Source organism: Vitis vinifera, chromosome 11 (assembly GCF_030704535.1).
Source record: "Vitis vinifera cultivar Pinot Noir 40024 chromosome 11, ASM3070453v1".
Taxonomy (NCBI): Eukaryota; Viridiplantae; Streptophyta; class Magnoliopsida; order Vitales; family Vitaceae; genus Vitis; species Vitis vinifera.
In genome coordinates this window covers 5,156,637-5,300,815 of record NC_081815.1, presented here as the reverse complement: position 1 = coordinate 5,300,815, position 144,179 = coordinate 5,156,637, and the positions used below count along the sequence as shown (strand labels likewise).

Sequence of the window (144,179 nt, the reverse complement as noted above, 5' to 3'; positions counted from 1 at the left end):
AATTAGATTCATTATAGAACAGGGGAAGGAATATCTCCATAAATCTCATAGATAATGAGGGGAAAAGGTTATGAAATGGAGATAGGCTTGTGAAGAGTATCCATGGTGGATAGAGATGTGAGGAAGAGTGAGAGACACCTGGTTTAGCAAGAGGTTTCAGTTTCAGAATTTCATCCATGACTTTTTTTTGGGTGTTATTTTACTATTGCAAACTTAGCTCTTTTGTTGTCATCCTAAAGCATCTTTTATGGTCAGTTTTGTGGCAGGAAAGAACCGGTGAGGTACCTATTGTGGATTAGGCTAAGTCGGGCACTAAGAGTTACAGAGTTTTTTGAGAAGTTGGAGAAAGATATCCGAATCAATTACTTGTTTACAAGAATTGTGAAACTTCTTGTTGTTGAACTATATTGCACACACGCTGCTGCCTGCATCTTTTACTATCTTGCCACCACCATGCCTGCCTCCCAGGAAGGTTATACGTGGATAGGAAGCCTAACGATGGGTGACTATAGTTATTCTCATTTCAGAGATATTGATCTTTGGAAGCGCTATTTTACATCGCTATATTTTGCCATTGTTACAATGGCAACTGTTGGTAAGATTTGTATACATGTAGACACACACATGAATTTACTATTTTTCTAAATATGACAATTTGTATTCAAAGTGCATGCCACCTCATAATGGTTTCTGTGGTGTCCATTTAAATCGAGGCCATGGAAAATTTCTAATGGCTTTTCTTCTGTTTCAGTGTGTAAATTACTGAAGCTGCAAAAGTTTGAGAATGATATTACCTACACTTTTGCTTTATTATGTTTTATATGCCCTTAAATTTGATATGCAATTCTTCATTTTGTTGGATTGTTCTATGAAGTTAAAATATTTAAGGCTCTTCGACATAAATGTCTTGCTGATCTATGATGTTGTTTATTATACTTTTCTTCATGTGCTACAAAAATTGATGAACTGGGAATGAAGTGCATCAGTGCGTGTTGACTCTAGAAGTAGTAGGTGAAGTTCAAGCAGATATTGATTAAATTAGCCAAATTACAAGAAGACATGGTGGTATGGCCTCTGCAAATCATTGTGGTAGAAATGGGAAAACATGTTGAGGTAATGGAAGAGGGTAGCCTACATGTGTTGAATGATCAAGCAGATTCACTGAGCCAACCAACCTCAATTAGCTTGACTCTGGTTTCATGATAACTAAACACTTATTTCAGAGTTTTAATGAATCTTCTCACTTACAAGATAATCTGAGTCAACTGATAATCTAAGATAATCAGTATTCTATTAATAATTTAAAATTAGGCAAAAGACTCAAAAACTACTTTGTACTATCTTGTATCCAATAATTACTTATTGTATTCTGTGAGTCAGTTATATTTTACTATGTGGATTACTTAAGTTGTTTGGGACTGGAGTTGCTCAATTATTTGTAGTTATTATCTGCTTTATGTTGCAGGTTCTGGAGACATACATGCAGTCAATGTCAGGGAAATGCTATTTGTCATGGCTTATGTCTCCTTTGACATGATTCTTGGAGCTTATCTGCTTGGTAACATGACAGCATTGATCGTCAAAGGATCAAAGACAGAAAAGTTTAGGGATAGAATGGCAGAACTTATTAGCTACATGAACAGAAACAAACTTGGGAGGCAGATAAGTAATGAAATCAAACACCATGTGCGATCGCAGCACGAGACCAGCTACACAGAAGCTGCTTTTCTTCAGGATATTCCAGTGTCTATTCGTGCTAAGGTATGAAACAGCTTAATTGTTTTCTTTCTCCTTTTCCTTTTTGTTGGAAAAAAAAAACCAATAAGCAAACAATTCATCAAGAAAAAAGACAAAGACAAAAGAAGGACAACAAGAATTGAGTTTGAAGAAACCTAAAGGTGCCTCATTTATGGGCAATTTCATGGCCAAATATCGATTTGCTTGAAATTAGCTCATCCACCTTTTATCCTTGTTTGCTATAATGAGTATCATTCTATTACATTCTTTTTGTTTTTATTCAGATGTTGTGCCATAACTATTTTGTTTTCAGATTAGTATGGTTGCACAATATGTTTATATAACATATATTTGTTTCCCATTTGTGGAAATTTATTAATAAAGAGAAGTACTAAGAAGATGAGATATCCTTTTCTTAAACCCACAACCCCCTGAAATGAAAAATGATGTGATAGACCAATAAATTAGTCTAACTGGAAATGCTGAAATAGAGAAAGAAATTGAAGGAATTCTGCAGCACTAAGCCAACACAAACATAAAGAACCAAACCTCCTGATCTCTGGGGGGTAAAAGCCCCTATAAAATCGTTAGGAATCTAGCACACCTCTAGGCCAAATTGGCTACCTGATTGGATATTCTAGGCCTCTGCATAAGGGAGGATAAAACGTTCCTCAGGAGAGGCTAAATCGTTTTCACCACAAAGTAAGCAAATAAGGACATTCACTCCTCAAAGAAACCTAGGACATAACCACTGAGGAATCTGGTCCAAAGGCGGTCCCTAATAACCAGTTCTGAAGCTAAAATCAGATCCTCTAAAAGTGCTAAAATCTCAATTTAAAAGCCATGAGTCAAGTTCTGCATAAGCCAGTTTGACCAGCAGGCCCGACCTGCTCGGAGTTAAGATCGAGCTGTTTGCATCATCCATCCAAAAGGCATGCTGGAGAGTGAATTAATAAGTCTTTCAGGCAACCCTGACCCCTGCACCTTAGCAGGCTCAATAAGCCATGTGGCACAGCATCATCTATGCAGCTTTCCAGTCCAAAAGATTGATGCTTTTGGAGGGGGAAACTGGAATTATGGAAACCCTAATGTAGGTTAAAAAAAAAAAAAAAAAAGGAAAGGCAGCCGACAACTCCCCCATAGGTCCCTTTGTATCATCAAAGCCCTCAATAATTCTTTTCAACCATCCCACCTAAAAGCAAGAAGAGTTCATTGTCAGGGCAATTTACCACCTCCTAAACTCCAACTCCTCCCCCTGCCAAAGCCCTCAAATGATGTAACAAATCATGTCATCCTCTGGGGTCCTCCTAAAGAAAACTTGCTACAGAGTAGAGGTGCAATTTCAACGTAAAAGAAACAAGGCAATGAGGAGACATGGTCTGTAAAATCAATACTTTCTGAATACTATGCTTCTGGATGACCTTTATAAGTGTTACACAAAGTGATGATGGATATGTAAGGCACAGGACATCTAGGTGCATGACATCTCTTATTTATTTATTTTTAAAAAGAAACACAAGAAAAAAGGATAAAGGGCACTTATTGGGAGGAGAAGTGCCTAACCACAAAAGAGAACTCAAAGAAAAAGTAGGTGGTTGCTTGCCATTGGGTGCACCATGCTGCATAACTGTGTTGGCATGCTCCCAACATACGCCTATATTGGGCAGAGACATTGCTTCCCAGTGTGAATCCATGTGGGGTTCATGTCCACACATGTACATATGTCAAAGTGAAGGTCAACCATGTGCCCGACATGAATGTCTGGTGCACCATGCTAGCTGCACCGTGCTGAGCACAATCTTCTGTTGCTACCCTTGACTTGGTTATTGGCAATCCTGGGTATTAAAAGATGGATCTTGCTATTCTAAATAATCCTGAATCAGGATCTGCCGCTATCCTCGGCCATCTCCTCGTGTAGTTGAGGAGGCTTCTTATTTTCAGGGACATTATTCTAAAGGGCATAGTTTCTTTCATTAGATGACTGTCATATCAAAGGCCTCAACCCTAGTAAGATGGACAATGTCATATCTTTCTTGGATTCCATGAACATATGTCTTACTCTCATCAAATGCAAAGGGAGGAATACATCCCTTGGTAGAAGCCATAAGTATACTAAGAGCAAAGGTAATCTGTATTAGAGGGGGACTTATTCTTCACTAAAATCCAGGCTCACAAAGGTAACCTGTTAGGTATGTTGTTTTGCAGGTTACTTTGGTTATTTATGAAGATACTTGGAACACTTGAGGGTTGGGATCTAGGAGGAAGAGAAGAGTTGTCAAGGATTTACTTCATAGAGATTATCCAAATGTGGTTTCATTTCAAGAAAGCAAGTTAGGTAGGTCTGACAGGAGTTATCTCAGTACTACATTCTTCCTTCCTTTATTATCAGTGACATTTATTAGCTTGATTCAGAGTTGGGATCAGTATTACTCTCGTCATCCCAATCCCTCAACCATCTTTATTAGCTTCTGTTGCTATTCCTGACTCAGCTGTTGGCAATCCTAGGCATGAAAGATGGATCTTTGTTTTAAATAAACCTGAATCTGGTTTTATCACTACACTTAGGCATCTCTTAGTGCTAGTAAGGAGGGTTGCTATTCTCAAGGACATTTAACTAAAGACCAGAATTCCTTTTCACTAGATGGCCTTCATATCAAAGGCCTAACACTTAGTAAGATTGACAGAGTTAAATCTTTCTTAGACTTTGTTAACATAAGTGTCACTAAATGCAAGTAGGGGAAGGCATTGCTCAAGAAAAAGCCATAAGCTTACTAAATTCACGTGTATATTATAGGAGAACTTTTTCCCAATCGAAATCTAGGCTCACAGGGGTGAACCTTTAGGTGCGTGTTGTTTGAGGGTTAGTTTAGTTGTTTATGAAGATAGTTGGAATATTTGAGGGTAGGATCAAGGTGGAAGAGACAGGTTATGAAGGATATCCTTGGTTAAGAGGGTCAGAATATGATTTTACTTTCAGAAACTAAGTTAGGGAGACAAAAGTTCTCAGTAGTGTGTAAACTTACAGAACTAAAGAGTGGGTGGAATTACTTGCATCTGTAACTTCAAGGGGAATCCTGATTTTATTGGATTCCAAGGCTTCCCAATTCCATGAGATTATGGTTGGATGTTTTCTGGTGACAGTTATATTCTCTTCAGAAGGAGAAGGGCAGTTCTGGTCTATTTAGTCTATGGACCAAATAGTCATAAGCTTAGAAGGGATTTTTGGATAGAGTTGAAGTCCTTTCCATGTCCAACTTATCAAACTGTGTGCGGGCATGATTTTTAATGCCGTTGGAAGTGGGTAGGAGAATTGGGGTTCTAGGGTGACCCAAATAGGATGAATTTTTAGTATTTGTGTGTCCATGTCTGTGTATGTGGTTGGGGTGGGTCTGTATGTATTTCCCAAAGTTATCCAAAAAATTTTCAAACATACATACGTACATACATACATGCATGCATATATATTTATTTATTTATCAAACTTTTTTTCTCTCCATATTTTGCTACTAATGTCATTTCTTTTTCTAATTTTTATTAATTGTCAATCCATATCTCCATCTACATTCCATACTCTCAGATCCTATGGACATACATACATTTATATATAAATGTATATATATTGGGAGTGACCTTCTTGTGGCAGGGTTTTAGACTTTCTGCAGGAATTTATTTCTGTTCTCAGAATAGATATGTTATTTACTAGTTTCTAGTGCTTGAATAGATATGTTATAACTGTCTCGTTTTTTCAGATCTCACAAAAGTTATATGGGCCCTACATTAAAGAGGTTTCTCTTTTCAAGGGATGCTCCTCGGGATTCCTTAAGCAGATTGTAAGCCATTTTAGTTCAAACATAAAAGTACTTTTAGAATTTAAAGGCTATGCAGTTTATGTAGGATCCCTTGACTCTATGAACTCTGAAAGTGAATGTTGGATTTAATAGTTTCTATATTACTAACTGCTAGAATCCCCTTCTGATGGCAAAATGTAGAATCCTATTGTAAATGTCTTCAACTCCCACATGCATTATTTATTGACAATGCACAAATATGTGTACATGTCTGTGGATATGTATGTATGATAGGAAATATGATTTCTGTTTGCATTTTCAGTGAAAGCAATTGCAGATTGGTTATATGCACTTTTAAGTCTGGAAGAGTGCAATCTAATACCTGTAAATTCTTCTTGTGATTGTAAACAGTATAGTTTTTGTTGAAGAAAGACATGCCATAGGAAAGTGGTGATTTTTCACCAGGTGATGTAAAATAGGCCTGCCTTGTTATTTGATTTCATAAACTAAGAAGCAACTTGATGCCATTTTTACCATTAAAATTGCCTTTTTAAAAAATATATTTTTGCTACCGCTAAATATTATTTATGATATTTTTTAGTATGATTAAAATAAGAATGTGATCTTCTATTATTAAATGCTTTGATAATTATTTGTAGACATTTCATCAGATCGTTAGTTAATAGGCTTTATGCCTTATAAAGAACATCAAATGACTCACTGTTGTTACATCCTCATTATTTTCTCCTTTTTTTTTCCACATTTCAGTTAAAGGGTATTGCAGTTTCTCTAGTGATTAAATTTTCTACTCATATGTGGCATTTCAATGTGATTGCTGAATTTATTTTCATCAGGTCCTGAGTTTCTTCTATATATTGGGCACATGTACAAGCTGCTCATGAAGTACTTGTACTACTGCATGGGCAACAGAATGGAGGATTTGTGTGACAATATGGGGAACAAATCTTGTATTAGAGGAATTTATTACTCATTAACGTGTTCCTTAAGGATGTGAGCTGAAAAGAGTGGTTAGAAAAGAGTAAGGTTGTGCTGTGAGAGGATTTATATTAATTCTTTCATCATCTCTATTTTTACCAAACAGTTTAACATGCATCATTATAATTTCAAATCCAATCATCTGGTCAAACATAAAAAAACTCAATCTTGAGTACATTCTAAACCTGTTTTGACTAACATGTTTATGGTGATCTGTTCAGTAATTAATGGTAAGTAACATTGATTCCAGTTCCTCGTTCATACATAATCTATAAGATCAATTGTGCTGAGTGATTCCTTATCTGCATACATTATGGCCGAGATGGGAGTATTCATGGACTGTTTGAAATATCTAATTTTGGTCAAAGCATTCTTTTTCTCAGTAAGAACCTTTTGGTTTTAGGTGGACATGAGCTTCATGTATTTTAATTGCTTGTTTGTGCTTCTTATTTAATTTAATGGCTCATTAATTTGAATCATATTCCTGAGGTGCCTCCTTTGAATATTCTATTTATTTTACTGCTTCCTCTCTTATGCTGTCAGTCTTTTATAGCATTGTTTTATTTAACTGCTACATCATAGGTGTGATAACATTAGGAGCCTAGCTATATTTGTAGTTGTGGGAGTTTATGCTTATTCATTATTCTGATTCATTAGGCAACCAGAGTCCACGAGGAAATTTTCCTCCCAGGAGAAGTGATACTTGAAGAGGAAAATATGGTGGATCAACTTTATATTGTCTGTAATGGTAAACTGGTATGAGTTTCTAATTCTTTCATTATGGATATGCATAACTGTTCCATTTGTTTTAACTATTACATTCTGGCACCTCTATTATATTGTGATTAAGAGACCACTTGTTTTCCGCAATATAGCATTTACTCAAAAATTACTTGGCATTAATTTTGAAATTGGTATTCCAAGGAAGTTTATTCTTATCATTTCATATGGAAACAGATATAGCATTTCCACCTTATGCTGCATTCATATACATAGATGAAAACAAACAGATAATGCACACACACAAGCACACACATTAATACACATTTATAGTTTTTTAATCAACTTGGATTTATGCTTGCTGTACCTGCTAATATATCTGTTCTTCTTTACTAGTTATAAGGGTGCAGATGTTTTTGAGTCTTTTACAAATGTTAAAGATGAGGTACCACTATCAATTAATAAATTCTAAAAAAATTCAGGAAGTCTTCAAATTTTATCATTCCCTCCTTAATATAAGACAAAATACAAAATTTAATAACTTTCCAAAAATGATTACAGAAATATGTAATTTAAAAGTATGAGAATCAATTTATTGGTTAGTGAAGTCAAAATATCGTGTTTAAATGAATGATTAAAATAATTTACCATAGTTAATTTTAACTTAATAACAAATAGTAAAATCACTAAAGAAGATGCCATTGAAAAAAAAAGGGAACTCTAACACCTTCTTTTCTGTATGCCTTAAAGCTTTACTTATAAGAAACAAATAGTTTAAGTGTTCCAAAAATCTTTAAATATACAATCTCCATTGCCTTTTTAGTAAATTTTCAAAAATAAAAAATAGAAGGAAGTTATGAAAAATGCTTTGTTGATGGCTTTACCAGCTTAATGGCAAAAACTTCACAAAAGTTGAAAAACATCATACTGATATTATATTTTGTATGTGTATGGTTTACTAAGATATGCTTTATTGGTAAACTTGATAAAATAATATATTGCTCTTGAATGTAGAGCTGTAGAATTATTTCACAGCTAAAAATACATTAAATAATTAAGACATCTCAGAAATATATGGAATAGGAATTAAATGTTTGATATTATAAAATATATGTAGATTCACCTTTGAGTCTATACATAAATAATATAATCAGTGTTTGATGGTTATGATACAATCTGCAGAAGCGAGTAGGAAGCAATGAAGACGAAATTGAAGGACCTCTGATGCATCTACAAACTAATGACTCATTTGGTGAAATTCCTCTTTTATGTAACACTCCTCTGGCTTATACAGTTCAAGTTGTTGAACTATGCAGGCTTGTGCGACTTGATAAACAATCTTTCATAAACATTCTTGAGATATACTTTTCTGATGGGCAGATCATATTAAACAACCTTCTTGAGGTAAATTAGCCTAGGAAATACTAGTCCTCTTCCTTTCCAACTTTCTTTATCATTTTCTTTGAACTTTTTAGTTCCATGGTAATTTTGAAGCAACTTCAATGTTGTATCAACAATTGGAAAAAGTCTAATCTGCATGCTGTTGGGAATATCATCTTTAAAATTTGCTAAATAAGATCTTAATTCTTCATAATATTTTCTCAAAATTGACAGGGAAAAGGATCAAATCTTCGAAACAAGATATTGGAATCTGATATCACACTTTATATTGGAAAGCATGAGGCAGAGGTGGCTATGAGGGTAAATTGTGCTGCTTATAATGGAGATTTGTACCAACTAAGGCGTTTGATTGAGGCAGGAGCAGATCCCAATAAGACAGACTATGATGGAAGATCGCCTTTGGTATGAATTTTGAAGTGAACAGTTTTGAAGTTTCTTTCAAAAACAAAACTTTAATTGAATAAAATTCTCTCCTTTTTATTGAGTAAAAATTCTTTATACAAATTTGTATTTTAAAGATTCTTATAATTGAGTAAATATTGTAAAATTTTAGATTACTAAAAATAGTTTCCTACTAGAGTTAGGATTGTCTATATATATATAAACACCTTAAACTTTTGATTAATAATATTCATAATTCTTTAAAATTTCTCTATTCTATTTCTATTTATCTTCTCTATATTCTTTTTCTCTCTATTGTCCTACATCATTGACTATTGGGGGGACTATGAACTTCCAAATAAAATTGGTCTGGGGAATTACAGCTATAGTATGACTCTTTTAAAGGGCAAACAAGAAAGATTTGAGAAGAAAATGTCTGAGGGAGTTAGGGTCCAACACTTCTCATTAGGAAAATGCAGAAACATAAGCATGACATAGAGACTGCCTGAAAGAAAAAAGGCTGCCGATTTCATAGTGAGTAGAGTTATGTTGAAGTTTATTGTGATTGTACTAAGACGAGAAATTGGAATATCTCTAGCCCTCAAGAGGAGAAATATAGTTGGGGATAAAGAATACGAAGAGGTTGATTCCACCCCCCCAAAGATCCTTTGTAATTGAATTTTCAATCTATTGCTAACAAAGAAGTAAAAATGAGTGAATCATGGAAGCTGTAGATAGTAGCTTTCCAAGGATAGCAGTATAACCACCCAACAACAAAGTTGGAATCCCAGCTATTGGGATGCAACCTATAAATCCTTTTAATAACACCCTTAGATCTAAATGCTTCAAACCTTGTTTTCCACTTTATTGCTCCGCATTGTTATTAACCAGGATTTGCAAACCAGCATGTATGATGTCTTGTCATGCATAAGAGGCTATCATGTACACCAAATATCTTACCAATGGAACATTTTGGAATTACACTTCTCTTCTTTGTCATTCACTGCCATTTGCTTCAAACTCTGCTTCAAGTGATCTGTAGATGGTGTTTCCAACTATTTTGGCATTCTCCATAATAAACCGCTTATCTCCATTCCAAAAATTTTTCTATCATTCATGTGAATGTGGTATTTTACCAAATGTTTGGCATTTCATTAATCTACAATCTAGAATAATAACTGCCAATGAAAGAAAAACATAAATGTAGTGATAAGCCTTTGTCTTTTTGTAATCATGAATCCTGGTAAAAGAATCAAAGTTCTTGCATTATTTTCCTCTGACATTTTTCTAATTTGTTTTCTGTTGAGCTTAAGTTAAACAAAGCTACAATCAAGTGCAGTATCTCTTATTTCTCAACAAGCTGGCCTAGTTTTTCATGTTTTTGTCAGCTTAACCCAGTTGGATTAATGGATTTCTCTGCTGTCTGATGACACTCTTCATCTTGTCATTTCTTTATGAGTTTTATTTCATTGATGAACAATACTCATACTCTCTTCAAATGAACAACTAATGCTTATTTGTTTATTGATATCAGTTTGAGATTGATTTCTAATATCGGACTTATACTCTTGTGCCTGTCATGTTAATGTGTTCTATCAATGAGACTCTATGTTTGAAGCTCTGGAAAGTCCATTTATATTCTTAGTATAGGCAGAATAGAAATGCAATTTATTATTCCAAAAGTTTTAAGTAGGAAGTCCATGAGGAACATCTATTTGTGTCCATTTTTCTGTTTTTTGTTCTTGGCCATTGTGTAAACTTGATGGCATTCTGCTGCTCCACAATGTAACCATTGGTAATATACACCCAAGAGACTAAGGACCTGTTTGCAAATGTTTTTAAAAACAATTTTCAAAAATTGAGAACTTGAAATGTTTTCGAAGTGTTTTTGTATTTCTAAATGTTTCTTAAAAGTAACTTTTATTTGCAACGTCTTATTTTTAATCATTTTCCATATCTGTACAATTATTTTTTAAAACAATCCCTAGAAAACAAGTACAAATAACTAAAAACAATTAAAATATGTTCTAAAAAACACTCCATTTTCATATGAAGTTTTCAAATAACTATTTTTTGTCAAAAATTTGTCTAACATGCTTTTGAATCTAGAAAATAGTTTTTTGTTTTTAAGAACAGAAATTTGGTTTTTTTTTTCTGAAGTTACCAAATAGGCTCCTGGAACATTCAATTTCAAGATCCATGTGCTGTTGTTTTAAGATATGCATATTATATTAAAACCTTTTGTTTATGGAATAGTGTATCATTCACTTGTAAAGAGATGTGTTTTTTCTGTTCCTTAAGTCAAATTATACATTCATTTTCTACAGCATTTTGCGGCATCCAAGGGATATGAAGATATTACTGATTTCCTTATTGAACTGAGAGTGAACATCCATCTTTCAGGTAGCTTCCTACATGGCACATTCCTATTGCGAGTGTTTTTTATATATTTATTTATTTATCAAAATTGCCCACTAATCCACTAAATGATACCGCTAGTAGCAATCTAATAATACGCTTTGATTGATTTATGTGTAATAGATAATCATGGAAACACTCCCTTGCTTGAAGCCATAAAGAATGGGCATGATGGAGTCACTTCTTTACTAGTTAAAGCAGGGGCATTATTGACAGTGGAAGACGCTGGTGGCTGTCTCTGCATGACTGTCGTAAGGAGGGATTTAAATTTTTTGAAAAGGCTTTTGGCCAATGGCATTAATCCAAATGCCAAAAATTATGATTCACGAACGCCACTTCATCTTGCTGCCTCAGAAGGGTTATATTCAATGACAAATTTACTGTTGGAAGCAGGGGCAAGTGTTCTCGCAAAGGATAGGTACAATCTTACTATTGACTCACTGTTTATCATAAGGATGAACATCGTTTATTGGTCTTCTAGAATTTCTTTTCCGTTTCTTCATGCAATTAATGTGTACTGTAGAATGAAAAGGTTGTTTAGAATCGAATACATGTAGAATTCTGTCCTTGGTATATCCAGTAAATATTTCCTTAAGAGTTTTTATTGTGTCATCTAGTGGGTGTTGGTTTAACATCTGAATTTCAACATCAATATTCAAGTATTTGGTACTTGTAAAGTTGATCCACATTTGTGTCTTTTGATGGGTCTGTAAGAAAATAATGTGTATATTTGATCTAAGACAACCTCAAGAGTATCTGGGCTGCCTATAATCAATTATCATTGGTCCAGGAGCCAAGGACTTTGTTTTTAGGGTTTATGGAGGAGGCTATGTTTTAGTTGGTTTTGGGGTAGAATTAAGGGAAGAACTTTGTTGGAATTTCTGGACAGCAAGGAAAAGGTAGGATTTTGCATTCAGCCCACATGTCAATCCCAAACCAAGTTGTTCATGCCACAAAATTGGTGGACTAGCAGCGAATGAAGCATAGAGGTCAACCTTTGTTGAAGCATAGGTAACAGAATCTGCAAAAAAATTTCATTCATTGATTTTCTATTCAATTTCCCCCTACAACTCTCACTTGTAGGGTTACTAAGTTCATTGACTTAAAAAAATTATGAACTTCCAAACCGAAAACCTTCTAGTGAAAAAAAGCTTCCTCTGCTCTTAAAGTAAGAGTCACATCCAGCAAGAGATAAACAAACTTCTACCAGCCTTTCTTCCATAGAAGCAAATGCATTGCGTGAGTCTGAGGTGCAAAATTGTACTCAAATAGAGAACCTCTACTTAAACAAGGAAAAGTCTTCTAATAACTTGATAACACCAAAGTAAACCCAAAACAGAATAAAACCTGATACAACCTATAATTGGACACCTGCTAAGTTCAAAACCAAATATTCATAATTTATATTTCCTGAGAAACCCCCGAATATGGGAATTTCATGTTTTCTGTAGTTAAGGAGTCCAGAACCAGGTGGGTTCAACTATATCCCACAAGAGCTGGACCATCACAGCATCCCCAGGTTGATACCCATCAGTCACTGGAGGAATCCCCAAAATATTTTGTTTATTTCATCATTCTGCAATAACTGAAGAAAAATTGATCTTGGGTTTCAAGTGTTTAGTATGAAAATTTCCAATTCTAGCATTTCATTCTTGGCTTAAAACAGAACTTTTGAGTGATATTATCCTGTCCTTGCAAGGGAGTGAGGATGATATTAAAAGATTGGTCATTCTATTAGTGCTATTAAGTCTTTTCTAGAATGACAAAATTAATTGGGACTGCCACTTTACGGACTTTAGGGACATTACTGAATTGATCTTGAAAGCAAATATTAGTAGCATGCCCTTCCTACTACATGTCAAAATGTCAGAAGACAGCAACCCCTCTACATGCATTCTGCACTTACTCCTTCCTCTAATCATAACCTTCTTCTGGATATTTGTTTCTGGCAGATGGGGAAATACTCCACTTGATGAAGCTCGCATTGGTGGAAATAAGAATTTAATCAAGCTTCTGGAAGAAGCGATGTCTGCTCAGTTGTCTGAATTCTCTTCTTGCTCTCAAGAAATTCGAGGTACTACTAAAACTACAACTTTTGCATCAGTGATACTACCTTAAATTGGATGTTAAGCAACATCTTTGATTGACTTGTATCACTACAAGAGAGACTAACTTTGGCCTTTAGAGTTGCTAGTTTAAAACCTTGTTTATTTAGTAAAAATAATAGAAATCGAAGTAACAAAGAGATTGTCATACCCTAAACTTTAGATCCCTGAGTTAACCCAAATGAAATAGATTCAACTCATGTTTTTGAAACCTAAGATAAACTATAGGTACATGTAGATAATTTTTCATAATTGTTTAAAGCTTTGAGATTTTGTGATAGTTTTTGATATGATGTGATCCAGAAAATACATAAGCAATGATTAATTAGATTGAAACATATAACATGTTATATCTTACATTATAATAACTCTACAAAATCTTCGTGTTACCTTAAAGTTCTCATTCATTGAGTACTTTGAGATTCCATTAGAGCCTAATGGACAGTATAAAACAGCTTTTGGATATCCCCTTAGATAAACCTCCAAGGACAAAAATATGAGATGTGATCATAAAGAGGGATTGACTTAACTTCCCTTGTGCTGTAAGTTGGCTTGTTCACATAATTGATTTTGTGAGCCCTCCTATGAAAAAATGGAACTCAACTTGTGGTTGGACCATTCCAAATGCAAACATGGACAGGTCTTATATATTGAATATGGATGGTACCATTAATGTGTGTGTGTATATATTTTCATCCTTTTACAGACACTAGATGGGTGTTGATATTTTTTGGTTCCTTTGAGACAATCACATTCTTCACTTAAAATCAAAATTTGAAGTTATGATATTTATTAGGACTTAGACAAAACTTAAGGATTCCACTGACCTTTACCACCGATGATTAATATTTACATGTGTAATATTATCCCTTGTAATTAAATGTGAAAGCAATGTAGTTTTAAGAGGTTTTTGAAAGACCATATCACTGTGGAATATCTCCGAAAGATGGAGCAAACAATAATGAAACCAAAAAAAAGGGAAATTGTGTTGAACTTGCAGTACAACATTTCCTCTGAAAAGGGAAGGTGAGGAAGTAGACAATTGTCAGTCGCTTTGGTTATTAATCTATTGATCATCAGAGAGGTATCATTACTTCTCCCAGCTTCCCATCCTAGAAGATACCTTAATACTAACAATCAACAGAATCATCCTATCTAACCGGTGCCAATTGTGTGTGTCTTCGGGATCCACTAATTTTTCTTTTATTTCTAGTGCTTGTATTATCATCTTCCATTAAGTAGTTTGTCAAAAATCTTTACTTAGCATACTGTTTTCTGTGACTTAATAATGCCACCTGTTGCCAATAGCTGATAAAATGCGACAAAGGAAGTGCACTGTGTTCCCCTTCCACCCTTGGGATTCCAAAGAGGAGAGAAAGCAGGGAGTTGTATTATGGATTCCGAAGACCATTGAAGAGCTCATCGAGACAGCCATGGATCAGTTAAAATGTTCTAGTGGCTCCTGCATTTTATCTGAAAATGGAGCTAAAATTACTAACATTGACATGATCAGCGATGAAGAGAAGCTATTTTTGGTTGCTGAGACAATATAGGTAAATAAGATGCCTTTGTGAAAGCAGGCCCCTGTTCACTTCAGGAATCAGTTAATACTTTGTTGGCATGTCAAAACTAATTGAAAATAATAAACAATAATAATTAAAAAAAAATGTAATTATGAGAAGTGAACTTGATAATAGTTTCTCTTCTGAGTTTCCCTCATAATTTTCGTTCTTATAAGACTATCAAAAATGAGTATGCTTGTCTCTTACTTTAATTGAATTATTTGCTTTAGATTTTGCTTCAATTTTCAATAGCATGCTTCATATTGTACTAGGCCTTAGAAAAGAAAATGGTAGGTGCGGCTAGTCCATGAACAACCACCCATCTCTCTATAAAACTTGGATAAAATTATTTGCTTCAATTTTTAGTAGCATGCTTCCTAGCTTACACAACCATCTTGTTATGTGACAAAATGGGGTATCTAAATCAATACAAGTTTAAATTTTTCTTAAAAATATTTAAGTGAGAAGCAAAATCAATAATATCGCTACGATGATAATTCCTCTTGGTCCCAAAAATATTATTTTATTAGGGGTTTTGTAACCCTAAAGATCTATATTTTATTCCCTTGCTAGCCTTCATTCCCACTTCAATTCTAATCTTTGTGACCAACATCTTTGCTTCCAAAAATTCATATTTCATCCATTTGAGTGTTTTTTCCTTTTATGTATTCATATTTAATCACTATTCCATGATATTATAATTTTTATAAATAGAAAAGTTCGCATGCATTAAACCTTTGATTGTCATTTCTTTATATCCTTCTTCCAAACCCATATTTTTGTAACTCCTTAGACCTAACAATACATATATGATTCACCTCTATATTTTCCTCTAACCTATAATAAAAGTCACAAATGATTTTAAAAAAATTGAGGTGATCCACAAATTTTCACAAGAAGAAAAATGTCTTCCAAAATAATCATTTATAAATGTAATTTTAATAGTATTATTGAGAAATAACACCTCATTTTCTCTTTTTATTCTTTCAAAATTAATTGAGTTTTTCTTGAACTGATCACATGTAAAAGAAATAAAACTATTAATCGAGTTAATTAATCTTGCTTCGTCGGTTAAAGTTATGCTTTATTAGAGTTATGTTGATGAAGTTATTTCATGTTGCGTGGTTGATGCCCATAAATGCATAAAATTTAGCTTATAGGATTGTGTGATATCTATTATAGGAGCTAAGATTGACTATAAAAAGAATTACATCTAAAACCACTAAAACATATAGGAGCTAAGATTTCACTTAATCGTGGGTTGACTTTTAGTCATAAATATGATATGTAAGGATTAAGATAGCTTCTAATAGGATGAGTATATGAAAGTCATAATAAAGGATAGGGTAGGTATGAATTTGTTTATTCGTTTACTTTTTAAATCAATGATAAATTTAAGTTTTACGTTAACCCTCTCCACTTTAATAAGTACATTAGAACTATAAACAATGAGTAATATGCTTGATTAAAACTATTAAAAGTAATAACCATTGCTTCATACCCTAAATTCCCCTTACACTTTCTTTTAGGTGATAAAATCATATTATTTGTTCAAATATTTAGTCATCTTGTTGATGAATTTTATCTAAATGGTTTAGATATGAAGTGTTACAATAGATTGGTAACATATCAAAGAGTTCATCAAGGATGTTAGGTTAATGGAGATTGGATAAGTCTTAATTCAATCATTCAATAGTTCATCCATCATAGTGTTTGACGTAAGTTGTAGGGTTGAAAAATGAAACAATAAGATTCAACAAGATAAGTAGGACATATCATACCTAGTTTTGATAGGGTATGAGAAAAAGTCTTGAAGTTGAGGTGTCATAAATACCTTTTTGCAGCACAAATGAGAGCATCCGTAATTTGAAAACAAAGCTTTTGATACCTCAAAAAATTAAAAAGAAAATAAAATAATTATAAAAATAAAAATTCTACGGGTAACAACATAGCAATTGGGATTTTTAGAGGATTTTAACGCATTGAATAGTGTATTTTTCATTCATTTGTAGATCAAGAGAGACATAAATTATATTGTGTGGAAATGGGAACAAGCCAAGTTAGCAATGAACTTCATTGTACTTATTGTTCCTTTTTTTTTTTTTTTTTTTTTTTTGAGTTTGACTCAAGCATGCCAACTTCCTTAAAGGTAAGAATAAAATATGATACCCTCTCCAAAACCTACATGTAGACATCACTAATGTTAGAATGAGTGAGCGTTTAGTATTTTTAATAATTTAAATTAAATCAGTATGAAGTTATTCACTTAACTTATTACTAGGTTTTTTTTTTGTTTTTTTTTTGGTAAAGTTAACTCAAAATTTATTTTAATTTATCAAATGTACATATTTACCTTATTAATTTTAACTAATATTTATATTTTTACTAATCTTAAGCAATAATTTTTTTTATATATAAAATATTCATATTTAAGGTATTATAAATATGTATGATATAAATATTTGTTATAAAATATGAGTTATGAATATAGAGTCATAATGGTAAAATATACCCTTACAAAACATGGATAAATGAGGTAAAAAAATTTAAAAATTTAAAATAAATTAGCTATTTTGATTAAAAATTTAAATTTATTTTTAACTTTAAGCTCTTATATTAAGTTATTTTATCAAATATACATAATATATTTAATAATTAAAATTAAATTATTAAGTCATTAAATCAATTTACCAAACTGCCTCAAAGAATTTAACTTTTAAGGTAAATCAATTTTAATCTTCTAAAGTGCTTAATATGACAATATATTGAAATTGGATCTCAATTTTTATTTTTATTTTTTTGTAATAATAATTAATACAAGAGAGGAGAGATTTATGTAAATTAGAGTTGGCTATTTTACAATTAACAAAAATATTCACATCTTTTATATATTTTTATATCACAACAACTACATGTTATTTTACCCATATGGACAACCAAGCTAAGTCCCATTATCTCTCTTTCGTCTTTCATAGTTTATAACCTATTTGAATATCATTTATAACCCTTAAATAAAACGGGCTATTAGTAATTGTTTTTTAAAACAATTCTAAAAAATAGTTTTTAAGAATAATTTTTGAAAACTATTATTTGATTTTTGTAGAATAAAAGTTTATTTAAAAACTTAAAATATTTTTAACCTACTTTTAATATTTTAAAAATAATTTTTATATATAATGTCTTATTTTTAATCATTCTACATATTTGTATAATTATTTCTTATAATAATCATAAGAAAATAAATTAAAACAATTAAAAGATATTTGAAAACACCATATTTTCTATTATTAAAAATAGAAAATAGAAAACTGTTCTAAAAGACAGTTCCCAAACAAACCCTATATGCATATGTAAATTTTGAACTATTTTGTTTTATTTATCAGGCATTTCACTTTAATTTTTAAAAAAGAAAAGAAAAAAGAAAAAAAGTTCAGTTAATAGTTAGAAAGTAGTAAAGGGTGATGCTATTTTCATTCACATGATGGCTAAGCCCATATGTGGATCTAAAACAATTTGATAATCCTACGACCCTCTAGATGAAATCATACTAATGCCTGCACATCTAGCATTTGTAGTAGTACATATGCTAGGGAGTAAGTTTTTCAGAACTTTCTGAATGATTTGAATATAAAAAATGAATATCATAAATATATAAATATAATTAATTACAGAAAATATGAATCAAACAACAACCTATTTAGTTTTATGGTGGGTCTGAGTTGAATTGGCCTGTCCACAGCTCTTATTCAGACCCAGCCCAACCTGACATCTAACTGAAATTCCCCCCAAGGGAACTCCAGACTATTATACCAAACTCAAAACTTGTTCAATGTAGGACCTCATTAACTAAAAGTATACATTACATTACGATACACAAGCATAAAATTAACAAATGTGGGAAAGATTATTGTGGACAAGTTTGGTGTAACATTCAATAAGTCTACTATTCTGCCAAACTGATCTTAAAGCTCAAAATGGTTAACTGGCTCTTCTCAGCTTCTCAAAGATGGATTCTGGATTCCGGATTTCTTGGCTCTCTTGTGACTCCTCATTCCCTTGAGAAAAATCGACGCTTGTGTAAGTTCGGATCCCAGGACCATGTCCATTGGTGTCTCTCTCCCTTCCTTGCTGTGCTCGTCTCACTTCCTTTTGATGCTCAGTCAGTTCTAACCTTTTTCTTTTCAAACTTGGAGATGGTTTATCCTTGTCCCCTGAATCATTAACTGTAGCTTCCACTAATTCTACTCTTTTTGAGCTCCTGTTCTTTGTTGCAGTCACCTTGTATCTTTGTGGAGTGGCAACTTCCACTCTGGAATTACATTTTTGTAGAAATGAAGGGGTTCTCTTGCAGAGGTTTATTCTTCCGCTTCTTGAGAGCTTGTCTAGGACATGGCATAAGCTCTGAGGGTAATCCAACTGAATCTGCTCGCTATATGTGGAATTCCAGAATGCGATGGTAGAATCTGAAATAGAGGGATTTGGGTGGTCAAGAGTTTTTTCAAGGAGGGGTGCTTGGAGTTCGAGGAAGGAGGAATCAAAGATTATTGGTGGCTGACTCCTCCGCAAGCAATTAAGGGTCTCAGTCCACAATAGTCCAAGCTTATGAATGGTGCTTTCATCCCATTTTTCTACATGTGACAACCATTGAAGCAGTGAACTGGACATTATCTGCACAAAAGGTATCAGCTGGTTTAAGAGGAGATTATACCAGTTAAACAGGACAAAATTTTTGAAGAATTGGAAAAACTCTTTTAAGGAAAACAGAGAGAAAAATCCAAAAATCTTATGGTAACTTAAAGGAAGACCAATAGTTACTCGTTGCTCCAATTGTTTCTGGTAGCCTAACATCATTTTCTTTGACAGAGGTAAGGGTGAAAAAAGGGAGGGGACAGACTTCTAAAGATGTTTTCTACAACTTTCCAAGTTGGTTCTGTTAACCTGAAACAAGAAAAATGTAGAACGGGTTTGCTTCTTTCATAAGATTGCTTCAAGCTATTAACATGATCATCAGATAATCTTTGATGAAGATTTTTTTTTCTTTTTGAACTTGCTTCTATAACACCCATTATGGTAAGTTGGTAATATAATACGCATAGTAAATTAAGTATAAGAAAGACAAACCTCAATATATGAAAGGATATTTTGTTTCAAGTGAAGATGGCCCACAAATCTCACCAACGCATTAAAAACCCTGCTACTTTAAACTTAAGTGAGACAAATATAAAATAAAATCATGTATAGAAGAATTTAAGCATACAGGGTAGAAAAGGGCTTCCAGTGACTTACCTTGAGGTCATAGCAAGACAAATTGGTGCATCTGTTCCCATAATTGTACATGGCATCCTCATAAATCTGTAAAATGGCACATGAAACATGAGCAAAAGAAACCCCTAGTGTAGCATCCCATGAAATGGCATGATACCGCTTTCTTTTTCACAATGTTTTCAATTTTCATACAAATGGTTTATTCATACTTTCATAGCCAAAATAAGGTTTCACAGTAAAATAAAACCTCTCTCTAGATTTTATCATTTTGGTGAAGACACCATTCATATGATTTACTTATGTGTTTGATGTTATAGAAGTAAAATTGTATGTTCATATTTGTCCAGACACCCATGAATGAATGAAGCAGAATAAGATCTATCTGCAGTCTCAAGTTCAGCAAAGCACACCAAAGATAAGTTTCATATTAAGTGATGGGCTCAGCAAAGCATACATAGTCAAAGCCAATTTATATCATTGTCTAAAGAGTTCCCTTGCCTTTGGAACCCCCAAGTTACCTGTTGGGTTGGCTAAATGCTCATTTCATAGCTGCAATGATGGGCTAGGCAAGATTTTACAGGAAGCAAGGAATTTTTGGTATTAGTTTCCTATAGGTTATAATTAGTTTTTTGATTTGTCAATCTTTGATCAAGAGAGGGCTATAGCTTGGCCAAATCAGCTACTCAAAATCAACATATTTATCAATGGTGTTTTTGGTTGTCCCATGGGAATTGAGTGGCTCTAAGGTATTTTAAATAACATCTGAAGCCACCAATCCATCATCTTAAATGCAACCATAAAGGAAAATTGGAGCCATTGCTAAATGATGCCACAGAAACAGTTTTAGGATTTCATGAAATGCCTTATTCCAAATTCCTAGCATCAGTCATATTCTTGGTTGTTGTTTCTGTAGTCACACCATCTAAGATTATGAATTTGTAGACATGGTTGTATAAAACACAGTGGGGCAACTCAAATTTTCATGCGGCATTCAAACATGACCTAGGTGTTCACTTAGATGATACACAAAGAAAAGGAGGTTTCGTTCTAAATATAGAGATTAAGGTCCTATTTGGTAACTGTTTTCAAAAACAGTTTTGAAAAATAGTTTTTAAGAATAGTTTTTTAAAATTATCTTCTAATATTTTGTAGAACAAAAATCTATTTGACAACTTGAAATGTTTTTATATCTAATATTTTATTTTTAATCATTCTACATATTTGTATAATTATTTTTTAAAATAGTTCTAAAAAAACAAATGAAAACAGTTTTGTGATTACCAAACATGTTTTTCTATTTTTGTTATGAAAAACAGAAAACCGTTCTTGAAAACAGTTTCCAAATACACCCTAAGTTTCATGACACCCACTCCTTAAAAGGAATCCTTAAGAGTTTGAACCTGGGACCCTTCCCATCAACCTTTACAATGAGGCCATAAATTATCAATCTAACATGAGGAAATATTAGGCAATTCTCAAGAAGCAAAGTTTCACTTACCTGGCAATAAGTCCCAAGCTACTGTTGATGCCACTGGAACTCATACTGCAATCATCATCTTTATTTTTGGTTCCTTCTGAATTTACTCTCAAAGTCAGGGTATGTTCCAAAATATATATCACAATATCACCACAAAGGGAGAGGAGATCAAGGTACTGTTTCTTATCACTTGGATCAAGTTCAGTATCATAGTCAAGCTTGCTGCTATTTTCATCAAGGCACCTACTTAGCATCGAACATAGATCCTCAGAAAAAATGTTTGTATTGGAGCACTCAAACCGAGAGGCAGAATTAACAAAACCATAAAGTGACTTCCAGACTTCAGTAACATGTTCAAGCTCAAGCTTTCTCTGTGAGGAGCCACTAATCTTAGTCAGGCTTGATTGTTTTGGGAGACAAGAGCGCAAAACAAATGGGTAGGACAAGAGATGACAAACTGCTAAACAACCATAGCTGTCCAACTCTGTTTTTAATGGAGAAAGGTCCTTTACATCTTTTATGTAGTCTTCCAGACCCTGTGCTATTGCTACCCATATATTCAAGCAGCTGACTCTCATGTGTTTGTACAACAAAACAATAGTGGCACAAAGATTTTCAAGAGGATCATACAAAGACATTAAAAACTTAAAATGTTTCTGCACTCCCAGTAGGATGAACTCCATTTTAGGTGCATCAAAAGTAGCATGAACTGCAATGTAGACATACAGCATGGTCAAATAAACAACTGGTGAAGCCATATCCATATATGCAATAGATCTGATACCTAGAACTTCTGCATGGTTAATGTCATAAACTGATAGCGGTCTGTCAATGTATTTGATGTCAAATGCCACTTTATAAAGAGGGGATCCTAATATAGAAGGTTCTAACTCTGTAGTGACAGCTTCTACAAACTGTAGAAAAGTATAATGCAATTCCACAATGCCAGTATCTGCCAATCCTACATCTTCAGATATTTTCTTTGTGAACCTTAATATTGTATTCAAGCACAACAAGATCTGATTATAATCAACGGATGGATTTTTCATCTCGATTTGAACTCCTTTTAAAACAGATCTAAAAATTCTTATGGCAGCCTCACATGCTAAAATCCTGTTTTCAGGGAGAACGGCTAACTTGGACCCTTGGTTGATGAGAGTACAGATCATCTTTATATGGAAGTCCAACTTGCTAAGATCCCATGATAACCATTTAATGGGGTAGTGTTTCCAGGAGCATTTTCCAGGTATTGGAAGCCCAAGAATAGAAGTTCTTGCTGATAAATCACTTACTTGGTGATTCAAGTCACAATCCACACCTCTACTCTTTGCTAATACAAAATCATCAAACAGATCAACACAGAGATTCCATAACCAGATGCTCCTACTATCAGGTCCAGTTTGAAACACTGCTTCAAGGATAGGGGCCAAAACTGTTTCAACCACCAAAGGATCATTGACAGAGATATCAAGTTTATGCAGCAGATAACACCATGTGTTCAAGCAGGAAGAACGAACAGATATATCACATTTACTCAACATGATTCCTATTAAGGGTGTCATTATAAGCTTTACACTTTTTGAGAATCCATATGTTTGGATTTCAGAATTATTCCTTGTAGATGTTCCTGATTTCTGAACACCATTCTCCTGGGCTGTTTTATTTGTCTCACAAGCTTGTAGTGGAGGGTGAATAAGAGCATCAATCAAACCTTCCCAGGCAACCTGCAAAATCAAGAGAAAATACCATTTAATTTGGAAACTTACTTGGGCCAAGGCATTGGAGTAGTTGCCGGAGAGATTTTAAATTTTTTTCACTCGGATAGTACCCAAGTCACATTGAACAGACTATTCGGAAGTCCTTTTGAAAAGTTTCTATTCCAAAAGACCAGGGCAAGACATTGAACAGGAAAATGGGGAATACTTTTAAAATCCTGTAACAAGGCATACCAAGTATTTCAGTTACTAGTGACACCACGCTGATTAGGCCTGATCTGATCAGACCTGACCTTGGAGCTATGTTTAAACAAATTGGGACTGGCTCTTTAAAGATAAATCATACAAAAATTACTGAAGATAAATGTACGTAAACAAAAAGTACATAAAATTTCATATAAATAAACAATCCTATATAATAAATATATCTTATAATCAATACCAATAGAGCATTGCTTGGATGGAATGGGCATGAATCTCTGATGCTCAGACCCAACCTGAAAATTGAACAGGCATAGAAATTCAGCAGTGAACCACCCCTATAGTTGTGTATCTTAGTACCAAACTAACCCAACAGTGGGGGATGGAACTATCAGAAGGAGAAAGATCCATCCATGAACACATCTTTATCGGTTTTATCTCGTCAGTCATCACAAGCCAAATAAATAAAAATAATATTTGGTCTGGATACAGATTCAATTACATCAGGAGTTATTGTAGTTGATATCCTTTCTTACACATGCTTTTAAATCACTATAAGACTCGGTTTATGATTGGTGAGAAACATTCAAGATCTATCAAATGAATTCATATTTTCAAGAATGCAATATTTAGGTGCCATGGTTGTGTAGGGGAACAGGTCAAATCCATCTCTTACCCAAGTATTCCTCTATTATTATTTGACAAGGATTTTAAAACACAACTAATCATTTTGTAGGAAAATATAGAGAGTTCTAATATCACATAAAAAATAAAGAGTTCTAATAAGACACTTTAGTAGGGTTGAAGGGGCCTACCTGTGAAGAAATCTGGACTTGTGGATCATGATCAGAAAATGTCAACTCAGGAATTTTCAGCATTTCATTAACCAAATGCCTCTTCTTCATAGCATGCGATCCTAATAAGCGGATAAACCATCCCCAAGCTTGCATAGTTTGAACTTTCATACCAAGGTTTAGCATTTCCTTCATCCCAGGAAGCAATTTTTGTGTCATATCTATAACAAGTGCCTGTTAAATAATCTTCAATTATCGACAAATGCTATGGAATAATATGAGGCTCACATCAAGGTAAGGCTTAAGCTTAGACACTGCTGGCAGATAGTGTGAAGTAGACATTTATCTAATGCACAAGCAAAATTCTAGCCACATACTTGAAATGTGATATGATTGCTAAACTACTCAATCTCAACTCTTTCCTGGCTCTCTTTCATGAGAGAAATTGGGAAGAATTCCTTATTTAAACCTTTTATAGATGCTGAAGGAATATTGGAGAATTGTCAGGACCATCAACTGGCCTCATCTCATGATTTCTAAACCTATGGTTGCAAGCCAATTGGCATATAGATTTTCTAAAAACATAAGTAGTCTATAAATATGATTTATTAAAATGGTTCATTAGACTAACATTTAGATTTTTTTCAAGTAATAATGGTTTTTTACTCTTTTCAATGTTAAATTCAGTACTTTTGTCCCACATACCATCTAGTTGAAATAGTGGCCCATCACATCATTATGGTCTCAAGAATGGTCTAGCCTTGAATATATTATCTAAGATGAAATTTAATGTTAAATTCCAAATATCATGCTTATCCCTTTTTCTAGTAGACCAAAATTCATTTATTAAAAAATAAATACATATATAACTACAAATACATACTAAAAATATATAAATCAATTACAATCATAATTCTTAAACTTGAGAATACAGGCATTGGATTATAACTTGTTATAGAGAAGTCTATTTCATGTTTGCTTCCACTACAAAACCAAACTTGGCATGAACTTCATATATGAAGCAAACAAGGGATTATGGAAAAGATGTAGACACAAATTAAAATGACTAAGAAAATTTCCTGCCTTGAATTGAAATTTCATTCCTGAGATTTGATGAGTATTCATGAAGTAGGAAAAAGAGCATTTGTTAAATGTCATTCTTGTCCAAATGTTCTGCTATTTTAGTAGAATTATTTGAGATGTATCTGTTGATTGTATACCATGGTACCCCCCTTTATTTGTCTAAAATATGCAAAATCATCATAGCTTCTTAGTTCTGATTTTCCTGTTCAATGAGAATATCAATGGAGAAAGTAAAATGAATAAACCTAGGTAAAACCTAGCAAAAACATTTAAGCATATGAGCCTTTCATGATATTGATGCACATCCCCATATCCATATTATACCTTAAAAGAATACACAAGCTTTGAATTCTGGATGTAATGTAACATGAAATAAATTTGACAGTACCTTGGAAAGAGTTAATGAAGGAGGCAATATTGCAGACTTAATCTTCAGCAGACACCTTTCTGACATATCCCTCTCCCTCTTATCAACACTGACAAGTCTTCTATATATTGATGGAGCCCATATATTTGACGTGTTTATCATCTTCTCACGTAATTCAGTCACCAACTTCATCACAGCCTACAAAATAGTATCACATGGGTTAGAAGAAACCACAAAGCTGTCCAATTTGCATTATCCTATAATTTATGAATGTCTAATATCAACAGGCACGCAGACACCACACCAAATTATAGCTAGGTATCATGGATTTTCACATCTGGTCACTTAGCTGGAAACTCAAACAGTTGACTACTATAACCTAGCCCCATTGCTAAAACTACATATGCATGTACATATCTTAATGGAAAACATATGTATCCCAAACTTAAAATAAAAAACAAAAGAATCGGTTTGATTTCTCTTGTAATGAACAAGTGTTTGTGTCTTCTCTACTCTGTTAACTTACTGTGAAGCTTATGTTGGGCTGCTGTGCTTGCATGAGCCATTTCAGATTATTTTCATGCCACAAATACCTAATGCACAGGTTGCATTTGGAAGAAAGGCCATGTTAGCCAAGACAATACTGATTAGACATCCTAACCATCAGAGATATCATCATTATAAATCTTTTCCAACTGATGGACTTAAACAGCTCAACTGCCAATTTGTCATTATAGCCTTTCACAAACAACTGCATGGCTTAATAACAAGATCAGAGCTTGTTATTAGAATGTGGTATGCTTTTGCCATCATTCTGTCTTAATAGGCACAATCTTTCATTCAAACTCTGTATCTGGATCTGGCATTTTACCAAACACTCAACAATCAAGGAGTTCCAAATCAATTTTTGTCTTTCCTTTTTGCAGCTTACAGAAAGTATAATTAAACATGATTCCCTAGAAAGCATGTGGACATAGGTATGGCAGAATCAGTTGATTTTATGCATAAAAGTCCTCCTTTTAACAGACCATGCATCTGTATTCAGCAACTTGTTTGGCAGCATAGAAGCTCTCCTACATATTATAAACACTAGTTGTTTTTCATTAACATCACATAAGAGTGCCTTGTTAAACAAAAGCCTCTTAGATAACCTTCATAGCTGCACAAGATTTGTCCATAAACCTGTGGAATGATCAAACAGTCTAAAAAGCATGGAAGAAACATGATGCTTAAAGAAAAATTAGTGAAATATAATAATGCTATTACCTGAATAGCTTCATATGTTGTTGACAGAGAACCAATAGGATTGTCAAGGGCATGAACAATTGCCCTTAACAAACAATGGAAGTGGGTGGCTAGAAATGATGCACTGAACTGTTGGATAGATATGCACCACACTCCTAAATTACAAACAGTCTGAAATCAAGTGGTTAAACAAGTTAAAAGAACTCATCTTTCCATAGTTACTAAAAACCATGATGGACATCATCAATATTTACCTTCATTTTGGTTGTAACAATGAGTTCAGCCAAAGACTGCACAATAAAATTAGCATCTTCCACTGCAATGCCCCGGAAAAAAAAAATTAATTTTAAAATCTTCCCTTTTCAGTTTTGCATATGTAACCAGATAAATGGAACAACCACATAAACATGCCAAGTTAATCCCATATCTCAAAAGACAAGAAACTACTGTCATTTTTTTACATAAGAAATGAAGTCCAACAAAGTATTAAAAAGGATACCACATCCCATTTTGGCAGTCACGTCAATAAACATCATCACGAGCATAGCTTCAAATTGCAAGAAGGTAGCCAACATAGCATTCAGCAAAACTTCCAAAACAAAATGAGCATTTACTAAGGGCACATTTGGGTATTCCATGATATTAGAATAGGTCTGTTTAGTGTTTAGTTTCACATAGCACTTTTAAGGAAAAAAAATCATGACTAGAAATGGATTTCTTAGAAAATGAGACCATCATCAAAGCTGATGGTATGCTATCCTGTAGTTTAAGGGTTTCTTCAAATGAGACTCGACCATCCTCTGTCTGGGAGGTGGCTAACATTTTGCGACCATTTCCATCATGAATTTCTATTGCCAAATCCTATGGAAATCAAATCGGAACCATTTAATTTTAGCAAATTTCTTCAACACAGAAACAAATTAATTCACAAGCTAATTTGAATAATAAGGTCTATCATGAGATAAATTAAAAGAAGCACTAAATCATCAAGTGAACCACCTACCCGGAATCGCAACTACAAGGGATGGATGGTAGATCATAAATCCCAAGCATTTCAAAGCCTGTGAAGCACTAAAAACAAAACAAAAAATTCAAAGATCGAACAACACCAACATTATTGCTCTGTTTGGCTACTGAGAAAAAGTAGGAAAACAAAGCACTCCAGAAAAGAGAAAATTGTCATCAAGACGAAAACAAACAAACCTATACGATTCATAGTAAGTAACTTTCTTTTCTTTTTCTCGGTTTTCTCAGTAACCAAACGGAGAGCACATGAAAAAATGAAGAAAAAGAAAACAAAAAATTTAATTTTAACCAACATTTCTTCGTCATCGTCAGCAATATCCACGATGATCTGAGAGAGAACTGACTGGGATTCTTGAACTAGGCTTTGAATTGAACAAGTATCACTGCTGCATTGCTCTTGGAGCTGCAGAAGAGTTGAGTAAGCGAATGACTTGTATGATTTAGCGTTCGAGGAAATTAGGGTTTTGATTTCCTGGAGCTGATCAGAAAAACTCGCCATTTTTACAAGGATTTAGTTGAGATTTGAGAGCAGAATAAACCCTAATTCGAAGTTGGTTGAGTTGGGTTCGATTTTCGCGCCAAATGGACACTGGCACGTGAAAAAGTGGCGGGTGCTGGTTAATGGTGTGTTTGGATACTAAAAGCTCCGTAGCCCAACCACGGACGCGCGAGTATCATACCAGAGGAGGATAGCGTTTAATGATCTAAATTTCACTATACACTTTCAATACCCAAAATTCCAAATTCGATAGCTGTTAAATCAATACCCTAAAGTTTTCCTCTAGTTTTATATTATTAAATTTTAGTTTGATAATAGCATCAATTGGACATCTAAAAGCAATGTCCAATACCATGTCAATATGTTGTCGTTTAACTTTATCTAAACATATAAAACATGTTATTAACATATGAAGAGTGTGACCATTGAATATTTTAATTTAAAATTTACAAAATATAATCAATTCGTAAAGAAAAGGCTATGAAAATATGAAGAAAAAAAAAACATTTCCTTCATTTAAAATACATTTTTCTTTTTTTTTTCTTTATTTGATTGATAGGAATATTGGAGAAGATAATAATAACTCTAATGACATAACTTTGATATAGATGTCACAAGGTATCATTTAGTCCCTCTCGGTTCGAGTTGGATGGATAGACTCTAGATATGAAGATAACAATGAGTCAATAGTAAAGTAATGGGAATATAGAGCATAACATGAAATATTATAATATCCGCAAGTAACAATAACATGTGCTCATGAAATATGGTTAATATCAAATGGTTGATATGTACGTGAACAGGTGTTTAAAAATTCACTTTATCACTCATATAAACATATTTAACATTGAACTCCTTGGAGTTGATAGATTCCATCTCATAGATTGATGGCATGTTATGTCCAGAATGAAGGTCTCCATAATAAGCTCACGTGGTAATTTCAATTGTCATTGATATTACTTGTTGATGACTTGCAAACCATTTTTAAAGTGAGTTTCTCAACTTCGCTACCAATTACAAAACTAGAAGATTTATTACATTTTTCAACACAATAATAAAGCTTTCAATAATCTCTATGGTCATGATATTATATTTTTTCTAGGTATAGTGTAAATGAGCTCATTCATAAACTCCTAAATCCATCAAATATCTTTCTATTCTTGGGTCAATTATCTCTAGTTGCCTAAATATAACATTAAACAATATGAAGAACATGAGAAACATCAATCAAGGAACAACTTATGAATTGTAGGATTCTTGAACTTTGTATTCAAGTTTTGTTTAATTTGATAAGCACATACACCATGCCTTGCATGGAGAAATATTTTGTGCACTGCTTTCTTAATGCTACATGATGATATGATATCATAAACAATCACTAACATGTCCAATCGCATCATGTAACTTTGTTAGAAAGCACTCACAAAAAGCATCCTTTTATGAATAACTCATTTTAAACGGTAAAGGACATATCTGATTGTTGTCATCTTTACATTTTGTGATAAATAAAGTCCTTATATACTTTGCTTTTAAAAAAATTTCCATCAAATGTAATAACCAATCTTATTGATGTGCAAAACCCAACAAGAGATGCAACAATAAACATAAAAAAAAACTTGAATTGACGATCACAATCAATCACTATATCAATGATCTCATTATAATTTTTTTTTTTTTGTTTTTTCTGCTCTAAAACATAGCAGTAGATTGACAAAGCAATGTAGGATTTCTCAACTGATCCCATAATAATACCTCAAAGTAGTTCTCTTACTCTTCATGCCTTACATTGCTAATTTGAACTTATACTCATTTTGAATGTCCACTATAATGTCTTTGGGTTGATATTGATAATTGACCTCTCGATATATTTCTCTCATGCTCTTATCAATCAACCATTTATTTCTATGTTGATTTGTCATGGGACATCATGTCTAATTTATAAGTATGTGTTGAATATTTTTTCATTATCTCAAACATATTAGAACTTCCTAACTTGGTTGCATGAACTTGCTACTAGCATTCTTTGTCAAAAAAATTCCACAAGCAACAACTTAGTTGTAGACATAGTTGTTTTAAACTCAAACTTCTTTTTGAGTGCCATCATCTACAACTTCCATTGTAATTCTTTCTTAATTGAGTGCATTTAGTGCTATTCTACATGGTCACCACTAAGGCCACTAACTAGAAGTGGTTGCTCATGTTTTGTCCTTCATTTGTTGTCCCTTACATTATGGTGAGATTACTATGCATGAAACCATCATTTGTATTAATGATGGTTAGAATTTGTGTACTCTTAGTTGAACCATTTTTGAAGGAGGCAATTGACTCATTATCCTATAATCCTTATCATTAACAACACCCTCATTAAAATTTTAGTCATGACCATTTGATCCTTCAAGTGGCTCATTATTATATCTTTTTTTTTCACCACCATCATGATTTAAAGTTTCTACTTACTTGTAATGAATATGTACACTTTTATGCATCAAATTGGGCCCCCATTAAATTCTTTCTCATTTTAGGATGATGTATGATAATCAAAATCAGAGTTACAAATTGAATTATAACTAGGGTTCGTGATTCTCCTTTCCATTGTGATACACAATGGTACTAGAAGCTTAACATTGATACTATTAATGAATAAAAGTTCCACATCCCTATCATTAGATAGTTATATATGAATTGTTAGAATAGTGGCATTGCATACATATTTCATTGAAAAACATTATTTTGAATTTAACATTAAGATGTATTAGACAACCCTTAATAATTTTTCATTTGCTATAGTTTTCGAGACTTCAATTTCTTTATCTTGCCTTCAAAATTGAAAATATTTCCATCTTGTATGTAATTCCCTTCATATAAAAGCTTTATCCCCACTCCATCAATCACAGGAACATCAAATAATCTCAACTATTGATACTAACCCACAACAATATAATATATCTAAGTTATAATATTGTATTACTACATATAAGTAGGTATTGATTTTAAAAAATGTATTCATTATTAAATTCCTACTACCTCAATAGACATACATATTTATTCATTTAGTAAATAACAAATAAAGAAGATTTTTAATTATCTTTACGATTGCAAATATTGCAAATAATGCAATAAAAATATAATGTTTCTAATTATTAAATTTTTTTTTCCAGATAGTGCAACTTTCAACCATTTTTAACAAAAAAATATATTTATTTTATAAAACAATGGTAAATCTAGGCTTTAATTTATATCACGAATGTCAAGACTAATTTGCAGTGATTCAACTCTAGTTAAGTTCAACTAATTTATATAGTATTACGTAAAACAACAAATAAGCTTAATTTATATTTACTCCAACTTAATATCGGTTAAAGTCTTGGTACACGACTAAAGAGTGCACCTTTATCCTTGTCTCAGAACCCCATTATGACATATTTATATCTATGTAAATGATGAACATACCAACAATATCGAAACCACCATAAAAATTTCATAGTTAGGATTATTTACCATTTTTTTGACCTTGTTATATGGATAATGTTCTTCCATGTTTTTTGGGATGACTATTTACTTCTTTTAACTCGATTTTCATAGTTGCAAATGGCATTAAAAAATTGGTAACAATTTTAAACTTTCTTACATATTCATTATTTATTAACGAAAGAATAAATATTCACTAATGTTAAAAATTTGAAGAGATGATAAATAAGAAATAAAACAAAAGAAAGAATGAAGATAAGAAAGGAAAATAGATGGGAAAAGTTTGAATTAGAAGGAAAAAAAAGTCAAAGTCCATTTCATATATATATATATATATATATATATATATATATAAAATAGGATTAATTGATTAAAAGGGATTAAAAGATCTTAAATTTGTAAAACAAACTTCTCCCATTTTTGAACAAGAAAAGTTTGAATTAGAAAGAAAAAAAGTCAAAGTCCATTTCATATATATATATATATATATATATATATATATATATATAAAATAGGATTAATTGATTAAAAGGGATTAAAAGATCTTAAATTTGTAAAACAAACTTCTCCCATTTTTGAACCAGAAAAGTTTGAATTAGAAGGAAAAAAAAGTCAAAGTCCATTTCATATATATATATATATATATATATATATATAATAGGATTAATTGATTAAAAGGGATTAAAAGATCTTAAATTTGTAAAATAAACTTCTCCCATTTTTGAACCAGAAAAATAACCCATTTTTTATATAAATACCGTTCGATATTGAATGGTTTATGTTAGCTGAAATTTGAAAGGGTCAAATAGGATTGCTGAAAAGGCAAATAATATGTCCATAAAATGAAATTGGACCGCCCCTAGCAAAATTCAACCATTTTAGGTGTAGTGCCACCATATTAACCCAAAATTTGGTAGACCATCTTATCTCCACCCAAACAATAGCAGTATAGAAAAAGGAAATGGAAGTCAGACCACTTTTCTCCACATGGACTAAGCTGCTCCAACCACTAAATAGCATCTTAGAAAGGTGAATATGAACTTTCTCTCCTAATTTTCAACAATATTCTTGAAAATTTTGTCTAAAAACATTATATTCTTAGGCTTCATTTAAATCATGAAAAATATTTTTTAAAATATAAATAAAAGAAAATTTCTCAAAAAATTCAAGTACAAATTGATCACAAGGGGGAAAATGATCCCATTTTGAAGAAGTAAATTTTGAAATATTTCAATCAATTAATTTCCTAATCTTGATTTTGAACCCGACAATTGACATAAGAAGACTTTTTGCTACAACCATCTTTTTCTGATATGACATATATCATGAAAAAAGTGAAGAATACATGAATAACTTTATAATAAAGTTGAAAATATGGTTGAAAATTAAATCAATAACTTTATTAAAATATTAGTAAAAAAAATATTACATTTAAAAAATATAAAAGAGTTTAAAAATGATTAGAAATCTTTAGAAATTTTTTAATATTTTTTCATAAAAAAATTTATAATTCTTTTAATAAAATTTGAGATTTTATTTTTCAAATAAGTATAAAATCAATTGAAAGTGACAAAATCTTTTAGATAAAAATTATTTATTATATAGTAATATTGTTAACATATTAAGCGTTTTGATAGTTATCAACTTAAATAAACTATAAATAATTATTAATAATTTGAAACTTATTATAGTCATTGAAAGTATATTATTAATATCATTTTCAATGATTAAAATTAAATTTAAATTCAATCAATGTTCATAAATGTAAAATAAAAGATAATAAAAAAACTTAATTTTATTCCAAAAAAATACAAGATGAAAAAAATTAAGATAATGTTAGTATATGAAAAAAAATGATAAAAATAGAATAAAAGGAAACAACAAATAAGAATATTAAGTAGATTGTAAAAAAATCACTTGTAGTATTTTCTAAAAAAATATTTTTTGTGATATCTTAGATAAAAAATTATTGATGCTATATAATTATGAACTCTTTTTAATATTATAAATATATTTTAAACTCATAAGGGTTTTTTTAGGTTTAGAACGGATGATATTTACGACTGGGTGAGGGTCATTAGTATCAAAATGGATTCCGTGTCGAATTTGTTTGACCTTGTTTTGTTTATTTGATTTTGATAATATAGAAATATGAGGTCTTCTTAACGATTAGCACTTGTTTACCTTCCCTAATTTTTCTATGCTGTCCTTATTGACTGCCAAATCCAATATTCTCCATAATCTAGCCTATCACAGCTCCATCTCTAGTCCCATCTAGACCCTTCATCCTGAAGGTTCCACTTAACTACCATACATCGCGAAACACCAAGTGTTTTCCAAGTCACTGATTCCACCCGCTTTCTTTTCGCGACAATCAATCCTATCACGGACACGCAGAAAGCTCTTTTGTCCTTTCTGAAGTAAGGAACTACGTACAACTCGCTTCCCTTGACAGGCACGTGTCAAAGTGACATGTGTCGAAGGTAGGATGGCGAGTGTGTGAGTCTTATCTTCGCCGACATTGCTTGTACGTCTGCCCATTCTTCAATCAGAAGCTAAAGCTGCCATTCGGACAATTTCTCGTGCGGCGGCCACACGTGATCGATCCAACCCGCACATCATGGAGATCCGTGAAAAAAAGATATTTTTGTCTGAACGATTTTAACCTCACACGTGGCATGACTTTTGAACTTTAACAGCCATCCAGATTCCACGATTTAGCACAATCACAGAAATATTTTTGTCTGAACAATTTTAACTGTACACTTGTCAGACTTTAGCTGAAGATCACGTGCTAATCACTTGCCCCCGATTTAGGATAATCGATCACACTTCCAGTATTGGAAGATGTGGTGGCAATTTGGTAATTATATGACCTTAGAATGATCAATGATTTATGATAAAAAACACAGCTAGGTACCGGTTTTCATTTTGTCGTCACCTAAACATCCGAAGAAGGGGGAGGACACTCGCGTTGCTTTACGCAATGAATCACGTGACAGCGGCGGGACATTACAGCACGGAGTGACGTCCATGACCAGTAATACACATTCACAATCAATGATATAGTGGCGCGAGATAATTATTTGTACAGGTCGTATCGAATAATTAAGACAGGGATTAAATGGTGGTATTTTATTAGTTAACGTGGACCATCTATTATTGAGATTTCGTAGTCTACCGTGTAAACAATTACAAGATTATTTGGAGTTTCAATTGATTGATGTGGCGTTACTCAATGATAGAGGCTTAGCTGCCACGAAAAATAATATAATTATTACTACGTAATTGACTTTGATTTATTAATTTAAAGGAATATCAATCATGCCTGATCTAGAATCTTCGAAAAAATATAGATTTATCTTATGTTTATTTTTTAAAATATAAGTTTCTAAAAATTCTTCTACTTTAATAATATCAAAATTATTTTATTTTTCAAAATTAAAAAATTTAAAATTTAAAATATATCAAAATGGATTTAAAAATAAAAAAATATATATAAATCCATATATCTTTAAAAGTCAATTTCAAAAATTTTAAAATTTGGGACAATAACTTCAAATTTTTTAAGAATTATTATTTTTTAATCGTAATTTTAAAAATAAAAAATAAAAAATAAATCCAAATCCATATTTACAAAATAATTATTTTTTAAATATAAGAGAAACTCATGATATTGTGATAAATTCAAAGCTAGTGGAGCATATCCAGCAAGGACATAATTGTTTTTACGAAATGCATCCCTCAAAAGGCATCGGGTTCAATGTTTTTAGTGTTTTTCCTCCGCTAAGAAATTAGCAGTCACGATTTTTTAATTCCAATTTTGAATTTTGAATATGAGGAGGACAGTTGAGTGCAGGCTTTTCGGACGTGGAAACAGCTACAGCACATTTATTATTTTATTATGACGATATTGCAGATAACGCACAATGTGACAATGCCACCAAAGACCTATCCACCTGATGCCAAATGACACGTACACAAGGATGATGTGGAATGTCCCCTTTGAGGGTACACGCGTTCGCACTCAACCGCAACCATACGAAAATTCGGTAGAACCTTGTGTCATTCAAATATTGTCAAATTCAAATACGTGTTTCAGGATTGGTGAGACGTGGATCCTACGTGGTGACCACATCCGCCGTCAGAGCCAACGGCGAAACCGAGGGGAAGAAATCGCAATGGCTCCCGATTGGTGTTACAGTTCTCTGTGCAAATCCAGTAGTATAAATACCAATCCAATTCTCCTGTTTTCGTCATTCTATCATAAGCCGTCGTTTTCGTGTTCTAGTCTTCCTGTTTCTAAGAGAACCCAAAGGTGCTCTGCTTCTGGTATTTCTCTTCTTTCTTTGTGGCTAGTTTGGTTTTTGGTTTTTGTTTTTCTTTTTTCCGAGAAAATTTTATTTTCTCAGCCAATTTGTAACGTCGTGAGGCTAACAAAGCCTGATTTTTGGGTTCATGTTTTGGATTATCTTGCAGGTATTCTGCGAATCGAGTGGTGTTGTTACGGGCTTTTAAGGTGAGAATGTTTGCTTCGAGTGATCTGCATTTCGATTTTTGTTGTCGAATTTTGTGAATCTGATGTGCATATAATCTTTGAGAACTTGCAGAAAAGAGAGGTAGGCTCGCCTCCTAGAGAAGTATACAAGGAAGAAGAAAGAGAAGAAGAGATGACGATCACTTCGGCGGTGAGGATCGCCGATCGGAAACTGGTCGTGAAGGAGAGGACGATTCTGGAAGGAGTGCCGGACAATGTGGTGGCGACGTCCGGTTCGACCTCCGGGCCAGTTGAAGGAGTGTTTCTGGGTGCGGTTTTCAACGAAAGTAGCAGTACACACGTGGTGTCTCTGGGAACTCTCCGAGACGTGCGGTTCATGGCGTGCTTCAGGTTCAAGTTATGGTGGATGGCTCAGAAAATGGGGGATCGAGGGAGAGATATTCCCCTGGAGACGCAGTTTCTGCTGGTGGAGACAAAAGATGGGTCCCAGATTGAGTCGGACGGTGCTGGTGAAGAGAATCAGATAGTCTACACTGTTTTCCTCCCTCTTATTGAAGGACCGTTTCGGGCTTGTCTACAGGGAAACTCCCGAGATGAACTGGAGCTCTGTCTGGAGAGTGGGGACGCCGACACCAAAACGTCGTCGTTTACCCACTCGGTCTTCATCAGTGCCGGGACCGATCCTTTTGCCACCATCACCAGCGCAATCAGAGCCGTTAAATTACATTTAAAGACGTTCCGTCTACGCCACGAGAAGAAACTCCCTGGAATCGTTGACTATTTCGGATGGTGCACCTGGGATGCGTTCTACCAGGAAGTAACCCCAGAAGGAGTAGAGGCCGGCCTCCAGAGCCTCGCCGCCGGCGGCACCCCACCGAAATTCGTGATCATCGACGATGGCTGGCAGTCCGTGGGAGGTGATCCACAGAAAGACGAAGACCAAACCGAAAACAAACAACAGCCATTGCTTAGACTGACCGGAATCAAAGAAAACTCAAAGTTCCAAAACAAGGAAGATCCCACGGGGGGAATCAAAAGCATCGTGAACATAGCGAAGCAGAAACATGGGCTAAAATACGTGTACGTGTGGCACGCCATCACTGGGTACTGGGGTGGGGTGAGACCAGGAGTGAAGGAGATGGAGCAGTACGATTCGTTGATGAAGTACCCAATGGTGTCAAAAGGAGTGGTGGAGAATGAGCCAGTATGGAAGACTGATGTAATGACGTTGCAGGGATTAGGATTGGTGAACCCCAAAAACGTTTACAGATTCTACAATGAACTGCATGAGTACTTGGCATCAGCTGGAATCGATGGGGTGAAGGTGGACGTGCAGTGCATATTGGAAACACTGGGTGCGGGGTTGGGTGGAAGAGTGGAGCTCACCACACAGTACCACAAAGCGCTTGATGCCTCTGTTGCAAGGCATTTTCCTGATAATGGGATCATCGCTTGCATGAGCCACAACACTGATGCACTCTACTGGTAATTTCTTTTAACTCCCATTTGTTTTCTTTTAAATTGGATCAGAAATTCCATCACCTTAATCTGATATGGTGTCGGGATGGTGAACAGCTCAAAACAGACGGCAGTGGTGAGAGCATCGGACGATTTCTACCCTCGGGATCCTGTATCACACACAATCCACATAGCAGCGGTTGCATACAACAGTGTGTTCCTGGGTGAGATTATGCAGCCGGATTGGGACATGTTCCATTCACTGCACTCAGCGGCTGAGTACCATGCATCTGCCAGAGCCATCAGCGGTGGCCCCATCTACGTCAGGTCCCTCCATCTTTCTCTATATTCTAAAATCCAATTCCCATTATTTTTACAATTTTAAGTTGCTGACTTTTAAGGGTATTTGGTTCTTAACAACAGTGATGCCCCTGGTAAGCACAACTACGAACTCCTCAAGAAACTTGTCTTGCCTGATGGCTCAGTTCTCCGAGCCCGTCTGCCCGGACGCCCCACCCGGGATTGTTTGTTCTCTGACCCCGCCCGCGATGGTATCAGGTATATTTAACATACAATTTTTGTAAAGAAATTAACTAATGAAATTGGAGAATCCAATATTTTCTTGTGCTTAATGTGTTGCCTGGCTTTGGTGTTTCAGTTTGTTGAAGATATGGAACATGAATAAGTACACTGGAGTGATTGGAGTGTACAACTGCCAAGGTGCAGCCTGGAACAGCGCTGAAAGAAAGAACACATTCCATGAAACACATTCCGGAGCCATCACAGGTACCATAAGGGGCCGAGACGTTCATCTCATTGCCGAAGCAGCCACCGACCCAGAGTGGAGTGGGGACTGTGCAGTCTACTGCCATAAGAGTGGTGAACTTATCACTCTTCCTCACAATGCTGCACTCCCCGTCTCACTAAAGGTCCTGGAGCACGAAATCCTCACCGTCACTCCTATCAAGGTACTGGCACCTGGGTTCAGCTTTGCTCCATTTGGGCTCATTAATATGTTCAATGCTGGTGGAGCCATCCAAGAGCTGAGATATGAGGTGAAGAGCGGAGCCCAATTATCAGAGCTTGGAGGTGGATACGAGGGTGAAGGAAATGGTGTGGCTGAAGAGAGGATGGAGAACAGGAGCACAGAATTGGTGGGTGTAGTTCACATGGAGGTTAAAGGGTGTGGCCGGTTTGGCGCATACTCATCAGCCAAGCCAAGAAGATGCACCCTTGGTTCGATCGAGGTTGATTTCATATACAATTCCTCATTTGGGTTGGTGACATTGAACCTGAGTCATATGCCTGAGGAGGGCCAAAATGTTCACGTTGTTAAGGTCGAGATATAAGATATGATTAGTCTTTAGGCTTAGATTGAGGGGTTGAGAGGGAAATGTTGGGGAATTGGGATTGTTGAAGGAGGGGAACTATCATGTTAATGATTTGTGGGGATGTGTCTGGAATTGAAATAATTTTCATAAACCCTGTATATTTATGCAGCTTATGAAGCTAGAAACCTAAAATTTTGTATCTAACTAGTATTTTTTTCACAATGATAACGTGCTCTGATTAAGTAATAATGGTTCTAAAAGTTCTATTCAAGTATTCAATCAACTTCATCTGATTTCTGAGGGCCCACGTCATGTGGGACAAACAAGAAAGACAAAAGGTTAGAGCATTATCATGTTACTCAAAACTGTATATTTTCTCTTTTAACCTTCAAAATGGCCATCAAGTACCTAAAAAACAAATGGTACCTGCTTGCCTTTGGCAGCCTTCCCATCTGGAACTTCACCCCTTACCTACAAAGTTTCGTTTTAACTGTACAGCATCAACCCCATGTGATGCCTAATCCATAGCACCCACTAGATTCCTCTGATAATTGAAGGAATTCAGGAGGCAATTTTGAATGACTGTGAGATAACAATCACTGTATGAATCTAACACCCATAAACCATCCGAGTACACCGGAAGAGAACTCTGCTCAGCTTGATTTTCACAGCAATTATGTTTGAGATAGTAGATGTTCAAGTTCCAGATCAAAGTCATCACCATCATCTTCATTATCTTGCCGGTGTTCTTCAGCAGGACGCTGGTTAAGTCCTGTTTTTTGATAGAAGACTTCTTTTTGGGCATTCCAGTTCTCAGCAGTTTTGTTCACTACATCTCCAATCAGTTTCTTATCTTCTGATATATGCTTTATGTTTTGGACATCCACTACCTTGCTCGCCTCTTCAACAAGTTGAAATACAAACTAGTTAATTAGATAAGTGAAACTCTACTATTTCAAGAATACTTGTATTGTCCAGGAAACTATGATATTGGGGTTTCAACAATATTTTCATTATTTGGAGTTAATGGTTCAGATTCAAGGAATTAATCGTGGAAATACTCTTTAGTTCTGAAGACAGGGTTGGTCAGAGAAAAAGGGCAAAATCAAGAAAATTTCAAATAAAAGAGCAACAATGTTCATTGATGATAGGCTGTATAGGTCATTTTTGTTCTGGTTTTTTGTGTTTTTCCCAGGCACTTGCTCCCTTTGTGTACTTCCAGTGTACTGGGTTGCACCCCATTTTTGTTGGGAGCTCTTACTCCAATTTCCTGTTTGCCTATCAAACAATAATAATAATGGAACTTATTTTGGGAAACTTATTCATGCTAGGTGAAAATGATGTTATTCTGCAAACTTGGCATGAATTAGAACATTTTTTTTTTTTGATAGGTAAATAGATTTCATTAAGAGCCAAAGGCTAGAGAAAGGCATACACGGAGTATACCAAAGACATAATAGCAAAAAAAACAAAGGGACAAAACAAACATGCCCCTTACTTGGTGGCTAGTCAGTCAACAAAATCTATCAAAGACAAAGTGTGTTCCTCTATATACACCCTAGCCCAATTCACAAAAGTGTACAAAAAAATGGATTTAATGTCTTGATCATTCCTCTCCATATCATCGAATGCTCTCCTATTTCTTTCTCTCCAAATGGTCCACATCAAGCAGAGGAGGGCAGCTCTCCAAGCTTTCTTCCTTTTCTTGCCCACAAAAGAACCATGCCAACCTAGGAGGTGTTTTTTCACAGTGGAGTGCATCACCCATTGCACCCCAAACAGGGAGAAAATTAGGAGCCATAACATTCTGGCTTTCTCACAAAACAGTAGAAGGTGATCTGTGGTTTCCTCCTTATGTTTACACAAAAAGCATCTGTTGGGGATGCTCCAACCAATTCTTTTCAGGCGGTCTGTGGTGAGCAACCTATTCCAAGCCGCCTCCCAACCAAAGAAACTAGCCCTAATTGGAACCCAAGGCGTCCAAATAGTTCTAGCCGGGAAGGGGGGTTTGGAATCCCTTGAGAATGAGCTATAAAAGGACTTGACAGAAAAGGTTCCATTCTTGTTCTCTTTCCACCGGAACAAGTCCTCCACACCTCTTCTAATGGTCAATGGATGAAGCTTACTTAATAAGCTTTCGACTTCTCCCACCTCCCAATCATTAAGGTGTCTGTTAAAACGAAGCCCCCAGCTACCTCCTCCTTCGTCTTCCTCCCAAGCCTCAGCAACCCATCCTTCTTTGTTGACAGAGAGGTTAAACAAGATGGGGAAAACTTCCTCCAGAGACTGATTTCCACACCACAAATCCTTCCAAAACTTCACTCTGGTGCCGTCCCCAATGATGAAGCGGGAATGAGAACGAAAATTCTCCCAACCTTTTCTGATGGCCTTCCAGACCCCCACCCCATACCGGTTTCTTGCATCTTTGGAGCACCATCCTCCCTCTTGAAGATCATACTTACTAAGGATAATATGCTTCCATAGGGGCTCATTCTCATTAGCGAATCTCCACAACCATTTCCCCAGAAGGGCCTTGTTAAAAGTAGATAGACTACGAATGCCCAAGCCACCTTTCTTTTTATCGGCACAAACAGCCTTCCAACTCACCAAGTGAGGTTTTTTCTCTAAGGCTCCACCGCCCCATAAGAAATCCCTTTGGATCTTTTCAAGCCTTGCGCACACTCTCTTGGGGATCACAAAAAGAGAGAGAAAGTAGGTTGGGAGGCTTGAGAGGGTGCTTTTCAGCAGGGTGAGACGGCCGCCTTTGGAGAGGTATTGCCTTTTCCAGAGAGATAACCTTTTCCTGAATCTTTCTTCCACTGCATCCCACACCCTAATGGATTTGTAAGGGGCTCCAAGGGGAAGACCCAAGTAGGAAGTAGGTAAGCTACCTATCTTACAACCCAAGACCGCCGCGAGAGTCTCCATAGGAATGCCTTCCCCCACTGGTATGGCCTCTGTTTTATTCAGATTGACTTCCTCAAACCACATGAAGGTCCAACTAAGGTATTGCAACTGATCTGCATCGGCGTCACAGAAAATTAAGGTGTCATCAGCAAACAAGAGATGGGACACGACCAGCCCCTCACTTCCTCTTCCTCCCACTTTGAAACCGGAAATAAAGTTTCCATTTCTTGCTCGGGACAACAATTGGCTAAGAGCTTCCATGGCCAAAAGGAAAAGATAGGGGGATAGAGGGTCGCCCTGTCTCAGTCCCCTAGAGCTACGAAAGAAGCCCGAGGGGCTTCCATTGATAAGGATCGAGAAGGAGGCCGTGGAGCAACACCATTTTATCCAATTAATCCATCTGTGCCCAAATCCCATCTTAGACATCACCTCCATAAGAAAGTTCCAATTGACATGGTCAAAGGCCTTCTCAATGTCCATCTTGAGAAGGAGACCCGGGATGTTGTCTTTCAATCTAGAATCAAGGGCTTCGTTAGCAATAAGAACAGCGTCCAAAATCTGCCTCCCATGGACGAAAGCATGCTGAGAATCAGAAATCACCTCCCCCATCACTGTTTTCAGTCTATTGGCTAGGACTTTGGCAAGCAATTTGTACACGCTCCCTACCAGGCTGATTGGTCTGAAATCTTTTAGATCTTCGGTCCCCTCCTTTTTAGGAATGAGCAAGAGGAACGTGGAGTTTAAGCTTCTTTGGAAGGTCCCATGGAGGTAGAACTCCCTAAAGAGGCCTAAAATTTCTGGTTTAACAACATCCCAACTGAATAACCAGAAGGCCATTGTGAAGCCGTCCGGACCTAGGGCTTTGTCTCCACAGAAACTGCTTAGGGCTGCGAAAATTTCTTCCTCAGAAAAACTAACTTCTAGGCTGCTGGCCAAGCCTTCTCCCAACTCCTTGAAGGTAAGGCCATTAATACTAGGCCTCCAATCCCTAGGATCAGAGAGAAGGGTTTGGTAGGCATTGCAAACACCTTCTTTTATCTCTGCCAAGGATGAGAGATTCACCCCATTTACTTTAATTTTGGATAGGAAATTCCTCCTTGCCCTAGCATTGGTCATTTTGTGGAAATACTTGATATTTTTATCACCCTCTCTTAACCAGATTTCTCTTGACTTCTGTCTCCAAGAAGTTTCTTCTAGAAGGGCCCATTTCTTATATTCCTCAAGGTCCAGATTTTTAGCCTCTATATCTTCAGGAGTAAGAGCGTTTTCGTTCTCCTTGGCCTCCCACTGCTGCAAGCGGGAGAGGGCCTCTGCTCTGTTGAAAGAGACGTTGCCTACCACCTCCTTGTTCCATTTTTTCAGGTCCTTCTTAAGAGCTTTGAGCTTTTCAACGATGCAGTGGCTGCTGTAGCCTTCAACCGAATATCCATTCCACCAGCTTTTTACTAGGTCTTTGAACCCATCAATTTTCAGCCACATATTTTCAAAGCGGAAGGGGCTTTTGCCTGAAGAGAAACCCCCAGCTTCTAGAATAATGGGGCTGTGGTCAGAGACCAGGCGAGGGAGAGCAGATTGTGAGATGGATGAGAAGTGGTCCTCCCATTGGTCAGAGATTAAAAAACGGTCCAATCTAGAGGCAGCTTGAGAGTTCAAGCTCCCTATCCAAGTGAAAGGACCTCCAGCCAGTGGTATATCCTTCAGCCCCAGCTCCCCGATCACCTCTGAAAATCTCCTCATATCGGCTGTGAGTCTCGGGGCATTTCTTCTTTCATCTGGATATCTAACAGCATTAAAATCCCCTCCTATGCACCAAGGGTCTTCCCAGAGGCCACGGATGGCTCCAAGCTCTTCCCAAAAGTCTTCCTTTTCGCTACCTTTCACTGGCCCGTACACTCCAGAGAAGATCCAAGAGAATCCGTCACTGCAGTTTCTAAAACGAGTAGAGATGGAGTACCCCCCACTTTCTACCTCCAAATTCTCCAAGACTCTGTTATCCCATATGAGAAGGAGTCCTCCTGCCGTGCCCCTTGCGTCCACTGAAGCCCAATTAAGAAATCTTCCTACTCCCACACTATTCACCAATTGCGTAGAAACATCTTTCACCTTTATCTCCAAGGGACAAACCAAATCAGCCTTCTGATTCCTCACCACTCCCTTGATCAGTTTTCTTTTGTCACAATCATTAAGCCCTCGAACGTTCCAGCAAAGAATTTTAATTCTCATTAATCCACTGGAATCAAGTCCCAGGAACTCTGACCAGATCTTTTGGATATCCCTGATGTCCCCTTATAATTAACAGAGCATTCCAATCTTTTTAACTCTCGTTCAAATCGGGTGGAACAAGATTTTTTCTTCTTCCTTCTCTTGCGGAGAGAGTTACTTCCAGTCCTCAGCTTCAATTTCGAAAGCAGCTCCAGAATTTCGACTTCATGCCCTTCAACAGGCATTCCCAAGACTTCACTAAAATGTAATAATTTGGAGAGCTCCTCTTCTGACCATCCTTCTTCACCCGGGGGGTAATCCGACGAGCCTCTCTGCTTAGCCATGTTGTTTCCCAGATCAGAGGTCGGGGTTGTAGACAAAATCACTGTCGACCCATCTCTAAGCATGATGGACAGGGGGTTCGGTGTCACTTCTACGTCCCTTGCCATTGGAAATAAAGGGCTAGAGCCAGATTCCTTTCCCCTCTCAAGCCCCGTGTCCCAGAAATGAGAAGAAGAAGAGGATGAGTCCCCTCTCAAGGAGATCGGGGGAAGAGAAGGCATACCTTTTTTATTACGAGCTTCGACGGGGGGGGGGGGGGGGGGGGAAGCTCCTTTATAGATGTCGGCACTTCCACAAGGTGCGACGCTTCCAACTGGGTCGAATTGCGAGCTTTGACGGGGAGGGAAAGCTCAATAGCATGCATCGGCGATTCCACAGGGGATGACGCTTCCATCTGGTGGGATTTGCTAGCTTCGACGGGAAGGGATGCCGTTGGCGCATCCAAAAGGGGCGACGCAACCTTCTGGGGAGTCCTTGAGAAGGAAGGTGTCGCAGAGGGGGCTCCACTCCGACGCAGTGAGCAGCTAGGGCTTTCTTGCCCTAAAGCTTTGGAAAGGGCTGGGCCAAGGGGTTTAAGAGAAGAACCCATAGAGACTTGGGCCTTCCCTAGCCCAGGCCCAAAGGGCCTTCCACAGGTCAGGCTCGAATGGGCCACGACATCCAGAAGCTGGCCAGATTCCTCAACGCGGGCTTGGGAAAGGGGATATTGGCCCTTCTCCATGGCGCGGGCAGGAGACGAGGGAGCAGCTTCACCCGTCATGTCTGTAGTAGGTGCACCAGTCCCCAGGGTCGGCGAAGGCAGCTTTTCAGGTTGCAGGATGACAGAGGAAGGGGGTTGGGGGTCCACGCTCCCCATAGCGCGTGAAGGGGCCACCACTTCATCCCTAATCTTCCAAGCACCGGACCTGCAGGTGGGGATCACAGAGGAAAGGCAGGGCTCTTCTTCCCACCATAGTTGCAGAGCATAACAGGAGGCGCCAGCAACTACCTGCAGCGAGCTTGGGTGTTGCCATCCACTGGTTTCGACTAGGACTCTGGCCCACTTGAGGTTCCGACGCTCAGTTGTGTTTTCATCCACAGCTACGTACCTCCCACAGGAGTCTCCGAATTGCTTGAAGAGGCTTCTTCCCCAGAGATGGAGAGGGAGTCCTAAAATTCTAACCCACACATGGCGCGCCTCCTCATTAACTCCCTCAAGACATCCCACAGATGGCTTCCATTTTTCTAGGCAGAAGCTTCTTCCTCTGAAACGTCTTGCCCCTGAGCTAAACACCCTTTCTGCTTCGTCCTCAAATTCAAACTCCAGGAGCATGAGATTTTCTCTCACGTTTGAAAGCCAGAGGTTTCCTTCCAAGAACCATGAGTTCTTCGCCCATGACCCGAAAGAAACGGGGTCAGGAAGACGATCAGCGTCCCCCTCCCAAGAGCCCACAAGACACCTGCCCAGCAACTCCTCATTCCTATCCAAAGTTTCTTTCTCAATTTCTAGCCAGACGGCATCTCGAGGCTCGGGGCAATCCCGAAGAGGGTATGAGCCTCTGCCTACGCTACTGCTGGGTGAGACTTGGGAAGGTGATTGTTTCTCCAGCAAAACACCTCTCCATTGGAGGGGGGCGACTCCCACACTTCTCAATTTACTAGCCAGCATTTTCCAGCCTCCAACAAGCCCCCTTCCTTCAGGGAAAGCCAAGGAAAATCTTTTGTTCTCCGCATCTCTTACCACGCAGAACAAAAATCTTCCTGCTCTATTGCCTCTGAGTTCCAAACTGTAAACTCTATCACCTTCTGACCAAAACTTTCTGAAAGGGGTTCTTTCCTTTAGCCCACAAACTGATTCAACCCCTTCTAGCAACAGAGATAAGCCTTTTCCTCCAAATCTGATCCATGAAGAGAACTTGGGGCCTCTTTCACAGATCTTTCCACGCACTTTCCCTTTGTGGTCTTCTATGCTAATCTCAAAGGTCTTCAGATCAATGCCAAACCAGCACTTACCACCAGGGGAAGATACCGGCATTTTTACCGGCGAAGATCCATGGCTGTACAGCTCTAACATCTCTACATTCTTAAATGACCATCGATTTCTTTCCTTCAACAAAGTCCAAAATAGACATAAAGAAGCAACTCTCCAAACATTCTTCTGCTTTTTACCAACAAAAGAACCATACTACCCAAGCAAAGTCTCCCTCACCATGGCCCCAAGAAATCCCAAACAAGGAAAACCACAACTGTCAAAGAACTGTTGCCTTACATGGAGCCCATGGATTCCAGATGAGCCCTGCTGGAAAAGAAGTTGAGCTTCCCAACTTAGCATGAATTAGAACATAGGAATTCCACAAATCATTTGGATAATTATTTGCATTATTCCTGATATTCATTCTTCAATCACACAAGATGGATGGTATTTGAAAAAAATATTTGGGTTTAGTTTAGGACTTCTTCAACAATGTAGCATTCCCATTGTCTAATAAACTAACCAAGATGGTCTGGACATGGACAGAACAAGTGCAGTTACTTGTTATGGTAATGTTAAAATAACTACTTAATAAAGCTTTCTAAAAACCTATCAATATGGACTCCTAATCAACTACTTAAATTAAGTCACCCTGATTTAGGCTAATGCAAAGAATCTTCTGTGAAAATTCAATTCCTCTTTCCTGTTGTCATGCTTTGCATTGGCGAAGGAAAAGTTTTTCAGGGAATTGACTAGAGGAGTTGACTAACAACAGCCAGGAACTATGATGGTTAGATAATGATATTTTAGATCTACTAATCCACTTCTCTAGAATTATGAAAATGAGCAGCACTTGGTAGTATGAAAGTTGTTTTTTTTTTCAATTGATCAGTGATCTTTGATAAAGTTTGGAATTATTAAAAAACATATGAAATAAATCTGTACTTTTATGACACTATTTTTGTAGTCTAAATGAGAGGAGGAAGCATATAGGAAGGTACCTTCAATTGCTAGTTTCCTGGCGTTTGCATATTCTGTTGAGATTTTATTGAGCCCTTTCAGGTCAAATTCCATACCCTGGTGTATTTGACAACATGTTCAGTTCTCTAAGATAGAAAATGTAAACAACATGTAGTTTAAAGCACAAACCACAAATGCATGTGCCGTGTAAATTGTAAGATCATTCTATCAGCAGGTCAAATACTGGAGCAGGCAAAAGTAGCCCAAACATTCCATGCAGCTTCGTGTATTGACTGGCAGTTTTCCCTAATGAGTTGTGTTGATAATGTAATTCTCAAAAGACAAGTTAGAGTTGACTCTACAAGTCAGATAACTTATTGATTTATTTCAAGCAACTTTTTTTAGCATTTGATAACAGATATCAGAGCTGTATCAAAGTAGCTAACCCTTTCAAAATGGGTTGGCTTGATTTGCTTGTGAAATTCATATCAAAAAGGGGTGTTAGACAATTGCCTAATTATCATCACGTATGCAACTTAATGAAAACAACCTGACCTGCTTGATTGCCAGCTATACAAAAAATGTAAACATTAATGTGACATGGAATCTGGTACCTGTGTTGGCTAAGATGGTATCAAATAAAATGTGCCAAAGTGATAAGGCATCAGGATAGGTGGGGTATCGATTCTACAATTTATTTTAAACAACTTTTTTAAGTATTTAATAACCTATATCAGAACTGTATCGAAGTAGCTAACCCATAATTGGCTTGATTTTATTGTCAAATTCATTTGAAAAACAGGTGTTAGACAATTACCTAATTATCATCAAATATGCAACTTAATTGAAAACAACCTGACCTGCTCTATTTCCAGCTATACAAGAAATACACATTAATGTGACATGGAATCTGGTACCTGTGTTGGGTAAGATGTGTATCCAATAAAATGTGCCAAGAGTGATAAAGGCATCTGCATAGGTGGGGTGTTTCTGGGCTCAATTTTTATTGTGAACACAGAAAATTTGGTTCATTTCATACCTTAATGATGCATTACATTCTATACAGCAGGGATGGTTAAAATTACAGTAATTTGTAAAAAGATTGTCAGAAAAGAAAAAAGACACGAGTACTCCATAAATTTAGACATAAGACTCGAGAGTCATTTCAGTAGTAGTAATTAAATAGTAAATATAAATAGTATGCACCTAACCATTATGAATTATTTTAAGAAAATATTCTTAAAATTTTCCTCAATTCTTTAATAAATTGTCCTGATTAATTAGAGATCCTGAATTCCAAATTACTGTGAAGAAATTTCTTGAACCCCAAATTACTCGCTAAAATTAGGATCCTGTCATGGGTTTCACTAATTAATATTAACTTCCATGCAGTTGGTATGCATTTAAAAATCTGTTCAGCAGGTGCCATTGCCATAGACTTCCAACATTTTCTGTTGTAAGGGTTTATAAAACTTACCATGTCCATATGGAGGAAGTGCTCAATCCGACTATTTGCCAATAACCTGTTCAGTAGAAAAAAAAGGAAAAAAAAAAAAAAAAAAAAAAACCAGGAGTAAGGTGACAGGAAACTGCAAACACTGCGTATTAAATCGAATAATGTATTAAGAAAGAATAAACAGATAAGATAATTTATAAGTTAGTAGCATACTTATTATAGGCAACTTGAATGCGGGCATTCTGTAAATCTGCAAGGTCATTTACCCTCTCTCTTACAGAGCTTTCATTTATGTCCACAAAACCAAAGAGGAATATTTTCCTGTCTAGCATCCTTTTGATCAAAGCAGGTGCCACTTCAACACCCTTCTCTTTTGCATTTGCTGCAAGGTCTTTCAGTTTCTTGAGATCTCCTGTTGAATGTCAGATGAATAAGAAAACCATAAAGCAATTGGCCATAGTTTTCATGATGTATTCTAGCAACTGTCGTTCTAGTAACCAAAGCTCATTTAAACTAAGCAATAGCTAAGAGCCAAATGAAAAGTAATTACTTGTGATTTAATATAAAAAATGAACAGAATGGAAGAACAGTATTGTTGTATCCAATCCAATTAGTTAATCTTAGTTGAAGTAACTTTGTTTTGAATAAATTATTGAAGTTTATGTACTTACTAGCAGAACATGTAACAACACAAAAGAAAGCTATATGAGTAGTGTCATCACATTTACAAATCATTTGAGTTTCAGTAAACCCAAAATAAAGGGTTTATAGAAACACTTCTGAAATGAGTTTAAAAATGGCAGTCTATATTGTCAATCTCACATGTACGTCTGAGGGGAAAAAACACATTAGTTTATGAATTGCAATAGATACAATGGTGTACATCCAATGGAATCATAAATCAGATTAAGGCCGCCTAAAATCAATTCCAAAAAAAAGGTTTGCAATCGTACCAAGAGATAAATAAATTTTGAAAGGTGGTTTACATGGTTGAGTCTCATAAAGGCAGTAAAGGCAATAGAGCCCACCCAATCTATGTGATAAAGAAGCAGTATCAGACATGTAACCTGCATATGAACATATAAAATTAGCCTTGCATTAATGAAACATCTAGAGATAAATGTAAATGAAAAACTTCAACTCCTTAAGAAATTATATGTAAGTGAATGTCACAGAGAAAAAAAAAGGTCAACATTCACTCTCTTCAGAATAAAACTCACTGACTTCCTCAATTTGATAATTATGGTTATATAATGCAACACATCTAAATCCTAAATGGTCTGTGGCTAATGCAGCAAGCAAAGCAACTCTTAAAACACAAACTCCTTTATAAGAAACTTAACAACAGCAGGCATCACAAGACCAAAACTTCAGATTCAAAGGACTATAACAACATGTATTGAAAACACTTGCTATACAAGATACAATATCCAAGTCAAGAGAGAGAAGAATACACTGTGCACTGTATTAGGCACAGAAATAAGCTAATGAAATAACATTAACATGAATAATTGCTCATAAGATTATCTAGGTTCCTCCAATTAGAAGCAGTTTTAATTATTGGGAACAGAGGCATGTCATGTCGTCAATCTTTTTTTCTCTCTTGAAGGATTTAAAAGAAAAGAATCATGTTTAAGATTTCTCTTAATTCTTGAGAAAATAAATAAGTAAAGAGATATTAGCTCTAAGGCCACTTTAAGGAAGTCCTCATCAAAAAGTGGAATGATGCTTCCTAGAAATGTGTCATTCTGAATTCTGGATAGCATCTTTCATCGAAATCTTTAGAATGGCAAGAACACAAGAGGGTGTTGTTAGAATTTGTGTTTTACATTCCAATCAGAGGTAATTTGGTCAAAAATACATGTCTGTTAGTAGAAGCTTTATTGGCCAATAAAAATGAGTTGATCATAGCAATGCATTGATGAGTCTCGTTGAATTCTAGCACACCCATGTTGTATAGCATTGATCAGTCTTGTTCAGTTCTAGCCTTCTTTAATCAAATTTCACCATCTATCACAAGTAACACCACCATAAGGCAATTTCAAACTAAATCATACTGCAGTACACAAGAACATGTAACAATCAATACAGATTAAAAATGCAAGACTTACTAATTGAATGTGAATACAATGATTGCATAAAGAAGGCCAAGTTGGAAGAAGGCCGAGCTTCATAGATGTATGAGAACTTTCTAGACAGCCATACCCTCTTCATATCATCCAAAGTCATCGATTTACTCTATGAGTTGCCAACCTCTACAAGCGTTAAAAAAACAATGTAGAAAGAAAAGGAAATTGACAAAAAACCCATCTTAAGTATTACCTCAGTGAACTCATTTATAAGCTCATCAATATCCAGCTTGAATGAAGACATATCCATTGCACAACTACCAGAGATTCTGCACAAAGCCAATATTTGATTACAGAAAAGCAAGATTTTGCAATCCCTCAAGTTGCAATTCCAATTTTGAACAGCCAAATGCAGCCAAAACCAAAAATAACAAACAAAAAAGAAAGACTAAATATAAAAGTAAATAACTACTCATAGTCGAGTTATTGGATGAGTTTTAACCATTTGATTCAGATGTTCTGTTAAGTCATCTTTAAAAAATAAAAAATGTAGTTTCCAAAATGTTACACCAAATAGTTCCTCTTGACAGAACCAGAGACATGCAATGTAAGGGCCTGTTTGTTTAGTGTTTTCAAGAACTGTTTTCTGTTCTTGAAAACAAAAAACACCAAAAACTCGTTTGGTTGAGAGAGTCGTTTTTGTTTTTGTTGTTCCCTGTGTTCTCAAAATGACATTGTTTAGAGAACAACAAAATGTTGTTTTCCTCGTTTTTTTACTGTTTACAGAACAAAATTAAACAACAAAAAAACCATCTGTTCTCCGTGTTTTTTTTTTTCTTCTCGTTCTCATCTCTTTCCCAGCACAGTCGCGTCGCCTCTTCTTGATTTTTCCCGTTTCTCAGTTTTGATTCAGGGTTCGTGAAATTTAAATCCAATGGCACAATAGCAAAGAGACCCCTAAAACAGATCCAGAAAACACAGGGAGCAAAAGAAAAGCAATTTTTTTGGTTTTCCTTGGGGGTTTTGCATGGATTTTCTCGGAAATCAAACGAGGATGAATTTTCCTGGAAATTGAATGGGGCATGGATTTCCTTGGGAATCAAACAGAGGTTGAAAAAAAATAACAATAACATGATTAGATTAGTACCTGCGAGGATTAAGAGTGGCAAAGTGAGAGAAGGGCTTTTTTAGGGATTCTCCCGGCTGGAGGGCAACTTCAGAAAAGGGCTTCTTGATGCCCGAGTGAGAGAAGTGGGTGGCATTTTGAATTTTAGATTTAGTAGAGATAAAAAAAAATTAACAAATCACGAGAACAATTTTATCTCAACTTAATAGAATATGTTATAATTTTTAATAAAGTTAAAGATTAAATAAAAAAAATATTAATAAAAATGATTTTATTATGTTTGATTTATTTTAAAAAAATATAAAAAATATTTTTATTTTAAAATTAATAAAATAAATAATTTTTTTAATTTAAATGAACTATATATCTAAAAATTATTTATAAATTTATAATATAAAATTACTTAAAGAAAATATTTTATTAATTAGAAAAGAAAAAAAAAACATCTTTCAAACGTGTTTTTTGTTTTAATTGTTCTAAATTTTTTTTTTATTAACTCAACCAAACATGTTTTTTTGTTTTTGAGAACAAAAACTGTTTTTCAAAATTCAGTTCCCAAACACAATTTTTTTTTTAAAAACACCAAAAACTGTTCTTAAAAATTGTTCTCAAAAACTGTTTTGCAGAACAATTTTCAAAAACAGCAACCAAACAGGCCCTAACTTTTTCCTTTTTGGGTTGTGCAAAGTGAGTAGTATACAGTTAAGTGCAAAGTAAATGGACAAAGCAAAGCTGGTTAAAGGACGTACTGTTACACTTGAAAAATGTTAGAAGAATGAAATTGGTGGGAATATTTGACTCATGTTCCATCCTTAAAGTAACCAAAATAATAAGATTTTTCATAAAATTGCTCAACATCTAAACTATCACAAAATGATTTTTACACTGTAGTTATCTTTTGAAAAGACCACATTTTAGTAAATTTAACTAATTGTTTCTGTCTCGGCTGAGCATTTCCCGGTTATACATCACGTATGTTTCTGTAATCCAAATCCTGCACGTCTATGTTTCAGCCTAATGTTTAAACTAATACTTGCATCCATTGAACTCACGACATTCAAGTGTTGGCTTTAGAAACTATCAGCCTCTTAAACCCAAAGCGCAGTCATTATTCATTTGTCTTAAGGGTAACCTCACTGCAACAATACCTTCCAATCACATACAGCAAAAATGGCTAACCAGCTAAAACAGAAGTTCCTCTCTTTGTAATAGAATTTACTCTCGCAGGAATGTTTTTATGTCATGCTACTGATTTAGCAACTAACTCCCGTTGAAGTTTCACCAAGAGATTGACTTGTTCCCAGGCTTCTGATAACAGCGGAAAACTCTTAGTTATTCTTAGTGCCTACTGAATTAGCATAGTCCAAATGCTTACTGAACTAGCATAGCCCTTACTCCATGGAGTTTCAGAATGATGAGTTATGATTTGTCCATAAATGATAATATTGCAAGATATTTAAAGAAAGTATAATCATTGACTTCAGATTTCAGACTAAAACTAGAACTATGCTTTTTTTCTGTTTCCTAAGGTAAGAAATCAACTACTAAAGGATCACTTAGAAGTGTGTCTATTAATGAAGCAAGTGCAAAGTACGATGCATGTATGGGAAACTGCCTACAAAAAAATATACTAGGTATGGAGTGTTGCAAGAACAAATTGACTAGTATTAATGCTCTTCAAACAAATTCTCATGTAATTTTAGGATTAACAAGCCATGAAACTATTGAAGTGTAAGAACAAAAGGAAGGAAAATAAATGGAAAGAAATCCATCATGCAGCAAAATAGAGGATCACTGATACAGGCCCATAGGGAAAGATAAACAGGAAACCTTGGGTTTTGCAATAATTTTTTGGGAAGTATAAGACTGATAGTCTCAAAAAAATAAGGAGGGCAAAAATGAGGATTATATGGAGGGAATCCAGATTTAGATATTACCAAGGTATTTTGCTGTCAACTGAATGTTGCCTTCAAGCAAGACAACATCAATTTGACCATAGCCAAATCATTATTTTTTAAATAATTAGAAAAAATTAAAGTCAATCAAGTCTCTCTAAAAGCTCATTGATGCAAGAAAAGAAATCTGGGAGAAAGGATCAAGACAGCTCATTTCCCTTGTTAGAATAACAAGTAACCATGTCCAAACAAAGCCTCAAAAGACTAGAATTCCACCAGCATAAGAAGCCAAAAACAACACTTCTTAAATATGTTCATAAATGGGAAAGTGGGTAGGAGGACAAGAAAATAAAACGTCACTACAATGGGCCACGATATTGATAAATTCTGTTTCAGGATGTTACCTTGCTCCTGCACAAAGAAAGGCTAAGCTCAGCTTTGTTCTGTACAGATATCTGCATGTTATGCACCCAATATGCCATGAATTATAGTTACTGATGCTCCAAAGAGATCCATCTCCTTAGAGAATCATTAGACCTGTCCTATCAACATAACAGTCCATGTAAATAGAAAACCCAAATCAGGAAGAGCCAACAAACTTATCAAAAAAGAAGGAAGAGCCAAAAAAAGAAATCAATAGACAACATGCTAAGAACTCAACAGCCACCAGAGGGAAAAAAAATCAAGGAAAATCCTTCTCTCTAACCATTGTTGTAATATGCCCATCTATCTATAGACACCAGGCCTGGATGTTCCATTTTCTTCAACCCACCAGACAAAAAATTGTAGCATTTCAACAATTCCAATTCCATTCTTTCAATATTCATGCATCACAAATTAACAGTACTGCATTGCTTAAGCATGTTTTAAATCCAACAAACTATATTGAATAAACCAAAGGTACTTCTAACAAAGCAAGGCTCAATTCAGAGGAAAATCAAACTAGATAACAAGTATATGAAAAACCAATTAATCAAACATAAAAACAAATTAAGCGCAAAACTTCAAAATCTGAATATCAAATCATTCCACAGGTAATCTTATTGTTCATTGTTCTGGAAATCCCTTTTGTTTTGTAATGTATCCATTTTAATGCACCAATCTGCACCAGAAATGGCTCAAGATTTTTGACACGAGGAATAAGCAGAGAATACAGGAGTTTGGGGGCCAGAAGAAGTGAATCGACAAACTTTCAGAAGGGATCCATTTTTATATTACTCAAAAAGTCAACTGATAGAGTAAATCAAAGCAAACAAATGCAAAAAAAAAAAAAGCACAAGTCCTATCTTCAGTAGGCGTTTTAACATTATAAATAAGAAACAAAACTAAATCTGAGCAGCAAGAAAATATAGGACTGCAAAAATGAGCAATGTCCAAACAGTATTCTAAACCATCCAACACCTTTGATGCCCTGAAATTAAAACAAACCATGACTCAGGGAAGACATTTCCATTCCAAGGACCATACAGACTCAAAATAGATGAAGCAAATGACAGTAAGGGTGGAACTTTCGGGCAAACACATTGGATTTGGAGGTTTCGTTTTCTATATTTTCTGTTTACAAATTAAAAATAAATAAATAAATAAACAAACATGAAACCATTCGTTAGCTTCATCAAACTATGTACCATATCACTTACAAATTATGATACAAAAATTCATTCAATAAATTCAAGTGGACTTTAAATGGTACATGAAAATCCTTGCCTCCACCAGTCATTAAGGGTTCGTGGGTACGAGAACTGGGAAAACGGGTTCACGGATTCCTGCCTCTAATAATTTGGACGAGCCAATGAATTTGAAAAACAGAAAACCAAATCGATTTGAAGTAGGAAATATGGAACGCGAAAAAGAGATTAAACTTCAAATTAGGGCAGATTTGAGGTGTAATCCAACTTTAATGTCATGAATTGAGCTTATTCAATCACCAGTCTCGCTATTGAGTATTGACTACAGGAGAGTGTCCTAAACACAATGGGCTCTAGTTAAATTCAAACATCAAATGAGAATGTTCAGATGATGCCAAGATCAAATCAAGGAAGAATTCAGGCATTAAAATATAATATTTTTAGCAAAAAATTAGGAAAGCAAAAATAGAGGAAATTCAGAGAAAGAGGGAACCCTAAGACAGAGAAAGAGAAGGAAAATGGGGAAGGAAGATCATTAGATCCAGCAAAACTCACTTCACCGGCGGCGGCGGTGGTGGTAGTTGATGACGCCGAAGATATGAATGATGTTGCGAGCGGCGGCAGATGAGATTGATTTCCAATTCGCGACTGCTGTTTCTGACATAGCCGGTGGAGAACTTGCTTGCCAACAGGCGCCATTTCTTTATTTTTATTTTTATTATTAACATTTTATTTTTTAAATACTTATCCAAAAAAATGGTAAAATTATAAAGGGAAATCCAAAAGATTAAAGACACAAGAGTATATTTTTCAAAATATAGTACTTCAAAAAATATAAAATTATAAAATGACCCTCATACATCCTTTTATGTAAATAAATAAAGTTTGTTAATTTCTATTTTTTTTTCAAATTATTATTAATTTTCACTTTTTTTTAATAATCTGGATTTAGTATAAAACCATAAAAGGATAAGAAACATATAATTTAGTTGTGAATACATGGAGTTTGTTTATTTCTAATTTTTCTTTATTCTTTAATTTTTTTATTTAATTATCCTAATTTGCATAAAATTGTATTTAGAAAAGAGTTTTATCCTTTGTCTTGAAACATGACTTAGGGGCAAATTTGTCATATGATTCTTAATACGTGTTGAAGGGACTAAAAATTTGAATCGCTTCGATCAAAAACTAGCTTTAAACTTAATTACCTTCGAGTAGTCCGATAATTTCAATCTCCACACATAAATATTGTGGATGCAAGTTATAATAACAAGAAGGGAGTGGTAAAACCAAAAATAGTTTGAATAAAGCCTGGGGTAGTGATGACTGAGCAGTTCATCCGCTCCCACCCCACGTGCTGAACCCTGCAGCCAAAGGCCAAAGGCCAAAGGGCATGTTGGCATGTTGCATCCAAAATCCAAACCAATGTCGAAAGGCCTTTCAAGATTAAACCACTAATACAGAAGCACAAGTCTTTGTCCAGGCATCATCCAATCAACAAATCCCTTACAATGGTACAGACAATGAAGGTTGATGCGTTTGTCCAGGAATGGAAACTTCTAATTCTAGAAAGAAAGAAAGGAAGGAGAAAATAACAAGAAAATTACCTACCCTACCTACCATAATAGACATCATGCAACATGAGAAAGAGGGAGAGAGGGAGGGAGGAAGGCTTCTAAAATTCCATTTTCACAAGAGCATTTGAAATTTCCGGTGGTGACGATCCGTACTGAAGCCAATCTTTTGCACAAATCAGGGCTTCCACTGTCTCTGGTCGCAACGAATTCCGATACTCATCCATCTCTTTCCCCACCGTATCATATATCGACTCCACAGCAACTGAAGATACAGGAATTGACAATATATCACGAGCCATCTTTGAAAGAGTCGGGTATTTAAGCTTGTTTAGTTTCCACCACCCTAATAAATCAAACTCGTGTACCCGAGGCAACACTGACTCTTCCAAGTACTGATCCAACTCTGACTTCATCTGTTGGCTACTTGTCTCCAAGATGTACACATCAAAATCTGAAAGTCCATTGCTTGAGAGAAGGCCTCCTTGTGAGTGATCCTCCCCCTTCATGCTTCCAGCGTTCCCTTCGTCCACATAAGTCGGTGTTAGGGGCAGAGGGAGAGCCACATATTCAAGAAATAGCTCATGAAGTCCCTCATCAACAACCCTGATGCATGTTGGGGCAGCCTCATCACCATAAATTTTGGGGAAACTGAACTCTACAAGCTTCATCTTAAACCTAGGATCCATAGCTACAGCAATTGCCAAAACCAAGCCACAGTCTTTCCAGTATTTATCAACTTTTTCTTGCATTGGTTTCGCAAGATTGCTGATGAAAGGATCCTCACATGTGGCTGCCCGTGCCAGCTCAGTCTGAATCTTCCACGTCTCGTGGTAGAATGTGTTTGTGGTTGGAATAGTTGTGGTGGAGGTTAGCAAGTTAGCTGCATCAAAGAAAAGTTTCAAGTATGTGCAGAGGGTCTCAACCTGCTTCCAATCATCCATCGATGGGGCTTCCTTGTAATCAGGATCAGAAGTATCCAAGCATGAAAACACTTCCTTTAACTCAGATGCCGCTACCAGCATTTCATATGTTGTGTTCCACTGATTTTGATCATCAAGAAAGAGGCTCTTTGTGCTTGGAACTTGAAGTTGTTGCTTGAGCTCAAGAAATTTTTCTTCGTGTGATTCTGATGTCTTCACATACTTTACACTATCACGTATTTTCTTGATAGTTTCTCGCCCTGCTCCTAATACATCTAGTGCCATGCTGCTTAAAGTACGAGCAATGCAGTTCCCAACCAAAAATTGACCGTTGAGCAGAAGTGGGTTCTTGATGGAGAGTTGAGCTCTGAGATACTCAATCCCAATTTCATTCAAGGGCTGATTTATAGTGATAGAAAATAACTTATTCTCCAAACTCCAATCAGAAAGGCAAACAGCTACAGCATGACTGAAGGCTGTTTCTGAATCAGTAAATGGCTCCATCACAACATTGAGAATCCGTCTATGCAGCTTCCAGTCCATATCAATAAAGTGTCCCGTCAAAAACACATAACCTACAGATTGCCTTGAAGTCCACAAGTCTAGCGTCAGGCAGATCCTTCCTGGGATTCCCTCAATAAACTTCAAAAGGCTTTGCTTTTCCCTTAGGTAAGTGGCCACACAATCCCCTTGGACAGTGTTGAAGCTAACCATATCGAACCGGGGCTGAAGATTCTGAACAAAAGCTACAAAGCCAGGATGTTCAACCATGTGAAGCGGATAGTCGTGCATTATTATCATCCTAGCTATCTCATGACGGCAACGATCCTGATCAAAGGGAACACTGGCCAGGCTGGAGGTTCTGTAGCGTCGCTTCGGTGGTTCAGAAGCACTCCCAGCCCCACCCATCTTTGAAGGTGCACTATATGGACTTAATTGATTTTTCTCCTGGTTTCGCAAGATTAAAGTGCAGGTTCCCTTGGCAATATGCCGTTTGAGGTGGCTGGTACCTGCTACTTTTGAACCTGTACTGTATGCAAATGACTGCTTACATTGCTTGCAGCATGCTCTTCTACATCCAGCACCCACAGTTTCAATTGTGAAATGTTCCCAGACTATAGACTTCTTTTTCCTCCGCTTGTTCGGCTGTGTTTCTGAATTGACCTCTGCAAGCGCCAGCTCATTGTTTTCACTAGGGGTTTCCATCTTGGGTAGAGAATTGAAGTCTGGCTATAGTAAAAAAGAACAAATACAAAATCAGAAAGGATTTAACATAGAATATGCAGTAAAGACAAAACTGGATTTTGGGTATATTAATAACCAGAATAATTTGAATGCTAAACAATACAGGGCCCTGAGAAGGTCCAAGATGAACCCAGTTTAACCCAGAACGACACTAGGAATATACAACACTATTCCTGATATCTGTCAATACAAGAAATAAAAACAGCAGACAGTTGCAGAAATGACACAGGGAATATGAAATTACGAATACAATCAAATAAAGCGAGACTAGGAACTTTAGAAACATATGGTAAACACAACCATCTGACAGATTGCTAAAGCAGACACGCATATGGCATACAAAGAGGTTTCCAATGAAGATAAATCGAGCTATGGCTCTACTTGTTTCAATCAGAAATAATTAGGAGAAAAGGGCGTTCCATTGCCATTTGATGTAGCCTGTATCACATCTATACCGTTATTCTGTGTTGAAAGCATGTCATGAGAAGATTGTAGAGTGTCTAGGCAACCTAGGAAAAAAAAAATACTTCATGCCTCCATGAGATCACATCAAGAGAGCTCAGATTTGAATTTGAAAGTTGATTCCTATGATAAAGATACATTTGGTTGACACCAGAGAGAGATAAAGACAAGAAATTTTTTGAGACTGTATATACAACAAAAATCATCTAAGTGGGTGTGTTGGTTGGCGAACAATCAAGTGTAGACAAAACCAACTGTGTCCGCTTCACCAACCCTCCTTCACAGTCCCACTCCTCTCGTTTTAAACTTCAACCCAAATCCCACTCATCTAACTTCCAATTTCTCGTATCACACAAAATCAAATCTAACCAATTTTGTTTATTGAAAAAAAAAAATGAGGAGGAGGAAAGAACAAATGAAAAAAAGGCATCGCTACATGTATACCCACGTGTAATTCTTATGTAAAAAAACTTTATATAAAAGTAAGACTACAAGCCCACTGGAGTCGGCCAACTGGATTCTAAGTAAAAGGCCCATCTCGGTTTTAGTGGGCCCGGCAGTAACAGAATTCGACCAGGCCCATAAAAAATCCACCTCGAAGAGAAAAGTGGGTTAGGGTTAAATTGGGTAATTTTCACCCTTCCGTGGGCTAACAACCGAAACAACAAAAACAAAAATCAGATCTAGGGTTAGAGATCAAGCTTGGGCTTTTCCAACTTGCATCGAAAGAACAGCCCAGGTCAATCGAAAACCCAACGATCACCAGCAAAAAAATACAAAAGGATCCCGCTTTCAAAATCAGCACTAAGACATAGTTCCCTTCCGATACTCCAAAACCTCCGACGAAACCCATCAAACGACGCTAAAACTGCCACATAAATTCCCAGAAACGCGAACGCAGAAACCAGACGAAGAACAAGCAACAACAACAACAAACAAGAGGGGTAAAAAAAAAAAAAAAAAACCAGCATCGAACCTGAAAAAAAGCAAAATTAGGGCTCTTACTCGTACCAGAAGCTCCGACGAGGCCCAGACGAGACGGATCTGGAGTGCGCGAAAGGAAAGAATCTGAAAATGGGTAAAGATCTAGGGCTGGAATTAGGGTTTGGGTTTAGAGAAACGAAGAAGAGAGAAAGGGGGTGAATATCGAATGGGCTTGAACCCGATAAAGTATTGGACCTGAGGCTCTTGGGAGGACTTCTTTTTTTTTTTGGTTTTGGGGATAAGGTTTGGGGGGAGCGAGAAAGAGAGAGAAAAATTAAAAGGTATAATTGGATATGGACTTGAGGTCCATTGAATTTTTTTTATTTTATCATTTTGTGTGGTGGTCGGACCACCACCACCACCAGCCCACCTTTAGACCGTACGCGCGGTATAGCCCACTGAATTATAATGGACTATTTATCTGAGGGGGCCCACATGTGGCCTTTCCTCTTTTCATTTTCCTATGTGGCCCAAATACAACAGGTCTGCCTTGGCTCCAGCCCCCCAGTCCCAGCCCCGTTGCTCTCTCAGGGTTGTCACCCGTGAGAAGGGTATTTTCGTCTTCTTAGGTCTTTTCCATGGCTAGTTTGGGAACATTTTGAAACTTAATTTCAAACTTTTTTTTTTTTGAAGTTTTAATAAATTAATTTCGTGGCCCATTATCCCAAGAAAAAAAAACAAACAAACAAACAAAGAAGGAAAATAAAATACAAGTCCTTTGTCTACAATCATTAAATACCCATGGTATTATGGCCCAATAATATCATCCTATTTCTCTCCTTTGGGTAATTGGGCTGTCAAATAGACTTTCCAGATCCAACTTCTGTAAGGGGGCTTTACACTTTACAGATAGTGATGGGAGCCCCATATATATCCATAATACCCAAAGGGAGTTGGGTTAAATTTGCCCAAGAGAAAATGAAGTTAAAGGTAACTGGCTCACCCAACCAACAACTAGAATGGGGAAAGCCCGGTTTACCAATTCTTGAAAGTTTCTCAGTTTTAGCCTCAGGTCACAATGTAAGTACTTCACAGGTTTACCTTCTTTCATGAATTTTCCCATCATTTCAGGTGGAATTTTGGGACATCTTTTTAACTGGGCCACTGCACAGTGTATTGTGTATGGTTTTCAACCATAATCAAATGAGAGGTACCAAGGTTTAATAAATTTTTGAAGTAGCATTTGTTTTTGGAAAAACCTAAAGTACAGGATCGAATTTTCATAATTGAAAGTCAAGTAATAGGATCTAAGCACGGCAGATAAGATCAAGTACAAAATTAAGACTTAGGTACGCATGAATGAGACTTAGGTAGTGTTTGTTTTTTTATTTAATTTTAAATAAAACTTTAATGCTTAATAGTGTTAAATATTAGGTTGTTTATTTTTATAATATTTTATTTTTATTAAGTATTAAAAAGTAAAGAAAAATCAATATGTTATTTTTTCTATTTAGAAAAAGCTAAATATTTTGGTTTTTTCTATTTAGTAAAAAATTTATAATAAGTTCTGAAAAAGTAGAAAAACAAATAACTTAATTTTTGAAAATAAATTGATTTAGGCAAAAAGCCCAAAAAACAAATATCCTATTAGATACATGTAATGAGATCAAAACTTGAAGTAATGTAACTTAAATACACATGTGAGACGGCTTGATCGATCACACTTTTTGATAGATATCTCTTCAATACTATAGTTTGATCTTTTGAATTTTTTGACAAATGAAATGCATGAAAGGAAAGCTATATACCAACACATACAATTTTGTAACCCTAGAAATTAATGATTAATCTTTTCTCCTAGTAACATAATGCTATATTTTATTTTTCTATGACAAGGAACATAAGTGTGTCTATGGTTTTTATTTTATTTTATTTTTATTAATAACATGATAATTTAAACTCATAAAAATATATACAAGTTGGTTTTGTTTCGAAATTATTTGAAGCAGTTTCTTCATGGCCATGATGATAAGAGATTGCAAAATAAATTTTAAAAAGTGATTATTATACACAAAAAGAGATACAAGAGAATTATGGAATGACTAAAATATTTTCATTATAATCTATACAATATTTATATAAATGGACTGCTTAGTTGTATATGACATTTATATAATAAAATGGTAGGAAATAAATGACCGAAATAATTACTACAAATATGGAAAGATATTTACATAAAAATGGACAAGAATTTCGTGGAAATTTTGTTGACATGATATTTAGAAATCTTGTTGAGGATATCCTTTCTAATATCTCCTCACAAGATGGTGCTCCCATTAGAGACACCAATCTTGGATCGAAGTTGGAGTAGTCATTGACGAAAGAGCGGTTTAATAAGAGCATTGGCCAATTAATCATTGATGAAGACATGAGATACACAAAGCATACCAATTGAGACTTCATCACAAAGAAAATGGAAGCCCATCTCAAATGCTTTAATTGAGAATAGAAAACAAAATTATCACATAATTATTTTCTAACTTTGTCACGATAGATGACAAGTTGTTGAGGGAGATGAACACTAAGGTGGTGTTTGTTTTTTTTACTTAATTCTAAATAGAACTTTAATGCTTAATAGTGTTAAGTATTAGACGATTTATTTTTATAATATTTTATTTCTATTAAGTATTAAAAGGTAAAGAAAAATCAACATGTGATTTTTTCTATTTAGAAAAAACTAAATATTTTGGTGGTGTTTGTTTTTTTGGCTTTTTGCTGAAAGGAATTTTCACAATTTAGGTTGTTTGTTTTTCTATTTTTTCCTGACTTATTATAAATTTTTTACTAAATAGAAAAATCCAAAATATATAGTTTTTTCTAAATAGAAAAAATAACATATTGATTTTTTTTTACTTTTTAATACTTAATAAAAATAAAATACTACAAAAACAATCAACCTAATATTTAATACTATTAAGTATTAAAGTTCTATTTAGAAGTAAAAAAACAAACACTACCTTTGATTTTTTCTATTTAGCAAAGAGTTTATAATAAGTCATAAAAAAATAGAAAAATAAATGATCTAAAGTTTAAAAGCAAATTACTTTTAGCAAAAAGCTAAAAAAACAAACACCCTCTAAGGTTTTTTAGTAAAGGCAAAATCGAACTAAGCCCAATTGTGGTGAAAGTAACGCCCCTATATTTGGTTTCGATGAATGAATGAACAAATGACTTTCTTTAAGGTCTATGAAATAGAATTATGACTAAAAAAATAGACAAGCACTTGTAGATGTATGAACATCCTTATTCCCAACTTAATCGATAGAAAAAAAAAAAAAAAAGCATGAAAATGAAGAGGAGAATTTTTTTGAAAAAAAAAAACCCCATGAAACAATGTAACATTAAGATAGCTTTAAAGTCTCTTGATTGCACTTCAATGAGTAGTGGTTCGTTGTGTTTAAATTAAGAGAGCTTACTCATTGTGATAGTTATATTTGGATGCATAATAATGAGCAAGGCTACCATTAACACAACGGTACTCAGTTAACATCAACTAAATTGGAGCCTTCAGGTGAGGTCAATAAGGAAAATGTGGATAGCAAGGTTTGGATATTCTTAGCACCAAGCATTGATTTATGCTTAAATAAATCATGAATATATTTGCCTTCAGATAGGAAAAAAAAAAATTGTTCTTGGTGGGGATAACTTCAATACCCAAAAAGTGAAGAAGAGACTCAAGGTGCTTGATGGAAAACATAGTAAAGGGTTAAGCCACAAAAAAGTCAAATAGGGTTGTATCATTATTAGTCAAAATTAAATCATCAACATAGATTAAAAGATACAAAGTTTAGTCATCACTAGGAATAAATAAAAAGAGAAGTGTTTGCATGAGAATTAAGAAATGCAACTTATAATAGATCATTTTTCAACTCACTCTACCATACTTGAGGTTGTTTATGGTTGCATAGATCCTTCTTTAAATGGCAAACATGACTAGAGAAATTGAGATGAACAAAGCCTAGTAGTTGTGACATTTGTACTTTCTTGTTGCATAGGAGCTTGTGGATTAATCAATTAGAACCTATGTGAGCTAGTTTGAGTAACCTAAGCCGAGGATGAACTTAAGTTATTTAAGTCTATCGAAAGCCTATAAATACCCCTTTAGAGGTTATGATTTAAGTTTGAACAATCTTGCATTCTAGAGAGAGAGATCTTTGGTCACTATCCTTAGACCCCTCTAGGGCTAAGATTTAAGGAAAGAGTAATCCCGAAGAAAGATCAATGGGTTCATGACATCTACGAGCTCTACATTGTTTGTTGCATACCACATCATTTGCTACATTCCATTAACTCTTCACCAAAATGATTAGATTTGGGAACATCTTAATCCAGACAAATACTTCTTCTTTACTAGATCCTGTGTTTTTCTTTTATATCTATTGTGCATTCGTTGTTAGGATGTAGTAGCCTTATAAAAAAAAGCCTATACATTAACTAGTTTTGGGAAAAAGAATGGAGTAATCCAAATATTCCTTATAACTATAACATCAAAGTGGTTTAAAGTTTACTAAGAAGACTAATCCATGTGACATTGAGGTGCTTAGGCATCATTTTGTGTTTACAAGTTTATCCCGACTGCCCATAACCAGCAATTAGTACTTATAAGCTTCAAATGGGTATATCATATTAAGTATTAAGAAAATGGTTCTATTGATTATTTTAAGGTTTGTTTGATTGCGAAAGGTTTCACACAAGTATCAAGACTAGACTATGATGAAACTTTTAGCTCTGTGGTTAAATCAACCATTATTCATCTTGTCTTAGATCTATCTATTTCTTTCGATTAGAGCATGTGTTAGTTAGACATGAAGAACACATTCTTGCATAAACATCTAAAAGAGATAGTCTACATGGAGCTAGCAACTTGTAGAATTTATTGATTCTTTTTTTCCTAATTCTATATATCTCCTTAAATATTTCTTTTAATATATGTATTTTCTTGATTATTTCCTTCAATATGAGACTTTGTTTAACCCCAAAATGGATTGTTGTTTGTCTGACCTCATAATCTCATGAGACACGAGAAAGACGTTATATTTGCATTGAGGAGGAAGAGAGTTGATTTTGATATTTTACATTGGTTAAAAAACGAAATTTCTAACACTATATATGGTAAACTTCTCTTAACCATATAGATATGTTTTAAAGCCATGAAGTCTCATTAGATCTAAAGTGAACAATACTACATGAGAGGAAATGGATTCTTATAGATAATATTAAAATTGATCTCAAACTCTGGTGTGAGACTCTATTTATTTAGCCCTTAAATCTCATATAATATGATAAAGATTTCAATATATATATATATATATAGATAGATAAATAATGAGTTTCTTTTAATTAGGTAGACATGTTAAAAGTAGTGAGGACCATTATAAAGTGAACAATACCTACATAGATAGGAATGGGTCAATGCATGAGGTAGTTTGTAATCAAAACCATATTAGGAAAACTCTCCTAGTTATCACATGAAAATTTTTCTTCATAAGCAAAGGCATGTTGATTTGTCCGTGTAGTGCATAGAATAGGAAAAACTAGGTGTTGACTCATACTAGGATTTGGAAGGAGAATATTTTGGAATGTTTAAGGATATTGGAGGAGATAAAATTAGAACTGAATTAGAAGGTTAGTGGCGTATGGATGGAAGAAGAAAAATTGGATTAAGAATTGAGAACTGATCATAGTGATGAGATTGGGGAAGGAGGTGAAGATTTTATTAATTATGATCTTTAGAAATCATGTAGAAATAATTATGAGAAAGCTAATCATAAGATGACACCTAGGACAAGTTAAACCCACATGCAGATCATTCATACCACTTAAAGACTAACTTTTTGTTTTTTTTTTGGTAAGAATAAGAAAAGGGGACAAATTAGAAGGGAGGCAGGTAGATGGTAATGTAGAAGGGTATCGTCCTATGGACTTGAGCACTACAAATATTCCATTGAAGTACATTTGGTTTGACATGCTCACTTGAGTACTTTAATTCCTGGGCACTCTCAAGAGTGAAATGAGTCCACTTTGCAGCTTACTTGAGTTGAATGATCAAGGCCCAATGCCCATTGACCACACCCTTAAAACGTCACATTTATGCCAAATGCATCTTAGATAATATAATGATGAGCAACTTACATATAATAAGAAACTATGAAAATTATATGTCAAAAAGTTTAACCATATATAGAAAAATTCAATCCTTGGACATATATCCCATTATCCATCGATATGTACCATTCAATCAATGGCCAAAAATTTTCGTTGACTTTTCTACTTAATCTTTGAGAGCTCTAAGCTATATCCTTCCTTCAAAGGACATAAATAATAATAATAAATAAGAAAATACTAAGGTATTGAAATGGTATTTAATGAATAAGAGATTTGTTAAATAATGATGTAAATAAATAAAATTAAAATAGGTACGAAGATATAAATAGAAGGGATTGAAAGTTAAATAATGAAATAAAATTTTTTATATATAGTACCACCTATTTGATGATACATTTTTTTATAGGTATTAAAAAAAATATCTTTTCGATATTAAAGCTAAACTCAAGTAAATAACAATAGGAACTTAGAAAGAAATGAAAAATGACATAAAATAAAGTAGTATTATAGGTGGTTAAGCTAAGCATAGGGGAGAAAAGTCTAAGACCATGAATGGCAACCAACCAGGGGTGAAGCCATTGATTCATGCACAATGGCATGCATAGCATTAAATTATTAGTTCAAACAACAACAACCACCAAAGAGGGCTGAAGTTTATAGGGAGGTCTCATCAATACATAATATAGACAACCAACCAACCAACCCAACCAACCCCTAGGCTGCAGCTACATCTAAAGACTAATCATCAATCCTTAATTTTGTGAGGTCACATTGAAGGAGGATAGCCTAGTTGATCCAAAAAGTTGATCTTACCATATATTGTAATCAATACATAGTACTTACCTACAAGGTTTTGTGTGAGAATTGATCACTCTTTAGTCATTAGTCTTTACCATAGGGTCAATTAATTAACAATTGATTTGAAGGGTACGTACCCTTTCATGAGGTCAATGTCGTGCGTTAGATTTTATAGTAAAAAAAAAAAAAAAAAAAGATATAGAATAAAGTGGTAATTAAATTAAAGAAAAAGAAGAGGAGGAGGAGGAGGAGGAGGGGGAGGCGGGTGAGGAAGACAAAGGATGTGGGTTAAATCAAAGGACAAAGGGCCTTGAATCGTGTCGGGCATGTGTGTTTGTGGATAGTGTCAGTGATATGCTGACAAAGGAGTAGATGAACACTTCTATGCAATTGTCCCCTACTTCTCACACCTCCTACTCCACACTTACCATGCATGTTTTCACTTTAGCCAACTCCTAAATCCTAATTACCCACTTTCTATATTATTATATATAGGCATAGGTTTTCTTGGGATACATTTATATTTTTTTATTAGTTTACAAATATAAGATATAAATATTTTTTAAAACACATTTTTAATTATTATAAGGTAGTTTTGATTTTGCTTTTTATTTAAAAAAAATTTATTTAGTAGTTATGGAACAAAAAGTTATTAAGCTTTTCGATGATTTTTCAATATGTTTAAATAACTAATTCTTGTTGTGTATAACTAATCATAAGTGTCAATTTTTTAGTTTTTTTTTCTATTTTTATGTTATTTTTTGTTCTAGAAAAATTATAAGAAAAGACGATTTTCAATTATATGACTGATGATATCTTGAATTTACTTAGTGTTAGTTGTTACGAAGATTTGAGTCCTATGGAGGATTCTAAGGGTTTGGTCATGAAAAGTTCATCCATTATTTATATATATATATATAAATTATTGTTATATTAGGTTTTATAATAAAAATGTAAAAAATTAAATTATTTAATTTTTTATAAAAGAATTAAAATAAGTTTAAAGTAATATAAAAATATAATTTAATAAATTTAATTTTTTTTTCTTTCTATTTCTCCTCAAATTTTCCAAAAAAAAAAAACTTAACCTTAATTATTTAAATTTCATCCTAAAACTATAAATAATAAAAATAATCTCTAAAATAGTAGAGCATAAATGACATCATATTTCTATAAAATTGTGGGGCTTGTCCACAAATACAAAATAATAATTTAGACAAAAATAAAAGAACATTATTACATGAAATAATATTAAAATATTCATAGGATTCCAAATTTAAAGAATTAGTGAAATTAAATTTCAAATGTAAATCGAAAATTCACCTCATAGGATTCTAAAATTGTCCTATGACTAATTCAATGCTAAACAAATTGTTAAGCTGGCTTGTCACTTTGAAGATTGTGTTGTGGGTTGAGAGACAACCATGGCCATGTTTTTAAAAATGAAATGATATAAAGGTGTCGTGATGAAGCAAAAGAATTCTTTTTTTATTTTTATATTCCATTCCCGATTCCTCCAACTACACATCAAATCACAATTTCTAATTTTGAAAAATGCCACGTCAAATTAGAAAATATTTTAAAAATCATCTCATTCCCCTCCTGCTAAAATCACCATAGTTGCATCAAACCATGCTTGGGTAAATAAGCGAAAGAAACCAATTTAACACATAGGATTGATGTGAAAGACCAAATTTCAAACCCCACAAAATAAAAATTAAATTATTACTTTTTTTGTTTTGTGCACGTGCTTTTATTTCACCATTGGAGCACTGAATTTTCGTGCACCGAGTTAGGTGGGTTAGCGAAGATATTTAAAAAAGAAAAAGAAATATTAATTAATAAAGGGGTTAGGATAATGAGAAGGTGAATGACAGCTAACATTCACCGTAACAAGGGAAGGCTCATTGTGCCTTAACGTGCGCACCCTCGCCCCCCTTCCCCTCCGTCATCGTACACCACACCCACTCCGACAAAGAGACCTCCTTCCCGGGAAAAACGGGGTGTATTGTATTTGTCACTTACACCTTCCACACCTGTGGGTCAGCCTCACATGCCTGCATGTGAACACTCCTCATTTCACTAACATTTCCCCTTAATTCACTTTAATTTCATTTTACTCTCTCCCTCCGTTACGTTCCCTCACCTCCTTTCACCGGCACGTGTCGCTCACCCGCCGTCCCGTTGTCAATAAAACACTACAATTTATATTTTATTTTCTTTTCATTTAACGTTAGTAGGTTAGTACGCCGCATTCTTTCATACAATGTAGTTATTAGCTTTAATGAGAATTTTTTTTTTTCCAAATATTTAAATAATAAAAATAAATAAATAAATAAATAAAGTTTTGCATGGAGGCATTGGGGCCAGGGAGGAGCTCTCCATCGACTGGTGATTTGAAAGTAAAGCACACATGCTCAAAAGCGCGTAGCACTAGATTTTTTATGAGGGGTTAAAGTGGACAGATCTGATGTGGGGCCCAGGTGTGTGCCCCCACTAGGGTTACCATCACCATTAGATCCGGCCGGTTGCATCCCAGCCGCACGTATATTCATAACAGACCTATACAATAATAATAAATAATAAATAATAATAATAATTTTTATTTATTTTCTTTTTAAAGAGGGGTTAATGAGATGGGGATCAAACATAGCAGCTTTAGAATAGGTTGAAAAGGGTGGGGTTCAGTTCTCTTAGGTGCCCTAATATTCTTCTTGGGATTGGTGGTAAAAGACCTCAATTCTCCTATAAATACGGCCCCTCTCCCTTCTGTGAGCCTCCACACTTCTCCTCATCTCTCCTCTTCTCCTTCCATTTCTCTCTCCTTGAGAAGCTTTCTGTATGAACCCATCTCCGTCATCATCGTCGTCGTCGTCGTCGTCGTCTTTTTTACAGATGACCCTCTTTGTATTCTTCCACAGCTTTCTTGAACTGCATTTTTCAGACTACTGGTGTGTTTTTGTATGCACTCAAAGTCATTGTAACAGTTGCGGTTCAATAAAGCTGTGGGAAGATACCAACAGGGTCAACAACATTTTCGTTTTGGAAGCCGCCGCCTCCTCAATCTGATTGGGTTTCGCTCTCTCTTTCATCGGCTCGCTTCTTTCAGCTTTGAATTCTGTTTTTTGTGGATGTTATTGAGTGAATTATGTGTCTGGATGTGAGAATTCTTCACGACCCTAATAGGAATACCAATAGGAATGCCAGATTCACGGGTATACATACGAGGCTTCCTCATATTCCTTTTAACTTTTCTCTTCCTTTTATTTTTTCTGTTGGTTGATGATTCCAATGGTTTAATTGTTGGTTTATGAAAGGTAGATCTTGCGGGTGAGATGTGGGTTGACCCAAATGGATTTCAGCTTTGATATGAATAGATGTGGCATTTGCGTATGTGAAGTTCTTGATATATGGATTCCTTTTTTTGCCTTCAGAATTGAAGAAAATGGACAGAAGGTTTCCTTCTTCTCCATTTTCTTTTGAATTTCATCTCATCATTTGTTGCAATAGAACCTGCTACTAGTAGAGAATTCAAAGATATATGGTTCTCTGTCTGCTGCACTCCTTGGTAAGGGGGAGTCAGATTCATTGAAGGAGAGAATATTATTATTTAGTAGAAGAGGTTCTCTGTCTTTCTATTGAATATTTTTCGATCAATGTTGTCTTTCTGGATGTTCTTGTTTATTTATTATTATTATTTTTCTCTTCTTCTTATTATTATTGTATCAGTTGTGTTTGTACACACCCTTCTGTAGGTACCATTGCAGGCAAAAGATAAACTACTTGTGGATCAAAACCCATCCCTTAATATTCAAAACCAACATGGTAGCTACAGACCCATATCGATCCATCTGTATCTATGGATGATCATGCTGAGTCAATCGATAAAGTAACATTATTTTTCAGTCATTTTTTTATATACTCGATCTATGTATATATGTTATATCAAATGCATTAGGGCAAGCTTAATAGAAAACAGCATCTTACATGATGAGTGAGTATGCTTTATCATGGACCCATCATTTTATCTCATTCTTTTATCAATAAATAAAGCATTCAATTGTATTCCTTCAGATCTGTACATACGACTTTATGCTAGAGTTAATAGGATGATTTGAGGAATATATGGTAAATTATTTTTAAGCGTATTAAGTATGTTAAATTATGAATCCTGTGAGCATATATATACAGAAGTAATTAATAAAAATGAAGAATTTGCTGTTGTTGATCAGTGCTAGCTAGCTAGCTAGAAGGACCACACAAGGTAACATTGCCTTTTTGTCATCTGAAACCTCCCCACCAACTTAGTTTATATAAGCTTTTAAGCCATTTATACAAAGACTAAGTGGTTAGGTGAAGCTTTTATGAAAAGAGATTGAACATAAAAACACCAAGAGAAGTAACCAAAGGAGTGCACAACTGTTGTTTTCCATCTTAAAAAGGGAAACCCAGATAAAAATGCTGCAGCAGAAGCTTGTACAAGAAAATTAGGGTTTTTGCCACAACTGAGGTAAAGACAAGTAAGTGGGCAAGAAAAAAGCGAGACCTTCAGATCAACTGCAAGAGACATGTTGTTTTGTCTTGTTAAGGCTCTTGGGATGCCTTAGAATCAGATCCCAGTGTTGCTGCTTAGCTTCTACTTGTATGGCAAAAATAGTAAAGCATATTTTTATCAGCACTAAGTGGAGCTCTTGCATGGCCCAACTCATAAACCACAGTAAGCCCCCCATGTGTCCTGGAAGTGAGGCCAATGTGCCAAACCTGATTTTCATATACAGTTATTTCTCTGACTGATTTACAACCAGTTATCAAATGGGACAAACCAATTCTGTCTACAGCTTAACAATAACTGGTTTCTTTATGGAAACCTAGCTGGATTTCACAGACGGCTGCTTTCTCAGGCCCTGCTGGAATCTGCCCAATTAACCATTCACCTATTTGGTTGTTATAAAGGTATTGCACTAATCCTTTGATCTGTCTACTATTAATTATATATATGATGAGGTGTGTCATAATGTTCCTTCCCCACAAACCTTTCACATTTTCTTATGGGTTCATCTTTGGTTTGAGATTCCTTAATTATTGTTATCTTCCTGTATGATATTGGAGGAACCACTGTTTGCCCTTTTTTTTTTTAATGTTCTTTTGGATCTATTAGTTTGGTGTGCCCTCTTTTCTGCTTTACTTTAAAGTGTCAAGTTCATGATTTTCACTAATGCTGTAGATTTAAAGTTAAACATATTGTATTAAAATATATATAAGTCCTAACTCATCAAACTGATAAGAAATTATTAATTATTCTCCACCTATCAAAGTCAAAAAGTCGTGGTCTATTTGTCTGGTTCAATTCATGGATCTTCATTTTGGACAAGAAGATAGGGTTGAAAAAAGATGAGGACTAGATGGGTTGGTAGTATAAAATCAAGAGAAGGTAATTAAAGTAGATAAATGAATCAAACAAAGTATTCTTGATTTGGTTGTCTTAATGTTGTCTTATTCATTCAACCGTTATATGTGATGTGGGGATGATTCCAATTGCCTTTAGCACCTCAAAATAACCTGAAAAGATCAGCATTCTTATCCCTTTATATTTCAGAGCAGAAAATCTTTAACACCAATTTGCTCACTGTTTTGAAGTGATTTTCATTTAGTAGTAGTACTTGTGATTCATCCATGTATATCTCTCCATACACGGGTGCACAGTCGCAGAAAGGTGCATGTATTTTTGTGCTTTTTGTTTGTATTGATGCAAGTCAGGTGGTCTGTATTTGGGCTGCTTCAGATTGTTTAATATGGAAAGATGGATGGTAAATCAATGTTAACATTTTTCTTTATATATGTAGAAGTTTTAAAATTTTGTTTCATTTGTTTCCTTCCTTTGTTCAAGAATATTTGTCAAGGAAACCACCATGAGACTGACAGAATTCCCAGTTTCTTAATCCAGTGAATGCTTTTACCTTTCTATATATTTTCATGAAAATCAGTTTCCACTTATATATGAATCATCTACTTTCACTATTGTCCATATATATCATAGCAACACCTTTTGAATTATGGTTAGCTATATTGGCTAGGTACATCATGGGAAGTTTGAATTGTCATGAGTACTGCTAAGCATTGTTGCATTGCCTTCATCTCTTCCATCCATTGATGAAGCTATATAGCTTTAATACAATTTTCATGGCTTTTCTTTAGTTCTTTTTTTTTTTTCTCTGGGTACATTTGTTCATGGTCGACAAAGTTGCCATTTCTTTTTGTTGTGCACTTTCACATCATATAAAGTGTATGGCTTCTGCAGCAGTTTCTTCTTATGATGCATCGCTTTTTGATGGTTGTGCAAGGTTAAATGCTAATAGCGACATGACTGTGCCATTCCCCCAACATATCGGGGCAGCATTATTGCTTCTCCATGCCTTTTCTCTTTCATTTGCTAATGATTCCCTGAGGCTAAACCTTCATCCAATGTTTCTCAACCCTTTCTTCCAAGCCTATCTGGCTGTAATGAATATTTTGATTCATAACTTCATTGGTAGCATTTAGTTTTGTGTATTATATCCTCTTCTTTTAACTAGCTACAACTCTCAAACATTGTGAATCAACTTGTCAAGGCACATGGCCCTCGTCCCACCACATCCCATGTGCACTTCGGAAGCAAATACGTACCTAGTCTTAATTATAGTTTCATCGGCCTCTTGAACATTTATTCTACTCATACGTTTTCTTGGAATTTGTCATCATATATTGATATTCATTAGTTTGCCTTCAAATTTTTTATCTTCTTTTTCCCCTAGCAGCTGTGTTGGCTACGTACATTTGAAAAGGACGATGTCTTCGCCTCTAGTTATGTTGAAAAGAAGAGAAATTCATACCAACAGGCAACAAAACACAGCAGTAGCATCTTGTTTTTTTGATGTTTTATCTTATTGTAGACATTAACTCTGTAATTTTATCTTGAATTATTTTGATGCCTTGGAACTGGTGACCCTCAGCCTTAAGTCATGCAAACATAACTTGATGCCACAATATGTTTCAAGATCTCTAGAAAGCATTTCCTCAATCCTCAAATCTCATCAATTTCTTCTCTAGGACAGGCAGCAATAGCCACATTTTCCTTTTCTTTTTCCTTTGCTTGAAAGTATACTACATACAATTGTTTCATTTCAAGGAACAAATGCAGAAAAACTTGCAACTCATGGGACCATTTTATAGATTTACATATATACTTAAACCCTTGATAAATATTTCTTTTATAAGAATAGATACCAGGTGGATTGTGTGTGGCTTCTTCAAGTCTACTAAACATCCCCAGACAAACTGATCTTGAGATGCATGCCATTCATTTCTATATCAGTATAATATGTACAAGTATTCCTGTCATAATTGTTGCTTGTGATTACATTGCATGCTCAAACAATATAAATGACTTCCCAAATTGTGACTGGAGATTGCAGAAGCACCAATGAATTCAAACACAAAGAAGATGGGTGTTTTGTTTTGGGAGCAGTACTACTTCTCTCACCACAATATCTCCTTTCCTTAACTCTAAAATTCCTCTCCCACTGGCTTCATTGACTTAGCAGGCTGCATCATGAAGTATGTAAATGAGTGAGATGACAATCAATAGATGTACGAGGTCATCAGATCAAACCTGTCAGACAATTTGTTAAGTCAGCATGCAGCCATGTGCCGTCTGAATCACCAAGCTCACACACTATTAGACAGCTGAATTTGATAGCATGAAGACTGATGATTGGGGCTGTATTGCAGAACAAAAGAGCATGCATGCTGTCTCAGCAAAAAAGTAGGACAAGTTGCCAAAGGGTGTGCAGCATTTTGGAAGTATTTCTCAAGTACATTTCCTTTTCTCATTGCTTCTCAATATTTTTGCCTACTTTCAAATTAAAAGCATTTCCCTAGTGCTTACTGCTAACAAAGTAGTGCCTAAACTAAACCATGCTGCAGCTTATACTTATAGGATGATGCTTTGGTTATAACTACTGATCTTAGTCTGATATTTAATTTTCTCTGGAAGCAAAATTAGAAAAATAAGGGCTGATTTTAAGCATTAATTGCTATTCAATGCAGCAAAATCTTCTTTCTTAAGTTGTGTACAGCACTACCTTACTACATTGTCTTTCTAATTTTTAACTAATTTTCAGGGACTGACAGGCTTGTTGCTTTGTCTTGGCAAGAACATTCAAAGCAATGTGGTTTACACTTTGTTGGCTTGCTTCCTGTAAAGATTCCCGATGAATTTAAAAATGGCGTGAAGATTATTATCTTGTAAAATCCTGGAGTTTTTTTTTTTTTTCTTTTCTAGTTTCTCTGCAAACAAACAAAGGAGCAGCAGGTTGAGTTAAGATGCAATGCCATTGATGAAATGCAGGTGATATAAAATTGTAGGATATATACAAAAATAATCATAAAATCATAATGAATTTCGAAAAGTGATTTCATCTGCCAGTGCTGCTCTCTCTCTCTTTTTCTCAGAGGTTAAAAAAAATGACTCTCACATGGGGTTCACATGGTGACAAAGTTTAACCCTTTTCACGGAAATGTAGGAGATTATGTGGAAGAAAAATCAAAAGGCCCAGCAAGAAGAACTATCATTATACTGAGGATAAAAAGGAAAGGCAGGGAATCTTCTCTCAAGGAGATCTCAGTTTTCATCATCACTTTGATTCAACCATATATGGATCGGTATTGATGGGAAATTTACAATCAATGTTTCTACTACCCTCTCCATGCATGGCTCAAACGTGTTGCAGTCGATTCAGAAAAATTCGAAAAGAAAAAGAAATGTTTCTGAATTGTTTTTACCTTTTTCTCTTCATGGGGTTCCATCTCTTGACATAATTCAGGCAATTCAACAGACAGATCTAAACTTTTTTTCTTTTTCTGGGAAAAAAATTTGTAAACAATCATGAAATTAAATGATGGGAATTACCATAATCCATGTATGGAAAGATCACTGGAGCAGCATCCTTCCACCAAACCTTGTCATTTTTTTCTACAGGAAAATGCAAGAAAAATGTGATCGAAGAATCACAAACAATAAACCCAAAGCACCAAAAAAAAAAGTGGGGGAAAGAAAAGAAAAACAACTTTCTTGAAATGGGTTAGCCTGATAAAAGCTGGGAGTATGAGAATTACCGTGAAGAATGCACCAAAAGGAAAATGGAATTAGACCATTAATTGATCATCGCAGCCCAAAACAGCAAGCAGAAGTCCTGAAAAGCCATGGTTTCCCACAGCTTTCTTGAACTTCAGTGGATGGGTAAACGTAGGAGACCACCAAACAGGGAGAAGAAGTTCAAGAAAGCTGTGGAAAAGCATGGCAGGACTTGCAGAGAGAAAAAGTTGCTAATCTCATAATATTCATCTCCATGAATCTCTCTCATTCTCACTCTCACTCTCACTCTCACATGTCTTTAATTTCCACCGTGACGTTAATATTAAGATGGAAAGAAAGAGGAGGAAGAGAAAGGAAGGAGATGATGAAATGAAGCATGCCCATACAATTTCTCTCATGGACCACACTATCACATAATCTCTCTACCAGCTTTATAGAGAGGGTGCAAGGGAGTTGAAGTGAGGGTGAGTCTCGTGGGTTCACTTCGCTCACAAGGCCCATTTTACCCACAACGTACCTACTTTTGTTGTGAGTGCTCAGTGGGGTATGAGGGCTACGTCAGAAAATAATGTCATAAAAAATAAATTAAATAAAAAAAAACATACCCAAAAGAGAAAAAAAAAATTTTGAAAGCCAAGCCATCTCACATCCCATCCCATCCCCATCACATGCCACCATGTGATTACGATCCGTGATTATTTTTAAGGTATGGGTGTGTTTATGGCCTCCCAACTGCTATGTTTTTTCTAGATCAAACTTGTATTATTATATGTGATCATTTTGTTGTGTTATAGCATCACTCCATCCTCTAGGCTTCTGGCCACATGTCATGCTTGTTGCTTTGGATTCAATTTATGTGCATGTATGCATGTCTAGTTTATGAATGCATGCTTATGCTTCACATCATAATATATATATATACACGTGGATTATGCATAATTTATGTTATCATTATTGGAAATTAATTTTAAAATAACTAAAAGAGGATTGTAACAAAACATTAAGAAATTTTTTTTCGTATTTCATTCTATTATAAATTTTTTTAAAAATAAATATAATTAAATTTAATTTAAAAATAATATATTTTTAAATTATTTAATCTTCATAAAAAAAAGTGAAACATGCTTAAATTATCATGTCAAAATAATTTATTAATTTTAAATTTATTTTTAATATTTTTTAAAACTTTTTCTTTTCTTTTATTTTTTTTTCAATTTTATTTTCATTAATTTTTTTTTTTGGAACTAAAAATTGCATATATGTTTTACTCTATTAATATAGTTTTATTCTGTATTTAAATTTTAAAAGAGTGTATGATATGATGGATAGATAATTATAAAATTAAATAATGTGATTGGTACGATATAAAGAAAATCATATTTTAAAATTATCATAAATTTGTGGGTGGGCTAATAGTCCAAGAAGACCCGGACAAAGTGGCTAGCCCTGGACAACCTTTTGGGTCTGAAAAAGTAAAATAAAAGGTAGAATGGTTCAAAATCTTGGAAAGCGCCTGCAGGAGTAAATTTAGTAATTCTATTGTGATTTAAATTTAATTAAAATACTTTGAATTGAGTTGTTTGATATGCATGTAGGAATGCTAAAAATTAATTTTTAAGTACCAAAAATATAATGACCCGTATTTAATTATGTAAATATTGTTCATTCTGAATCTAAATGAGTCATCACAATTTAAAAATATGTTTACATGGTTAAGAGTAACTCATATAGCAGAAATAATTTTCTCTCATATCTGATGGAAACATCACGAACACCCTTCATATAAATTCAATATTCTCATTGTGTCTTACGAGATTGCAGGGTCAAACTAATAGACAATCTTCATAAAACCAAATCGATCATCACGCTAGGGTTAGAGGTCGACTTTATACTATTTTTAACAACTTACACTCGACTATATAAGTATTGTTCACTTTGAGTACGAAGGTGCCCTTATGACTTTAAAATAAGTTTATAAGATTAAAAAATTTAAATTTTCTCTCATATCTAATATGAGATATCACTAAAAGAAGGAAAAATTAAGATAAAAATTTAATAGAAAATATATAAGTTTTTTTGTGTTGGGTTAAATTTTTTTTTACTTAATCAAAAAATTTAGAGTAGAGCTTGTCTTCTCAAAAGAATATTATTTGGAAATGCTTTTTCTTATATGAAACAACCATAAAAGACACTTAGAATGGCTCCTCTATGCCCTCTCTAAGTGGATGATACATAGGTCATGGGTCATGGGTCATGGGTCATGGATATGGTATCCATAATAAGGAGATGGGACAAAGAATAACAAGAAATAGAATATAAAAAGAGGGATAACATAAGAAATGGTCATGTGACATGACATGATAAGAAGCCAAATGAGATGGTGGGTGATGTAAATGTGGAGGGATGGGTGATCAGAAAATTTGTTGGCGTGGTGGAGGGTGGGCCTGGTGGTTGAAGGCTGTGGTGGTGGTGGGGGTCCACTCTCCTCAACTGGGCCTCTGTTTATCAAAAAATTCACAAGACCCGTTACTATCAGGTCCACCTCATCACCACCTGTTTTCATCAGTTTGATATTCAGTTTGGGTGGCCTTCCCACCTGTACGGCCCCCAGTGGTTTCCCTTCATCCACTTATTTAATTTTCCATTTTTTTCCTTTTTCCCAAATAATATTTTCTTAAATAATAAAACCGGAGACTTAAGCCGTTCAGCCATATTTTCTTAAACTTTTTAAATTCAGTTTCTAATATTTTATAAAAATAAATGTATTTGATAAATTATTTTTAAAAATATTTTTATTTATTTTAAAAAATCGATTGAAAATAATATTATAAATTTTTAAAAATAATCCTAAAAAATCATTTTTAAATTACACAACCAAATATACTCGTAATTTCATTTTCTCATCTTCTAATAAAAAATCATATACTTAGAATTGTCACTCTCATAATCCATAATCGATATGATCAATTAATTTATGAGTAAATGGTTAATGATTTATGTCAAAATGTTAATTTGAGCTCTTAATTTGTATCATTTTATTGGAGCATCTAATAAATATATAAAAAAAAAGGAAAAAAAAAAACCTTAGATAAATAATTAAATAATGAGCACTGAAATAGTGAAGAGAAAGAAGAGTAGGTGATCAGGGAGAGAGAAGGAGGAGGGCAATCCAACATACAGCGGCGGTTCACATCAAATCACAGAGTCACACGTGGGTAGGCGTTTACACGTTTGGGAGGTATCGATCATGTGACGTCAGGATCTCATCTGTCGCTTTTCCGGAACTCTCCCTATCCCGTTTCTGTCACTGCCTCCTATGTTTTCACGTGCCGCCGGCGCATTTTTAGCCTTTCTCTTCCCTCGCACCGTCTTTTCAACCCCTTTTTGATATACTCACCCCCCGAGGCATGCAACTTTCATGCAGAATCCTATATCATTTCATTGCAACCCTTCATTGATGATGAGAAGATAATTACCAAATGATTCATCACAGCAATCCCAACCCATCTAACCATCTCTCTCATGGGCCTCGGTGGGCAAGTCTGCAATTAGTGAGGTCAATAGACACAGTAGATTACATGTATTGGAAACATTCTTTAAAGATGCTTTGGAATTCAAATGTTGGTGCTAACCTTTTAGACAGCTTTTATCAAAAGTGGGGTTTGATGAAATTAATGGAGAATCTTCATCGGATCAATCTATTTTGATTGTTGTTGTCATGCACGAGCACAGGCCACTTTTTATTTTTATAGCCTAGCAATGATCTTAGAGGATCTGCGTAGGCTTCCTTCTAGGTTTTTTCATTATAAATAGATTAGATGGGAAGTCTTGAATCTAGTTTGATTTTCAAATGGCCAGGTAACAATTGCTATGGATTAAGGCTTAAACCCATGTATGAACAAGTAAGATTTTTATATTCCTTTTTTATCTTTCAAGCATAAAAAAAGAACTAGAAGCACTTTCTGGCATCACTACAAAACACACCCTTAGAGTGTGTTTACTAATGATTATAGAAAGTGTTTTTAGTATTTTTAATATTTAAAGGATGAAAATTTTCAAGTGTTATAGAAGTTAAAAACACATTCAATAATCACGGTCAAATGCACTCTAAGGTGGTGTTTGTTTTTTTACTTAATTCTAAATAGAACCTTAATGCTTAATAGTATTAAATATTAGGTTATTTGTTTTTGTAATATTTTATTTCTATTAAGTATTAAAAAGTAAAAAAAACTAATATGTTATTTTTTCTATTTAGAAAAAGCTACATATTTTGGCTTTTTCTATTTAGTAAAAAGTTTATAATAAATCATGAAAAAGTAGAAAAACAAACAATCTAAATTTTAAAACTAAATTGCTTTTAGCAAAAAGCCAAAAAAAAAAAAAAACACCACCTAAGAGTATTTTTGTTAGTGATTTTAAGAAATGTTTATAATTTTTTTTATACTTGAAAAATAAAATTTTCAAGTATTAAAAATGGTAGAAATACTTCGTAAAATTACTGTCAAGCGTATTTTAAAAAAATGTTAAAAGTGTTATTTAGAATTACTATCAAACGGATTTTAGAGTACATTTGACAGTGTTTTTAGTGAAAGTATATATTTTTTTAAAGTGTTTTTAAAAAAATCATATATAAAGTGAATTTGAAAATTATTTTAGAAAGTATTTTTAATCTTTTTAATACTTGAAAAATAAATTTTTTTAAGTATTACAAATGCGGTTCTTAAGTGTAGTAACATGTGAGTTTTTCTTTATTTTATAGTACTTAATAGAACTAAAATATTTAAACAAAAAAAAAAAAAAACAAACAAACTACTAAACTCTTAATATTATTAAACACTACTTAATTTTAAATTCTATTTAGAATTAAGTCAAAAAAATAAACACCATTTTTGTCTTACTTTTAAATAAATGTGAATCTAACTTTATTAAATATGAAGGGATTTGAATTCATAAGAGTTATATATTTGTTTTTATTGATTTTTGAATAATGGAAAGTGATAAATTTATTTATTTTTATATGTAAAAATGATTTAAAAATTAGTAAGTAGATGTTTGTCTTTATAGAAAAAATTATTATTATTGCTCTTATTTTACATAATTAAGATAAGATCTTTGGAAATTAATATTTAAAAAATAAAATTAATTTAATATTTTTCACATATAGCAAGATTTATTAAAACAAAAAATTCAATAATTTATCATTGTGATAATTATTAAAATCATTATTATTAATTTTTAATAATTCATTTTATGGAGTTCAAAAATCATCATTTTATATAAAAACTATGATATTTCACATCGGGTAAGGGAAAAATATCATAACATTATATATGTATGAGTTTCCCTTAATTATGTATCATTCAAAGTTGACGATATGTACATGAGAGAAAGTAAATTATCACAAATGATAGTAGAATCAAGCGAAAAACATTTCATTCAAACAAAATTATCTCTAAAAAGTTTAAAATTCAACTTCACACTTGTAAGAAAAATGTGAAATATATATATATATATATATATATAAAATTACTTTTAGAATCAAAGTAAAAAATAAAAAGAAGATTTTATTGTGATTTAAAGACAATAAAATAATTTTTTTTTTTTTTTGGCAAAAATAGTTCATAAAAAAGACATTTTCAGATGACATTACAGTGTTGTTCTTTTAGAAAATTTAAATAATTTCCACTGCTAATGCGATCATGCCTAATTCTAGAGAACTCACTCATGAATCACATTGTAGATCGTACAAATGATTTTGAAATTAAACTTCAACTTTTCTTCTACAGTATGTCTAATTTATATTTAAGAATATTCTTCTAGAATAATACGAATAGAGAGAGAGAGAGAGAGAGAGAGAGAGAGAGAAGTAAGTGGTCATAGGATTCAGGGCAAGCGTGTGGAAGGACAGAGGGAATGATAAGATGGTTATGATATAATTGCGTTATTGTGATTGTATTGATGACGGGACCCACCATTCCATCATCACATGCATCCATTTCACTCTTTGAATGCTCCTCCTCCTCTCATCAATCATCATTCCTCCTCTCTCTCCTCCCCACTTGCTTCATCGACTATATACATATTACGTACCACCACCACCACCACCACTACCACCACCCCCATCCCATCATTCTCCTCCTTTCTTTCATCATTTCCTCTCCCGTACAAAATACCCATAATCTCACTCTTCCACACTTAACCGAATTACTTCTAATTTGAATACAAATTAGAAGTTTCCATCACAACCTTCAAAAAGGCAAAAGTTAGATGAATGTACAACAAGGTATGCTTGCAAATATGCCAGATTTTAAGGAGACATGTTCTACGACAATTAGCAAGTCTTAGGTGTTTTAAAATACATATAACATCCATGCATATGAGACGTTTGATCAAGTAGACGAAGGAAATTGGATGGGGGAGCATGGTAATAGAAAGCAGAGCGAAGTACTGGATTGGAATCGGAAAAGGGAATAAAGGCGTACGTAGAACGGGACGGGGGGCGTGAAGGGTGATTGAGAGAGCCACAGTTGTCTGTTTCCGTTAGAGTCAGTGTCATGGGGTCACTTACCAGCCTGTTCACGGTTCACCCCCCGTCCCCCCCTCCTCTTTCACAATAAATTTAAAACCAATTATAAAAGTGATGCTGTGGCAGCCGTTGGATCCTTGTGAGGCTTGGAAAAGCAACGGCAGTGATGGCCCCCACTTCCAACAGTCTTTTACTCCATGGGCCCCATTCCCTCAATTATCATCATTCATCATCACATGCGCCCTCTTTACTGTCTTAAAAAAATCGAAAATTTCCCACGCCCCTTATTTATTAATTATTCATTTATTATTTCATATAAATCTAAATTCCCCCACACGCGCCATCTAATTGGCTGCAATCTTCTCAAGAGCTGTTTGGGTCCCACATGAAAAGTGAAGTCAGTTAAGTTCTTGTGTAAAAAACAGGAGCCTCTGACTCTCTGGATGTATTCTGTATATTCCCTTCCTCTCACTTTTCGGAAAAACCCAAACTTTTTCCAAATTCTCCTCTTGGCCAGCCCATGCAAGGCCCATCTTTGCAAACATGGACCCTTGTTGTATTTGTAGGCCCACTAATGCAAATCCATTGAAGGACATTCTTTTCATCCGAGCCCACTTCTTTCTCAGTAAGGTCCACGTACATGTACCAAAAAAAAAAAATCAACTTACGATTTCAACTATCCTTTTTTACTTGGGAGGAGTTGTTTTGACTTTTGAGGTCAACCAACTTATATATGCCGACAGCCAATCCGTGCAGGTATTTCATGATTCCCGATATGGGCCAAAAGGAGAAATTGGGCTTCAGCCTGGGTCACTTTCATCTTTTGTCAGATTAGAAAACAAGGCCCAGCCTAATTCTTAGTCTGAATTTCTTTTTGTAGACTAGATTTCTAGGTGGAATTGGGCTGGCCCACATTTACTAATCTGAGAAACAATGCCCAAATGCCATACTTGGGCTTAAATAAAATGAGGGTCAAGCCCAATTTATATATTACGACTAATTTACTCCTCTTCACCCAAATAATATGGATGTAAACCCGTACTCGTCCTTATTCACTTACATGCCATATTAATAAATATTTTTATTAAATATACTTAATAATATTATCTATTTATATGGTAATTTTTTTATAACTTATTTTTTGTTGATGCAAATTAGTAATTGTATTTATTTATTTTTTTAAATTATTCTTTTCAATGAATAAGAACTTATTTATGAAAAGATAACTATTTATAATATACATTTAAAAATATTTATTTTATTTAATATTTTAATGATATTAATTATTAATATTTAACACTTTTTAATATTAGAAATATTAAGGGATATCCAAGATCAAAAGGGTATATCATACCAAATTAATTTTCTTATTGTTTATTTTTTAAAATAAAGAAAATTAGCATACTTAAGAAAGGCGTTATGCCTATTTAAATGATCATACCATATTTAAAAATTAATAGATATTTTTATTTGTGATTAATATTTTGTATTTATGATTGATAATTGAATTTATTAAGACCGATGATACTTCTCATCACAATACGTCTTCCCTTGTAATTTATATATATATATGTTGATATTTCATAACGATAATACTTACATAATGCAAAAAAAGACATAATTAGAATACATGTACTACTAATGATGTTATGATTTGAAGAATATGTCCCCAATTATAATGAGTTTGAGGGTCTTATCTCAATTGAAACTTGGAACCTAGGAAGGCGTTCCAATTATAAGAAACCAAAAGAATAAAGAATAAACATAGAGACAACCTAGGATAACATCATAATGACGAGAGTCTAATGGAACAAAGAATAAACTTAAATAGAACCTAGGATGACATCTCAACGATGAGAAACCAAAGAAATAAAGAACAGATTTACATAAAACCTAGGATGGTGTCCCAATGATGAGAGTCAAAAGGAACTAAGAATAAACTTAGGTAGAACCTAAAATGACGTTCCAATAAAGGGAGTTCAAAAGCACTAGGAATAAACTTGGATAGAACCTAAAATGGTGTCTCAATGATGAGAAACCAAATGAACAAAAAATAAACTTAGATCAAACCTAAAATGGTGTCCTAATGCAGGGATTCCAAAGGAACTAAGAATAAACATAGATAGAACCTCAAATGGCATCCCAATGATAGGAGTTCAAAGGAACTACGAATAAACTTAGATAGAACCTAAGATGACGTTTCAATGATGAGAGTCCAAAGGAACAAAGAATCATAAGGGCACCGTCTTAGGTTCTATCTAAGTTTATTCTTAGTTACTTTGAATTTCAATCATTGGGATGTCATCTTAGGTTCTATCTAAGTTTATTCTTTGTTTCTTTGGACTTTCATCATTGGGACACTATCCTAAGTTCTATATCTAAGTTTATTCTTAGTTCCTTTGAACTCTCAACATTAGGAAGTTATCATAGATTCTAGCTAAGTTTATTGTTTGTTCCTTTAGACTCCCTTCATTTGGACGCTATTCTAGGTTCTATCTAAGTTTATTTTTTATTTCTCTATACTCTCATCATAAGGACACTATCCTAAGGTCTATCTAAGTTTTTTCTTAGTTCCTTTTCGTGTCCAAATGTGAACAACACCCTAACTTCTAGAGTTTTCCCAGGCCGGAGCGCATTCTATCTAACCACACTGTGGCAAATCGATATAAGTAGCTAAACAACTTGCTATACCATGGAAATGGATAGGCTATGGGACTAAGACTAATGACTTAACTGTTGATGTAAGGAGCCAATCATTGGGATGTCATCACAAGTTCTATCTAAGTTTATTATTTGATTATCACTAAATACAACTATTATAATACCTTTTTGTGGCAGCAATATATTGGTGTCACTTAAAGTATAATTTTAATGACAAAATTTAAACCATAACAAAATCTTGTCCCTGAAAGCTAAGTTTCTTTTAGTGGCAATTCCTTGAAAACTTGTGCATTTGGCTGCTATCAATTTAGTAAAAGTTATATTAGTGTCTCAAGCAAGTGTTATAATCTTTCTTGCATAGTTGGTGGACTATTCTTTGTTGCTATTACCTTCCTTCCTTACAACCACCTTAGGTATAGAAGTCATGATATCTTCCTCCAAACTTGCAGAGCTCTAGTAAAAATTTCTTCTATATTTGAGGACCTCTTTATATGTAATGAAATGATAGAGATTATTAGAGATAAAAAATTCTTTTTATCTTCTATACTTCATGATTGACAATTCACATACTCATGTATTCTCTCTCCTTAAATCATAGAAATGTTAAAGAAGGAATTCACATATCTCTTTTGTCATGAAGAATGTGTGTATTGTGAGATAAAAGTGGTACATAACTTTGAAAAAAAATAGATCAACCTGCTTAGGAAATAATGGAACCAAGGTCCTTCAAAACTTATTAAAAATGCCTTGCATGAAGGTGCAGCATTCCCTTGCATTAGGATTATGAGTTGGAAATGCATCAAATAATCCACTAAGTTTTCTTTACTATCATGAAATTTAGGAAATGTAAATCTTAGTGATATATATGTCTCAAGCATGTTACTAGTGAATGGACTATCATGTTTCAACTTACCTATCCTCCTCCACAGTTAGGACTCCTCTTGATGAGATCCATTAACTACATGTGGTATGGATAGAGTAAACATGAAATTGATTGTTTGAAATATGGCAATGTTTTGACTACATCATTATCTTTACCTAGAGCCTAATTTGATTGAGAAATAGATCGCATGCTTTACTTAAATTGTGTTTGTTGTTGCTTTAATTGCCTTTGCAGTAAGTGAATTGGTTCCTTTGTTGGCATTTCTTTTTCTATAATATGTGATCATTCATAATTATATTTGTATAATGGATTGATCTGAGAGTATCAATTGCTATATAAGTGAATCAATTGATTGAACATCCAAGAATTTTATGTATAAAAAATTAAAATTAAAAATAAGGAGTTAGAAAATTTCATTTTTTATGAATACTCTGTTATTACTTTTTGTATATAAAGTTTATGAGTAAAGAAATAAGATGAAAATGTATGACTTATGCAATTATATGAATGCATTCAAGTTGGTGGCTCATCATTATCCATTAATTTGTACATAATGTTTGCAAATAATGAGTATAACTCTCATGTAATATTTGATTGAAAGACTAAGAGTTATAAATCTCTTTTATAGTTAAGGTCTTAAGTCATACTCTCGTTTTTTTTACTTTTTGTTGTTTTACTTATAACAACATGACTATACAAGTGACCCATCCACCCATCCACTATATGAGAGAAATAAGTTGAAAATCTTGACAAAAACAACTCACAAGGTGATTTGGGCTCCCTTCAGAAATGTTATCGTATTATGAATCAAGGTAAGAATATAATCATTATTTTATCATTTTTTTAGTGTTTATATCTATTATGTTTTATGTATTCAAATTGATTTTCCGAAATAATTATTTCCGCATAAAGTTTCATTAACATCCTCTTCATCTAAGACTCCCTCCTCCTATGGCGACTTATGTTGCTAAGTTATGTTACTCAGCCACTATTCTTGGCCAAAGTGTATTCTTTCATCCATTTCTTTTTCTTTCATATCCTTAAAGTCGATTACACATTTGGACATTCGGTTTTAAAGTGAATAAATTATTTTTATATACTGCTTCAAACACATTTCATTTATTTTAACTTTGCAGTAAAAAATTTAAATAATTTAAAAATACATAAAATTTTAAATTAATTTTAATTATATTTAATTTTTTCATAATACAATCAAATATAAGAAAAGTCATTTTTCTCAAATTTTTTTCCTTCATGATATCAAGGATAATTACATATTTGGACATAGGGCGAAATTACTCGTCACATCCCAAAATTTGACTTTCCATTTACTAATTTTTTATAAATATAGTCAATAATTTGAAAATAGAATCTATAATTATTATAATTTTTTTCAGTTTTGAATAATTAGCTATTTTATTAAACAAGCAAATTACATATGATAGCTTGTGGAGGTACAAAGAGATTAAATATTTCCCAATACGACAAAGCACACATACTTTTCTTTTCGCAGCATCTCATCCCGAAGATTCGGTCATTCATGCATCCAAACAAAAGCCAAGTATCCGATGCTTGTTGCGACTAATAGACGGCACCCATTTGTATAGAATTTCATAAAGTCAGCAGTCACACTTAAGTCTTTTAATTAAACAAACCACAATTATGACACATAAGTTGCCAAATTTTCAAGCAAGACCAATTGTTATTATTAGTCCCAACTCCCAACCAACCAAACAGGGCCTTAACTAATTTCGACATGTTTCTTCGAGACATATGTGTGATTATTAGGTTCTTTCCCAACAAAGCAAGACTTGGAATTGGAATTGGAATCGTATTCCACGGATATCCAAGACCCACCTTGCTCTCCAAAGACAAATACAGGGCCAATTCGAAATTCTATGCTCCACTGAAGCTTCTTTCAGTGGGATATGGTTTTGGAATAGAAAAAGAAGAAAAGCCTGTAAAAGGCCCCCTTGGTCTCCTTCACGTTTAAGTCCACTCAAAGTCACCAACCACTTTCTCTCTATTTTTCTCTCTCTCCAAACAGCCACCAGACTTGGGTTTGAATTTTCCTTGGTAGGATCCAGACAAGTATGAATAAATTGTGTAGGGTGAGAAAGCAGTACACCCGTGTTTGGTATGTGGGCATGCTGCAGCGAAACATCATTCTGTTCCTTTCAAGGCCATTCAGTTTCAGTGGTATAAATCACTCTCATATTTCCATTTCAGCATTATCGTCACCCTCTGCCTCTGGTGCATAAACCAACCAAGCAATATATAGCCCTTTACACGCATGGGGCCCACTTCATTTAAATAAATTTGTTGGACACTTGTACAATTATTTATTTATTTCATGTCAAACGCGTGTTTTTAAAAAAAATAAAGGAGATATAGAAAGAAAAAAAATAAAATATCATGGGAAAAATAAGGTAAGGTAAATTTTTTTGGGATTCTAGGGCTTCGATTGAATTTTTAGAATGAAATGACGATTTTGTCTTCACTTAAACACGTCATATGTGTAGTAGATACGTCTTTTGTTTAATGCGGTTAACCGTATTTATGAGAAAATAATGTAAAAAACATATTATAGGTTCATGATTAAAGTGTAGTAAGCCTTTATTTTTATAAAGTCGTCGGTAAGACCTGTAATATTAAGAATTTAAGAAAGCAGAAGGTTGAGTTGACTCAGTGATAACCGTACATGGAGGGAAGAGTGTATTAATCAAGCCATACATAGCCTATTACACGCATGGGGCCCACTTTATTTAAATAAATTTGTTGGGCACTTGTACAATTATTTATTTATTTCATGTCAAACGCGTGTGTTTTTTTAAAAATTAAAATTAAAAAGTAAAGGAGAAATAGAAAAAAAATAAAATAAAATATCACGGGAAAAATAAGGTAAGATAAATTTTTTCGTGGTTCTAGGACTTCGAATGAGGGATCGAAGGATGATCAAAGGCGGGGGTGGGATTGGGGTTTTGAGGGGTTTTAGATTGAAATGATGATTTTGTCATCATTTAAATACGTCGTATGTGTAGTATGTACGTCTTTTGTTTATTACGGTCAACAGTATTGAATTTTAAATATGAGAAAGTAATGTAAAAAACACCTTATAGGTTCAGGATTAAAGTGTAATAAGGTTTTATTTTTATAAAGTCGTTGGTAAGACCCCATAATATTAAGAATTTAGGAAAGCAGAAGGCTGAGTTGACTCAGTGATGGCCGTACATCGAGGGAAGAGTGTGTATTAATCGTAATATTAAGAATTTAAGAAAGCAGAAGGCTGAGTTGACTCAGCGATAGCCGTACATGGAGGGAAGAGTGTGTATTAATTTAACAACAGCATGAAAGTTCAGTTCCTCCATGTGCTACCAAATGCTCTTTACTGGCCTTTTCCTTTTTGATTTTTATTTCCTACGGTTGTTACAGTCACGCGGTTTGTGGGATCAACGAATACACCAAACAACGCGTTAAGTCGTAACTTCTTCCATGCTCAAAGCTTTTTCAAAGTCACCTCCCACCTCAGAAACGATATAACTAACATACAAACACACAAACAGACAAATAAACAAATCTGTCTTGTGTTCTTGGGCTCTCTTCCTCTACTTCTCTGTTGTATTTCACTCCCAGAAAAAAAGGGAAAAAAAAGAGAGGAAAAAACAACAGAGACAGAGAGAGATGGTGATCATAACCATACTGATATTGGCAGTTTTATTCATAGCTGGCCTCATTAATTTGTTCTTTTGCTTCCCAACCAAGAGGTTCTACTCATGGTTTCAGTCCTTATTTAGCAGTAAGTATTCTCCTATATCAGAGAATTGCTCCATCCAGGCCCCAAAAAAGGGGTTGAGTGCTGAAAAGAAGGAGGAGCTGAGGAGGGTGTTTGCCACTTTCGACAAAAATAGTGATGGATTCATAACAAAGCAGGAGCTGAGAGACTCGCTCAAGAACATTGGGATCTTGCTGAGTATGAAGGATGTGGAAGAAATGGTTGAGAGAGTGGACGCCAATGGAGACGGGCTGATTGATCCTGATGAGTTCTGTGAGCTGTACGAGTCGATGGGCGGTGGTGGAGGAGATGGTGAGAGAGAAGAGGGCGGAGAAGGGGAGGATATGAAGGAAGCTTTTGATGTGTTTGATGGGGATGGAGATGGGTTGATCAGCGTGGAGGAGCTGAGGTTGGTGCTGTCGTCTCTGGGGTTGAAGGAAGGGAAGAGGCTAGAGGATTGCAAGGAGATGATAAGGAAGGTAGACATGGATGGAGATGGAATGGTGAATTTTGAGGAGTTCAAGAAGATGATGAAAGCTGGTGGCAAAAGGCTTCTTTCAGCCTCATCATAGCCACCACACCTCTTCTGCTACTCTCTCCTCTGCTCCTGGGCATGTGTTCATTTCAAATAAAAGGGGGTTAATTTCATAGATTCAAACGAAGAGGTTGTGGGGGAATTTGGAGGAGCAGAGTATATACAACGAACAAGGCACTAACCGTTCTTCCTTCCTTACTTCCAACTCTTTGATTTCACGGCTGCGTGTATAAATTGTAATGCGTGTGTGGGGGGTGCGTTTCGTGGGTTTTATTTTCTCCTGTCTTTTCTAGCTTAGTTTCCCTTTGTAAATTGCAAATGCACCTTGACTTTTAAAATCTTAATTAATAAATATTTTCTGTCGTCAAACAAATGTACATAATAAATATCTATCTGCCTTAAGTCCATAAATATCTGTTCCTATATCATGTACTGTATCCAGGACAGAACAAAAAGTCAGGTAGCAAGGTTTGAATTTTTAACACACACCACTGTGTGTTACTACCTGCTCCTGAATCTTATCCAACAGTTCTGTCAAATATCATCAATATATAAACTCATTTATATAAAAATAAACTTTAATTTGGGATCTCCCATCAACTACAAGATTTGATAACCATGGCAGTGATTATTTTTATTGAATAAATGAACCATTGCAAAAGAGAGATCTTTTTTTTTTTAAAGATTCACACCTCTCCTCTCAATTTTATTTATCTCAATATAAAATGAAAGAAGAAGAAGAAAAAGATAAAGCGCAAGCAGACCCACGCCAAAACTAAATGAACTCCACTATATTTGCCATGTCCCTGTCTTGTTTACTTGGTGTACATTTGAAAAGGGGAAAGACAAAAAAAATAAAGATCAGAAAGCAAAAGAAAAAGAGGATGACATTCTCCATAGTTTATGTCAAATTGGTCCCCTTCAAGGTATTGATTGAATTTGTATGATAATGAACCCCGAGAACCATCCAGATGTATAGTTACAGAATTGTGACATGGTAAGTTAATTATGAGCTAATTCAATACAATCGTTTTAGTATGTAACATTTTTTTCCTGGTGGACTCGGAACCTTAAGCCTCCCACAACCCCACCCACTCCACTTCATTACCACTTCAGGCAAAGGCATCAAGGGCAAAGTATTCAATACCGAATTCACTCGCACCCAAACAGAACAATGCCATGCCTGTGGCAACACAGTAAAATGTGATCATCCCATCTCAAGAATCACCTAACGCGTAATGCGCAACAAGGGTAGAGCTCGTGATGTGAGCAATCAAAGCTCTGCTTGTGTAAAAAGAGATACCCTAACCCCACATTCAGGGTATATTCATTCCAGGCATGAGCAAGTGTGGATCCCACCAGGAAAAAAAGAAGGCAAAATCTTACTCATGAGAACAAATATGGGCTCTGGCGAACTCTCAATGAAAAGGCAGCTATCAAGGGGCAAAGCAAAAGTGGTTGAAGAAACAAATATGGTAACTGTGTCTTGATCCAAAAAAAAAAAAAGAAGTTTACCATTGAACATCTAGTTTCAAACATTTATGGGCATCATATCCGTTTTCAAATCAAGGAGAACGATGGCAAAAAGCACCCCTACACAATGTAAGTTTAGACTAATTTAAGTGTCTTCAAATCATAGGCATAATCTGTGTATGAGACAGCACCTTACAAAGTTAAAAGCCAGTCTATATATTCTTAGTGCTTCCCAACAGCTGTCTCCTGAAAAGCACAATAGCATGTTCTTTAGAAGACATCTGGATGGAAATGGCCAGGGATGGAGCTACTTTGCTGAGCCTGCCTCAGGTGCATTGAGAGTGCATAGTTATTCACCTGTTACACCATCACAAGATCAAATAATAGTGTCATTGCACTGCAGAAAATTTACAAAAACACCAGCAAAACAATTTTTGTAATGATGATCTGGCTGCCAAGAAATCATGTTTTGAATAAAAGCTTGGGGAACTGATGAAAAGCAGATTTAAGAATAACCATGCAATTTGTGAAATAGGTTGATCCTTTCCCCATCTAAAATTAAGTAACATGTAGTTCAGAAGATTTCAGGTTTATGAGCTTTACCTCTAGCGTTCTCAACTGCTCCTGGTACTGGGTGACCACCTGCTTCAGGTGCTGTAATTCCTGGTTCCTCTCTTCACTCTCTTTCTGACGCTCATGCTGAATAGACACAGCCCGCTTGAGAATTATGTTCTCCTGAAGCAGAGCTTCCACTTGTTCCTTCAGCATCAAGTTTTCCTATAATAAGACAAACCATAAGTAAAACAACAAATATGATGGATATGATGGACACATACATTCTGCACCTGGTTGATAACAGTAACAACAACAATAACAACAACAACAAATAAACAACCTGGTGAAAACTCTGGGCTGCCTCAGCACTTGCACGTGCACAAATGGACTTTTCTAAAACCTCGAGAGCTCTTGAAGCACGGGCTCTGGCATCATCCATATTAGAAGCACTCATCATCTCTCTAACAAATAGCTCCACCCATTCTGCACCATCCATGGAGAGGTTCTTTGGAGCAGATGGATCCTCAGAAGATACGACCTCTCCATTAGTTGCAGCCACACCTGCAACATGAACATGAATGTTGTTCCTACCATTAAGAGACCACAAGTATCAAGAAGCAACTGCATGCAAGAAGCTTCAATATAGAAATACAAATATCTGATACAAATTCATAAAATTAACAAATGATGATTCTAATTGTGGATACATTCTCCCTCAGAAGGTAAAATCAATATTCAGGCAGTGATCCAATTACCAGCCAATCTTCTGGTCACTCCCAGCCATGCATCCTGCTTCCATTTCAGGATGTACTACTCCCTCAGCTTCACTCTATATCAATTTCAATGATGGCCCTTTTACCTCGATTTCAGGATCATCACTCCTTTGGCTTATCAAATTGGGCATACATTTAATGGTCTATAGATGAGCTGGGTCTGATGAAAAAGCCCCCACTAAACCTGATCGCTTAATCTCTGTCTTGCTGTCCCAGGAGATGCAAGGCCAGTTTTCATGATTAAGGCAGCTCATCATGGGTTCCTGGAACTCTTATAATATTTTTCACTTCCTACAAATCTAACTTTAGACCAAAAGAAAATTCAAAACCTCCATCTCCTATTAGACAACAACACCATCAAACTCATCACCTTTTTATAGCAAAATAGAGAAAGGGACTAAAGCCCACATACACATCAAGTACACATTTACCAAGAATCTAAGGCTTAATCCTAACACATTTCATACTAATGCCGTCTTATGCTTGATCCAATCTCCAAACTTTCTGTAGCAACTTTTGTCAGTCGATTCTGATCAACAAACAAAAAATTCTCCCCTTTGTATGACACTCTGGTAATGTTTGAAGGCAAAAACCTTTTGTAAGGATTTTATAAATTTTCAAGGTCACTATGGAATATATTCTTATTGATTTGGAATGTAAAACAACGGTATACCAACTTAGCATGCTCTGTGCACAGCAAAGACATCTTAGTAACATAAATAAAGGTTTTGTTAAATCCTAGAAAAGGAAGCTTGATGAGATATCAATCCATGTCAGAAACACAGTGGGATCAAGTAGGATCTGCGGGTGACCAAGACAAAAATCTAAAAGATTTCCTTAGCTGCATCATATCTTGGTCAACCTAACAATGCACAAATGCAAGCAATATCAGGTGTATTATGAGCTGGCTGTTTGCTCATCAGTGAGATTGAATCAAGTGATACAGGCAAAAAAGCAGAGCAAAAATTTCAAAACCAAACACGAGGGTAAAAAAATTAGTACAGAAAAAAAGCTTAGCCTCTCGGCCATCATATATTTAGAAACAGGTTTTAGGAGTTAGGAGAAGGTCGCAAAAATTAAAGTCAGACCCAATGAAGATGGCACACAGAGGATTAACTAAAATAGATGTTTATTAGATCATCAATGATATTAAAATTGGTTAGATCCCACAGCACTCACTCTAATATAAAAGCCACCATAAAAGGAGTGGTGCAATCAAAGCATTTGACCCAAAAATAAATTGTCATGTGTATCTATAGGAGATCTGTTTTTTCCCCATTTTCTTTCTCGTTAGGAATCTACACACACTTCAGGACTCATAATTACAAGAGGAACATAAATATGGGGAAGCTACATCTTACCCATGAGTAATTAAAATGCTCATATTCCCAAACAAACACATATATCACATGATATCCAAAGCCCTAATTCCAGAGCAACTAAGGAAGGTCAAGCTTGGGTTCAAATATAGATTTGAAATGATCCATGTACCTTGTGACTGAAGTTGAACTTTTGTTTCCAGACCTACATCAGAAGTACCAGCTCCAAAGCCCAAGTTGTTTTGAGCAGAACCCAGTCGCAGTTCATTGAGGCTTTTGATTGTGGAATCCAAATCATTGCCACATTCTTCAAGAGCTTTCTCAAGAAACTAAAATCAAAGTATTCAGAAATGATTAGAACTTGAAGCAGATCTAATATAAATCCATCCTCCATAATTGAAATATCCATGCAGCTTCTAGAAAAAATTATTTAGAGAGCTAATTGTCAAAAGAAATAGCACAAATATTCCAAAAGTTGCATTGGCAAGGAAATGAAGGTGATCTTCTCTGGTTTAAGTAAGAAAGAGTTGAAAGGGAAAAGATCCACACAGGTTTCTCAAAGAAACTATAATTTCAGTATTCAGAAATAGTTAGTAACTTGGCATATCAACCAAAGCAGATCTTATATACATCCATGCACCAAAATTGAAAGATCCACGGAACCCCCAGAAAAAAGAATTATTTGGAAAGCTAATTGATAAGAAACACACAAATATTCCCAGAATTGCATTACCAAGGAAATGAAGGTGATCTTCTTGGATTTAAAAGACTGAAAATCAATCAGACTAAAAAAGAAGGAAGTGAAAGGGGGTATTTGTTATAGAAGCGAAACCCTAGGTCACATTGTGTTAAGACCACTTACCATCTTCGAATGAATTGGGGAGCACAAAAGAAAGATTCCTTTTTGAGATTGCTTACTGTAATAACACTTGAAAGCTTTTCTTGGTCCTTATAACCCTAGCGACCAGCCTCAAGTAAAAGACCAGTTCTTTTCTTGCAAATTATTGAATATGTGCAATAAATAACTAAGATTTTTAAGGCTATAGATTTTTTTTTTTTAAAAAAAAAAAGATAATAAGTAGACATCATATATAAAAAGGACACCAACTAGCATACAAAGTATTGTGAAGGGCACAAAATTCATTTTTGTTAGAAATGAAAAGACCAATTTGTTAACAGAAGACCTTTTGAAGGACAATGAAACTATTAGAAAGTAAAGGTGAATACACAACAGGAGGAAGGAAATTCTTGCAAAGGAAAAGAAGGAAAAATAAAAGAAATAAATAAAATACACCCTCGTTTTTGTCCATTAATTTAAAGAAGAATTAAAATGAAACCACCTAATAACATGTTCCGTTTACTTAACTTCAATTGCATATCAGATTTTCATTTTAAGAGACACAAATATATAGAGTGGGAGTAAATTCATAATCTCTTACTGTGCTCTGCCTATTACATTTCAAGTAGTTTTAAAAATGAAAATAATGACTGCAAGGTTAAAAATAAGAACCTAAAAAAAATCAAAGAGAGATAAGAGAGAAACATCTCTGGGCTTGAGAACCTGAATGAGGAGTTCTTTGTACAAAACTAAAGAACAGAACCCAAAAGAACACCAATCCCAAGCCCAACCTGACAGAGAAAACCCAATCCATAACAGAATACAAATCATCACATGTTCTATTGTTTGAAGTACATACAAGTTAAATGGATGAGTAAGCATAGTCGGTTGCCCCGTCAGAAGCATTATTATGCTATATATATATGTATATATATAATTATTATTAGTATCCTAATTGGATTTTGTACTGTAGATATTTGGTTGTTGTTGTTTCAAAACTATAAATTGTTATGTTTACATCATATTTACATATATATGATTATACAGTAACATTAGGGCTGTCTTCGATAATTAAGTTTTCCTGCCACACAATTTTGCAGTGAGAATACTTATTTATTATTGCTTAAAATGGTTTTGGCTCCCAGAAACATCTCCTGTATGATGCCAAACTAACTTCTTGACCCCTACCATACTTGAGTAACCATATTTCAAGCTTATTCACATTTAAATCGATTTCCTCCGTGTCTCTGAAATGCTCCATTTTTTTATCAATCAAAAGACAAAACTCAATACCTAGCCCTACCCAGAGTTTTATTTCTGCCCCCAATTTAGTACCAAAGAATCAGGGTCACAAAGTCAAGCCTAAGACCCTAAATGAAAGATCAGCAACATTAAATTCAAGACCTTACATGACTCCAATTGCTGGCCTTTAACCAATCAAATTTAACCTTTTACAAAGTTCCAGACTCCTTATATGAACCCAATCCAAGAAACCACCCATCAATGCCAAAATTTCATCCCCATCACATGCTCTTTCATCCCCTACATTATCATTATTATTATTTGGTGCAAATAAATGCTCTACAGCTCTTATAAAAATTAGTAGGAAATATTATGGAATTGCTTGCATATCATTTCAAATTAAGATCTACTCAAATTTTTTATTATTGACACTGCTATTGCCACCACTATCACGACCAAAAGCATTTCCATTTATGCAAATACTAAAGACTATTAACAAGTCCAAGCATGATGCGTGTACTGCACTAGCCAATGGTAAAAAATATGTTAATGTCTGCAACCAACTCAAATTTTATACACATCAATATTTACTTATTTTTAATTACCTACCTTACTCATAAGATTGAGAAGGCGATGGATACTATTCATATAAAGCATGCAAGAAAGAAAAGTCATCTCAATTTGTTCAATTTCTATGGGAGAAATTAGTAAACCAAGATATGGGTGAAACAGCATATAGTATATTTAAGTGTGTGCGCACACACATATATATCGATAGCATGTTCCAATAACTGATACAAAGTTAATATGATTTAAAGCATAGTTGTTAAAAACCTACAATACACATAATGATATATATTTTATGAAAATCAATACGTATTGCAATCCGTATCCTATCTTAAGCATATCATACAATCCATGATACGATACAAGATATGATGATCAATGATACACACACCTTAATTATTTTTCACATAAGAAAAAATCAAATTCTAAATTTTCTTTCTCAAATAATTATTATATTAATTGTTTAAAATGTATGGTAAGCTTAGAAATACCATGAAAGGGAGAGAGAAATAAAATAATCCTATTGAAAAACTATATATAAATTGTAGTTTCCATTTGAAACATCTCCTATTAAAAGTTAAATAAATTTAGCCTTAAAATGAACATTGGAGAATTTCTATTTGAATGATTTGAATTTTAATGTTGAAAATGATAATAATTAAGAAATAAAAACTTTTCACTTAATATTTATGAATAAGGAAAGTTAAACTTTGGATATGACATATAAAAATGTATATATCAACACCACAAAGAAATACATGTGCTTCTTCAAATAAGGAACTAAAAATTATAAATACAAATTTAAAAAGTTTATTTTTGTGAATTTTGTGATGAACCTATACATTAAACAAACATTTTTGTTAAATTGAACTTTTCAAAACTCTAGTATTTAATGCTTTCATACGGTATGATATAATTTAAAATCTTTAAATCCTATTATCTTTCATTAAATTGGTTATATGTTATTCTATAATTCGTTCTTGCAATATATATATATATAAGAGTGCATATTTTTTTCTATTTAATTTTTTTACTATATAAAAAACTTGTAATACATGATATACCCAAAAAAAAAAAATGATATGTGATACATTTTATGAGTTAAAAACTATGGGCTGAAGTTGGAAGTACTACAAGGACAAAGCAAAGGCAAGAAGAAATAAGTTTAAAGTAGTCAGATAACATGTTCAAGGATGTAAAATTAACAAATAACATTGCCCAAGAAAAGTTAAAGGTTAATACAAGTGTTTTGGAATAATGCTTAGCTGGACTAAGTTCAATATGGTGGCATTTTCCTTGAGAGAACGCACAAAGAATGTGATTTCACAGTAGTCATTCTATTTTTTTAATATTTGTTTCAAATTTTTGATGTCCTAATAGTAAAAATTCTTGATATTCAATATATAATATTACCTAAAACATGAGAACTAAGTGACATGCAGAAGCTGCTTGACACACATTGTAACAACTGACTTTAACATGTTTGACACCACTTGAAGGAAAACGACTGTTTACTTTAGATCCCAACACCTAGGAACAAATACACCGATCTTTCTTCATCTTCAGCCCTATCTTTAAGTGAACCATCTCACTTAATTGACTAATATGAATTTGATGTAGTTTTTATTTATTTACTTATTTTGATAGGCAGAATTTGATGTAGATTTTAATCTTATCTTACATATAAAGTTTACAATTAAATGACGGGAGATTAACATTTCCTTCTGTAAAATATAAATAAATAAAGAAACCCCTCTCCCCTCACCTCTTAGATCACTAAAAGAAGGATTTGCTTATTATATATTTGAAAAAAAATATGGGGTGAGAGAGTTCAAGTATTCATGTGTGCTTTTATAAAAAACAAATTGAAGTTATGGAAGAAGAAGAAGCGAAAAAGGAGTCCTTTCTCCTCCTACAAAGGGAATGGGGGAGAACTAGACAGAATTCCATGTGCCCCACCATCAAATGGAAGGACCCCAAACAAAAGAACTCACCATAGATAACCTCACTTCAGAAGAAACCCACTAAAAATGAGAATTAAAGATAATAACAAAAAAAAATTCCAGAAGAGATTGAAATACTTTCAAAATAATGGCCCTTATCCCATATTTAGTAGTTCATGAGATAGAAGTGGATTTAGGATGCGGGCATACGACAAGCATACAGAAAGACAAGTTTTGATGCAGTTATACGGCAAGCTTGCAGAAAAACAACAGAGTATCATCTCATTGAACCCTAGAGTGATACAACAACAACTCCACTCCCGTGTCCTGCTTCAAAAAGCTACTGACCACTGTATTGATTACAAATTCTTTCAGCCACAAAGAAATTAATTTTAAAAAATGGTTGAGTGCAGTTTTTTATCCACCAGCAACCAAAAAAATTAAGCCTTGAATCATGACAATTTGCTCTTTTCATGCACATCATATACTTCAGTATCTTTCAATCGTTCTACTAAGCTATATTGGTAATTTAGTCCAAATGCCTAGAGGTCATTATGTTGCATTTCACATAAAAAGTGTAGAAAGATGGGAAAAATCTCAGTAACTTCCAACAATACGTCCGCATATTTCATGAACATCTGACATCCAACTGCCAAAAGAGATTCCAAACTCAGCCTGACCCAACCTTACAATGGGCTTTTTTCCCAACCCAGCCAGAAAATTTCAAACCTGAAATAAGGCTCAACAGACTGCATGGAAAGGTCAGGAATATAGTTCTAACAAATACAGGTTAACCTAGCCAGGCCAATATGTAGTTGAGACTTGACAAAACATGATGTTTCGCCTGTTTACTTCCAAAAAACCCATGAAGTATTATAATAGATATAAAAGCAATATGATGACACGGTAGGAACAACTGAACTCAAATTGAAAATCGTGATACCCACAAAGATGGTTTAAACTACTGATTCACTAAGGTCAGTAAAAGAAACCATAAAAGAGAACTAGCATGTTCTAATTGATATTCACACAGTCTTAACACAATCCATCCACACTAATCTCAGTAACAACCATTTTGGCTTCTTTAAAAGCTGAAATGCCTGGAAACGATCGACCTGCACTCAGGTTTCCAATCCTTATTGAACATTGTTCTGGTGGTTTGATATGAGTGGTCAATCACTAACCCCGGACAGTTAAAAACACCAACAGATCTTGCAAGATATGATTCTAAAATATCTAAGTCTTATATTAACAATTGAGGAAGTCCTTAACTTAGCATCTTGAATGATCATATTTAACTGTTTTGTCATATTAGCTCTATTGCATTTCTGCTTGCACATTCTAAAATCCGAAACATACCAATTCTTATTTTGCTATCGCACGAAGAATACACAGAATTAAGGGAGAAAATTGAAAACCGGGGCCACCTGTCAACAATTTTAGTTGGTTCCATCAATTCTCCAAGAACCAAAGGACTACAAATGTCATACATTGATGAAACTAAACGAAACAAAATTTATCATCAATCAATTATCATTTCAAACAACCCAAATCTAATACAAAAACTAAATGATAGGCCAATTTAAATATCCTAAAAATAAATAATTAATGAATAGAATTCCTTCGAGGGAAAGAAAAAAGGAAAAAAGAAAAAAGAAAAAGAAAAAGGACGTACCTGCTTGTCCATATCAGGGAAGAGAGCTCTGAGATGATCAAGCACCGACGCTTGCGATGCCGTAGATTGAGATTGAGAAGGAGAAGCCGAGATGGACCGAGGAGGCGAGAACCGAACCGGAGACGAGGAAGAACAGCGAATTCTCTTGGAAACGGGAGGCGTCGTTGGTAGGTCTTCGAAGAAGGATCTCTTCCCGCACACTATGGCAGACATGTTTCGCTTTCGTCTGCTCCCTTCCTTCCCTACTCTCTCGCCAGCCGATTCGCCCCCTCTCCCACCGTCCTGTTCATGCAGCGATTTCTCGGTTTATTTTTCTTCACCGATGCTATTCAAACCGATATTTGCACAGCCGAGCCGAATCAAAAATCCCCCTGTAGTTGTAAGGATACGGAAGAATCAGGGTTCAGAATTAGGGTTAGGTTTTTTTTCTCTCTCGGAGAGAATCATGGCATCTATTTGATCTGCCTGTTTATAAGTTTATATAGCCATGGCTTGTCTCCGTTCTTTTCTGTCTGCGATACCACAGAGTAATAATCAGCTGATGCTTGAGTCGGTGGGAGTTCTGTGAACCCCCATTTAAAGTTAACCACGTAAGCAAAAAACTCTTAAAGTTGACCCGTTCTAGGATGTGGCGTGATTCTATTGGCCTTTCTAAAAATGGATCACGTTAGGAATAAAGCTCTTCACGCTATGATCCTTTGGAAAAGGAGGAGCTTTGCGCGCCTCACCGCGATCAATGTCTCACGCCGCTGATGATGCTAATCCTCCAGATCTGCGGTGAGGAAGCGAAACACGCGTTGGTTATTTCGCGCATTCGTGTCGTTGGATAAAGGGATAATCCGTAAACTCTATCCGAATGTATGGAAGTAGCGATAACTTGGCCAAGTTTGATTGGGGGTGGTGGCCAGGCCAAGTTTTGACTGTAGGGTGGTGGCCAGGCCAAGTTTTGACTGTAGGGTGGTGGCCGGGCCAAGTTTCCATCAAGTTAGAGCTAATTTCAATCGGTTTAGAACTCATTCGTTAGTAATTTTAGAAAGCATTTTTAATATTTTCAGTACTTTAAATTTTTTATCATTTAAATATTATAAATATTAGAAAGTTTCGTAGAATCACTCTCAAATGCACTCTTAATATAATTATATGATTCAAAATCTATTTATTATAATTTAACAAAAAAAATTATATTTTTTAAATTACATAAAATTTTAAGATAATAAAAATTAATTTATATATTTTTATAAAAATAAAAATATATGATACAATTATAATTTGATTTTTTTTCTTAAATATTTAAAAGAGAATAAAATAAAAAATTATAATTTAAGATAATTTAATTAGCTTCCAATTAGGTTTAGGTATTGTTGTGATTTTTTAATTTTTATATATAATTTATTTTTTATTTTTTATTAACTTATTACTTCTTCTTTTTTTTTTTTTTTACGGAATATAAAAAATTAAAATATCTGATTTTTTTTAAATGCTAAAAATAAACCATCATCACTAAAATGAATTTGATTGTTTTTATTTTACTTTTTAATATTTAATGTAAATAAAATATTTTAAAAAACATATAACTTAATATTTAACACATATTTAATATTATTTAGTCTTAAATTTTATTTAGAATTAAGTAAAAAAATGTTATCTAAACCTTAACCCAAATTTAACTTAAGTCAAGGATTGACTTAAAAAAATTTAATTAAAGCATAAATTATTAAATTGTATAATTATATAAATTATTAATACTATAAAAATATTAAATCGGGTCGGATTAGGGTTTTCGGAATCATGATGTGGGCCTCATCCAACTTTTTATATCAAATATAATTAAATATTAAAAAATAATTGTCCAATCCCATGCAACAATCATATTCGGTGCAACCAATCTGTTCAAATTGCCATAGGCCCCACACGTAATATGAGAGTGATCAGGCCCAACCCAATTTATAGTCTACACACTCAGCCCAAATCCAAAATACAACCCAAAGCATATGTGAACCTAGAGATGGCAATGGGGCGGGTTTTTTCAAGTACCCGCCCCACCCTTAATAGGGCGAGGTTTAATTTTAACAAACGGGTTTGGGACGGGTATGAGATTTTTTTTAAACCCGGGGCGGGTTCGGGTATTGCCCCGATGATATATAAAATTAAATTTAATTTAAAATTTTATTTTACTATTTTTAATATATATATAATAAAAAAAATTAATAAAATAAGTTATAAAAAATATAATATTTTTTATTATTTATAAAATATATTTATTTTAATGTAATTAAAAAATTTAAAAGTAATTTTTTTTATAAATAAAAAAAAAAAAAAGTTAAACTAGGCGGGACGGGGCGAGGCGGGGCAGGTATAAGAATTTCCCATACCCGCCCTGCCTCGTTTAATTTTTTAAACGGGATAAAGATGGAAATTGTTTTTAATAAATGGGGCGGGATTTGGATGGGGGCGACTCGTCCCGAACCCATCCCGTTGTCATTCATGTGTGAACCCCATGAGTTTTATGATATGAATACTATTGTTTGTCATCCGGAAATGAAGAAGGTTGGGTATTAGGGATGACAATGGGGTGGGTTTGAGACGGGTCGCCCCCATCTCAACTCCGTCTCGTTTATTCAAAATAATTTTCATCATTGTCTCATTTAAAACATTAAATAGGGTGGGACGGGACAAGTATGATAAATTCTCATATCCACACCGTTTTTTTAAAATTACTTTTAAAATTTTTAATTACATTAAAATAAATATATATTTTATAAATAATTAAATTATTATATTTTTTATAACTTATTTTATTAAAAATATTTTATTATTATCTATCTATTAAAAATAGTAAAATAAAAATTAAATTAAATTAATTTTAAAATTTTATTTTATATATAATAGGGATTGGGCAATATCCAAACTCACCCTAAGTTTTAAAAAAAATCTCAAACTCGTCTCAAACATGTTTATTAAAATTGAACCTCATTCCATTAGGGGTGGGATGAGACAGGTATCCAAAAAAACCTGTCCCATCGCCATCCCTATTTGGCTACAGAATATGTTGGTAAATTCTGTCAAGGCATGAAGAATAACATGTACGTGAAGGTCAAATTCTACTAATTTAAGTTTTTAAGAAAATGGTTGGTTGAACAAAATATCAGACCTTGATGTAGTGGGAGATTATGGGTTCCAGCCACTTCTCCGTAATCAAAGGGACCAAATAGTGAAATTAGACTTTGTAGATTCATGGATCATATACATTTGTCAGGTGGAAAATTAGATGTATTGATTTAAAATAATCAAGAGAATGGACAAAATGGGTGATTTGAAATTTCTTTCGTACCTTTTTTTTCTTTCTTTATAGAATTCGAGTCAGAGTCGGTCCAAAATCATCAAATCATAATGCCTATCTCTCACTATTGAATATATAATCAAAGAGATGATGGGCGGAACCCCATGTGATAGTGGGTCTTTATCACTTCACTGGACATTTACCGGAAGTGTGCATTCATGATGCCCATTGCTCAACATTCCACGCTTTTGACCTCAGGCTCAAGTCCAAAATTTGGATATTTAGCACAATCTTAGGAATGGGTTGTTTGCATTATCACCTTTGCCTGCTTGCCCTCCGCCCACCTCTCAAGTGAGGGGGTCACACCAAGCCACCAAAAGCGTAAGCAATTAAAAGAAAAATGGTACACGCAAAGCCAAAAGATTTCAAACTGCTTTGAAGTTGCTGTCCAGACCAAAGCTTCAGTGCAAATATTCTTAGTTTAAGAACATCAGCATAAATAATTTATACAAAGGAATGCGAAATTTTAATATTATTTGATCAAACGCATCTACATCTACAAATAAAAGAATTATTTCATTATATCATAAAAGATATTATCTTGAAAAGAAACGAGATGCAAATTATCGGGTTCTCTAACTAAGAATGACAACGAGATGGGTTCGGAATGGGGGTGGGGCAGGTTCGGGATGAGTCACCCCCATCCCAACCCTGTCCCGTTTATTCAAAACAATTCACATCCCGTCTCATTTAAAAAATTAAACAAGACAAGACGGATATGATAAATTCTCATACCTGTTCCGTTTAATTTTTTTTCTAATTTAATTTATTTTTTTTAAAATTACTTTTAAAATTTTTAATTACATTAAAATAAATATATTTTATAAATAATTAAATTATTATATTTTTTTTATAACTTATTTTATTAAAAATATTTTATTATTATCTATATATTAAAAATAGTAAAATTAAAAATTAAATTAAATTAATTTTAAAATTAATTTTATATATAATCGGGGCAATATCCGAACCCACCTCAGGTTTTTTTTTTTAAATCTCAAATTCGTTTCAAATCCGTTTATTAAAATTGAATCTCGTCCCATTAGGGGCGAGACGGGACGGGTATCCGAAAAAACCCGCCTCATTGTTATCCCTATCCTTAACATCCCACCTCATTTTTCTTTATATCACTATTCATCTTCTATAGTCTTTATAATTTTGTCTCTATCTCACTATTTTTCTCTTTTTAGATATTTCTAATAATTTTTTCTTCTATAAAATATCTAATATTATAATAATTTATAAATATAAAAAATATTCTTAATAAGAAGAAATTTATACTAATTAATAATAATTTGAGATACTTTCCAAGAGAAGTTGAGTTGAATTGAGCGAAGTCCGAAAAACCGAGTCAGACTGAGTTATGAGATTTCAAACTAAGGTGGAAATTAAGGAGCAAGTCAAGAAGCATCTTCACATCAGTTGCTAATTGTTAGGAATATCTTTCCATCTACCTATCCACCAATGGGATCTCATGAGAAAAATGGATCAAAGCATGATGATGAGACCTAACATGGAGCCATGTTGCCCAAGTGGCTCACTGTTTGGTGTTTATCAAGATAGCAACTCTACCATTCCCCAAGACTGCACCTACTTTGGTGTGTCCTCAGTCCTCACATATGCATTCATGGATCATGCCACTGTGATCATTGTTATCCTTTTATTTCTTTTGACCCCAAGAGCACGTCCAAAATAAAAAAATATGAATTTCCACACTGAATCAGACCCTCTCAGTCTATGCACATGAGGCTTTCTCCCACACCAATTATAGGGATGGGCAACTTTATAGCTCCAAAAATAGGATATCTTGTTTGCCCATATGATGACCTTGAGTGGGCTACACTATAGTCAGGGTGGTTTTTTCAAAATCACTCTCCCTCTTTTTTTTCTCTAGTGTGTGTGGGGGGGACCCAATAAGCTTAGTGGGGGCAATGGGTATCACTCCTTTCCAACAAGGGCTTGTCAAGTTGCAAGGCACTGTGTAATAAAAAGAATAGGATCTTACATTTTGCTTTTCTTCCCCCAAAGCATCATGGAATACATTTTGTTAATGGTGGTTGATGAATTGACCTCTCACCAAGCCCCTCCAACCTCTCTTTCTTACCCTTTTAAAAAACGCTTCCAAGAGAAAACTACCGGTGAATCTTTTACAAACCCCCCCTATTTCCCCATCCCCATATAGGAAAACTTATACCCTCATTGCCTATTGAGAGAGAGAGAAAGAGAGAGAGAGAGATTGATGGGATTGCACTCAAATATGCTCTTGACTATCTTTCTATTAGGTTTGACCAAACAATAATACTAACAAAATTTGTTTTTAATGCAGAGGGAGTTATTGGACACTTAATTACATACCCTTTTACATGGAAAGCTCATGTGTTAGTATACATTTGATAGACTTAATATCTGTCTTGTTAAATAAATAGTCTGTGGGAGGTGGGAAGATTACCAAAAGGCATACACATGTATAGTGTAGAAAACCCTCTAGCAACTGAGAGAAAGCTCAATGAAAAAAGGTTATGGAAAGTCCATATCTTTTAAACCAACAGGTTCTGGTTTTGGGTCGGATCATTGTAATAATATTTGAGGGGTGGTATCATGCATGTGGTATAAGTTGAGAATCCATTATGAAGGGAGATACCTAAAGAGAGTCTTGCTAGCTATGGAGCATAAGATATATGTTTATTCATTATTTTTCTTGTTCCAAGGCTTGGTATCAGTTCTCGACATTTTTAGTGGACGTGGGCTTTTGTTTGGCCTCTTAGAAACCAAAGAATTCCATTGAGTTCTGGAATTCTTTTTTCTTTTTGGGTGGAGATTGTGGGAAGCAACTGCAGTTAATCTCATCTGCAACCTTTTGCTGAATCTCCCTGGAAAGAAAAGATCTTAAAATTATGTCTTCAGTTCCATATTCAAATCACTCTAGGACAGTCAAAATAAAGTCCATGAAAAACAGAAGAAAAATTCTTTCATGATCCATGGATTTCATCAAAATGGGTGCTAATTAATGTGAAAATGACATCTTTGAATTGGTGTCAGCAATCTGAAAGGAATAGAACCAAGTTTTTTTTTTTTGGTTCATCAAAATATGTGTTTGTATTATATTCTACATATCCTCTTGAAAGGGAAAAAGGACAAGGTTTTTGGCCATTAGATTCCAAGTAATTGCGTTTTTGGTAATTTTAACAGATTCAACTGTGCATGAGAGAGAGAGTCATCCCCCACAGAAAAGGTGGTGGAAAAGTTCTTTTTGTACACACTGCGATGATGGTGATGATGATGCCTGCAATCTCCAACAGCAAACAACTTCAACAATTCCCCTCTCTCTCCCCCTCTCTCTCATCACTCTTCTCTTTCACTCTCTCTTTCCTCCCTTCTCTCCCCATATCCATGGCAGAATTTCCTCTTCTTCTCATCTCTCCTTCTCTTTCTCATCCCCACCGATTATAGTAACACCCCATGAAAGGTAGAGCCACTGCGTAGGCATGGAGAAGAATTGTGGGTGCTGGGCTGTTCTTAAACGCGGTGTTAGAGGTTCCTGCAAGTCCTCTGCTTCTAGGGATTCTGTTAACACTATTCCTCGGACCAGTCTCGTTTATGATGCTGGTATTGTTATTTGGATTTGATTCTCACGGTTATCTTGTTGCTTCTCAAGCTTTCTTTGTGGGATCCTTCTGTTTTTTCAAGATTTTGAGGTCTAGTGTTTGATCCATGTCTTGTGATGAATGCTCCATGGGTGTCTAAATATGGGTTTTCTCTGTTTTTTATCTCATGTGAAGAACCGGATTTTTCCTTTTTTTTCTTTTTTCTTTTTTGTTTGTATTTATTTCTTGTTCTCATCCTCCCTTCTATCACTCTGAGATAATTCAATCAGTATGGTTTTTTATTGTACTCTGAAAGTGATTCAATACTATGCTCCCTTTGTTGTCTTGGGATCTTAAATTTTGAGAACCTCATCACTTTCTTCTCGAAAAGGTTCTAAATATTGTGAGATTTTAAAAGAGTTGTAATTTGAGAGCAAAGATCTCACATTGAGTTTTTACTGATTCTTCCACTAAGATTAATTGCTGGAATTCTAACCACCAATATTCAATGGAGTTTGTTGCAATTGAAATCTCACCTGGATTTCTTTCTCCTTCCTTTTCCCCCTTATTTTCTCCCTTATCTTTTTGTGAATGTGTTCTTCTCATACATATGATGGGTATTGGTAAGTCCTGGTACTCAATCTCTACAGAAAAAGTATAAAATTCCATCTGAATTTAGATGCATATACCAGTTTTTTGGTCTCTTGAGGAACTAAAGTAGAGAAGAATTTTTTTTTTTCTTTTCTTATCTTTTCCTTCATTGAACTTCTCTGTCTCTGCCTATTTGTTTTGGTGTTTTTTGGTTAAAGTTTTGGGATCAAGCTGAGTTGAAATTTATGATTCTTAGAGTCTAAAAAAGTTGTGACCAGAGGAAGACATATAACATTGAGATCGTGTCTGTGCAGCCACTGAGACGCGATATCTAAACGCAAGTAACCGGGAGCTCTATGCTCCGAATGAAGCTCAGCTCTCTTCCGATAATCCCAATCCATCAGCAACTGAAAACAAAGATGTGTGCCAGCTGCTACAATTTACTTTCCAGGAGCTAAAGTCTGCAACAGGAAACTTCAGGCCGGATAGTATTCTTGGGGAAGGTGGATTTGGATATGTCTTCAAAGGATGGATAGAGGAGAATGGGACAGCACCTGCAAAACCTGGGTCAGGGATTACAGTGGCTGTCAAAAGTTTGAAGCCAGATGGTCTTCAAGGCCATAGAGAATGGGTGGTTAGTAGATTATTTACTTTGGGTTAGTAGATTGACTTGAAAATGTTAGTAAGAGGCTACAAATATGACATGTTAATGATAGGCATTTTCCCAAACGCAGGCTGAGGTAGGCTTCCTTGGACAGCTTCACCACCCTAATCTTGTTAAACTTATTGGGTACTGCATTGAAGATGATCAGCGACTGCTTGTTTATGAATTTATGACCCGTGGAAGCCTTGAAAATCACCTTTTCAGAAGTGAGTTTCGACACTCTCTCCTCTTGGCTTATCATCATGATAGAATTAGTGATATATGGTATTTATTTTATAATTTCTGAAAATATGATCATCTGCCATGGTTGTCATTTTGCCTTTTGCATAGAAAAATATGCCTTGGGAGTGCTAGATAATGATGCTATTTAGAAATTTTGTTTCTTATCAATTTTGAAGTTCTGGTCACATTTGTAGAATAACGAAAGTTTTCCTTTTGACAATTGGATAAAGTGCAATGATATCCTTTTTTCAACAAAGGTGCAAGATGTTTGATGTTTCTTTCTTTTGTGTTTTTCCTTCTTTTCCTTTTACCTCCTTTCATCTTTGTAATTTCTGTAGAGGCATGCCACAATGCAAATCTTGTTGCTTTGCCACAAAGGCTGCTAGTTTTTTCCCCCTTCTTTATCTGTTTCTTCTAAGAGTTAGACTCGTCATGATTTGTCCTAATATTTTGATAGATCTAATTGTTTAGATCATAATTAACCGAGGAGCATCACTTCTGCAAATTTTGGTTCATTGCCACCCTTCTAAATATCATTTTTGTCGGAATATTGGAGAAATGTTATCTGAAATTAGAGCAACTCTGTCTAATGGCTAATCTATGTTGAAATTTTCACTAGCTATGATCAGCCAGAGCCCGACCTAGCTAACATTCGTCTCTAGATTAATATGATACAAAGAAAGTCAAAAAGACTTTTATATATATTTTAAGGAACAGTTCAAAGAAATTGTGGACCACCCTGGTAAAGAAAAAGAAATTTTAGACTATGCAAGACTGTCCACCTTGAACTTGGTCACCCCAAGAGTGCTCCTTTCAAGACTGTTCTAAGATGCTGCAGAATTACACTTCTTTTTGTGTCTTGGTAGGCCCTCATATCTTTTTGAATCAAACTGTTAATTTAGTCTATATAATAAAATTCAGCGCAGATTTAATTTAAGTACAGTGTCTCCAGTGTAGTTTATTTTTTTTATTCAGTATGACAGCCCATTTCTACTCTTTTTAAAATGGAACTAATTCACTTTGTGTTATCATACATATGCTGATGTTATCTCAAATCTTGAAGGGACCATACCTCTTCCATGGTCCAACAGGATTAAGATTGCACTTGGTGCAGCAAAAGGGCTGGCCTTTCTCCACGAGGGTCCTGAACCTGTTATTTACAGGGACTTCAAGACGTCCAACATTTTACTTGATTCGGTATGTGATTAAAAATGATGATGAAATGTATGCTTTTATTTTTGTTTAGCTGCTTCACTTATATGGAATTTCCTTCTATAGGAATATAATGCAAAGCTTTCAGATTTCGGTCTGGCAAAAGCTGGCCCTCAGGAAGGTGACACACATGTTTCAACAAGGGTTGTTGGAACATATGGCTATGCTGCTCCCGAATATGTGAGGACAGGTATAAGTAATATCAGATGATTTGATCTAATTGAAGAGCTAGCCTTTTCAACTAAACAGCATCCACCAAAACTTCTGAAAGGGATTTGCTGGGAATTAGTTCAGATGACAAATTTGAAAATCCATATGCCAAAGCAGAAAGTTTTATGTGAGCAAATGGTTTTTTGACCGGATGTTTGGATTGCAAACCAGTCTGTTTCCGGAAAAGTTACAAATATATTATTTTGAGTTCTACCATTTATTTGTAATCTTTAAAGAAACTGGCAGAGAAAATATATTAATGGTGGCATTTGGATGCCGTGTCAAAATTATTTCTTAAATTTGGATATCAGAGTGTCTCAATACACAAGCTGGTCATTCAACATTGAGTGCTGTCACAAAATCACCAGAGTTGTGATTTAAAACTGAAGATGTGTCCCTTCAGTGAGTCGTGAAATATCCTTTCTTTTAGATAAGCGTCATGAAAAGATAAAGGTCTCACCTAAAACTATGAAAATTATATAGACTTTCCAAAAATACAGTAGGAAACCTTGTTATTTTAAACAGTGGGAAAACTGTTCGAGGAAACCTCAGAAATTCGTCAAACCAAATGGTTCATCTCCTATATGGTAGGTTTTGGCATCGACTTTTTTGACTTTCTGAGAACTATCTTTTGGGTGGTCCTGCTCAAATATGTGTTCCATTCTTTTGTACTTGAAAATTTTGATACCTTACCTGTACAATTTTTGCTCCTTTTCTCTCAGGATGCTTGACATCTAAGAGCAATGCTCTCAAATATGTGTTGTTCCATTCCTTTGAACTTGAAAAATTTGACACCTTACCTGTACAATTTTGGCTCTTTTTCTCTTAGGACACTTGACATCTAAGAGCGATGTTTACAGCTTTGGGGTTGTGCTACTTGAGATTTTAACTGGTAGAAGATCAATGGACAAGAAACGCCCTCGCGGAGAACAGAATCTTGTTGCATGGGCTAGGCCTTATTTGGCTGACAAGCGAAAGCTTTACCAAATAGTTGATCCCCGCCTGGAACTGAATTACTCCCTTAAAGGGGTGCAGAAAGTCTCTCAGTTAGCTTACAACTGCCTCAGTGCGGACCCCAAATCCCGCCCTTGCATGGATGAAGTTGTAAAGGTTCTCACTCCGTTGCAAGACCTCAACGACCTTGCCATCCTATCTTATCACTCCCGCTTATCTCAGCAAGGGCGACGCAAGAAGAAACCGGATGGAACTCCACAGGTCACCTACAACCAGTCCAAAAGCATGAGAGGCTCTCCATTGAACACTGGTAAGCAGCATTGTAGATAATGGGTAGTCAATTCCTGGCCCAAATTTCAGTTGAAACAAATGTTGAGATGCCACCTCTATAGAAATGGGTTGTGTGAAGACAATATTTCAAGTTTTTGGTATAATTTTTTGGGTGTTTGAGATTCGCCAAAAGGAAAATGGAAGAGGAAACGTGCATCATTTTCCTTTTCTTTAATAGAGTTGAGAGCTAACTGTTATTGTGGATCAATCGTTGCCATTTTCCAGTGCTGTAACTGAGATATATCATTGTAATTAGATAAGTCCTTGCATTTCCAAGATTGTTATTTGCAGCTTCTTTAATGTCTACTGCTTTGAGTATTGGGAATTTCATTTTGCTTCTTGTGTAATTAGAATTGAGACTGTTTCCTTTTGGTGTTATATGGAATTCTAAGATCCTAGGATTAAAATCTGCCTTCTTTTGTTCCTTTGTCTAATAACTAACTATCTGCACTTTTATCTTCCCAATATAAAGGTGTTTCATACTTCCATAGGCAGAAACTATGCTGGCCCATGCTGCTCCATGGAGCCTCTAGGATGTGTCTAGTCTATGGTTTACCTGGTTCAAGTTCTGGTTCCCCCCGTTCCCCAATGGCAGATCCTTCTGTTGCCTCACCTTCTTCTGAAGCCTCACCTTCTTCCTTGGTTATTCATTCCCCTTCACCCGATGTTTTAAATTCTATGAAGCATACCCTGGGCTGCTTGGTTATGGTTTCGGCGATAAAGCTGAACGTGGACCCAAGTGTTCTAATGGGAGGGATACACGAGGTCTTGGACATGGACCAACATGTTTCCAGCAAAATGAGCACATATATATACTTTATACCAAGATCTGAAGCAAATATCTACTTATATGTTGTTCTGGTTGACATCACAATTTAAGCTAGAATCCAAACTTGATTTTAACTTATTCAATGGAGGATGTCTAGAAGGGTTAACAGTACCGAGTAGCACCTTCCAATAAAGCCAGATGAAAACAAAATTGTGGACAGGGATGTCTAGGATGTCTTGCAACAAATAGGAAAAAAAGTTTAGGACAATATGTATATATAATCTCCTTTTAGATGCGTTTTTAAGTTAAGAGTGTCTCATTGGACTTGGGGTAGACAATATGTACATGGAGGAGGTAAGTATTGCAAATAGTATCAAAGTTGATCATTGATCCCATTGTGAGACTTTGTTTGTAGGCCCCATATGGGGGTGTTTGTCTAGTTGTTTAGTCTCATAATTTTGCAAACTTAAAAGGAACTTTGTATCTATATGAAAGATGATTGTGTTATTTCATATCAGATAGGAGATTAGTTTCTCTTATCTAAGTAAATATATTTTAATATCATGAGAGTTTTATTGAATTCAAAGCAGAAAATATTTACATGAAAGAGAGTAGATAACGAGTGGAAGTGGATTAGGACAATGCCACCAAGCCATGTACCCCAAGTTTAACTCTCATGGTCATGGGCATGAGAGCACAGTGGCCATTCTTCAGTCTAGCTTTGTGCCCCCACAGAGACTCACCTCTCACTCCTGTCAAAAGTGAACTTCGTTGGAAATGTGAAGTTGCTGACTGGGGATCTGGCTTATATGAATCTCTCTTCTAAAGCTTTAATTCTTGAACTTCTAGAGCAGTTTCTTATTTGGTGTATTTCTTTTTTTTTTTGGAAGAAAATGGCACAAGAATTTAGTCATTTACAACCAAAATTGTAGTTTATAGCAATCTCAAAATGGGAAGCCAATCCATGAAAAAAGAAGCGGGTGGGGAGATTATGACAATTCCACTGCTGCTCAACCTGAGAATCAAGACCCTTGTCCTTATGCTTCTCCAAACTGGTATTCCACAGCTACCTCATCCTCCACATTCTTTTGTCCCTTCCCCATGGTACGGCCTCATCAGCTGCCTCATCCTCCATATTCTTTTGTCCCTTCAGTAAACTTCTGTTGAATTTTTGACATCCTCTCCTTCAACTGACTTCATTCAGCACTACTATTATCATCACACCTAACCTTGCCCCTCCTCCAAATTTAGCAGAAAATTTTCACTAGTTATCAGCTTTATCAAATGAGTGAGTTAAAAATATTTGAGAACTTCTCTCATTCACAATTTCACTGCTCAAGTAATCTGACTGAAATCTTCTGCAAATCAAGCAGATTCTTTTTACAATTAACCCACTAAATCGGAACCCATCACATACTTCATGCACTGAAGTAATTAGCCATAGGTAATTTCTATCGCTGGTAATTTAATCAGCAAGAGTAGATATGACATCCAGTGTTGGTTGTCACGAACCACGGCATTCTAGAATGGTAATTTAATCCTTAGGCGATTATGGGTTACAGCAGGGATGGCCTGGGATCCATATTGTAGCTACAAAGGATGCAATCAAATCCAATGAACTTGTTTTCAATTCATTTGAGAAAGAGATAGATAGATAGATAGAGAGAGAGAGAGAGAGAGAGAGAGAGAGAGAGTAACAATTAGAAACAGTTAAATACATTCACATTTGCTATACTTCACTCATAATGAAAATGGGAAGACAACTGTCCAATCAAGTTTAGAAACTTGGAACAAAATAGATCTTGAAACAGTTATTCTGGTCTAATAATTATAAAAAATAAAAATAGAAAAGGAAATGTAGAATCACCATAAGCAGTCATATATCCAATCTTCATTTGCTGGGTTTATCTGAAAGATGAACCATCCTCAGGTAAACTCTTAAACAATACCCTGCAAATCTCAACAAGCAATTCTTTCCTTGTCTCAACTTGTTATCCCCATGCCCAACAATTTGAAGAATGATAGCCACCTTTTCTAATAGTGTGATAATTTGAATTCTCAGTTGTTGTATGAAATCAAGGTCCCTCCTATCTACAACATTGGTGCTTAGAATACTCCCTTTGTTTCTCCTGACAAGCATCATCTTCGTCTTTCTGCATTTTCTCTTTCATGGGCATTGTTCACGGTTTCAACCCAAAGCTGATATAAGATGATGATTTTTCATGGTATATATAGATTGAATCAGATCCCAAAGGATCTATCCCAATTTCCAAAAGGAATTATTAAGCTAATCAGCAAGGTCATCCTAAATCATAATACCTACCATCCTTTGAACAGTCGTGTAACCTTTGTGTACAATGAGAATAGAAAACCATGAAGAGCAAGCCACTCAGAAAATCTTGCACTATGAACTGTTCACAACCAGCACTGATCCTTAATCTTCCATATCCAGGTTGTAGTTAACTGACAAGTGGCGGACAAATTGGAGCTGTATTTACCAGAAAAAAAAAAGGAGTTATTATTGTGCCATAGAAAGTGGTAACAGTTAGCACCAAAGAATTAAACAATAAAGCATTTGAAAAATGTAAATAATAATGCAGAATTCTAAATTTCTAACTAGAAATTCTGACATGACACATATCAAAAGGGAAAAAAAATGCTGCATGGAATCAACATTCTATTAATGATACTTCAGTAGCCAGAAAAATCCAAGTCCCCCATGTCTCCATCCCTTGTACACTGGTCCTCAATCCTCAAAAGGTCATATTATCACCCAGGCAATCAATGGAAAACTCAAGAACAGAAGACATTCTATTCTAAATTTTCCTGTTCCATCAAAACTGAGCAAAATTTTGAGATGTTTCAGAGGAGGCAGGAGGCATAAGAAAACCTTGGAATGGTCTATATATGAAGCTTAGGCAATCCCCACAAGATTATGCCAAAAAAAATAAATGTTCTGGTGATTACTTTTAACATATGGGCTATATGAATACTGTTTTGTGACCTAAAAGCTTCTGTCTATAAACTGCATCTATATGTGTAATGTTTTATAGATGTTGATTAGTACTTAATCAATTTAATTTCCATCATGAAGATCTGTCTAACCAATTCAACAGAGGCATGCAGATACAAAGTGTACAACATTCAGCAAGAAATTAGAATATCATGATCACCTGATCCCCGTCCTTGATCCGAAAATCTCGAATATACATCTTGTCATCAAAGAGCTTCCATCTTTTATAACACAAGCAAAAATGAAGCCACACAAGCGACCTGCTTGCAAAAGATTTAAAACCACACGAAAAAAAAAAAAGAGAAACTGAATTAAATGCTTAAACCCGAAAACTTTGAACAACTAAAATTTGTGCTATGAAGTCTCATATCAAACAAAATCAACTCAGGAAGAACTTACAAACAACACCATACCATGATATCTTAGTTTGTTCCTCCTCTTGAGTCTGTCCAAAGGCCTTCACCACTGCCTCTTTCAGTTCTGCAATGGAGGCACCCTTGGGAACTTGGATCTCTGCAATCATGAAAAGATATTTCCAAATTGAAATCACATCCAAACAATCTTTGACATATAATTATATGCAAAGCAGTGGATTTCCAATCAGTATACCGAAACAAGAACCATCCAGTTTGAGGACAGACAGCCTGAGAAGCTGCTGAGGCAGCTTCTGATACGCAAAGCTCTTCCTAATGCCGCAATCCTCAGGCTGAGGAGAAGATGAAGATGCAATACCGCACATGCAAGCCTCTAAAAACACCGGTCCAAGGCCTGGCATAATGTGAAAGCCCTTACTTCAAAATATTTTATCAATCCGTATCTGGGTTTGTGTTTTCTCCTTTTTTCTACAGAGTTCCTGGTGTGAGATATTGATGAAAACCCCAACCTTCCATCGGAGGTTCTGTGGGGGTGATAATGATATGCAGAGGAGAGACTGTTATTTCAGTTGGATGGTTTGGCGGGGAACTCGGAAATACCTGTAATGATACAGATATAGGCATATAGCAGAAGGCGACGACGTCGTTTAGAGAGATGAGCAAATCGGTTAGGAAACCGCAAATGCTTCTGTATGGGCGTCAAAGCTGGTGCTCAAATTTGATCATAGAGATTCAAGTTTTTTAGTTCAAAGTAGTCCCCTTTCTGCTGGTAGCATGTGTAGATCAAGAGACATAAATTTCTAAAATTACATTAATAAATTAATTAATACCTATGATTTATTTTGATTTTCTACGGCCACGGACCAAAAGTGGGATGAGAGATATATTTCGGTGATTTTTCAAAAATATCATCAAAATATTGGAATTTATCAATATTTTTACCGATTTTTCAAGAAATTTCTCTTTTTTTTTTTTTTTTTTTGAAGTCAACACGGCTCAACAGAGGTCAATCCCTTCAAATTTGACACATCCACTATGTTTGGTTTTTTTTTTAAGGAAAAACGAAAAATTTAAAATAAAAAAAAAAGTAATATAGATTAAAATTTTTTAAATATATAAAAATTTAATTAATTTTAATTTTATATATATATATATTCATGATAAACTAAATATAATAAAATTATTTTTCTTTTTTTAGCATTTTCTTGGGACCAAAAATTGCAATCATCAAATTTGTTATTGGCCTTGTTTAAAATAAACAAGAACATTGTTCTCTCAAAGCAATGAAGACAAATATAAATTATTTGTGCATTAATAGGGGAAAATAAAAACAAAGAAAATCATCCATCCATTATTTTGAGACATGCATTTTGCTTATAAAGTTATGGTTGTTGGAGTCCATACAAGTAGCTGCATGTAAATCAAATCTCGTACATAAAAATAATATCTTCACTTACCATCTGAATTCAATTATGTCATGATGAGCACTAATGATTATTGTTTTATTATTGTCATGGTAGTTGCAAATAACCAAATTAGAAACTTAAGCATGTTTGACAATTATTTTTTAAAATAAAAAACAAGAGAACACTATTTGATTACGGAAAAAGGAAAATATGATTGTTGTAATTGTTTTCAAAAACAATTCTGAAAAATAGTTTTAAAAAACAGTTTTTGAAAACCGTTGTATAATGTTTTGTAGAATAAAAATCTATTTGAAAACTTAAAATATTTTTAACTTGTTTTTAATATTTTAAAAATAATTTGTATATCAAATGCTTTATTTTTAATTATTCTATATATGTTTGTATAATTATTTTTTAAAACAATCGTAAAAAGTAAATAAAAAATAATTAAAATATGTTATTTGAAAACATTCTGTTTTGTTTTTTAATTTGGAGAATAGAAAAAAAAAACAATTACCACAAAAACATAGGTTGGATGCTTTCAGATAATATCTTTTAGTTATTTTGATTTTTTTACAATTGATTTAAAAAATAATTATACAAATACGAAGAATAATTAAAAATAAAATATTATAAAAAAATTATTTTTAAAAACTAGAAAATAGATTTAAAGTATTTTTGAATTGAGACATACTCCCGGTTGTAAACATCAAAAAACAATTTTGAAAAACTGTTTTTGAAAACACTTTTCAAACAGAGCCGAGGGTTTTCAATTACGTAGGAGCTAGGTTCTGAGCTGGTTTGACACCGAAGAACACAGAACTGTTGTTTCCTTCTCCTTAATTCGTTGTTCAGAGTAAGCTAGCTTGTAACAATCTGAAGTTCAAAGTAATTCCTATATGCCGCTGTAGTTTCAGCTCCATCAGAGATCATAATTTTAGGGTGCCTTTTAGAAGCAGCAGCAGGCTTGGTGGCAGTGCTTCTAGCCCCCATCAAAACTACCTTGTAAGAACTGCTTCTAAAGGCTATATATATATTTAGTGCAGATATTGAGCAAGCCAGAAATTACAAGAAGCATGAACTGGAAATTTTACAAAATGGGGAAAACCCATAATCAAAATGCTAGAAGTATTGACTATTGAGCATGCGGGGAGCTGTCGTTTCAGTACTGTAAGGCTCCTTTGACCAACTATCTTACCCCACAGAACAGTTAGTTGAAGCTTTTCTGCTTTAACTGAGAAAACGAAATGAAACTACATATATATATATACATATAGAAGTCAGTTCCAGATGGGTGAAGATTCTTTGATTTCTCTTCCTGCTAGGCTTTGTAACTGATGATCAAGTAATATTAGTTGTGGGGTGTTTGGATGACACATGGAATTATTACAGTCAGTTTGATACAGTACTTTTGTAGGAGGTAGAAATGGGTTTACTAGAATGGAAAAGAAAAGAAAGGATCCATGTACTATCATCACCGGTTGTAAAGCTTAAAAAACATCAACATTTCTTAATTTCTGCATGTATGGTCCTGCCTCCACTAATTGATCATTCTAGGTTGGTCAATCTGTATAGCTTCAAAATATTGTGTCAAAACAACAGTATGATGATTGGTTGCTATGAATGGAAGATGCAATCCAACTTATATATGTATATATATACAATTAGAAATAAACACATCCAAACGATGAATTGATTTAAGTTTGAAACTTGTACATGTGATTCCATGCAATCCGCAAGAGAGAAAACTTATTCCTTCATTGAGTTCATCCACAGAGAGAAAGAGAGAGAAAGAGAAAGAGAGAGAGAGAAAAAGAAGCTCCTTTTTCTCGAGCAATCAACATCAAGATGGAAAAAAAAAAAAAAAGAGCCCATTAATGATCTCTACAGCTTACACTTATCATACCTGAAGTTACCTATTAGTGTCTGCAGACGTCGGAGGACTGCTAGAGACCTGCAAAACTGCAAGCTGAAGAGGGAGATGATAAGAAATAACTGTCATAAGAAGCAGGGAACAATAAACTAAGGCTAAATTAAATCAAGAAACATCCCATGAATCAGAGATAGAGAATATCATAAATATAGGATTGACTCTAATCTCCAAAGAGAAAATGATGGCGAGGGGATAAAGATTGAAATCCATGTAGGCTTAGCAGAAAGTGATATTGGCGCGGCTCAATCAGAGATCGTTCTTTACGGCTCTTCGTAAATCCGTCTTCGGATTGAACCTCACCAACATCGCTTACTTTCCCAGTCACTCACCAAATTCCCTTCAAAGAAGAGGAAACCATGAATGCAATTAACCACACAGGAGCAAGTTCAAATCATGTACAGACACTAAAGGGATTGTAGTAGTACTGATTCTAGCTTTCGACTTGCAGGCCCGATATGGGGCACCACAACCGAAAAGAGAAGTAGAAGGTGAATAAAAGAACATCAAGAATGGCCCCATGCTGCACCAAAAGGACAATAATATGATTATTTGAGGTATCACCCGTGGGGAAAAAGACGCTCGCTGGGTGGGACGGAAGGTGGGGATGGTGGTTTTGTTGGTAGTTGGGGCATGATAATGGCGAAGTGGGATCTCCAAATCATGATTTTTATTCCGTGAATCGAGCAAATATCAAGGCCGTTTGGTGCAACTAAACTTTATATATTATTCTTTTGGAGCATACTTGAAACTTTTAGTATTTAGCTAACAGTACGTATATATATATGAGTTAAAAAACAGGGGTTTAAGAGGAAAACACCCAACACCCTACACACAATTTTCATCAGTGGGATTTTGAGTCACAATCAAATTCCCTCAAACCAAACAGAAATTATAGATATGCTCCAAGGGTTTTGATACAAGACAAACCAAATGGGTATTAACTTCCTCTAAGACTACGTAGTTGGAGCTGTGTTTTCAGCATCGAACCCAACTGGGGTTCTGAGGAGAGACCATGAAGAAAAAGAGGGAGAGCCGATTACAAGTATATGTGACACAGACAGTGATTGAAGGGTCATGATTACATGCAAATAACCCCAAAAAAAACCTACTGGCTTCATGTTGAAACAACAAAAGATGAGAAGAGTGGAGATGGAGATGGTGACAAGGAACTGTAAGTGAAAGAGAAAGAAAGTGAGAGGAGAAGGGCGGTAGTGGAGAAGTGAGGACTGAGGAGCAAAGAGGTGTAGGGAGGAAGAGAGTGTATAAAGGGTTGGGTTTGCCTCGGGATGGGAAGGTGAAGAAGGTGAGTGGAATGATGTCAAGGGGAGCAACTTACTTTAGGGTTTGTCATGCTTAGTTTGTACTCAAATAAAATCAAACTCCTCCTTCTGCGCATGCACCTGAAATATTCTCTACCAAAAACCCCAAACAACTCCTTTTGATTGTACCTCTCCTTCTATTATTTTTTTAAGCTTCTTCACCTTTTCATATATACCATGCTTTTGCAATATTTCATTGACTATTAATTAAACCCTTATGCTCAATGGAATGAGATAGTTACATTGGCTTATATGGACTAACTGCTTTGAATTTTTAAATGCATGGTCATTTGTACAAATCAACTAACTAATACTATTAGCTAGGACAGTGATATATATACATTTTTGAAATGTCTCTATGTACTTCTCTTCCAAGTACTTCGAGTCTTGTTAGAAGAAACCTATTTGAAAATTATCATAGACTTTGATGATGACTATTGAACTAGGCCTGCATGCATGGTACAAAAATGAGGTGTAGAGGACAGAGACATTCCATTGTAGTCATGGGACCTCCAATATTCTCTGCGAGTACTATGTTTGACATTAAATTTATATTGTAAACTGGCCATGTAGCCTAGTTTCTTTGTACTCAAGAGTGGTGTATTGCAGTCCCACCATACCCGTACTAGGAAAGGGAAAATTGTGGATTAAGAAATATTAAAGACCAACCAAAATGGGAATTGATTTGGGCATATGACATATTCATCTTTTCACAGTTGAACACTGCCAAACTTAATCCAAATTTGTACTTTGGTCGTGCCCAAATCAGTACCCATCAGCAATATTCTAGTGATCTACACATGGAAAAGAAAACCAAAGGAGGGTACAGAGACGGGTAGCAGAAGTTGGAGAGAAAAAGTGAGAGAATTGGAGAGAGAAAAATATGAAGAATCTCGGAAACAGGAGTGCAGAATGTCAGTGAAGGGATTGTCTAGAAAGAAGTTTCGGAAGAAGCTTAAGAGTACGTACAAAGTTGCCATCTTTCACATTCAACATTCACATTCAGAGGAAAATAATAAAAATAGCCAACCCAAAGCGGAGACATCGGCGCCAAAGGAGCCCTGCCTTGGGTGTGCAAGAGGGAACACTCATCTTGGGGTCGCAACCCTTTATTTTTTGAGGGTCTTCCAAGTTTTTTTGGGAACCCCAAAAGCCCCTTTCTTCTTAAAACTCCCTCCCTCCCTCTCTCCCTCTCTCTCTCTCTCTCAGAGTCTCTCTCTCATGATTTGGGGCGATAAGTTCGCGTGCCACTACCCAAACAGATTCCCCCACGCCTTCAACCCCATTCCACTCCTCTCTTCTTCCTTCTTCACCAGATCCTAGGACTCTTTTCCCTCTTTCTCATTCTCTTTCTAAAGACTCATGAGCAGGTCAAAAGCTATATTCTTTGCTGCTTTTTTTTTTCACTCATTATGTTATTGTTTTTCAGTGTCATGTAGTCGAAGAAGCAGAAAACAAAAAAGGGAAAAAAAATGAAGTGTTGTGGAGAGATCAATGCCGAGGTCAAGTATTGAGAGTGTTTGATTAAAGAGGTGGACAAGGAGACACCCATGTTTTACTCAATACCCACTGCTTTCTTTACTCGCTTATGGGCCATGTTGGCCTCTCTCCCCCATTTTTTTATTTTGATTTAGGAAAGCTACCACACTTTCTTTTAACTCATTATCTACATTCAAGAGGATATTTGAATCACTTTTTTCTTTCTTTTCCATTCCTTTACAAGTATCCTCCTGCTCAACATCACCTCCTTGACTTGACCAAAAATTTAAAGAATTATTGTTATTATTTTTCTTCGACTCCCTCTTCTTCCGTCGTATATCAAATTGGAAAAGCTATAAAAAGTGAAAAGGAAAAGTGTGTTTCCCCACATACATATTTTTAAAATAATAAAAAATAGAAAAAAAATCAATTTTTTATTTTTTGATTTTTTTTTTCAAATATATGTGTATATTTTTCCCAAAAGTGATGAATAGCGTGACTCTAAAAGAAGCTTTCCGAAATTGAACGTTAATCAGTGGGAGGAGCCTTTCAAAGTACGGTATGAATTGAGATTAAGCACGTGCGCTGTGGGTTTGAACTGTTTGGCTAAGTTGGAAAACATGCTTCTCACTGTCTCACCTAGAGTGAAGGCAAGAAAATAGGAAAGAAATGGAAGTAAAATTTAAAAAAGAAGTGGAACTTTTAAAGCTTTTGGGGGTTGTGGAAGATGGGTATGTTTCAATCATGCATGGCAATTAGGCCAAAGTCAGTTGTCAGTTTGTGGAGACAAGAAAGACACCTTTCTCTGAGAGAACTCGAGTTGCTTGGCATCTTTCTCTCTCAACTTCTCTGTCCACACATGCACCCAAGAAAGTAGTTTTGATGGACAGCCCCCTTAAATCTTTTCTGCCAAAGCCCTGTGGAGGATCATCAACATGACTCACATTTTTATTTAAATATTTTTTTTTATCTTATATTACTTTCTAAAAAAATATCCACCTAACCCTAAAATTTCTCTTATATTCATTTGAAGAGATTCAAAATTTCATTTAAAGAAGAGAGAAGACCCCCTATCCCTACGTTCTTAGTCCAACTACTGGGACTTAAAATATATTAGGTTTAAAACAAAGTGCATTAATCCTCAGACAATGTTATAAAACCCAAGCCCACTAACCAAATCACATGTAAAATTGGTACAATGGGGTTGAGCACAAAAGACAGCTAGTTCCTGGGACTGAAGATTAAAATCCCAGATTACCAAGAAATCAGAATTTCTCGGATTTGAATATCAATAATTTATGTCCTGCTGGTTCTCAGTTTTGAGATCAGCAACAGGTAAGTGAAGGAGAACACTATTGGAGATGAAATATTTTCTATTAATTAAGGCTATATGGCACACAGCTTATGAGAACCTGATTATTTAAATCAAAATTTGGAAACTCAGAGAGGCAGTTCACCTCAAAGAAAAAAAGAAAGAAGGAGAGGTTCTTGGGCAGCTGCATCAAAATTACTTTCCTCTGAGTTTACAATATGCATACAGGCAGGACCCCAGAAAACCAATAGATTGGCCAGCAACATTTAACTGGAAGCAAGAGATGGACGCAAATTAACACAAGAAGAGAGGAAAAAAGAGTATAGAAAGCAATGCATTGAACATCACATAAGAAAACCTAGAAGTGAAGAGGAGTTCGTGCTCACCAAATCAAATGGAAGTCCACCAAATATCAGCCAGCCAAGCCCAATCGTAAAAAGATCCTGTAACATCAAAATTATTAATCAGAAAACAGGCATAGGGATTAGTTTTAAATGCCAAGGGCACGGAAATGATGAACATTTGAGGTGCAGCTTTTGAGCTTATGCATGCTAGGAAAATGTTTGTACGTGAGACAGATATTTGATTCAAGGGCACTGATTAGCATTAGAAGAAATCAACTATAGGTACTAATCCAATTATGATCCCAGTTAAAATCGGTTCAAAATCATGGGATCCTTTTCTATCACATAGGAAGGGTTGTTGCATAAAATGTACTTCTAAGTAATTGCCCCACAGATCCTACATATCTATATGAAGAAGAAATCATGTAACATCCTTCTTGCTCCTTCAATGAAAATGAATCAGAAATAACAGCCAGCAATTCCTGGGCATTTTGAGAAACAATCAAACAGTCACCACAATGTGCTTATGGAAACCATAAAACCATTTATGTATTGGGTCTAGAAACAGCAGGCCAATCTTTTGATTGGCCTTCCAAACAGTGCCAAGATGTATGAAACTTACAACCTACTATTTGCTATATGAGTTGGATTACTCCAAATCACCTAGCACAATTGACAGACTGATATGGTGATATGCCACTATAAACATTTTTCCTGATTGAGGGAATGAGAACAGCCATCTTTAGGGGGTGTTCAATAAAATTGAGAAACCTGAGTATTGAATTATAACTACTGAAAGAAATGCTGAATTCGTAGAAATAAAAAATTTATTGCTATCATCAAATTTTAAATACCGAATTGAGTTAAATTTTTCCATAAATATAATAGTTAAGGTCTGAAAACTGTGCAAGTTAACAAATATTTCAACATGGCATTGCTAAACTGTATGGTTAACTACATGCAGTGGAAGGCAAAGCACCATGACTGGCTGTTATGCAATGCAGTATCTAGAAACATCTGCTTCTTTTGGGCTAATAGAAAAATAGGGTTAAAAAAGACCTTATTTGTTTTCCTAAATTGCAGAAAATTTTGAGTTCTAAATATGCAAATGAATCAAATTCAAAGAAACTGATAAATTTTCATATCCCATCATTTTATTTTTAATCAAAACTACAAAGGCAAGGATACAAAGTTTCTATGGTCTAATGCATAGTTAACTCGTAAATTGTATCGTGTATCGTGTATTGTGTATCGTGAATCGTGTATCCTTTCTCTACTTTTCCATATCGCGTATTATACCATAGAGCGTATCCCACTTTTTTTTTCTAAACAATATAAAATAGACAAAAAAGAAATATGCCTACATATATTAACTCCATAATATTAGAAAATGATGTTTAGGGCAATACATTATTAATTTCATGAAAGAAAGATAAAAAGAGGCATAACATAGGCATTCATCAATATCATTTATATGAATAAAAATTGAATACTAGAGTTTTGACTAATTAAACTTCACAAAATATGACATTTAATGCATAGGTTGATCCATAAAGACACAAAATAAGCCTTTTAAGGTTTTAATTATAATTTTTAGTTACAAGTTCCAACTAGTCATAAATCCTTGGATGTATTATTGATATGTATATGTTTATATACCCCCTTCAAAGTTCTAACCAAGGCCTAAAATGTCTATGATCATCAACAATGTGTGTCTGTAATGACCAATACAATTTATAGGAGAAAAAGTAGATCCAACCAAGTTTCGATGAGGGAATCAGTGACTTTCTTCTATTGTGCTGCACATGTGGCATGTTGAGCAGCAAAAAATGAAAGAAAAGGGGGTGTGGGCTCAAACCTAAGCTCTTCCCCATGGAAAAGATGGCCTTCAACCACTTGGGCAAATTTATTTTTTATATATACACTATACTTGTCTCCTAAACAAAAAAAGAAATATGAAAACAAAATTTTTATAAATAAACTGACTTCAATTTATAAAAGGCAATGTACACACTAGAAAAACTATATAAACTCAAGGGGGAAGAAAATCTCCAAGGAGACCAAGTGCTTTGCTCCTTGCTTGGCTAAGTAGTTTGCAGCTTGATTAACAACAAGAGAAGGAGCCTCTCTCTCTATTAGACACCCAAGATATTACAATAGTAGAATCTCCCTCTATGGTTAGATTGGATAGGCACATAGCTTGAGCATGCAACAAGCCCTCCAATAATGCTAATATCTCCACCTCAATTTTTGAACCCACTTCTCCCTCCTCCCTCTATTGTTAGATTGATAAACACAAAGCTTGAGCATGCAGGAAACCTTCAATAATGCAAATATCTCCATCTTAATAGCTGAATAAACTTCTAAAAGTTTAGCTATGACAATTCTATATAGACTTAGGAATTGTGAACACAAATATTGATTCCCCCACCACAAATCTTCCCATGGATTCTCACCCTATCACCCACCATAAACGAGTGTGTCTAGAAAAATCCTAAAAGACTTGTGCAATAACCTTCTAGGGACAACAATGTAACCACCCATTAGAGTGTGTCCCATAGAAGCTCATCATAACTTGATGCCCAAGAGTATAACTTTCCCTAGGAAACCTCTATAGTCATCACCTTAAAAGAGCACGATTTTTTAAAGAAATTTTCCAAACCCCAAACCCACTTCCACCTTAGACTTGCACACTAGGTCCCAATTAATGACATGGTCTATCTTGCACTCCCCAACTCCTAACCAAAGAAAATCTCTTCGCTTTTTATTGATCTTTAATACCATTTATTTATTTATTTATTTTGATAAGTAAGAGATTGTATTAAAGACCAAAAAATGCACGAGAGTATATCGAAACAAAAACAAAAACAAAAGACCAAGAGAGAAAACAAAAATAGCTCCCACCCTCAAGAAGGACCTAACCAATCTACATAATCAACTAAGAACAAAGATTTCCCATTAATGTACACCCGAATCCACAATCAGCAATAGTGGCCCTGCCCATGATGAACTAAAATTATTGGTGCTTGTTAATTTTGATATAACCAACATGCTCTTTTTTCTTTTTTTATTTATGAATTCTATTAAATATTAAATTAAAGGTATATGCGTGAAACACAATCTACTAATTAATCTATTTCATTTGCTTACTATAACTATATCATGGTCTCATCTTATAATACCTCAGGGACTAAGGAAACTATTTTAGTAAAATTTAATTGTCTCAATTCTCGGACAATCGCACCAAAAATTCGAGTTCTTTTTGGGTTTCCTTCTTGATCAATAATAACTGCAGCATTGTCACCATATCGTATTATCATACCGTTGTCCCATTTGAGTTCTTTATAGGTACATACAATTACAGTTCTGATTACTTCTGATCTTTCTAGAGGTATATTTTTTGGGGGGCCCTAATGCCAGTCCTCCACTATTACCGAATTTCCAACCCGGACTTCAGCAGCTCTGCCAGGGGAGTTCCCTTGGACTCCCTAGCAACAGCTACTCTAGAAGAGAACTCCTATCCGTTCATGCCCCTTATATGTAAGAGTCACTCTCTCCTTGATAGAAGGTACTTAGAGATTACCTGGAATAACTTTATCATAAAATGACCTACGAATCTTTTTCCCGGATGGAGCATTGGGTGGACTGCATTTTCTAGCAATCCAATTTGCCTCCGAAGAAGGGATTGGAGACAAGAAAGTGTTGGTTGTTTTAGGAGCAATGGTGAATCACGAGGGATAAATAAATATCCTGGGGCAGGCTTACACGTGAAAACCTGTCTATTACGCTTGGGGAGAATCCTGAAATGCCGACATGTGTCGTGATAAGGGAGTGGTGAACCCTCTTCTATGGAACAACCGAGAGGACCTCGGCCACAAAAAAAACAACTTGCACTCGCCAAGCTAAACTATATTGACGGTGGCTCCATACCCTCATCTATGGGTACTCTTATGGGGAGAATTTCTTTTGAAAAATCACTTTTCATAGTGATGCAACGAAAGTTTCATTTTTGAATGAAGTTAGTTCTTATTTTATTATTAGTTTACTCAATGAATCATTTTTGTAAAGGAAAGAGCTTTTAAGACTTTGATCTAACATCTCTACATTTTCAAATACTATTCGGTTTCTTTCCTTCCAAATAATCCAAAATATGCATAAAGGGGTCACTCTTCAACTACACCTTCTTCCCACAAGAGAACCTATCCACTCTAGGAAGGTGTCGCAAACTGAGCTAGAAATAACCCATTGGACCCCAAATAAAGAGAACACCAATTGCCATAAGACCCTTGCCTTAACACAATGAAGAAGGATGTGGTCAATTGTTTTCGACTCCTCTTTGCAAAGCACACACCTGTCGACTAGCGACCAACCTCTTCTTTGAAGCTAGTCCAAAGTGAACACTTTTCCCCAACAAGCATCCCAAGTAAAGAGCCTCACTTTAGAGGGAACCTAAGGATTCCAAATAATCTCTACCAAAAAATGGGTAGCACAATCTGGTTCTGACAACGTGTAGAAAGATCTTATAGAAAAACTTCCTTTGCTATCACCATTCCAAACCACTTTATCATTTTGCTCCCTATTCACCAAGTGCCCTTGCAACTTCAAAAGGAACATCTCCATAGAATCCAACTCCCAATCATTAAGATTCTTAGCAAAATCCCCCCCCCCCCCCTCTCTCTCTCTCTCCCTTTGCTCCCACAAATCAGCCACACACGCCTCTTTTGCCTTGGATAAAGCATACAAATTAGGGAACTCTTGACTACACCATTGCCATCCCTCCAAAACTTCACTCTCTTCCCATTCCTAATAGCATAGTACACATTAGAGTTGAAGATGTCCCTTTGACATAGCAAACATTAATGCCATTGAAGAAGGCATCTTAAAAAGGGAGAGAAAATAGCTAAGGCTAAGGATATGAGACAAACACGACTATATAAGAGTTATCCTTCCACAAAAAGGTTTTTATCCATCCATCTAATCTTCATGAAATTTTCTCAATTACTAGATCCTAAAAAACACTTGCTTTTGGGTTTCCCCTAATGGAAGACCCAAATAGGTGAGAGACTAATTAGACCTTTCAGTTAAGCAACAAGACTAACCTAGTGTTCTAATCTTGACCTGTGTTGATGTCAGAGAGAGTACTTGACAAGATTGATCTCAAGCCCAAATATGTGTTCGAAAACTAACAAAATTAGCTTAAGATTTTGCAAATCCTCTAAACAAACTCTAGAAAAAAATATGGTGTCATCTGCAAATTACAAATGGGACACTCTAACTCATAAGGAAGTCTTCCAATAACCTACTCTCCACTACTCTCAACAACATTCTACATAACACATCGACTACAATAGTGAAGAGGAAAGGGTATGGTGGATCTCCTTGTCTTAGACCTCTAATTCCTTTAACCCAACCTTTAGCATTTTTGTTTACTAAGATTGCAAAATTGGTCATAAATAAACAATCTCTCATTCAAGTCCTCCACCTAGAACTAAACCTCTTTCTTTCAAGTACATGGTCTAGAAAACCACCATTCACATAGTCATAAGTCTTTTTAGAATCAATATTGAAAACTACTCCTTTCTATTCAAAGCGTCATTTCGCATCCACCATCTCATTGGCCATCAACACTGTATTCCAGATTTGTCTTTCTTGAACAAAAGTTCCTTGTAAAACATGAATAGTTTCATGAAGAATAGATCAGTCAAGCTAATAGATCTAAAATCCAGTATCTTTTTGGTCTAACTCTTTTTTGGCACTAGAGCAATGAAGGTGGCTTCAATATTACCCCACTATTATGGAATTCCAAGAACAACCTTAATAAATCCTCCTTAATCACATTCTAACACTCTTAAAACATTAGCAATGGTGAAACCAGAAGACTAAGTGCCTTGTTATTATCTAACTAAAATATGGCTTTGAGGATCTCTTCTTTGGTAAAGGGGGCGATCCAACCAAATAGTATTGTCTACTGAAATGGGTGACCAAGCTAAGCCTTCTAATCTCTAGGACTCTCTAAGGGGACTCATATATAACTTTAAAAAAAATGCAATATCCCATCTAAAATACTTTCAATGTTATCCAAAAGTGGTCCTTCTTCATTCTCCAATACCTTGATTTACTTCCTATTATGCCTACCATTAGTCACCCTATGGAAAAACTTCGAATTACAATCCCTTTCTTTTACCCACCTCACCTTGGCTTTTTGTCTCCAATGCACCTCTTTCCTTGACAACAATTCCTCACACTATCTTTAAAGCATGAACTCACTGAAAAAAGTTCCAAAGGTGTTAATGACTAAATCCTTTCATCTACAAAGGAAGGTAATAGATACACATGTAACACGAAAGAAAGAAGGGCAGTTAGCTCCTCAATTCCTAGATCGAAAAGGTTTCAATGAAAATTAAAATACAAAAATGGATAGGTAGAGGATGGAAATAGAACAACGGAAACAAGCAAATTTGTAATCTTTGCAACCCTGAAGAATTTGGAAACTAAAGCTTGAGAGGTCAATTACCCAACCAATATCCTCCCAAAAAACAGAGTTTTCTACCATTTCCCACCGTGTATTAGGTAAAATTAATGAAATCATTGAAAATGCACAACCAAAATTCTCAATCATCACCATTTTTGAGATCAATATTCGAATCATTCCAATAACATTTCTTAATATTCATTACTAGAACAAACTTAAGTCTTAAGACTTTACCTATGTTTTTGATAACATGTGTGTAGCTTTCTCATGTACGATTACTTTACTGTTTTCTTGCCCTTTCATCATCAATTTCTACCTTCAAATATATTTTCAACAATTCATAAGATAGTTTATTAAAGAATTTTCATTTCTCGAATTTGATTTTTCTTCAAAACTATTAAAAAAAAGTTAAAGGTGCCTATATGTTGTATTTTGTATCATATTGTGTATCATTTATGTATTATAAGATATTGTTAAGATACATACCGGTGGCCTCCGTATTGTTTTACTTAAAAATTGTTGTATCATAAGTTTTTAACAATTTGTCTGTTAAATTAATGTTAACATGACAACATTTTTGTTAGTTGTAGATTTCAAAGGCTCGTGACAAAAAATGGAAAAATAAAAAAACACAATCTTACCTAACACATTTATGTCTTTGGCCTTATAAACAAGAAAACACATTTTGACAATAAATAAGATATTTTTATAATCAACATGGCAAGGTAGAAAGAGATTAGAATTGACATATCTATTGGGACTGAAGTTCATTATAGAAGGATTGTAAACCAAAGGAACTTGGTTTTTAAAAAGAGGGTATAATTTTTAAAATCCTCTCAGCATTTTCCTTGGTCAGTTTTGAATTAAACATTTTTAGTGATACATCACTTAATGATGGAGGTATATATTTTGGTTATCAAACACCTTATGAAGCAAACCTCGTTGAAAATTGTGATAACCTAATAATTGTATTTCCTTGCACAGTAAGCAGTGATGAGATGCTAGGAAAAAAAAAAAAAGTCTATTTATCAGATGTATGTAGTCATCTCATCAGTTGCTACTGGTCCAAGAATCAACAAACTTGATTTGAATCACAAGGAAGCCATGGACAGAACAATCTTAAATTGATAGTAATGAGCAAGGCCAAACTGGAGTATAAACAGAATAGCATGACTATGACAAAAGCTTAATGTCTGTGTGTGTACAGTAATTGAGCATTACACACCTTCAGATTGCCACAAATTGTCTGTGTGAGTGCCGAATTGAGAGTTGTATTGAGAAATACGAAGTAATTCAAGAAGAAAGCCATAATACATGAAAGAAGCATCATGGCCTGCAAAACATCTCAATGCATCAGTTCCTGTTCAGACATTTGAAAACTTTCATCAATAGCAACGACGCTACAATACATTACTAAACTTTATTCTGTTTAAGCGCAAGAATTGAAACTCGTTCTAGAATTGATGAAGGCAGGTTTTTGATAACTGACGAAAATAATGGTAAGGATAGAGAACATGTTGAGAAACATACTAAAATTTCAATAAGAAAAAAAAATGTTCAGCACTTCAATTTCTTTCATTCATGGAGATCATTTATGATCTTAGAAAATTGATTAAAAACTTGAAGGAACTATTAAATCAGTTCGTCAAATTTCAAGAGGAATAATTTGGTGGCTTTGTACCTGAAAGGGGTTCTGAGGTATTGCATTAGTCAGGAATTTTCAGTTAAAAATATGATTGCCTCATGGTAAACTTTTATTTTATATGTAAATATTTTGCAAGGTCTCAAATATATTTGTTCCTTATGATTAATAGAAGATATCTGATGTATTTCATATCCACATACTACATTTTGGTCAGAAAAACAAAAGACGGTATAAAGGTAAGACTACAATTTTGTAAGGAAACTTTGATATTTAGAATTATCTAAAACAAACAAGACTGAGGATAGGTGAAAAATGACCTTTAACTATAGTAAAGTGAGAACTTTCTGTACCTTGATTCAGTTATCCATGAGGCGCAGGGAGAGATGTACAGAGGTTTCTGGAATGTTATGAGACTAGCACATTCTAACAAATCTAAAGAGACATTTTAACGGTAAAGCAAAACAATATTCATGATAGAAGTCCCCAAACAGAAGAGGTTAAGTTGAAAGACAAGGAGAGATTGACATAAGGAGACTGAGAAAAATCCAAGAGTCTCAGATAAGGTCGCAATTGAGAGCATCCGAAGACAACTATATAAAAGTAATATTAATACATATTAGAATAAATCAACTATTATAAGTTAAGGGCTACAGCAAGGGGAGAGGAAGACTTGAATGGAGATATGATCAATAAAAGAAGCCTTGAAAATCACATGCTCTAACTGCAGCTATGATTATTGGGTAGACCGGAACAGGTAGAATGCTGCTCTTGATGCTTAAGTAACTGGTTTAATGAAACTATAAACAATAATATTTTTGGTATCGAAGACCCAGAAAAATTTAGCATTTTTCATAGGCAGATTGGAAGATCTAAAATTAAATGAAGGATGGGTTGAGGCACAAACATAGAAAATGCATTTAAAAAAAAAAAAAAAAGCAAAGCAAAGAACCATATGCTAGCTGAAGAGCATGACCAAAACATAAAAATCAGACATAACCATGCTACATTTCATGCACCAAAAGGGCTGCATCATTAATGTTCAACCAAAATATATATATATATTTTTAAAGGAAGATACAATGGCAGCCATGAGTCATATAATCCTGAAGAACAAAACTGCTGAGCATGCATTGTGAAAGCAACAAAAAAGAAGCACCTGAAAGCCAGGGGAGAACAAATGGGGGAAGTTCATCATAGCTTCCAGGTCACCATTCATAGCTGTCCATAACAGTAAGGCTGGCCCACATATTATTCCTGTGAAAAATTCAATTAAACAAATATGCCCCAATTTATTTCTTTTTTCAAAAGGATTTAAAAATCAATTAATCTGTCTCTGTTTGAAACCTATCATCTTACCATTGCTCCACATAAGGCCAAAGCTACTGAGGCCACTGGATTTTCCTGAGACAATTGAGAAAAATACCACATATCAATAGAAAGAAACTTTGAACGTTACCATAGAGAATGAAACATGAGAAGACATAAGAACAAAATAGTACCAATACGAGATATAGAAGCAAGATATACAGCTGTACAAATGTTTGCCACAAAAACAATAGCATAGCCATAGGAGTCAAATGACAGGTCCCGAGCTCCAGCAATAAATGCACCAAGTATGATTATCCCAACACTGGTGAAAATTTTGGAAATTTCCATTGAGAAAATTAGCAACATGATACAATAGGTAATGATGCTATCACTATAAAATTCCAAGAATAAATCAGTCTGAGCCATAATTTTTCATACTTCCACTTTGAAATGTTAATTGAAGACATCCACTTCATACTACTACCAATAGGCAAGACACTCCTGTTGAGAAAAAACTACGACGAAGATTGGCAAACCTGAATATAAGTATTTGGAATTGTGAGAGGGGCTTTACAAAATAAGGTAACTTATTTGGGGTTCAATTGGACTAGCCTGCTGGCCAATAATCTGCATGAAGAACACCCTCCTTGCAATCCACAAAGCTTTGTTTCAGATGAGGAACTCCTATTATACTTGGAATTTTTCCAATGGGACATGAAGATATTTATGTCTAATTATCTAATATTATATATATATATATATTTAAAAGTTTAACTAATTTGTAAAACAATATCATTTTGCTTTGACTTTGGAGTTACATTATAGAAACAAAATATTAAATTGTTATATTTGTGATATATTGTTATATGATCCACAAATTTCATATAACGTTATGGAAGAATGGTTCTTAGCGTGCCCTTTGTATGTTTCCTGAATAAGCTTGCCTTTCTTTCTATTGTGATTCATATGAATGACGGTAATTATTCTCCGCAAAAAAGATTGCTTATCAATCATAAAGCCACATCCCTAATCAGGTCCAACCTTTGGAGGACTACTTGTACACATGCATAGCCCATGCACCTTCTACTTTTAAATATAATCATATGATATGTCAATCATGAAATTTAGTCCCATGATTACTGATGAAAAAAAAATTCATAAATTAGAACTTCATAAAAAAATAAATAAATAAATAGTTTAAATAGGCAGAAGGTAAGTCCACTTTATGAGTTTTTTCTGATACTCACACATTTCTTATGATTTTATTAGAGGATTGCTTCCATTTATAATTCAATTCACACTTTCATAAGTGGCTTGATGACTGAAGGAGACAAATTTTCCTGCTTCCCTTAACTTAGGTGATTTATGCATTACAAAAAAGCAACAGTGGATAAGGACTATTTACCTGCTAAGCACAGCAAGTGAATGTTTCTGCCCTGTCAGGAAATACTCAACCACCATTGTAAAAGCCACAGTTGTTCGTCTTAGTGTGGTGTACATAGGTACATTTAAGGCGCGTACAGATTCCATTGTGATCAGCTTTTAGCAGAAAGAGAAATTGCCAAATATTATTTAGAAAGAAACTAGAGATTTAAGTCAAAAGAAAGTGAATTCTGTGCCACCAAACGCCTACCATGTAGAGCAAATATGATGATGCTAGAGGAAGGGTGTGAACCAATGTCTTAATTGGTACATGTGTTGCTGAGTCATCAGTGATGCTCTCTGGTTGACCAGCTGAGAAAGAAATTATCTTCCAGCGTCTCATCACATAGAGAAATAAACAGGAAGATATCGTCTACGAAAAACATAAGATATCAAGTGTCTCAATATCTAATGAAGAAATTAGAATCCAATTTTAACCCCAAAAAAATAAATAAATAAATAAACTAATACAGAAGGTCAGGCCAAAATTAAATGAAAATGTTAAATTGACATGCCTAGCAAGTGGCAAATGGGACCTAAATCTTAATAATGTCATATCAACCTTTAATAATGATCCAAGCACGCAAAATTTTGACCTTTCCTTCTAAGATATGAAATCCATGAAAGAAGCTCAATTATATTCTGGATCCAGAGTTACAAGTCCTGTGGTGATAGAAGGGTATCAAAAAATCAATTTGATATTATTGCTGCAAGATCAACCATAAAGGCTATTCCTTTTTTGATAGACAACCCTAGAGATTATTTCTTACTTAAAGCAATTAATTGAAAGGTTTTGAGGGAAGAAGAGAGAATTTTATATCGAAAAAAATGATGCAGTGGGTTTTCAAAATGAAAATAGTATCAATTATATGTACTAATTTGAGACCCCTAAGGCTTTTCCATGGTTCTGAAAGGCGCAAGGCGCACTAAGGCCTGAGCTAAGTTAGATTTAACCTAGAGTGCATGTCCATTTTATAAAATATTGTAAATATGGAAATGAAAACCTTCGTTAAATCAATATTCCAATAATTTCAAGAAGCATTGAATAAAAAAAACAATAAAATAACATAAAATGTCAACATACGGTCATAAGTTTCAAGAATAAAAGTGTAAAAAGGAAAAAAAGGAAATAGACAAGATGAACCTTTACAACAAGGTACGCACCTTGGCAGGCAAAGCACTATAATAGCTAAGGAGTCACCACACCTTAGGCCTAGATGTGCCTTTAATAACTATGACCCTAACCTAGGTGGCAAGGGGGTTGAAATGAGGATGGAAGGTTCCATGTTTGAGTCCACAAATTGAAAGAATACCTACAAAAAAGGATGTAGATATATTAATTTGATCAAGAACGCGTATGATGCATCAACACTAATGGCAATGGGCACAAGCAAGAAGAGTCATACACTATGTTGTTTACACACATTAAGCTTTTACTTGAGGAAATTGGAGTAGCAATTAATCCATCCAAGATTCTATTTAGCATAAGAAATGAAAACAGTTCTTCAAATAGTTTTCATTTTTGAACTAAAGCAAGGGCAACTATTATTTTTTAATCATTTTCAATTAATAGCATGTGATAGAAGAGCATTTTAGAATGAGAGTAGTGTCTTAGAAGAGGCATCATTTTTTCTAAAGACAAAAGGCTGACTCATCAAAATACCTTCTTTACCCTACCAATTTACTTCATGTCTTTGTTTATATTCCCTCTAGTGGTTAGAATTTGACCGGAGAAGATTCCTTATAAGGTGGTCATTATTCGAAAAAAAAAAAGTTACACCATGTGAAATAGGATATAGTCTGTAAAGATAAGAAGAATGAGGGAAGTGGTTAGGCATCAGAAGCTTCTTTTCTTTGAACAAAGCTTTACTTGGAAAATTGTTATAAAGACTCATGAGTGATAAGATTGCATTTGGAGATGGGTAATCTTCCAAAAGAATTTAGAGAAACTGATAGGGGGTGAGTTCAAGGTTGGTGGGGAAGGCCTTTGAGTGATTTTGTGGAAAACCTATTAGGAAGTGTTAGGGGAGCTTTTGCCCAAAGACTGAAACATTAAGATAAAAAAAGGCTCAAAGCCAAGTTTTGAGAAGATGGATGTGGAAAGTGTTCTCTAAAATACAATCTTCCTTCCCCTTTCAATATTACTTCCACTAAAACTACGAGCGTAGTGGATCTTTGGAAGAGGAAATGGTCATTGGAAGCCTACTATTTAAGGTTGTTGAATGATTAATACAGAAAGATGATAGCAAATTCATTAAGCTCATTCATTAAGTATCCTAACAGGGTAGTGTATATAGATTAGCATGGAATCAAACAAAGAATAGGCGTTTCTCGGTTAAGTTATTCTAATTCCCCTTAGTATCAAAACTCCCAACAAATTTTCAGCTCAAGAGGTGTGAGATTTTGGAGCCTCTAATTTAAGGGAGATATCCGAGACTTGTGAAGCATGATCAAAGTCCAAGCAGGGGAGCAAGGCATGAGCATGAGAGGCAAGAAATAAGGGTTATGGAGAGGGTTAGAGAAAAACAACCATGAGGAAGAAGGTTGAATGCCTTGTTGTCAAGTTCAAATCGAATTTGGAACTCAAACTAGTGCATTAGCATCAGCTGTGACTTTGAACTGAATTTTTGGGTTGTTTCTCATGAGTTTTTTGGTGTTTGCCACATATGGTTTTAAAGTTCAGGAAGTCAGGAATCCAACGCTTCAAACAATGTACAAATCGAAGTTGAAACAACGAAGTTATGACCATTTGAATCAAAGTTGCACCGAGTAAAATTCCCTTTCAAATTTTTTGAACTAAACCTTTCAAAATTGAACTAGAGGAGAAAACACAAAATTGGGCAGAAGTTGTGTTCGAAAATCACATAGATCTTTAACTCACTTTGAACTCAATTGAAAAAACATACAAATTTGGCAAAAGTTGAGTTTGAAAATCACCCAAATTTTGAACTTAACTCAAACTCCCCTTGAAACATGAAATTTTCAAGGCTTGAAGGAACATCTTAAAAACTTTTCTCACTTTTCTTGGATTGTGCTAAGATTTATTGGGGTTTTGATTTTCCCCTACTGGATTTTATAGATGGATTTGCACATGGTTAGGGTGTGGAGATCTTTGTTCTTTGTTTTTTCTTCTGTTTTATTTATCCCCTACAACCTCTCTCTTTGTGCTTCTTGTGTACTTAAGTTGTGCCCCATTTTCTCTAGATGTTTTCTTAATGTATTTCCTTTCCTTATAAAAAGTTTAAAAATAAAAATAAAATAAAATAAAATAAAGGATTTCATGGAATACTCATTTTCAAAAAAAATAAAATGTATTCAAACAATTTTGGAAAAATATTAATAGATACATTTCTTTGTAAAATTTTTCATTTCTCTGTTTTTGCAAATAAAGTTCTCCTTTCTACCACCAAATAAGCACTAAATGATTTAGGTTCAATTAAACTAAGAGAAAACATGACTATGACTCAACAAAACTAGGATTAAAAAAATGAAATATTGGAGAAAAATGATTTTCAATAGATATCTAAAACTGGCCATCTTTTTATCTTGGAGAACAATATCCATAAGAAAGTGGAGAACAAAATGATGGTTCACGTACAATTAGAGCACAATGTATGAAATGGTGAAGTGCTTTTAGAGGGAAGTGTGGTTACGGAATACCCACTATGTTAAAGGAAATTTTTATGAGATAGTTATAGGAGACTAGTAGTGCCATAAAATTAGAAAATGGAAGATAGTTAAGAGAATGTTAAAATGGATGGGTAGAAATTAAGAAAAAAATAGAATAAAAAAAGAGGATTCATAAAAAATTTAGAGGCAATACAAAATTGAGAAATAGTGAAGACCAATATATGCATCAAGTGAGGAGAAATGATTTTATTGTGATTTAGGTTAAAGACATTACAAGGACGAGATAGGCTAAAGGAAAAAAGTTTAAAGCGATATGGAATATTGACAATGATTTGAAGGATATGACCCTGGATGAGAAAGGATCTGTGTATCCAGCTCTATGTAGTTGGCAACTAATTTGCAAAGTTGAATGGTACACAACCGATCCCTTTGTCAGAATCAGACATAAAACCACAAGCATGCATACTTTAAGGCACCTAACATAGAAAAGGAAGGTCTTTATGCTAAAGGCAATAAGTTTCTACCTTGCCCAATTCTCTCCTTACAGTATGATTAAAACTAAAAGTGTTAAGAAGAAATTCAAGAGAATTAGAACTTGATGAAGGAATTAATGAGAGCTTAAAAATGCCAAGCTAAACAAAAATTTCCTAGTAATGTAAAGGGAGTAAAAAGAAATGGAGCAAATTAAATAAAAAAGCATATTGAACTATAGTTCATTTTCCAAAGGTTTGAGGATAGAATTGACAAACATATAGACAAGAAACATAAATTGTCATTTAACAAATGAAATGTTCCCCTACATTTTGGAGAAGAACTCAATTTTTCAGAGGCAACCTTACAAATGTCTTACTTTGATATTGAAACTACCAAAATAGCTAACTAGAATTTAATTTCCTAGAAGAAGCAAACAGGTGCAAATTTTTTAGTAAACCATGTAGCCTAAACTCCTGAGGAGTTCTAGAGAATGAAATTCCTTACCAGCCTGTTGCCAACAGATTAAGTTGGTCACTTCCTTTAGATCAGATTATGTGTGCCCAGGTTTATTATCTCCACTTGCACTACTAAATCCGTTTAGTAGGTCATGTAATAGAAAGGTGTAAGCCTCAAAAGCATTAATATGTTAAGGCAAGCAGTCTTTAAACCAAAGAAAAACTGCCTTCCACCAGAAGAGCCATCCTCTGTCCAAGATTACAGCAAGAATAGCATCTTCCACTCAAGCTTGGGAATTGTAGACCCCATCCTGTCAAATGTCCTCTTGTTTCTCTCTTTCTAGATGCACCAGCCCAAACAAAGGGGCAGTCCACATCTTTCTCCTAGTTTCTTGGCAATACATCAGCTTGCTAGTTAACATCATTTATCTGCCTTCATAATGAAACCGCAAATTATATCTCTGGCCACAAAACAATGCTTGCATGAATTTGCCTTCATGTAAGTTGTACAGCTTTAGAAATTCTTTGCAGGTGATCCCTAGTTCAAGGGACAAACATCTACGTGATTATACTGCTTTTCAACCAACTCAATTGGAATGTCCTTCCACAGCTTTGTCCATACATTGGCTTCTTAACTCCTAAAATTACCTTGACCATTTAATAAGGAATCATGTTTCATCAGAAGCAATCTATCTTGTAACCACAAATTGAACAAGACAACTCGTGACACTCAATTTGTGAAGGAGAAAATTTTTCCCATCTTTCTACCACTATTAGATATTGTCTATCTTCTTCCTTCATATTGAACAAGTTTTGCACATCAAAAGTCAAGAAGAAAAAACTAGCTGATTGCACAAGTTATGATGACAAGTAACTGACTAATGTAAATGACTAAAACAGCTTATAACTCAGGAATGTATAAGATAGTCCATCTGAGCAACTCAGCAAAGAAGGTACCTGAAAAAGAGTGATGACATTTGCATATGGAAAATTATAAGAAGAAAGAACTGCCTTGTTGAACAATATCAAGAGAACTGCAAAAAAAATTGTTAACCCAGAGTCAGAATAGTTGAAACCAAAAAAGGCAGCCATAGTGAAAACTGCCAAACAGGAGGCATAAGAAGGATGGGAATAGGAAAAAGATAAAAAGTAAAGAGAGAGGAAAAAAACAAAAAAAAAAATTGTGAAAACTGCCAAAGTAGACATAACAAGGATGGGAATAGGCAAAAGAAAAAGAAGAGAGAGAGAGAGAGAGAAAAAAAAAAAAAGGAAGAAGAATGAAAATGAAAAGCCTCGGCTCAACAGAGCTGAACTGTTGAATTTGGAACTCTATAAGACAAAAGCATCACTTACCTTAGTTGAATTCAATTTTTCATTTTGCAAAAGCAAAAAATGAAATAGAAAACAAAACATTCAAAATTTCATTTTCTATATTAAAAAAATAAGTATATTTCAGAGTCAAATAATAAAATATTGGAACATCACACAGTGAACCAGTTCATGAGTGGCCCAATAGAAGTAAAATAGTGCTTAAAAACATCCTTTTCTCCTTTACCTTTGTTCATTATTTTCAACTACCAACAGGAGCACCAATTTTTGTCCTAAAATTGCCAGAACAGAAAGAAACAATATTCTCGAGAACCAAACACACTCCGTTAATTTATCCTCTGTTTCTCGCTCCATAGAATATAATAAAAACCAAAATATTTCTCTCTTCTAATTTCCCTCCACTTTCTCACGTCGGAATATTTTCTCATATTTTCATAGTACGACTTAAAAATTTGAGAAAAAAGTCGTACTAAAAATGGAAGGAGATGAGAACGTGAACCACTTCATGAAGGCATATACAAGCTTAATATTAATAAGATTTGTATTCTGAACTCTACCTGATTTTCGAAAGAAAAACCGAAAACAAAGCAAAAAGCTTCAATCATTCTTTACCTTTACTTTCATCCATTATTTTCCAGAACCAAAAGTAGCCTTAATTTTCATCCCAAGATTGATCAAAATGAATAGACACATCGAAAACCATACAAAGCCAGTTAAGTCAAATATTTCAAGCACAAGGAACAAGAAATTAGAAAATAAAAATCGGAAGCAATAAATAATTCTGTTTTAATTTTTCCTTCACTTTCTCATTCTCTACAAACAAAACCAGACAAAAAAAATTCAAAAACGAGTCGAAAGCTTCAGGAAGAAAAAAAAAAAACCAGAAATGGAACAAGAAAAAGGCTATGAGAATGGAGAATACAGAGGGACCTACTTGCGCAAACCATGTAGGAGATGGCAGCGTAAACACCTCTTTTCGTCATGCCCTTGGCACTCCGGTGGCTTTCTTTGGCCACCGGCGAGTCCGTCACCGGCAAGGGCTGACTCTTGGTTGAAGTCGCTTCTTCCATGACTCGCTCTCTCTCTAGAATTCAGAAATGTGCAGGGTAGCAGCAGTTGAGTGAGACAGAGAGACACAGACACGGACAGAGGCACAGGGGGCAGAGAATATTTGAGTGGCAGGCCTATAAATAAGGCGTTGGGACACGTGTCAGCGTCTGAGTAGGTGAGAGTCCATGAATAGTCAGGGCCTTGGTAAAAACCAGCCCTGCCTTCCATCCTTCTTCTCCTTCCACTTCCTTCTTTTTCTTTTTCTCCTGCTTTGCTAACTCACTTACTCTGCGATTTCTTTTCTTCTCATCTTTCCAGCTTGGCAATTCTATATTTTCCATAAAAAAATATCAATAAATATTTTTCTTTATTTTAATTTACCAAATTAAAAGTATATGTAGGAAATAATTGATAAATTTAAATAATACAAGGAGATTGAATGGGCTAAAAATATTATAGAATTTGAAAATAAATGAAAGATGATTAAGTATTAAAAAATAATGAATTTTTTGGAAAATAATAAAATAATAAAAACAGAGATCTCCCACAGATTTTGGAATATCTTTTGGGTGCTCATTGGATTTTTTTCTTTCTTTTTTTCTAGATAAGGAAATCTTTTTATAGATAAAAAAAAATTATATTAGGTAAAAAAATTTATTTATGTATTTTAAATTTTATTTCTTTAAAAATAAAAATAAATGTACAAGTTACGTTTGATTATCTCATTGGATATTCTAAGATAACAATGAGAATGTTATATTATATTTATATTTAATTTATAAAACAAATAAAAATATATATGAAATATATATTATTTTTAATAATAAAAATTATATTATATTTCAATATTTTTTATTTAAAAAATGAAATTTAAATTTTACAAAGATAAATTTTTATATCATCTTATTTAATATATAAAAATAATTTATATGTCATGTATTAATATTATTTTATAAATATTTTTTTAATCATAAATTTATTTTACAATAAAAATAATTATTCTTGCAAAATAAGTATATAAAAAATAAAAATTAATAAAAAAAATAGATTTATAATACATGGGATATGCATATTTCAAATCTTAACATAAGATTAATATATCTTATATAAAAGGGACAAAAAAAAAATGGAATAGATAATATATTATACCATTTATCATATCCCATTGACTAAATACAAGATATGATATAATATATTCTCTCTTATCGTATCTCGTATTATATTCAGTCAATCAGGTAATCAATCTATATTTTACAATGATTTTTTTAAGATATTTTTTTA

General features: G+C 34.7%; 10 protein-coding genes, 1 long non-coding RNA gene and 3 other non-coding genes across 25 annotated transcripts in view; 5 read left to right on the top strand and 9 right to left on the bottom strand.

The window, feature by feature from the left end:
• The window catches only part of LOC100257630 (potassium channel SKOR), a 17,053-nt gene extending 1,764 nt beyond the window's left edge, over positions 1–15,289 (top strand). The window contains exons 4-13 of the mRNA XM_002282362.5: positions 256–595; positions 1,466–1,761; positions 5,487–5,567; positions 7,179–7,277; positions 8,424–8,645; positions 8,856–9,044; positions 11,351–11,426; positions 11,565–11,859; positions 13,394–13,515; positions 14,855–15,289. Of these exons, the coding sequence (XP_002282398.2) occupies positions 256–595; positions 1,466–1,761; positions 5,487–5,567; positions 7,179–7,277; positions 8,424–8,645; positions 8,856–9,044; positions 11,351–11,426; positions 11,565–11,859; positions 13,394–13,515; positions 14,855–15,099 (1,965 nt within the window). The 3' untranslated portion in view covers positions 15,100–15,289. The remainder of the gene's footprint in view (positions 1–255; positions 596–1,465; positions 1,762–5,486; positions 5,568–7,178; positions 7,278–8,423; positions 8,646–8,855; positions 9,045–11,350; positions 11,427–11,564; positions 11,860–13,393; positions 13,516–14,854) is intronic.
• Positions 15,290–18,785: 3,496 nt separating this feature from the next.
• On the bottom strand, positions 18,786–28,891 carry LOC104880667 (uncharacterized). Of its 3 annotated transcripts, none has more exons than XM_010658170.3 (10): positions 28,575–28,891; positions 28,259–28,326; positions 27,510–27,571; positions 27,277–27,426; positions 26,032–26,208; positions 24,582–24,794; positions 21,872–23,574; positions 20,395–20,460; positions 20,230–20,299; positions 18,786–19,776 (listed from the first exon to the last, which is right to left on the bottom strand). In XM_010658170.3, the coding sequence occupies exons 1-10, from the start codon at positions 28,778–28,780 to the stop codon at positions 19,087–19,089; spliced, it is 3,405 nt and encodes a 1,134-aa protein (XP_010656472.1). In that variant the 5' UTR covers positions 28,781–28,891; the 3' UTR covers positions 18,786–19,086. The 3 variants fall into 3 exon arrangements, with proteins under 3 accessions (XP_010656472.1, XP_010656473.1, XP_019078390.1); XM_010658171.3 differs by having other exon boundaries at positions 28,259–28,316; positions 28,575–28,657; XM_019222845.2 differs by lacking the exons at positions 27,277–27,426; positions 27,510–27,571; positions 28,259–28,326; positions 28,575–28,891 and having other exon boundaries at positions 24,582–24,781; positions 26,032–26,132.
• Positions 28,892–36,179: 7,288 nt separating this feature from the next.
• On the top strand, positions 36,180–39,739 carry LOC100268134 (probable galactinol--sucrose galactosyltransferase 6). Its single transcript, XM_059740615.1, has 6 exons — positions 36,180–36,566; positions 36,728–36,767; positions 36,859–38,231; positions 38,322–38,531; positions 38,628–38,762; positions 38,863–39,739. Exons 1-6 carry the CDS (start codon positions 36,211–36,213, stop codon positions 39,551–39,553), a joined length of 2,805 nt encoding a protein of 934 aa, XP_059596598.1. The 5' UTR covers positions 36,180–36,210; the 3' UTR covers positions 39,554–39,739.
• A 149-nt stretch (positions 39,740–39,888) lies between these two features.
• On the bottom strand, positions 39,889–56,782 carry LOC100262987 (uncharacterized). 3 transcript variants are annotated; one of them, XM_002285373.4, is made up of 9 exons: positions 56,627–56,781; positions 54,848–54,985; positions 51,676–51,751; positions 51,465–51,591; positions 50,307–50,420; positions 49,567–49,765; positions 49,375–49,420; positions 47,939–48,014; positions 39,889–40,436 (listed from the first exon to the last, which is right to left on the bottom strand). In XM_002285373.4, exons 3-9 carry the CDS (start codon positions 51,730–51,732, stop codon positions 40,210–40,212), a joined length of 846 nt encoding a protein of 281 aa, XP_002285409.1. In that variant the 5' UTR covers positions 51,733–51,751; positions 54,848–54,985; positions 56,627–56,781; the 3' UTR covers positions 39,889–40,209. The 3 variants fall into 3 exon arrangements, with proteins under 3 accessions (XP_002285409.1, XP_010656469.1, XP_059596599.1); XM_010658167.3 differs by having other exon boundaries at positions 54,848–54,980; XM_059740616.1 differs by lacking the exon at positions 50,307–50,420 and having other exon boundaries at positions 56,627–56,782.
• A 715-nt stretch (positions 56,783–57,497) lies between these two features.
• LOC104880666 (zinc finger BED domain-containing protein DAYSLEEPER) lies at positions 57,498–61,555 on the bottom strand. 6 transcript variants are annotated; one of them, XM_010658163.3, is made up of 2 exons: positions 61,252–61,555; positions 57,498–59,798 (listed from the first exon to the last, which is right to left on the bottom strand). In XM_010658163.3, exon 2 carries the CDS (start codon positions 59,772–59,774, stop codon positions 57,747–57,749), a length of 2,028 nt encoding a protein of 675 aa, XP_010656465.1. In that variant the 5' UTR covers positions 59,775–59,798; positions 61,252–61,555; the 3' UTR covers positions 57,498–57,746. The 6 variants fall into 6 exon arrangements, with proteins under 6 accessions (XP_010656465.1, XP_010656463.1, XP_010656468.1 ...); XM_010658161.3 differs by having other exon boundaries at positions 61,281–61,553; XM_010658166.3 differs by having other exon boundaries at positions 57,498–59,794; positions 61,252–61,529.
• Positions 61,556–71,065: 9,510 nt separating this feature from the next.
• Positions 71,066–71,185, top strand: MIR396D (microRNA MIR396d). Its single transcript, NR_127817.1, has one exon. It is a non-coding gene; the product is annotated as a microRNA MIR396d (primary transcript).
• Positions 71,186–75,453: 4,268 nt separating this feature from the next.
• LOC132254639 (uncharacterized) lies at positions 75,454–77,765 on the bottom strand. The gene is made up of 2 exons (XR_009466922.1): positions 77,316–77,765; positions 75,454–77,172 (listed from the first exon to the last, which is right to left on the bottom strand). It is a non-coding gene; the product is annotated as an uncharacterized LOC132254639 (long non-coding RNA).
• Positions 77,398–77,505, bottom strand: MIR396B (microRNA MIR396b). Its single transcript, NR_127816.1, has one exon. It is a non-coding gene; the product is annotated as a microRNA MIR396b (primary transcript).
• A 13,019-nt stretch (positions 77,766–90,784) lies between the features above and the next one.
• Positions 90,785–92,045, top strand: LOC100245811 (calmodulin-like protein 3). Its single transcript, XM_002285368.4, has one exon. The coding sequence runs from the start codon at positions 91,047–91,049 to the stop codon at positions 91,707–91,709; it is 663 nt and encodes a 220-aa protein (XP_002285404.1). The 5' UTR covers positions 90,785–91,046; the 3' UTR covers positions 91,710–92,045.
• A 1,113-nt stretch (positions 92,046–93,158) lies between these two features.
• Positions 93,159–102,773, bottom strand: LOC100250952 (uncharacterized). The gene is made up of 5 exons (XM_002285364.5): positions 102,058–102,773; positions 95,965–96,121; positions 94,041–94,261; positions 93,749–93,922; positions 93,159–93,502 (listed from the first exon to the last, which is right to left on the bottom strand). Exons 1-5 carry the CDS (start codon positions 102,268–102,270, stop codon positions 93,416–93,418), a joined length of 852 nt encoding a protein of 283 aa, XP_002285400.1. The 5' UTR covers positions 102,271–102,773; the 3' UTR covers positions 93,159–93,415.
• Positions 102,774–108,650: 5,877 nt separating this feature from the next.
• LOC100256105 (serine/threonine-protein kinase PBL35) lies at positions 108,651–113,464 on the top strand. The gene is made up of 6 exons (XM_002285354.5): positions 108,651–109,003; positions 109,887–110,206; positions 110,307–110,442; positions 111,522–111,655; positions 111,737–111,860; positions 112,710–113,464. Exons 1-6 carry the CDS (start codon positions 108,883–108,885, stop codon positions 113,162–113,164), a joined length of 1,290 nt encoding a protein of 429 aa, XP_002285390.2. The 5' UTR covers positions 108,651–108,882; the 3' UTR covers positions 113,165–113,464.
• Positions 113,465–116,367: 2,903 nt separating this feature from the next.
• LOC104880664 (uncharacterized) lies at positions 116,368–117,721 on the bottom strand. The gene is made up of 4 exons (XM_010658159.3): positions 117,556–117,721; positions 117,360–117,459; positions 117,107–117,206; positions 116,368–116,421 (listed from the first exon to the last, which is right to left on the bottom strand). The coding sequence occupies exons 1-4, from the start codon at positions 117,719–117,721 to the stop codon at positions 116,368–116,370; spliced, it is 420 nt and encodes a 139-aa protein (XP_010656461.1).
• Positions 117,722–120,397: 2,676 nt separating this feature from the next.
• LOC100250711 (UDP-N-acetylglucosamine transporter UGNT1) lies at positions 120,398–143,029 on the bottom strand. 3 transcript variants are annotated; one of them, XR_786866.2, is made up of 11 exons: positions 142,783–143,029; positions 141,477–141,553; positions 136,172–136,333; positions 135,944–136,077; positions 134,730–134,860; positions 134,587–134,631; positions 134,387–134,484; positions 132,811–132,918; positions 125,156–125,212; positions 124,915–125,039; positions 120,398–120,695 (listed from the first exon to the last, which is right to left on the bottom strand). XR_786866.2 is itself a non-coding variant. In XM_002282327.5 (10 exons), the coding sequence occupies exons 1-10, from the start codon at positions 142,916–142,918 to the stop codon at positions 124,965–124,967; spliced, it is 1,023 nt and encodes a 340-aa protein (XP_002282363.1). In that variant the 5' UTR covers positions 142,919–143,029; the 3' UTR covers positions 124,813–124,964. The 3 variants fall into 3 exon arrangements, 1 of the variants encoding a protein (XP_002282363.1); XR_009466970.1 differs by lacking the exon at positions 120,398–120,695 and adding an exon at positions 124,262–124,374; XM_002282327.5 differs by lacking the exon at positions 120,398–120,695 and having other exon boundaries at positions 124,813–125,039.
• On the bottom strand, positions 120,875–120,977 carry MIR171E (microRNA MIR171e). The gene has a single exon (NR_127786.1). It is a non-coding gene; the product is annotated as a microRNA MIR171e (primary transcript).
• Positions 143,030–144,179: the final 1,150 nt, after the last annotated feature.

Coding starts and splice junctions, on each gene's coding strand:
- LOC100250952 (XM_002285364.5), bottom strand. CDS start 102,270: ATGTCTGCCATAGTGTGCGGGAAGAGATCCTTCTTCGAAGACCTACCA. Junction 94,262..95,964: donor AGTTCAACTTCAGTCACAAG/GTACATGGATCA, acceptor TTCATGTTGCAG/GTGTGGCTGCAACTAATGGA. Junction 93,923..94,040: donor CAGCCCAGAGTTTTCACCAG/GTTGTTTATTTG, acceptor GTCTTATTATAG/GAAAACTTGATGCTGAAGGA.
- LOC100245811 (XM_002285368.4), top strand. CDS start 91,047: ATGGTGATCATAACCATACTGATATTGGCAGTTTTATTCATAGCTGGC.
- LOC104880667 (XM_010658170.3), bottom strand. CDS start 28,780: ATGGCGAGTTTTTCTGATCAGCTCCAGGAAATCAAAACCCTAATTTCC. Junction 27,572..28,258: donor CCTTGTAGTTGCGATTCCGG/GTAGGTGGTTCA, acceptor GGGGCATTGCAG/TGGAAGATGCTAATTTTATT. Junction 26,209..27,276: donor CAACATATGAAGCTATTCAG/GTAATAGCATTA, acceptor ACTATTTTGTAG/GCTGTGATGAAGTTGGTGAC.
- LOC104880666 (XM_010658163.3), bottom strand. CDS start 59,774: ATGGAAACCCCTAGTGAAAACAATGAGCTGGCGCTTGCAGAGGTCAAT.
- LOC104880664 (XM_010658159.3), bottom strand. CDS start 117,721: ATGCCAGGCCTTGGACCGGTGTTTTTAGAGGCTTGCATGTGCGGTATT. Junction 117,460..117,555: donor ACTGGATGGTTCTTGTTTCG/GTATACTGATTG, acceptor TCATGATTGCAG/AGATCCAAGTTCCCAAGGGT. Junction 116,422..117,106: donor GGATCAAGGACGGGGATCAG/GTGATCATGATA, acceptor TGGTAAATACAG/CTCCAATTTGTCCGCCACTT.
- LOC100250711 (XM_002282327.5), bottom strand. CDS start 142,918: ATGGAAGAAGCGACTTCAACCAAGAGTCAGCCCTTGCCGGTGACGGAC. Junction 136,078..136,171: donor CATCATATTTGCTCTACATG/GTAGGCGTTTGG, acceptor TTCTGCTAAAAG/CTGATCACAATGGAATCTGT. Junction 132,919..134,386: donor TGTTCTCCCCTGGCTTTCAG/GTGCTTCTTTTT, acceptor GATGTTTTGCAG/GCCATGATGCTTCTTTCATG.
- LOC100256105 (XM_002285354.5), top strand. CDS start 108,883: ATGGAGAAGAATTGTGGGTGCTGGGCTGTTCTTAAACGCGGTGTTAGA. Junction 110,207..110,306: donor AAGGCCATAGAGAATGGGTG/GTTAGTAGATTA, acceptor TCCCAAACGCAG/GCTGAGGTAGGCTTCCTTGG. Junction 110,443..111,521: donor TGAAAATCACCTTTTCAGAA/GTGAGTTTCGAC, acceptor CAAATCTTGAAG/GGACCATACCTCTTCCATGG.
- LOC100262987 (XM_002285373.4), bottom strand. CDS start 51,732: ATGGATATGTCTTCATTCAAGCTGGATATTGATGAGCTTATAAATGAG. Junction 50,421..51,464: donor ATTGTATTCACATTCAATTA/GTAAGTCTTGCA, acceptor GTTCATATGCAG/GTTACATGTCTGATACTGCT. Junction 49,766..50,306: donor CAAAATTTATTTATCTCTTG/GTACGATTGCAA, acceptor GACATTCAACAG/GAGATCTCAAGAAACTGAAA.
- LOC100268134 (XM_059740615.1), top strand. CDS start 36,211: ATGCCAAATGACACGTACACAAGGATGATGTGGAATGTCCCCTTTGAG. Junction 36,768..36,858: donor TGTTGTTACGGGCTTTTAAG/GTGAGAATGTTT, acceptor GAGAACTTGCAG/AAAAGAGAGGTAGGCTCGCC. Junction 38,532..38,627: donor GGTGGCCCCATCTACGTCAG/GTCCCTCCATCT, acceptor TCTTAACAACAG/TGATGCCCCTGGTAAGCACA.